The sequence below is a fragment of the Barbus barbus genome, assembly GCF_936440315.1.
Source record: "Barbus barbus genome assembly, chromosome: 10".
Lineage (NCBI taxonomy): Eukaryota > Metazoa > Chordata > Actinopteri > Cypriniformes > Cyprinidae > Barbus > Barbus barbus.
This window is the reverse complement of record NC_136738.1, coordinates 436,464-580,642: the sequence shown is the minus strand read 5'-3', so window position 1 is coordinate 580,642 and position 144,179 is coordinate 436,464. Positions and strand designations below refer to the sequence as shown.

At 38.8% G+C, this 144,179-nt stretch overlaps 8 protein-coding genes across 18 annotated transcripts; 5 read left to right on the top strand and 3 right to left on the bottom strand.

Moving 5' to 3' along the window:
* Window positions 1-3,837: 3,837 nt before the first annotated feature.
* Window positions 3,838-6,023, bottom strand: LOC306875748 (uncharacterized protein). Its single transcript, XM_079426466.1, has 2 exons — window positions 5,806-6,023; window positions 3,838-5,171 (listed from the first exon to the last, which is right to left on the bottom strand). Exons 1-2 carry the CDS (start codon window positions 5,930-5,932, stop codon window positions 4,216-4,218), a joined length of 1,083 nt encoding a protein of 360 aa, XP_079282592.1. The 5' UTR covers window positions 5,933-6,023; the 3' UTR covers window positions 3,838-4,215.
* A 3,660-nt stretch (window positions 6,024-9,683) lies between these two features.
* kif5aa (kinesin family member 5A, a) lies at window positions 9,684-34,311 on the top strand. Its single transcript, XM_079427640.1, has 29 exons — window positions 9,684-10,123; window positions 11,048-11,135; window positions 11,274-11,347; window positions 13,144-13,248; window positions 13,364-13,412; window positions 13,489-13,544; window positions 13,631-13,718; window positions 14,097-14,221; window positions 15,569-15,673; window positions 15,751-15,899; window positions 21,046-21,194; window positions 22,248-22,462; window positions 22,631-22,699; window positions 23,655-23,861; window positions 25,189-25,335; window positions 26,474-26,662; window positions 26,811-26,928; window positions 27,710-27,768; window positions 27,946-28,031; window positions 28,120-28,221; window positions 28,314-28,374; window positions 29,833-29,904; window positions 29,988-30,092; window positions 30,435-30,651; window positions 31,572-31,713; window positions 31,794-31,858; window positions 32,827-32,854; window positions 33,005-33,092; window positions 33,184-34,311. The coding sequence occupies exons 1-28, from the start codon at window positions 9,995-9,997 to the stop codon at window positions 33,081-33,083; spliced, it is 3,078 nt and encodes a 1,025-aa protein (XP_079283766.1). The 5' UTR covers window positions 9,684-9,994; the 3' UTR covers window positions 33,084-33,092; window positions 33,184-34,311.
* Window positions 17,213-20,217, bottom strand: LOC306876465 (uncharacterized protein). 10 transcript variants are annotated; one of them, XR_013784820.1, is made up of 6 exons: window positions 20,100-20,217; window positions 19,174-19,294; window positions 18,925-18,990; window positions 18,695-18,777; window positions 18,282-18,331; window positions 17,213-18,206 (listed from the first exon to the last, which is right to left on the bottom strand). XR_013784820.1 is itself a non-coding variant. In XM_079427642.1 (6 exons), the coding sequence occupies exons 2-6, from the start codon at window positions 19,197-19,199 to the stop codon at window positions 18,073-18,075; spliced, it is 336 nt and encodes a 111-aa protein (XP_079283768.1). In that variant the 5' UTR covers window positions 19,200-19,294; window positions 20,100-20,217; the 3' UTR covers window positions 17,213-18,072. The 10 variants fall into 10 exon arrangements, 4 of the variants coding, with proteins under 4 accessions (XP_079283768.1, XP_079283767.1, XP_079283770.1 ...); XR_013784821.1 differs by having other exon boundaries at window positions 17,213-18,178; XR_013784822.1 differs by lacking the exon at window positions 20,100-20,217 and adding an exon at window positions 19,420-19,550 and having other exon boundaries at window positions 17,213-18,178.
* Window positions 34,312-39,539: 5,228 nt separating the features above from the next.
* Window positions 39,540-48,875, top strand: pcbp2 (poly(rC) binding protein 2). Its single transcript, XM_079427481.1, has 12 exons — window positions 39,540-39,794; window positions 40,384-40,523; window positions 42,616-42,648; window positions 42,755-42,871; window positions 43,279-43,410; window positions 43,494-43,622; window positions 45,574-45,648; window positions 45,745-45,786; window positions 45,909-45,981; window positions 46,064-46,119; window positions 47,534-47,703; window positions 47,856-48,875. The coding sequence occupies exons 2-12, from the start codon at window positions 40,431-40,433 to the stop codon at window positions 47,890-47,892; spliced, it is 957 nt and encodes a 318-aa protein (XP_079283607.1). The 5' UTR covers window positions 39,540-39,794; window positions 40,384-40,430; the 3' UTR covers window positions 47,893-48,875.
* A 6,485-nt stretch (window positions 48,876-55,360) lies between these two features.
* map3k12 (mitogen-activated protein kinase kinase kinase 12) lies at window positions 55,361-69,790 on the bottom strand (the record flags this gene model as incomplete). Its single annotated transcript, XM_079426441.1, has 13 exons — window positions 55,361-55,477; window positions 56,185-56,470; window positions 57,275-57,342; window positions 58,964-59,624; window positions 60,847-60,966; window positions 63,140-63,256; window positions 63,600-63,709; window positions 64,434-64,542; window positions 65,172-65,330; window positions 67,092-67,250; window positions 67,340-67,531; window positions 67,781-67,964; window positions 69,373-69,790. The coding sequence occupies 13 exons, from the start codon at window positions 69,788-69,790 to the stop codon at window positions 55,361-55,363; spliced, it is 2,700 nt and encodes an 899-aa protein (XP_079282567.1).
* Window positions 69,791-79,855: 10,065 nt separating this feature from the next.
* Window positions 79,856-96,585, top strand: aaas (achalasia, adrenocortical insufficiency, alacrimia). Of its 2 annotated transcripts, none has more exons than XM_079427360.1 (17): window positions 79,856-80,074; window positions 80,178-80,271; window positions 82,942-83,069; window positions 83,736-83,791; window positions 83,869-83,960; window positions 84,038-84,084; window positions 84,220-84,318; window positions 85,572-85,715; window positions 88,473-88,593; window positions 89,493-89,617; window positions 89,879-89,939; window positions 90,454-90,544; window positions 93,825-93,897; window positions 94,127-94,194; window positions 95,421-95,502; window positions 95,596-95,680; window positions 95,944-96,585. In XM_079427360.1, exons 2-17 carry the CDS (start codon window positions 80,179-80,181, stop codon window positions 96,085-96,087), a joined length of 1,509 nt encoding a protein of 502 aa, XP_079283486.1. In that variant the 5' UTR covers window positions 79,856-80,074; window position 80,178; the 3' UTR covers window positions 96,088-96,585. The 2 variants fall into 2 exon arrangements, with proteins under 2 accessions (XP_079283486.1, XP_079283487.1); XM_079427361.1 differs by having other exon boundaries at window positions 79,950-80,074; window positions 80,155-80,271.
* A 266-nt stretch (window positions 96,586-96,851) lies between these two features.
* On the top strand, window positions 96,852-122,381 carry LOC306876409 (cyclin-dependent kinase 16). The gene is made up of 16 exons (XM_079427543.1): window positions 96,852-97,033; window positions 99,261-99,423; window positions 102,710-102,834; window positions 104,132-104,257; window positions 108,467-108,523; window positions 109,446-109,560; window positions 110,139-110,233; window positions 110,321-110,383; window positions 111,191-111,314; window positions 111,427-111,547; window positions 112,306-112,403; window positions 113,931-114,036; window positions 114,694-114,736; window positions 118,850-118,940; window positions 120,445-120,522; window positions 121,786-122,381. The coding sequence occupies exons 2-16, from the start codon at window positions 99,294-99,296 to the stop codon at window positions 121,875-121,877; spliced, it is 1,464 nt and encodes a 487-aa protein (XP_079283669.1). The 5' UTR covers window positions 96,852-97,033; window positions 99,261-99,293; the 3' UTR covers window positions 121,878-122,381.
* A 12,146-nt stretch (window positions 122,382-134,527) lies between these two features.
* LOC306875744 (zinc-binding protein A33-like) lies at window positions 134,528-143,161 on the top strand (the record flags this gene model as incomplete). Its single annotated transcript, XM_079426458.1, has 6 exons — window positions 134,528-134,926; window positions 138,058-138,153; window positions 138,381-138,611; window positions 138,689-138,711; window positions 138,793-138,914; window positions 142,671-143,161. 6 exons carry the CDS (start codon window positions 134,528-134,530, stop codon window positions 143,159-143,161), a joined length of 1,362 nt encoding a protein of 453 aa, XP_079282584.1.
* Between the last annotated feature and the right edge of the window lie 1,018 nt (window positions 143,162-144,179).

Sequence of the window (144,179 nt, the reverse complement as noted above, 5' to 3'; positions counted from 1 at the left end):
CCAGGTGGCGCTGTTGCCTCATCAGAGGAGAGCTCTGGCCTGGCTGCTGTGGAGAGACACGCAGAAAACATCTGGGGGAATGTGGGGTAATATTCATCATTTATATTAATATTTGGATTGAGATTGATATTTTATATATTATATATGCATTTAATATATGTATTATGTTTTTAATTTTATTTAGTCTGTAACACTGTAGAATAGGGAACACTTATTCACTATTAACTACGACTTTTCCTTCAATAAACTCTTAATTTGCTGCTTATTAATAGTTAGTAAGGTAGTTGATAAGTTTAGGTGTTGGGTAGGATTAGGGATGTAGAATAAGGCATTAATATGTGCTTCATTACTAATAATAAATTGCTAATGTTCTAGTAATATGCATTCCTAGTAAAGAGACCCATTTTAGTCAATAAAATATTTATTATAAGAGTAAACCCTGACAGGATGATCAGAAGCTCCAGAGTGAGTTTGGCAACATTACATTGTCCCATTTATTATACAAACACTTATAAAACAAATTAGTGGGCACTAAATATTGATTCAAGTTCAAATTATTGGTCTCACTTTATATTGCGAGGCCTTAACTACTGTGTACTTGCATCAGAAAATAAGTATAATGTACATGTTGTGTTCATATTGTATTGTAAAACACGTTTGCTGTTATTGATATACCGTGGGTAAGGTTAGGGGCAGGTTTGAGTTGTAAAAATTCTGAAAATCTATTAGAGCTTATGATTTGTTTAATAAATAAAACATATTACACATTAATCAATAAATCAGTATATATAAAATTATTTAATTTTACAAGTGTCATGTTTGAGATTTTTTTTTCTTCATGTAAGCTATAGCTTCTGACCTTTTAAATCAAAATATACTCATTATTTTATGACATCAATTACTGCTTTATTTAATCAGAAACACTGTCTAAATGTTACTTTTGTAGACTATTTTACTTTTAATTTTATTAGAAGTAGACCAACAGCGCCTCTCCAGATTAAAACCCCTTACCGAACAGGCGTTAGGACCCGGGGGAGGCTATTACTGTTTACTCTATCACTCACTGACCCAGTCATTCTGTAGTGCTCTCACAGATTAAATGCAGCGATCCAAAAGAGTGAATCTAATCATCATTCAGACAAAACTTTGCTTCAAGAATGATCTAATCTAATCACTAGCACACCCTGAGCACATGTGAGTTAATGTATTCCTCTTATCGGCATCGGTTTTCATATCGGGCTGATGCCGATGTTTACATTTAAAGCCATTATCGGCCAATTCCGATATCAGTCCGATAATATCGTGCATCCCTAATTCCTTCACATTGACATCACAGCAGGTCTGACTTTTCATTTATTGTATGATTTGTTGACCGTCTGTAATTTCACTGACTGCTAATGTGTTTAGTTGGTTTGTTTGTTAGGAATCAGGAAGATGTTCATTGTTGGCCTTGATATTGCAGGTGATGCTGGTGTCTCTGTGTGGGAATCAATCTGATTGGAGGGAATCATCTGTTTCTCATGGACATGCACTGGTGAGACACTTCACAGGGGCTTAAGAAGTTTTAATGAATATGTATTAATAAAAATTTCAGTGTTACACAGAAAATCTTTATATGAGAAATCCCAGTCTCTTGAACGCTGGTTACACCATCAGTCTAAAGAATATTTTATAAAACACAAACTATATCTGCTTTGGCTCACACTGCAAACTGATTTGCAAGTGGATAGCTTCAGAGAGACTATGATCGTGTATAAGAACTGGGCCTTGATTCACAGGAATCCAGCACTAGAGGACCAGGCCTGTGATCGGATCTATAGGGTGGGACAATCCCGGGATGTTACAATTCACAGGTGATTTGATGTTGCTTGTATTCAGTTATAGACAGGTACACAGTCAAGTAGTGGTTCTTAACGACAGGAAAAGACAGCTTCATGAATGAGACGAGCCAAAAAAAACGAACCATGTTCTTTAAAGATTTTGAGGTAATATGGCATGTAGTATATTTTCCTATCAAGCAAAGAAACATTAGCAGCAGTCAGATTGATTGCATGGTGTCCTCTCCCACAGGTTTGTGTGTGACGGGACAGTGGAAGACAAGATCTCTTCACTACAGGAGGAGGAGGAGGAACTGGATCCTCATTCACTAAACTGTCTCTGGCAGATCTCAGGGTCCTCTTCGGAGTGTGATATGCATTTTATTTCATAAAACTAATATTAATCTACAAAGCATAATTTTATCTACTTTTGTTGTTGTCTTAAATCCGTTATTGTATTTCTAGGAAGATATCATGAAATCTAAGACTTTATATTCAAGTGATTAATGACTGTTTACATTGAATAAATTTAAAGGTTATCACTATGCAACTGTCATGAAATATTTTTTAATCTCAGTTCCTTGCTAAACTTGATTTTAACATGAGCCCGCTCACCTAGAGAGGAGAGGTCACACAAACAAAGCTAGACAAGAGAAGCATGAGGGTTATTTATAGTTTCCAGTCACATGACAGGCTCAAACACCTGGAGGACTAAACATCCATAGAACCGCAGCACAAGTCTCTGGGGTATATCTGTAGCAATAGCCAAAAATACATTGTGTGGGTCAAAATTAATTTTTCTTTTATGCCAAAAATCATTAGGATATTAAGTAAAGATCATGTTACATGAAGATATTTTTTTTGATTAGTAATATGCATTGTTAAGAATATGTCTCTTAATAATCTCTTACATTAAGAGATTTTCTCAATATTTAGATTTTTTTGCACCCTCAGATTCCAGATTTTCAAATAGTTGTATCTCAGCCAAATATAGTCCAATCATAACAAACCATACATCAATGGAAAGATGATTTATTTAATCAGACGCAGCGGCTCAGTCCGGGTCAGTCAGTTATTTCCTCATCCTCAAAACCAGAGGAAAAACGGGAAGGGAAGGGAAGTGGTGTGTGGCCAAGTATGGTGACCCATACTCTGAATTTGTGCTCTGCATTTAACCCATCCAAGTGAACACACACACACAGCAGTGGGCATTTATGCTGCGGCGCCCGGGGAGCAGTTGGAGGTTCAGTGCCTTGCTCAAGGGCACCTCAGTCGTGGTATTGAGGGTGGAGAGAGCGCTGGACATTCACTCCCCCCACCTACAATCCCTGCCGGCCCGAGACTCGAACCCACAACCTTTCGATTACGAGTCCGACTCTCTAACCATTAGGCCACGACTGCCCCAAAAACAACAGAAACATAAGAAACCTACACTGCAACATGTCTACGATCGCCAGCGTCTTCTGGAAATCGGTAGTGCATGTAAATATCACCATCACCAGTGACTACGGAGAAGCTAAGACGCCTTTGTTTACTGCAGAAGCCAGCCCCTGAGACCACGGACTTGCCTGCTGCCGCTATCCGCACAAGGAGGTACCGTAAGCGTTATGAGAAGAGCATACGAGCTAGGCTAAAGGCTAACCCTACAAGTCCAGCTCTTCCAACAATCTTGATTAATTGACTTTATTAATCCCAAAGGGAGAGTCACGTCACAGCAAGCTCACCACACAATAAATAGATAAAAGAGAGAGAAAAAAAATAATACACAATACGGTATTTCATACAGCCCCCCCCCTGTTTCAAGCATCACAGTATGCTCTCTACACCATGTTATACATATAGATCACAGAATCATAAAAGGTCTTCAACAGTACCTGACATACACCAAAGGATCTCAGTCGCCTTAATGAATGAATGCGACTCTGACCCTTCTTATAAACCTGGGCCCGTTTTCCTAAAGATCCTAAGAATCCTTTTAGAGAGCTCCTAATTTAGCTTAAAAACTAGGAGTCTTAGCTTAAAAGTGATTCAGGACCAATCTGAGAGCAACTCTGAGCGAGGAAAAGACTAAAACGTTTATCTTAGTGAGGAGGCGGGGCTTACCCGTTGCTAGCTATGACACATTCTTTTGAAGACTGTGATTGGTTAGTTGTCAAGAAGGAAATAAGAGCGCTTTTAAGAGTAGAGTATATTATATGCCTTCACTTTGAAATTATAGGCGTTGTTTTTCCTGTTTTCCCGTACTCGTTCTCACTCCTTTAAAACTCTTTCACAGAAAGAACACAAATAGGGTCACGCATCTACATTTCTTTTCCCAGGTGTATCTATGATGGCAGATGCAATTGTCACGGAGCAAGATTACATTTCTCTTCCTCTGCAGTCAATGCACATATGATTTTTAAAATTGCTCTATTTTGTAAACCTCTTGCCACACTGGGCAACACTGTGATTTCCCAGAATGAATTTGCAAATGCCGTTTCAGGTCTCTTTGATATGTGAAACACTTTTTACACCGTTGGCACGTGAATGGCTTTTCTCCAGTGTGAAGCCTCATGTGAATGTTAAGGTTTCCTTTTTGAGTGAAACCTATTCCACACTGTTGGCAGGTGTAAGGGCTCTCTCCAGTGTGAATCCTCATGTGGACTTCAAGGTTTCCTTTTCGACTGAAACTTTTTTCACACTGCGGGCATCTGAAAGGGTTCTCTCCCGTGTGAATTCTCATGTGGACATTAAGGTTTCCAAGTTGGTCGAAACTCCTTCCACACTGAGAACACCTGTAAGGCTTCTCTCCAGTGTGAATCCTCATGTGGGCATTAAGAGTTGGTCTGTGAGTGAAACTCCTTCCACACTGAGAGCACGCGTAAGGCTTGACTCCAGTATGAATCCTCACGTGGCTTTCAAGGCTTCCTCTTCGAGCGAAACTTTTCCCGCAGTGTTTGCAGATGAAAGGCTTCTCTCCAGTGTGAACTCTCATGTGGTACCTAAGGTTTTCTTTTCTGCTGTAAGATTTTCCACACTGTTGGCAGGTGAATGCTGTATCTGCAGTGTGAACTCTCAGGTGGACTGTAAAAGCTCCTTTTTGGTCAAAGCTCTTTCCACACTGTTGGCAGGTGTAGGGCTTCTCTCCGGTGTGAATTCTCATGTGGACTTTGAGGTGTCCATGTTGACTGAAACTTTTTCCACATTGTTTGCAGGTGAAACGACTACTACATCCTGTTCTTTTTTGTGAGGAAGACTTTTTTTTAGTTTGTGAGCAACTATACTTTTCCGTTACAAATTCGTGATGTTTCTCATACTGATCTTTCTCTTTTGTTTCATCTAGTTTATGACTCTCCTCTTTTAGTGCAATCCGGTCTGAGGGGAAGAAAACAAACAAAAGTTAACTCCAGATTAATGCCACAAAACAACAGACATAAAAACATTTAAACATCAACACAAACATGTACTTAGCACACTTCCCAAAAACCTCTTTGCACATTGATATGCTGCGTCAGTGGCTGACAATAAGAGAACTACGCCAGCTTGACCTGAAGCCTGTATAGAATCATGGCACTTCATTGACTGATGGCGCTAACACCAACTGCATTGCGTCTCCAATGCCTTAAAAGGATGAGTTCGGGCTCAAAATGAAAAATGAAATCATAGCAAAAACAAAGACGCATCTCATTCTCTATTCAGGTTAAGGTTAGAACAGAAGGGTACCAAAAAAGCGGTATGATACGGTTCACTATTTTGGTACTATTCACAACTGCTGACAGTGGAAATGGAAATAATTGCATACCGTACTGAACTGAACCGTACCGCTCGGTGGAAACAAGCCATTAGGATTTGTCTGGTCACATGATCTCAACATGTCTGTGATGTCACCATGACGTGTCAAATAAAACTGCTTTACATTAAACTCATATCAAAAATATTCATTTCTGTAGAGGTTGACATTTAAATAAGGATCAAATGACTGAGTTCAGCTTTGAGAATGAAAACCAACCTGTTTGCTGCTCGGTATCTTCTTGTTTCACTCCGATTGCATCTTCAATCTTAATGTCTTCAGTCTCCTCTTTAAGAAATGCCATCGTTATAGGAGTATGTGACTGAGATCTCAGCTGCTTCACCATGAGTGTTTCTGTCTCTGGACACTCGGTGACATTTCAGATGAGGAAACTGAACAGACAGAAAACCAAATCTCTGTGTGCGTGTCTCTCCAGGAGTCAGTGCACCTGTCAGGGAATCAGTCACCAAAAAAAACATCAAAAATAAAAACTAGCATTACAAATTAACCCATTTAATCCCACCGGTCACAATAGTGACTGTAAAGAAGGTTTTCATTTATAAAGCTCTAAAAATGTCACTGACTGGTATTTTAGTGCATTTTCTGCAAATATGGAAAAAATAAAGGGTCTCAATTAAATATGTGCAGTTTCCCATGTTTAGTGCAGATTGTCACATGACCAGAATATTAGCTGTTTACACCTTGAGATGATGATGATGATGATGATGATGGCTGCATCAAAACTCCAAACAAAAGACTAGTAATGCATGTTAAAGATTTGTGGTACACATTATATTTAAGGTGTCTAGTATTAATATATGAATTCACAATTATGTAGTTTTGTTGAGTGAGGAGGACACAGAATGAGTAAACGTTCTGGTGACTGGTGGGATAATAACTTTTTTTTGTAATTTCTTTTTATGTATAATAGTAGCCATAAAATGTGATGAAAGTTTTAAATGAGTTAATAACTGGGCTGAGAAATTATTTAATTTCAGGATGCACATTATCCCACCGGGCAACCATAAAACACACACTTCTCCAAACAAACATAAAAGATCATTATTGATTATTTCAAGGGATTACTAATGACACATAATTTTGATATTTTCATGTGTGAGAAAAATGAGATTAAATGGTTTAATTGAAAACAAATGATCCAGAAAGCTCTTATTTAGATGTTTACGGTTTATATTTTGTATGTAATGATTTGTATATTATATTTAATGGATTACATTATCGTAAAACATTTGCATTTGGTTTGTAAACGGTGTGGTTTCTCTCGTTTGTGATGCATTTCCACAGTTCTGAGCAGCAGATGTGATCAGTGGACTTCAGAAAGCTGTTCTCTATCAGTGCTCTATGGCCAGTGTTGATGAATTCAGGCTGAAGATCAAGAGAATCGTTATGTTTTCTGTGACCCACGTGCTGATGCGCTTTACTCACAAAACATAACGTTCATTTTTGTTATTATTGCAAAAGTATTGCAAAGTTATGTTCTAGAATAATTAAGTCATTTAAATAGCTTGTAAACAAAACGCTAAAGCTATCCGTACGGGTTGCATTGACTAAAACACTTTAAACGCTTAGAAACACAAACCTTTCTTCAGCCGAATCACAGCAGCGGCGCGGCCTTATGACGTCATACTGGCACACCAAAATAAAAGTCCCGTTTACAAGCTCCATTAGAAAAACCACTACGGCTGCGTCCGAAATCGCATACTTCCCTACTATATAGTATGCGAAAAACAGTATGCGAGGCGAGTAGTATGTCCGAATTCCATTCATACTACCCTCATTCATACTATATAGAACGTACTTTTTTAACGGTCGAGAAGTACGTTTGAATTCAAATGTAGTACCTACACAAGTAGTATGCGATTTCGGACGCAGCCTGTAATACTAGAGTGCACCCTGGATGATGGGGCGGGGCCACACGTGTTGCTCCGCCCACCCCCAATATAGCACGTTAAATGAAGTCAGATGGTATTGCACTTTTCACAGTACACAAAGTACTCATTGAGCAGTTTTAGCTGGGCGATGTTGATAAAAATTATCCTCTATTTGAGACTTCGCTGTTTTGAAATCAGAATCAGAATCAGAATGAGCTTAATTGCCAGGTGTTTTTACACATACAAGGAATTTGTTTTAGTGACAGTAGCTCCACAGCGCAACAGAAAGACAGCGACAAGACAAGACAGATAATAAAAAGAATAATATACAAAATAGACAATGTACAAAATAGCAAAAAACACAATATATATATATTATAGATATGTGCATAACTGTACATAATTGTCTATAGTATATATTGTGTTTTTTGCTATTTTGTACATTGTCTATTTGTATATTATTCTTTTCCCATTCATTATTTTAGGATCGGTGGATAAGCACAAACTTAGGAAATGATGATCATTCCCTGTAGTTCAGTAAACTACAGGACAAACACGCAAATGGTTTTATTTTAAAGAACAACTGCGGTGACATATAAGACAATAATACCAAATAGCCCATCAGCATGAACTGAGGTTTTATGTGTGGATAATGGGAATGCTTAATACTTAAACCTTAAAATGAACAATATTTTATTATTATCATTATTATTATTATTATGCATATAGGCCTATTTTAAATGTTTTTGTTTACTAAACCAGCTGTTATTAAATCTGACCTACAGCAAATATTATTATTAATGTGCTTTAGTGCATATTTAAGCAATAAATGTTCATATATGTTTGTATTTATACTTTTATATATAGGCTATGCACAAATGAAATTACTGGTTTTGTGGCTCAATCCTTTAAAAAGAATCAGGAATCACTACAATATTAGACCTACTGATTTTAGATTTTTAGTAGGCTAATTATTATAGTCATTTTATCTTTAATAAATAAAAAAATATTAATCACAGAGACGGTCTCTATTACTCATTAAAAGTGCTCACGTATATTGCACAGATTTGCAGCTCTAAGTGATGTAATATTGGATAGCTCTGCAGGTCTATATGGCTGCAATGATCGAGTGTTAATGAATCTAAATTCATCTCGTACACAGATTAGAACAGGCACACAATGAGGGCATGGATACAGAAATAACTGGATTTTTTAAATCTGATGTTACATGGACACTTATTTACTATAAGATAGGAACCTTTAAAAATGGTAAGAGAATCAATATAGGCTCAAATATTTTATTAAGATATAAAGAAGGAAACACCGAGCTTGCCATGAAAACATTTTATTAGCACTATAACCTACAAATTTGTGACGCATTGAGCAATTTGCGTATAAAAGCCCAATTTATTGCTGATCTGTGGCCTGCCGATCCTCAAGGAAATATGAATGAAGCGGTATTCAGCCTGAAGAACCAGGAGGTGCTGTCATCAAGAGTTTAAACAACGACTTCATCTGACTAAAATTACCATGGTTACTAATCAGATAATAATTAAGATAGGCTTACTAATCAGATAATAATTAAGATAGGCCTATGATACAAGTTAGCACATAATATTTCTGTAATATGGCCAGATCAATTACAAAATCGTACACAAAGGAATGCGCATGGTCAGGTCTACACCCATAAGATTCGCTGTGTTATAAACCAATGCAATTGGGGGTGGGCGGAGCGACACGTGTCGCCCCGCCCCAATCGTCCAGATTGCACTCTGGAGTACTTGTTCTCCTCTGACTAGGGATGCAAAAAATTGTAGCTAAAAACAAGCATTGTCCTCCAGAGGGTGCTGCTGCGAGCCTCCTTTAGACAGCATTCAAATCTCCAGACAAATTTGCAAAAAAAAAAGTGTGATGGAAATTATAATCAAATCGTCTCTAGTTTGGCTGTTTGAGGTATAAATGGAAATCCGTCCTGCATGTCGATCTTTATATAAATGACAAAATAATCCTGATCCAGTAACCGGCTGTGATTGGTCCATCCTGAGCAGCGCTGAGGAAAGTAACACGCACCACGTGACACCGGGTCTACGTTCTTCTTCAGCAGAATAGATTATTTCTAATTAATTATGATTAATATCTTAATATTAACAGCTAGTTGCTTGATGCGAGTGCATTTAAGTGACACGTGCAGTGAAGAGTGACGGTAGTGAAGCGATCACGCAGCGGACACGCCCTGCCTCCCTCCGCATCCCTCATGACAACAGCCCCAGCATCCGCATCAGCAGCATCAGCATCCTCCTCCTCCACAATCACACGAGCAGCTGCCAGCGAAACACCCGCACCAGACACAACGACCTCATCCCAGGACCTCAGCTGCGTTTGAATCCAGACCTCTGAAGCTTCTCCCGCATCGACGAGCAGACGCCATCCGCTCGAGCTTAGGCCACTGCGCTAACGCGACGATATAAACAAAGCATTCCGTTTCCATCTGAATCCCCGTGTTATCGTGTAGCATCATGACGGACGCAGCAGCTGAGTGTAATATTAAAGTGCTCTGCCGCTTTAGGCCTCTCAATCAGGCCGAGATCCTGCGCGGAGACAAATTCCTGCCGACCTTTCAAGCGGACGACACCGTCATCATCGGGGTAATAATAATTCATAATTCTGATTTGTGATGATTGAACCGATTGCTTTTATGTTAAACGCTCAGGTGAAGTGATGCTGAGTAAACGGCTCGCGGCTGTGTCAGTATGACGTCAGCACATCTAGAGTCTGCAGGCCTCTTCATCTCCATCATCCTCTCAGGCTTATTACTGTCATCTTCCTCATGACTGACCTTCTATATATATATATTCTTCATGTAGTGAGTGAGCGTGAATGCAGGGAGTGGCTGATGATGGCTGCAGTGTAACAGATGTTTTTGATTAAGGAAGTGTGTGGTTAAAGGTGATGTAAGTGTGCAGTATGTAATGCTAAAGGCTTATATGACCCTGGAGCACAAAACCAGTCATAATGGTCAGTTTTTATTAATTGAGATGTATGCATTATAAATAAATCATCTTTCCATTGATGTATGGTTTGTTATGATCGGACAATATTTAGCTGAGATACAACTATCTGAAAATCTGGAATCTGAGGGTGCAAAAAAATCTAAATATTGAGAAAATCGCCTTTAAAGTTGTTCAAATGAAGTTCTTAGCAATGCATATTACTAATCAAAAATTAAGATTTGATATATTTATGGTAGGACATTTACAAAATATCTTCATGGAACATGATCTTTACTTAATATCCTAATGATTTTTGGCATAAAAGAGAAATCTATAATTTTGATCCATACAATGTATTGTTGGCTATTGCTACAAATATACCCCAGAGACTTAAGACTGCTTTTGTGCTGCAGGGACACATATTGGATTAAGCTGAAATGACATGGTTTATAGCCCTGTCTGTATGTCCCTGTGACGTGATTAGTGGAGTGATCAATACCTGAGTGAGACCAAACAATGACTTTCCTTTTTCCCCTCGTGTCTCTTCTCTTCCTCTGTGTGGGTTTTATGGGTGTGCAGGGAAAACCGTACGCGTTCGACCATGTGTTTCCCACCAACACCACCCAAGAGCAGGTGTACAACACCTGTGCCAAGCAGATCGTCAAAGGTCAGTGTGTGACGCCCTGCAGCGTGTCATGTTTCATAGTTCGGACCGTAGCGGCATTGATTACGATTTAACTGTCTGTGGGGAGAATGTCTAGCAGATGGGTTCTCTGATGTTTAGCTGTGTGTGTTTGATGTGTAGATGTGCTGGGAGGTTACAACGGCACCATCTTCGCTTATGGACAAACCTCTTCTGGAAAGACCCATACCATGGAGGTACAGTTATATTGTAGATTAAATAATGTTCATACTTTTAACACTTTTACATACATTATTGCACAATTTTGTACCCGTGAATGACTCAGTCAGATGCATCAGACGACTGATATCATCCATACACAGCGTGCTTGTAACAAAATGAACATCAAATATTATTGGCCAGTTTCCCTGTAAGTACTCACAAAATCAATCACAAGATAATGCATGCTATATATATTGAAATGTAAGAACGATACCCGATAATTTCACAGTAGATTTTTAAGTTCGTTTAAGACTCAAGGCTTCACAGTCATGTTTCACAACTGGTTTTGCATCATTTTACCAGTGGCAAGCCTCCACTGTACCAAAGTCATCTACCAATAATAAAAACAGACCTTGCTGTCAATTTTGCAGATATTTAGCATAACACAAATACAGTTTTGCTTTTTAAATGTCAATGCTTTTATGCTCTCCGCAGCCAATACACATGATTTATTTAATGTTTTATTTGTTATTACATTAAACATAGATGAAACTGAAATAGCAGTCATCCCATGCATGTACCATAGTGCTTGAAGCCGAGGCTAATTTCCAACACTTGTCCTTAGGAGGACTTTTATAAATTACAGTTACAAACAACAACACGTAGTACACAAATGTATAATATAAGTACACTAAACATGACTACAAGTTTGTTGATGTATCAACCAAGATTGTGTGGCTTTTTTAAAATGATTATAATTTGCAATAGATTTTAAATAGTCAGGCAATGAATTCCAAAATGTGACACCTTTCTGTTTGAGCATGTGATGTTTTACAATGTATGACTTTACAGTTTTGCATTAGAAGCCGCTCTAGTGGATCTACTGCTTCCCTGCAGTCTCTCCAAAAAAATAGACAAGGGAATAGGAGCAAGTCTATTTAGACATTTAAACACAAGCTTTATATAATGAAAAAAGACAAAGTGAGCAAAGCTCAAAATCTTGTATTCACTTAGGATCTGACAATGATGGGATCTTATTTGCTTTCTATCTCAAATTTTCAAAGCTTATTGTAAAGACATTCAACCTGATTTATTATGCATTGAGACCAAATAGCTCATCCATATACCATATGTGATAATATCATCGAATTATAAGCAAAAAAGCATGATCATATGTTAAACAATTTCTTATTATTCTGAAGCTGGTAAGATTATAGTCAGCACAAGCCGTGTGTACTTTTATTACCGCGTCAGAGTCAGCAGCTATGTTTCCATCCACTTATTTTTATGTGCATTTTGGAATTTGGCATAAAAAAAAGCTGGATGGAAACGTCAAGATGCACATAAATTCTAAAAAAAATGTGCATAAAAAATGTATGCGTACAATTGAGTGGGATAAACTTTTTTTAAAGTGATATTTATGGGCTTTTATGCCTTTAATGGACAGGGCAGTAGAGAGCAGACAGGAAAGCATTGGGTGGAGCGCATTTATTGTGTTTCATCCGCTCGCTCGATGCACAAGTCATTTATTATATAAGAAACGTATTATATTTAGTGGCTTCTCCTTCTTTTCTTAGTGATATTTAGTGCTAGTTTATCAGAAAGTGAAGTTAGAATTAGTCTAATTTGACTACTTTCTAATGTGTGGAATAATAAAATTATTTTGCTTAGTCATCCAATAAATAATACACAATAATAGAAAATAATAAACAATAAAATATCAATTCATTTTGCTATCATTTGTTTATTTTGAAGCACTGCTGCACAGTTCGATTAGACTAAAGATGAGTTTTAATAACTGAAGTCAGTTTGACTTTGATGGCACTTCCAGGGCAACCTCCACAACCCGCAGCAGATGGGCATCATTCCCCGCATCGCAGAGGACATCTTCAACCACATCTTCTCCATGGATGAGAACCTGGAGTTCCACATCAAGGTACACAAAGGGCACAAACATTATAAGATAATGTCCATTATCTAGTTATGAACCTGACTGCACATGCCGCCCAATCTACGGTGCTCTCAAAATAACCAGTGTTTGATTTTCTCAGGTGTCCTACTTTGAGATCTATATGGAGAAAATCCGGGATCTTCTGGATGGTTTGTAGAAACAGAAAGAACTAATTAACTACAGTGGTTGTTGTATTATCCCTCATTGTGCTTTTTTCCTGTTTAGTCACGAAGACCAACCTGTCTGTGCATGAGGATAAGAACCGCGTCCCTTACGTGAAGGTGATTTTCCTGTGTGTTTTGTGAGGATGTGAGTTAATCAGAATGAACTGTAATGAAGCAGCTGTTTTCTGTCTGTGTGGCGTCAGGGCTGCACCGAGCGCTTCGTGTCCAGTCCTGAAGAGGTCATGGACGTCATCGACGAGGGAAAGTCCAACCGGCACGTCGCTGTCACCAGTGAGCGCTTTTGACATTGTTCTCAAATTCACAAATTTTTCAGTGTGTGATTACTAGTATTTGTAATCACAATAACAGTGTGTGAATCTCAATCTGACAGTTCAGTCACGTTAAATAAAGTACAGCACAGTGGAGATCTTATGCTTGAAATGCACATTGTGTTTATATACATAAGCCATTTTGCTGTAAGTTTTTCTTGTTCGCATTTTAAGCTTTTATTTCTCACCAAGGCTGCATAAATACAGTATTTAAAATAACTATTTCAAATATATTTTCAAATACAAAGCATTGCTGCGAGCTGAGTTTTAATGAATTATAATTACTTGCATGATGCATATTTGAGAATGAGCTCTAAACGAGAGGCTGTTCTGTTGTCAGATATGAATGAGCACAGCTCTCGCAGTCACAGCATCTTCCTGATCAACATCAAGCAGGAGCACGTGGAGACCGAGCAGAAACTCTGTGGAAAGCTGTACCTGGTGGATCTGGCTGGCAGCGAGAAGGTCTTTTTATTGTAAAAAAAAAAATGATCTAACTGTGACCCTGGACCACAAAACCAGAAATTGAGATTTATACATCATCTGAAAGCTGAATAACTAATCTTTCCATTGATGTATGGTTTGTTAGGATAGGACAATATTTGTCTGAGATACAACTATTTGAAAATCTGGAATCTGAGGGAGCAAAAAAATCTAAATATTGAGAAAATCTCCTTTAAAGTTGTTCAAATGAAGTTCTTAGCAATGCATATTACTAATCAAAAATGAAGTTTTGATATATTTATGGTAGGAAATTTACTAAATATCTTCATGGAACATGATCTTAATATCCTAATGATTTTTGGCATAAAAGAAAAATCTATAATTTTGAGCCATACCATGTATTTTTGGCTATTGCTACAAATACATTCCAGCGACTTAAGACTGGTTTTGTGCTCCAGGGACACAGTGGTCATGTTTAAAAGCTTAGCTCTCTCTTAATGAAAACACTGTCATTTTGTCCCCCTCTTTCTTCTGTGAAACACAAAATATTTTTAAGAATATTGGGTTACAAACAACATTGGTTAAAAAAACTAAAGATTAATTATACAGGCAAACAAAACAAGAATAAAGCCTCATCCAGAGACTCGTGGACTCGGGCCTTTATACAGAATACGTTAGCAATGAGCTTAAACAAAACAAAATGCTCTAGAAACTAGCTTCATTTTTTTTAGAAAATGAAAATAATTTACCTAAATATAGTTTGGAGAAAGCAAGAAATGTAAATAAGCATAATGTCACTATATATTATAGAGGTATTAAGTATTTGAAAGTATATCTGAGATCCCCAGTGAATTGTAAAGGTATCTAGACCTAACATGTATGTGACAGCTACTGAGATTTACCCATCACTGACTCTTGGTATGATATTTCATATTGACAACTATGAAAACAAATGAACTAGGGCAAAGGGTGATGAAACACCAAACTAACAGAAACCGTGACATGAAGCATGTTTATGGTGTATTTAAACGTCTGCTAAATGACAAAAGTAAAAAAGTAAAGAGTGTAAAGACCATCGACTCTACCGTGCGACTCCACCGGGCAGGGACACCGGCAAGGGATAGTAGTAGCTTTTTATTTAATTTCTTCATTGATATGTTTATTATTGAAATGTTGTTGTTATATGCATGTGTTAATTTTATTTAATTTCTTTATTTTCTTAAATATGTGGGTAGATAGTATTTATAGAGTTGTAACTTTTTAGTTTTAGTTACTTTTTCTTATTTGTAAGTCGCTTTGGACAAAAGCGTCTGCTAAATGACAAAAGTAAAGTAAGTAAAAGTAAAAAGTAAGTATTTTGACACGCAGGTCAGTAAGACCGGTGCAGCTGGAGCCGTTCTGGATGAAGCTAAAAACATCAATAAGTCTCTGTCTTCTCTCGGCAACGTCATCTCTGCTCTCGCTGAAGGAACTGTAAGTATTCGTGAACGCACACATATATGACTGTGTATATCTGTGTTCGCTTATGTCATGTCCCTGTGTGTGAGCAGAAGACTCACGTGCCGTACCGTGACAGTAAGATGACCAGGATCCTGCAGGACTCTCTGGGAGGAAACTGCAGGACCACCATGTTCATCTGCTGCTCTCCCTCCAGCTATAACGACGCTGAGACCAAATCCACCCTCATGTTTGGACAGCGGTACCTCCAGCACATTCACACACACACATTCACATCTGCACAACAGTAGTGCAAAACCACCACAGCTAGATCAAACAGAAACCTTCATCGAGTTCAGTTATCATCTCAATTATCATTACCATGTTTTCTGACAGCTTTACTACTAATATGAAACAGCAACATTCAAATAAAATTATTAGCCTAAACTTCAGAACAAAGTAAAATCAGAGCAGTTTCGAACGGGTCATATGACGTTGCTAAAAAGAACATTATTTTGTGTATTTGGTATAATGCAATGTGTTTATGTGGTTTGAGGTTTAAAAAACCATATAGTGGTTTTATATATTATATATATTATTTTCCATATAGTGTACATTATTGTTGCTCCTCTCTGCGCCGCCTTTCTGAAACTCTCTGATTGGCCAGCTATCTGGCGTTGCAAATCTCCCCACACCGTGATGCAGACATGAGCCGTTTTAGGAGGCCGTGGTCAAGTCTTAACTTTTATAAAGAATATCTCTTTGGTTTTGAGACTTTAATCTTTGCAACTTTACAGATCTTATCTATGCACAAACAGCTTGTAGCACTCCAAAGAGAAAGGAATACATGAAATAGCATCATATGACCCCTTTAAAACAATATTTTCAATGGTCCTTGCTCTTGTGAAAAACAAATGCACTTTTAAAAGAGTATTTACAACATAAACAATTAAGTGTTAACTGAACACAAATGAATTATTGTTCAAGTATATAATTAATGGAGTTAGCTGAACTTTTGAGTGCTTTTTTGATCCATTGTTGTAGGGCGTCTTTATATGTAGTCTATATGTGTGCTATTTTCTGTCAAATATTATTTACATATTTATTTATTATTATTATTTACAAGTGTTACTGCTGAATGTACTGACGAGCATTTACACAGTAAATTTTGCAGTGTTAAATGAACTCTATTAGAGTTAAATTTAACACTCGGCCCGAGTGTATTTGGTCCCACTCAGAATTGGTGATAAATTGACTCTCGCCATAGTGTTAAATTTTCAGAGTTAAATCAACTCTATTTTGAGTAAAAAATTAACACTGCTCAACACTGAATAGTGTTACCAGAGTTTAACACTATGGGAAATTAACTCTGTTCTGTGTTACCAGAGTTTAACACTATGGGAAATTAACTCTGTTCTGTGTTACCACAATTTAACTCTGCAGGAAAATGTACTCTAATTAGTGTTAATATTTCACTTATGTAGAATTCATTTACATTTATAATAGTGAAAAATTCTCTAATTTTAAATCCCATCTGGTGTTTTACAAACACAACAAAAAACAAGATCAACGACGTCAGATTTAAAACATTTATTACAATGCTGTCATGCTCAAGAAACACAATTACACTCACAAAAATACATCACATCTGCATTAAATGACAATACATCACTATATTCAGTACAGAAGCTGTTGAACCACCTAGCTAAGCAGCCTTGCTCTAACCTCAGCAATACAAGGACCTTCACTTTGCCAACATCTGTTGAACACAGTGGTCAGTGGTGCCAAAAACAAAGTGTGCCTTAATGAGAATTCAAATTTTTGGTGAACAAACTCATGTCATACCAAACCTATACAACTTTTGTTCATTTTCTGAACACAAATGAAGATATTTGTAATGAAATCTGGCAGACTTCTATCCTACATCTTTCAAGGCCCAGAAAGGTGTTAAAGACATCATTAAATTAATCAGTGAGACTATGGTGATTTAACTTTTATTAATGTTTTATTAAGCAACATGAGTGCTTTCTTTGCACGAAGGAAAAAAAATATATACAAGTTTACCACTTTATGAAAATATTAATCCCTGACAAGCGTACACAAGAGCACGACAGATGAGTGTTTTGTTTGAAATTAAAGCAGACATTTTGTGAATGCATGCATAAAATTAAGGTTAAACCAGTGGAGTCACATTGATTACTTTAATGATGTCATTACTACCTTTCTGGGCCTTGAATGTGCTAGTTGCGTGGACTCTCAATGTAAGGACAGAAATCTCTCAGATTTCATTAAAATATCTTCATTGGTGTTTTGAAGATGAAAGAAAGTCTTACAGGTTTGGAACGACATGGGGGTGAGTAAATGATGACAGTTTTCATTTTTGAGTAAATTAACCCCATTAAACAAAGATTGACTTGCATGGAATGGCCTGCTGATCAAAACTGAAGTACTGGTGAATTGAATAATTCTTTCCTAAGCCAGGAGACAGGGCTGAGCACTTCCAGCGATGTCTTGAATATGCTCCTCAATGCTTGTTCCACTCTGAAAAAAACAAGCAAATTGCAGAGGACTATCACTGATGTGTTAAATTAAAAAAAAAAAAAAATACAAAAAATAATAACAAAAACAATAATTAAAAACAAACCTTTTAGAAGATATCCTTACTTGAGACGTAGACACCTTTCCTTGTCTCTTCTGTCCTTGACAAGACACAAACAAAGCATTTTAAGATCATCAACAATGCTTAAAGAATACTATACGAAGTCAATCCTTAGTCACAGTTAAAGCAACTCAATGGCTACAAAACTGCTGTGAAAAGTGGCACAATGAGAATTCTCTTTTCATTTTGTATCTTCAAATGATATTCCTCGTTCTTTAGAAATGCCTCTCTGTATAGTTATGATTCCGGTGCTTCTTAGACAAAAATACAGAAAAAGGAGGAGAAAGTGTTTTAAAATCCAAGAGAAAAATACACCACCTGTATTATGGGCATGTGATCAAAACATTTAATAGTTGTCAACAATGTATTAAAACTAAGACAAAAACAGTGATACTTACGTAGCCATTTTTGAAGAAGGTACAGGAACAAAGGCACAATTCCTCTGGCACAGTTTTCATTCACCTTCCTTGGTGGTGATGCACTGCAAAAATTATTATTATTATTAAATATAAAAAATTATATATATATATATATATATATATATATATATATATATATATATATATATATATATATATATATATATATCATATCGTTATCATATATGCACAGTTATATGAAATATTACCTATTATTTTCTTTAATGTCAGCTGTCAGAACACTTTCTTTTTTCATCGAGAATCGATCAGGCCAGCTTATTAAAAAAAAAAGCAAAGCAAAAACATAAATATGGTATATAAACAAAGAAAGTACTACTTCAAATAATACTTAATTTTAAATACTTTTACCTTATAGAGATCAAATTAATGTTGTGTTTTTAAGTAGATTTATGAGTTTAACAGTCCCCCAAATGCATAAGTAATAACTTCTTGCCCACCTTTCAGCTCCATCATCTAATCTCATTCCTTTACTGGAAGACCTTTCTTCAATAATGAGTGTGTCCTGGAGTCAAAGGATGAAGACAGGGACTGAGTTGACTGTACAGGAGAAGCTTGTTACTTAAAAACAGGAGAAAGATAATACATTAGTTCTGCAATATGTACTATGTCATGCCAATAACAGTCACTCTTTATAAACAAGCAACATTTTAAAATGCGTTAACGTTACTTGTACCAGTACTTACATGATCAGGCCAACTAACTGTGCATGTCTAATAACAAAATATAATAAATAACGAAAAACAAAGACGCGTCTGTTTTTAAATGAGACGTTCCGCCTGCCCCATAATTGACTTCTTCGTCGCGAGCATTGAGCGGATTTACAGCTAACTTACTCCCACAGCGCCATCTACGCGGCTTCAGTAAAGATGCAATGGCGGCGTTCGACTAATTTGTCTTCACAGTACTTAATTAATGCCGTTGGACACATTTAGTCTTTCGTGAGCTGAACAGTGAGATGAGTATAAACGGAGGTCGGAGCCATATCTAAATGGGCCCTACCTAGAAGATTTCGACCGTCCAATACATAAAAATTAGTCATCTTAACGTATTTACGTACATTGTGACGTTACATAATTGAACGTTTAAAAAACAAATGAAGCGAGTACACCAAAGCTAAATACATCTGACAATCTAATTAAGTAAGATTACTGACATCATTTAAACTTTATCATTAACGTTACCACATTGAGATGAAAAAGCACATTTCTCCAACATACTGACTTGCCTATTCGATATTTCCGAGTTTAAACCATTCAAATTACACAAAGTTAAAAAATAACTACAACTTATGCATTAATAGTAGCATAATTATTAACCTCAAATATCAAACTTATGTTTTAACAAATGAATTAAAAGAGCTTACCTTTTGGCGCAAGGCAGAAGAAAATGGCGACGAGACAACTTGTGCTGTGGTCTTCGGGGTAGATTGAGGGGCGGAGCTTAACAGAGTAAAGTTAACAATGCAGAATTCAACTCTGATCATTTTCACCGACACTAGAGGGCATTTTTCACTATTTGTTGTTAAATTAACTCCTTAAGAGTAAACGGAGAGTAACACTGCTTAATTAACACTGACGATTTTACTGTGTATGACTAACTGAAATACACTTTAATGTTATTTCTATTGAAATTTGTATGTCATGTATTTAAATATATTTGTAATTACATATTGTATTGGTGAAGCTGCAATATGGTATATTTAAAATATATTAACTTTAAATGTATTATTGATTAAGTGTATAGTTAAAATGACGTGGTTTAGTATGTGAGACAGCACACCAAAATAAGTGTACTTCTTTAAAACACCACAAAAGAGTATTAAAACAATGGTGTGCTTAAAACATTTAATTTGACATGATTACAAAAGACATTTCTTAAAAGTGTGTTAAGATACGTCACCTCTGTACGTTTACTTAAGTGAGCTTTTATTTCATTAATTTGATATTTTCTGCAAATACAGATTTTCAAAAATAAACTTTTTAAGATTTGAATTACACTAGTGGACATACGATTAATGCAGTAAAAGACTTTTTCACAAGGTTGAAGGTCATACTGAACCACTTTTGAACAGAATCAACAGAATCTCTGTCTAGTGTTAAATGAAGAGCAGTTGCTATTGAATATGAATCTGACTGCTTCTTAAGGGGAAGCGTCACCAAAAAATGGAAATGTTTTTGGTTGAACTATCCCTTTAACAAGCTAATTGTTGTTGGTTAAATTTTGAGGTTGAATGTTTTATCAGTGTAAATTAATTGTAACAATTAATTGCACTGAATTAATAGACTGAGACCTGTGTGTGTGTGTTGTAGTGCTAAGACCATCAAGAACACGGCCTCCATTAACCTGGAGCTGACGGCTGAGCAGTGGAAGAGGAAGTACGAGAAAGAGAAGGAGAAGAACAAGAGCTTGAGGGACACCATCCAAAGTCTGGAGCTGGAGCTGCGGCGCTGGCGCAGCGGTGAGCCTTTGCACTGCTCTGATGAGTCAAGTCAGTTTTATTTATATAGTGCTTTATACACTACTCATTTTACAAGATGTGCGCAACGTAATAGTTGATTCCAAGCTACAGTAGAATTCAGTAGAATTCAGTATATTGAAATTTATGGTGTTCATTGTAGGTTTAAACTGACAGATGGATTCTGATCTCTGAAAAACACTTTTATAAAGGAGGATCTAAATTTGTAGGTTTCATGGGGGCCTTGCGAAAATATAAATTTGAGTATCAGAATATAAATTAGCAATGAAGGATTATAGCAATGAAAGATTGGTCCATGTTTCCTGATCATGTTTTCTAAGAAAAGCATATGAAAAGTGAAAAGCAAAGGACCTAGTACCGAGCCTTGTGGCACTCCGTAACTAACTTATGCTTTATATATCATTTCTTCATTTACCAAAACAAAATGATAAAAGTCAAGATACATAAGATTTAAACCACACTATCAGTCCACTGATACCAATGTAATTTCCAAGCTCATGCAAGGGAATCATGGTGACAAGCAGAACTAAGGTCCAATAATGCGTGAGATGCAGCCATGATAGGATGAGCTCCAGAAATTAACATAGTTAGCATACAACTTTGTCTAGCATTTTTATATAAAAGTTAGAGATAGAGATTCTGCAGTTAAGGTCTATAATTGACTAATCCTTTTGGGTCAAGTTGTGTTTCTTAACTTCTAACATCAAAGATTTTGGAGCATATCCTAATGATAAATAGACAAATAACCCCACACAGTTTTGTAAGTCCACAGCCGTAAATGATAAGCCATTTGGGACACAACTTTTCACAAATTCTTCAATAAAATGTAAGTTTTTAGCTGATACTTTAATGACGTCACATCTCATCCTGGTATACTTGCTCAAATATCAATTGAAAATTCCTGCTAAAACCAACTCAAACCAGCTTAAGGTTGTTTGCTGGTATTATGCAGTTTAAGCTGACAAATTTTGATAAACATTGTTGAGGATTCACTGACACGTAACTGATGCAATTATGATGGGTTTTTTTCTCTAGGAGAGAAGGTTCCTGAGACGGAGCAGGCAGATGCTGATGTGGTGAAGCTGGTCAGCAGTGATGAGACGGCTCTGGATAACGAGAGATCATCCGAGCGCCAGCGGGAGAGAGAGAGAGACTCTGACTCCTCCTCTATTGTGGTGCGAATCTCAGAGGAAGAGCGGCAGAAATATGAGGAAGAGATTCGCAAACTCTACCGACAGCTGGACGATAAGGTGACCTTTCACTCGTGACGTTATTAATGAGATGCAGATGCATTCAGAGTAAATCAGCAAACTAACTCTCACTGTGCATAATGTGTCATCCATCAGATCATGGATTACTGCATTTATAACAAAACACGATAAAAATGATTTATTGCTCTCACTGTGTGTGTTTTGTAGGATGATGATATCAATCTTCAGTGTCAGCTGGTGGAGAAGCTGAAGGAGCAGATATTGGATCAGGATGAGGTCAGAGGTCACATTCAGATTGTCCTGTAGTGGTTGTTATTATGCTAATTGTTTGTGTGTTATTTACTCAAAAATAGTGCATGCGCATCCCAAAAACAAATAAATACAGGTGCTCAACCTACATAACATAGAAGATAAGTCAACACTATTATAATACTAGTTAAGAGAGAAATGCTACTCAACACCAGATGTTTAAATCAATAATTCACAAAGAGAGCGCAACAAATAATGCAAGCCAAACAACACTGCATTATAGGAACATGGATGTTTTTTTGCCTCAATCTGAGTTGTTTAATGTTGATAACTTTTCAAGAGGTTAGTGGGCACTTCAAGTACATTACATCACTAAAACTAAATCCAATGTATATGCTTGATTGACAATTGAACAGCTCTGAAATGTACTAAAGGGATAGTTCACCCAAAAATGTAAATGTGGTGTTTATCTGCTTACCCCCAGGGCATCCAAGATGTAGGTGACGTTGTTTCTTCAGCAGAACACAAACTAAGATTTTTAAGTCAAACCGTTGCAGTCTGTCAGTCATATAATGGCAGTCAATGGGACTCACGGCTTTGAGAGAATAAAAACATACACAGACAAAACCAAATTAAACCCTGCGGCTCGTGACGATACATTGAGCTCTAAAGACACGAAACGGTCTGTGCAAGAAACTGAACAGTATTTATATCGTTGTTTACCTCTGATCCACCGCATGGTCCAACTGTCCTGATCTCTTCACACAAAAGCCGGCGCGTGATGCATCGTCTTCTTGCTTTACGGCGGATCACAGACTTATAAGTGCATTACCGCCACCTATCTCTCAAATGGACCATCGACACTATCTACAATCTCAATTAGGAGCCTCAACTAGAGGCTGAACTCTCTGTTTGTAAAGGGCTGTAAGGTGGATATTGGAGCTTTTGCCAGCTTGCATTAATGACCGCCTTCTCGTTGCAGTTGCTGGCGTCCACGCGTGGAGACAGTGATAAGGTGCAGACGGAGCTGGGCCGCCTGCAGACGGAGAGCGATAGTGCCAAAGCCGAAGTGCGGGAGGTTCTGCAGGCGCTGGAGGAGCTGGCGGTCAACTACGACCAGAAGAGTCAGGAGGTGGAGGAGAAGAACCTGCACAACAAGCAGCTGGCCGAGCAGCTCAGCCTCAAGATGGTGACGTCCGCTCTCCTATCACTAGAGCCCTGCATTTCTGACTTTCTGACTTTTTTACGCCCCTAGGGCCAGGCTTCGGGCCAATTTTCATGTCATAGTTCAGATGTGGGCCAGGCCTCGGGCCTGTTTTAGGCTTCTCCTTATTTGTGTATTTTAGACATCCATCAATTAGTGATGAAAACAAATTGCCGCGCTGGTGGAAACACAAGACCGTGCTACAGCGGCTGTCAAGAGCGGCTCGACGGTGTTCAGTGTCCCGCAGCAGCGAGCGTGCCGTCAGCGCAGCTGAAGAGTTCTGCGTTCAAATACCCGCAATAGACTAAAGCCCCAGCAAAGCCCCAGCAAACAGAATTACCATCCGGGGGAAATAGTAAGGAGATATTTGAATTATTTACTAATAAACTAGTGTTTTCTGAATCTGTTTCGCAAGGGTCAAGTTGCCAATCCTGACTCGCCATCTCCTCGTTAGACGCGCCATTAGAGAGAAATGCATCTTACTTCGTTAAGTAGTAATTTAAAGCTTTCTATAGTTATATTTATCATGTCTGTGAGGCATGTATTTGCTGAGTTTCGGTTCATTTTTGTGAAGCGCTCCTGTTCAAGACGAGACGGCAGAAAGAGCATCATGTTTGTTTTCTTTATTTTATAAAAGCACAATGTTTTCTTGATATTGTGAGTGCACGCTAATAAAAGTAGACCCTTTACAGTTCCGAATGATATATACTCTTACCTTTAAGAGCAAAAATGACGGCGTATCCACTGAAAAAAATGCAAGAGATCACGCTGACGCCTCCGTGTCCTGCAAAGCGTGCTTTAGCTCCCACTCTCTGCACAAACTATTGGATACAGCGCACATTTATCTAGGTTTAATGTTTAAACATTGTTACGTGCTTGAACTGTTTTATATCTATAGATTTTATTTTAGGCAAGTCGTGATGATTTGAGAATCTGATCAAACATGGCTATGATCAGCTTACTGTCTGCCGCTGGCCGCTTGGTCGTTACTTTAAAAAACAAAAACTTATAACCAACAAAAAATCCTCCAAACGTTTTTCTAAATTAACTTAATAAAAAAAACGAAATGAAATATAATCACTTTGCCATTACATCCAAAACTGAACTATTTTAATAGCTGAAACAGTAGTATAAGCTGTTTAGTGAGAAGGGGGATAAAGGACTCGGGCCGGTAATCCTGATGAGCTGTCAGACACGGGACAGGCTAGGGCCTAAATCTGTGGCCCGTGCAGGGCTCTAATTGTCCCGCTACACTGTGATCCAGGTAGTGAACAACTGACGTGAGTGTTTCGCTGCTTCCGTTGCTTTCTAGGCAAATCTGATGGAGCTGGAGGCGGAGCTTGCTCAGATGCAGGAAGTGAGCTCGCAGCAGAGGAAGCGCATCGCTGACGTGTTGAACGGGCTGATGAAGGACCTCAGCGAGTTCAGCAGCATCGTCGGCAATGGAGAAATCAAGCTCGTAAGCCCAGAGAGTCCTCTGAGATCTTTTTAGAGATTATAAAATGTTGTGCCGTATTATAAATGTAGTCACAACATCTTGACACACAGAAAAGGAGCTGTATTAGGGCTCTATGAAATCTGTTTTATGGTTTCCCCAAAAAATTTATTGTTTGCTTGTCCTAATTTTTCTCAATCCTGTAATGGTTAGGGATGTAACGATGAACTGCGAGCCGGTTGAAATCGATTCAAATATGTTACGATTATATGAGATGCTAAACAAATCACGATACGACTGGAGTAGGAGTTTATATGACTTTATCTCTGAGGGGAACTGACTCTCTAATCTTGCCTCTGAAGGATACATATTAAAGCAGTGTTCTGCTTTGTTTACTGCGGTAACCAAGGAAACACTGTATGCTTGCTGTTCATAAGCGCCACCTGCTGGCAGAGAGTGACTCAGCTCGTCTGCTGTTTCCTTCAGATGTGTTTTATAAAGTGTCACAAAACTGAAGTCAGACCCTTCTGTTTTTGCTTCAAATTTATAAATGATAGTCTACTGTAGATTATAAACTGCTCATGTTGCATGTATGCAGCATCTGTTTGGATGATGATTAAAATGCATTTTAAATAGAAAGAGCACAGACAAAACCTTTTGTTTATATGAAGAGATTTCTTATAATCGTTACATCCCTAGTAATGGTTATATTAAATTTGAGCACAAAGCATCTCTAATTAGTTTAAATCACAAAAAAATATTTATTAAAAGTAAAAACAAACAAAAAACAAGTAGGGCTCTAAAATCTGATTTGTTTTCCCCCAAATTCTGTATTTTACTATTTAATTTCTCGAGATTCCATTTTAATTTCAATAATTTTAATTTCAATAATAAAAAATGTCTAATCAATGCAATTCATACATTTATTAAAAATGTTACAATAAGAGGGCCCTGTGAATAATTTATTTATTTAGGAAAGCCTGTGTTGTTTGTTTTAATTTTTCTGGATTTATGATTTATTACAAATTTATTCTCAAAAAGAAGTGGGAATCACATGAAGTCATGAAGCACTATATTAAATGCAGTTTCCTGTCGTTGTAGTTGTGTGTGTTTACAGTCCCTGCAGTAATGTGTGTGTGTGTGTGTGTGTGTGTGTGTGTAGCCGGTGGAGATCAGCGGTGCGATCGAGGAGGAGTTCACCGTGGCGCGGCTGTACATCAGTAAGATCAAGTCAGAGGTGAAGTCGATGGTGAAGCGCTGCAGACAGCTGGAGAACATGCAGCTGGAGTGCCACCGCAAGATGGAGGAAACCAGCCGAGAGCTGTCCTCCTGCCAGCTGCTCATCTCTCAGGTGTGGGTGCATCTCTAATAGTGTCTCCATCAGCCCATCAGTATACACACCATTGCATGACATGATCTTTCTGAGGCTAGCGAGCTGGAACATGACGTGTGTGTTCACGTGGACTGATGCTGTGTTGTTTATGTGTGTCTGCGAGCAGCACGAGGCAAAGATCCGGTCTCTCACAGAATACATGCAGAACATGGAGCAAAAAAAGAGGCAGCTGGAGGATAACTATGATGCTCTCAGTGAAGAGCTCTACGTGCTGCAGAACTCAGGTCAGACAAACACTTACACACCTTAAGTGATATAAAACCCAATCATAACACTTAAAAAAAAGAATCTTTTAAAATGATGTTGATGATGATGATTATGGCATTTTTTAACTCCAACTGGTTCCTTCTGACTCAGGTTCCTAACATTTCTTCATATTCCTGTTATGGATTTACAAACACACCATAGACTTCCAAACTTCTGACTTTGTGAATTTTAAAACTATGCAAAGAGCCACAGTTTAGATGCATTTTGGTACAACAGTTTATAGGTGTTATGTGTCTTACATGATGAATATTATTTGCCACATTAGGTATTTTAAGTTACTGTAAAAAAGGAACATTTCCATCAGTTCGTCAGGTTTGACTGTACAGTTTGTAAAAAATTATTTTAAACTTCTAGACAAGACTTGACAAATCTTTATTGTAAAAAAGCTATATAAATGATGGTGACTTGACTTTACCTCAAACTTGGCGACCTGTGTGATGAGGATGAGTTTGGACTGCACCGCTAGCTATCTATATTACATACTGCACCTTTAAGACTTCTTCTAAATTCCAAGCTACATTCAAACTCAGAACTGTCTGCAATACTTTGCATGCTGTATCTTTTCTAAATGAGTTGTCTTAGTGTTTTCCTGTGTGTTGGACATTAAAATGAACCAAAAGACCTATAGACTATCATTGACGGATGTTCAGATGAACTGGAAATTTAAGATTACAGATTAAGATCACTTCTGTACACTGCACTGCTATATTGATGATTATGTATATCTGTTTATATCAGAGAGTCACGTGGCACAAGTGGACGGAGGAGAGAAGGCAGACAGAGAGGCTGATGGAAAGGTAAGTAGAACAAACATGGATCTAGTATTCAATACATAAACAGGTCTGTGACTAGTGTAAGAAACACATACGCATTATGACTCGAGGGATGGGTTCTCACACAAAGAGAAGTCACTTATGGCAGGAAGGTGAGTCAGATATGATTATATTAATCTGATTATTTGTGTGTTTGTGTAGAAGGCTCTCCAGTCTCGTCAGACGCAGCTCAGCCACCTGCGGGATGAAATCAACGAGAAGCAGCGCCTCATCGACGACCTTACCGAGTCAGTCAGGCTGAACTTCTTCTATAGACGAGGCTTATAGCGTAATAGCTGGGTATGGTCACTAATGCTGTCACCATGTGTCTTGCAGTAAGAACCAGGCTCTGGAGCTGGAGCTGGTTCACGTGCGGTCCAGTCTCAGTAACCTCAAACTGCAGGACAACACCAAGAGCGCCTGCCTGGAGCAGCTGTCGTACGTTTCTTCCACACTGAGACTGTAAACCAGCTGCTTGCATGATGCTAAAGAGAGATGTTCAGTGTGTGTTAACAGTGGTTTCTCATCAGGTTTCAGCAGGAGAGGAACGAGCAGTCCAAACAGGATCTCAAGCGCCTTGAGGAGACTGTCGTAAGTTTCTCATACACTCTTCCTCTGATTCTACTCTTATTCTTTTTTTTTAAATCATTCTAATCTGAATTTATGCGCCATGTGATGACATCGTTTTAAAGCGTGCCGCTTGTAATATTTCATACCACATAAGCAGCATATATTTATTTCAGCTCCAAGTGGTAATTAATCCAAAAATGCCATTAATTCTGTCATTCTGTCAATTCTTCGTTCATATTCTGAACACAAATTAAGATATTTTTGATGAAATCCGAGAGCTCTCTGACCCTCCATAGACACCAAGGGTCCTAACACGATCAGCACACAGAAACGTAGCAAGGACATCAGTAAAATAGTCCATGTGACGTCGGTTCAACCGCAATGTTAGGAAGCTACGAGAATACTTTTTGTGTGCAAAGGAAACAAAAATAACAACTTTATTCAACAATGCTTCTTTACCTTTGGTTTATTCTCATGTTTCTGTTGCAAAGCTAATTTCAGAGGAAACAGGTGAAGCATAGTAAAGCCTGATTTTTCTATCTTCATCTTTTTTTTCATGGTTTATGGCTGTTTTTAAAGAACATTCAATGTATTAATCTAGAAATATCCATAGATAACCGTATTATAGCAACGATGTCGCTGCTTCACATACGTGTGTATAGGTGTAAAGCAGGGCTTCAGCATATGTTTTCATGACAGTGATGATTATGAATATGTCAATATGTCCTGAAAATGAAGAATTTCACTGCAGATGTTAGGGTGTATTCACAACAGGAAAGTCCGATAGTTCACTTGCTTTGGTCCGGACCAAATAGATGTTTTTTTGTTTTATTAAACTCTTTTATTATAATCCGTAAAGATGCATTTCTTTCTAAAGAAGCATCCAATGAGGAGATGGCGAGTCATCTTTGTGACACTGACTCAGAAAACACTAGTTTATTAATAAATAATTCAAATATATTCTTACTATTTCCCCAGACACATTCATTGTAACTTTTGCTGGGCTTTGCGGCAAGCTTTAGTCTGGTTAGTGCGCTCATGTCACGTTGCTGTGGGCGCTTTGGTCATGAAAACTCATAATTTGCACGTGTTTTTAAGCATTGCGGTTTAAAACAAGTGATTTAAGCGATTGAAATGCAAACAACAGCACTATATGTGCGAGCTGTGTGTTTCTGAGCGTGCTTTCTGCAACTGGGTCGGATCGAGGCCAGTTCATGTTCACACCTTAAACAGACCGTAGCAGAGTTCTTATGAACCCTCTTCAGCTGGGTCTCAGATCGGTTGTTTGGTGTGACCAGAGTGTGATTGCTGTATTCACACCTGCCCAAAAGATCCACACCAAAGGGGGAAACGAACCAGAGTTTGTTTTAATCGAACCAAACAAGACCGGTGTGAATACACCCTTAATCACCAAACCAGGTACTTCAGTCTCATACTCTTGTTTGTGGTCTTATGTACCGGTTTCTGTCTCTGTCTTAGGCCCGTGAACTCCAGACCCTCCACAACCTGCGCAAGCTGTTCGTTCAAGACCTCACGACTCGGGTTAAAAAAGTGAGTTCACATGTGAGCAGGGGTATCTCGCTTAACATATGTTGCGCTGCTGTGTGTGTTTCTGACTCGTTCTCTTCACACAGAGTACAGAAATTGGACCTGATGATAGTGGGGGGTCTAACACTCAGAAACAGAAGATTTCCTTTCTTGAGAACAACCTGGATCAGCTTACAAAGGTTCATAAACAGGTGAGAATGTGCCAATTCATTCTTAAATGTTAATTGGGACAGTTTTTATACGAATGGATTTCCTTTATTTCTATTGAGCAAAGTATTTATATGAATCGCAGTAAGATGTGAATCACGCACTGATTGATATTTCCGGTCTTATGTTCTTGTTTCAAAGTTCTTCTAAAAAACACAAACAATTGTAAATAATACAGATAATGTGCACTGTAATGAGAGATTTACTTTCACAGCTTTACACTGTTTTTTAGTATAAGCACTTGCATTTCATAATATTCTATCCCTTTATTTGTAATTGATGATAATACTGATTACTAATGGCCTGCTCTGGAAATGTTTGCGCAGCTGGTACGTGATAATGCAGATCTGCGGTGTGAGCTTCCGAAGCTGGAGAAGCGTCTTCGTTCTACGGCTGAGCGGGTTCGGGCGCTGGAGACAGCACTGAAGGACGCTAAACAGGGCGCCATGAATGACCGCCGGCGCTACCAGCAGGAGGTGGAGCGCATCCGTGACGCCATGCGCCTGCGCTATCCCACGCGCCGATCCAACGCCGCTCAGATCGGTACTGCACCTTTGCTTAGTTTCAATGAAGAGTGCATTTTCTGTGTCAAACCTTACAATAACAGTTACGAGAGAAGATGAATGACTTATTTGCAAGTAGGGATGGGCGATTATGGGCTTAAAAATATATCACGATATTTCTGGTATTTATTGTGATAATGATATCAACGACGATAATCTAGGAAATCCTGTTTCTTTAGAGAAAAGTATTATCTTTCCTATTTACCCAAAACAGGGTGTTGTGAGCATTACCGAGAACACACACGTAATATAATAACTGTTTAATTCATACTGGAAGCCAGAGGGCGCTCTTGCGCAGAAACTCCACATGCATCGCAGAAGTTATAGCACTGACGACGCTCCAGAAAATCCCTAATATGGACAAAGGTATCCAGTTATCGCTGAATAAAACGCACAACGGAGATAGAGAAATTTTAACTGATGAAGCTTGAAGACAATAATCATACGATTGCACAAAATATATGGTTTATCTGTGTTCTTCAAGCAATCTTGGGTATTTTTTATAAGGAAAGTATATTTATAATGCATTGCTAATCGACAGCCTTTATCACTGTATATAATACTATCATTCTGTGATATGAAACCACGTCTGGCCACAAAAAGAAGTTACTTCAAACACTTGACTATGTTCGAAATAAATTCAGTTATAATTACAAGTTCAGTTTCTACTATAAAGCAGCTCTACAGAAGAAAATGTATGTCATTATTTTGCTTAATTCAATTATTCAGCGATCTTGATTGATAGATTCAAGTACAGGTAAATCAATACAATTTACTGAATATTAATTGTTTTTTAAGCCAACACTAAACAGTGAAAGAGAACATAAACTCCATGAGGGAGTATCAGACTAAGATTATATAAATAATATTTTTGTGTTGTTTTGTGTGTGACCGCTGTAGCTAAGCCAGTGAGACCTGGACACCATGTTACAGCCACGTCTCCCAGCAGCTTCTCCTCCACACGCGCGAGTAAACCTGCCACGTCCTACAGCAACGCTCTCTTCCAGCAGGAGGAGAAATCTGCTCTTCAGAAAACCAACACGTGAGCGTCTGTCCTTCCTGTCCACTTCCAGTCTGTCTGTCTGTCTTCTCCTCCCCTCACCTGCTGTTTGTTCATTTCAGTGTTGGATACAGCACTGTGAGACCCACAGACATAATGAGCTCCTGTCCGCTCGACGTGGAGAACGGTAAGTGTGTGCACTTGGACTGCACTAAAATCATTTGCCCACGCTACTACATAAGCAGCCCACGAACAATCATGATGCATTCAGGTATTTGTGACTGTAACCTAGTATAACACCCAAAGTCACTTAAAGGGATAGTTCACCCAAAAAAGAAAATTTTATGTTTATCTGCTTACCCCCAGGGCATCCGAGATGTAGGTGACTTTGTTTCTTCAGTAGAACACAAATGAAGATTCTTAACTCAAACCGTTGCAGTCTGTCAGTAATATAATGGCAGTCAATGGGACTCACGGCTTTGAGAGAATAAAAAACATACACAGACAAAACCAAATTAAACCCTGGCCAAGTTTAGTCTCTGTAGCTGTAAAAATAGTTGCCTTCTGAAATTTAAATATAAATATATATATATACACATCCTCATGACTAGCTAGACACAGGTGAGTTTCTCTTCACTACATGTTAGGTTTCTCTATAGATGTGGTTCACTCAACCGGAGGTAATCCTGTCAGATCGTCCATCCTTTGAGTGAGTACAGGTCGGCCAATCTGGTTTCGTCCGTTAAAGTTAACTTGTGTAAATACCAGTCATGGTCCTGCACAGTGAGTGATCTTACATATGCAGGTCAAATCGGATTTTCTCCAGTAACTGTTAAAAAACAAGCTAAAAAACTTACCAGCGTTAGTGAAGCCGTCAGTGGGATCTTTCTGCCTCCAGCTAAGCTCCGCCCACAGAAAAACCTCACAATGTTTACTAACAGGAAAGGGGTCTATAACTGGGATCTATATGCGCTACAAATAAATAATATGATAACAAATACCAGTTTGCAGCATACAGCAGACTGTTTTTGTGTATAGCTATAATAACTGGAAGTGGATGACACTGGGTGCCTTAAAACATTTACGCTAAAAAGCAGGAATACAACATATGTGTTTGCTTGTAACATTAGTAACCTCTTCCTTTATGCTTTTCAGGAAATAGTACAGATATTAACGATAACAGGTAAGTAAACTCTATATATATTGCGACACAATTGCAATTTGTCGGTTTAATTCTAAACAGAGAATTTTAATTTCAGCTTTGAAGTTTTCATTAGCTTGCGTTTGCCTGCACTTGACTGTGTTGAGTACGCTCACTGCTTCTGTGTTTCAGGAGCGAGGTTCACTGCGGCAGCACTGTGGACGATGCTTCACGACTCTATATCATGCAACAGGAAACTGCAGCCAGTTAATCGTTTAATGTAAGCCAGCACATACGCATATAACGAGCTAACAATCTTCTGTTTTCATCAGTGTGCTCTGCAGATTCTCATTTGGTCCTGCTTTCTCCAGATATTCCAGTCGTGTGCATGCAGCCATCCAGCCCTCGCCATCTTCGTAGAGCTCCAGAACTTTCATTCCTAGACGTCTTGGCTCTGTAGTGTCTTATACTGTATGGATTATATTGTTCATGCAGAGTCATATCACGTATCCCGTCTCATGTATCTCACTGTTGCATGTTTGTCTGTTTGTCTCTCACGTACAGTAGATATTTGAATACGCACATCTGTTTTGCTTGCTTTATAATACAGGAGAGTACTAGAAATAACTTCCCTTAAGTCTTGCTGAGCCTTAAAGACAGACGGTTAAATATTGTGAATGTGTATGCGCAAATACACACTCCTAGATTCCCATATAACAGTGTGTGTCATCATGTAGATTTTGATACATATTATATTCAAGTACTGACTACCTCCGATCGTGAAAAAAAAACATTTTCAATAATATTTGATTTGCGTCGTATTTGTTTTCAGATCAAAAATGATTGGGATGAAAAATTAGAGATTAAAAATAGAGATTCACAGATGCTGCGGTTCTACATTATTATTCTGCCAAAGGCTCTGACCAATCACAGCTCTGATTTCTCTCACAAAATCCTGATCAGCCAATCAGGATGACAGAATGAAGAGCTGTGTGATCTTTCCCTGCAGGATCCTGTAAACTCCGCCGGTTGGTCTGTTAGATGAATGTGTGACTGCTCTTTAGTTCTCTTTCAGGATGTCTTTAGACAGATACACTTCACTTCTGTATTTAGCAAGACAATGAATGACTGAGGCCGTATAAACTGTATTATGATGAAGGTTTAATCATAGATTTAGTTAGCACTGAAATGTTCACTTCTCACACTCTTCCCTAATTCTTTCTGTCGCCACCACTAGAAGAGAACATTTCACTTCAGAAACAGATGAAGAGCGTTTGTGCAATAGGTCAGCTGTTTTACTCAAGATATCTTTAATGAAGGTTGTTTTATGTGATATATGTACAGTGTGCTAGTTTGCTGGAAGCCAATCTGAGAAATAAATGTAATTCAAAGAAAACTGTGATGCTTTGTGTGTGTGTCTGTACCTATTTAACCATATTTTGGGGGGCAAATTTCTATCCAAAAGTGAGTAAAATTTAAATAAAATCTCCAAAAATCTCCCTTTGGGGATGTCCTCATTTGTAAAACTGGTGCCTGTGTGTGTGTGTGTGTGTAGATAGATATATATATATATATATATATATATATATATATATATATATATATATATATATATATTATTTTTTTTATTTACAGAAAGTTTTCTGTAAGGGGTAAGGTAAGGGTGTGGGTTAGGATTAGCAGATACAATATATAACTATCTGTATAAAAACAGAAGTCTATGTAATAAATAGCTAAGTAAGTGTGTGTGTGTGTGTGTTAAAGAGGTGAAAGAAAAACTTGTCTCTTTGATTCTATCACATGACATTATTGACTTAGGTGACTTTATCTTGATGCCATGATATATTCTTGTTCAACATGAATGAACTGATGATTCAAATGCAAATGCTCACATATTTTGAATGAATATGGTAAGCAATTATGGTTACCATATGAAATAATCTGGCAATAATGTAACAAAAATTCATTTTCAGGAGGCCTGTTGTACGAAGTTAGCTGAACAAGCTCTGCGTTTCAGAGCAGGTTTAAAATAGACAAATCCAAACCAATTTAGATCAGTTTAGAGGTCAACTAAGGGTTTGACCCAGAGTAAATGTAATTTACTTGATAGTAAAGGTTTATTTATTTGTTTTTTAAACTGATATCCAATAATCAGTCTTGATTATCCCCATCAAGACACTCCACCATGGCCACGTGGTTATCTGTGTTCTTCTTTGGACATAGCAAAAATAGACAACTACACAGACCTTGCACGTTTTTTTTAGAAAAAAATATATTTCACAAGAAAGGAACACAAATAAATGCTTACATTATTGCCAAAAATCATAGAAAATTATTAACACAATGTGCATAGTTTCTAAGTACAAACTTGGTGAAGTGACAAAATGCTTGAAGACAGATTATTATTTTATGCTAAAAAAATATATATTAAAATGCAATAATTATTTTTATTCATTAAAATGGGCAAACCAAAGTATTGTGAAAAGCTTCTAACAATCCAATTTTGTGAACCACCTCTTTAGACACTAAAAATATTTAGAAACTTGAAATATTACCAAATCCCAGGAATGACCCATCTGCAAATAAATCTGAAATGATCAATCCCCTGAAAGCAAATGCTTTGTCTAGTCCAAGGGTAGGCAACGTCGGTCCTGGGGTGCCGATGTCCTACAGAGTTTAGCTCCAACCCTGAAAAAAACTCACCTGCTTGTAGCCCTAGTAATTCTGAAGAGCTTGATTAGCTGGATCAGGTGTGTTTGATTAGGATTGGAGTTAAACTCTACAGGACAGCGGCACTCCAGGACTGACGTCGCCTACCCCTGGTCTAGTCCATTGGTCTCAAACTCAATTCCTGGAGGGCCACAGCTCTGCAGAGTTTAGCTCCAACCCTAATCAAACCCACCTGATCCAGATAATCAAGCTCTTCAAGATTACTAGAAACCTCCAAGCAGGTGTGAGTTGGAGCTAAACTCTGTGGCCCTCCAGGAATTGAGTTTGAGACCACTGCTCTAGTCCAGCGGTTTTCAACTCAAGTCCTCGTGCCCCCCCCCGCTCTGCACATTTTGTATGTTTCTCTCTTCACTTCAGACCTTTGTTCTATTCGACCGTAAGTGCCCTGCGAAGTGGACTTCACAGGATATCCCGCCATGATTCCAATTCGAAGCGAGCGTATATGTTCCATTCAAAGGGCATTGAAGTGTGCAAGATGTGAATTTAAATTCTATTTGTTTACAAAGGTATATTTTGTCACACTTCACTAGTAAGTTTTGTCTGTGTGTGCAAATCTGTGAATAAATCAGTGAATAAATCAGTTCCGAAGTGACGTAAACGTCAACGGATTTCTCATGCTTAGGGAGTAGGGAACAATGAACACTGTGTAGGGAGCATGTTAATGAGAACACAGTTCATTCATGGAATTCTCTTCTAATGAGCTGATGATCGGAATCAGGTATGTTAAACAACAGAGACATGCAAAATGTGCAGAGCAGGGGGCGTGAGGACTGGAGTTGAAAACCGCTGCTCTAGTCCAGGGGTTTTCAACCTTTTAGGACATGCGCCCCCCCAAGTTTGTCTAATTTCACTCAAACGTGCGCTCAGACAGAAAAGGGTTAAGCTCCACGAACGTGGCTTCCGAACCGCGCTCTCAAGCATTCATCTAGCGAATCTCTGATCCCTTCCTAACAAAATGGATGAACTACTTCTCCTCACCCGCACAAATAAGGACTTTTCAAACTCTGCTGCATTGTGCTTCACTGAAACCTGGCTGAGTGAAACCATCCCGGATAACGTGCTTCATTTGCCGGGCTACCAGCTGTTCAGATCAGATCGCATCACGGAGCTAACGGGGAAAACGAGAGGTGGTGGACTATGTTTCTACATAAATGAAGGTTGGTGTTCAGATGTAACAACTCTGAAGAAGATGTGTTCTCCTAATTTGGAGGCCATAAACTGTAAGCCGTTCTATTCACCCCGGGAGTTTTCCTCCTTCATTCTCGTGAATGTGTACGTGCCTCCGGACGCGTGCGTGAGCGCCGCAATACAACAGCTGGCCGAACAAATATCTGAAACAGAGCAAAGGTACTCGGACTCTCTTTTAATCATTCTTGGAGATTTTAATAAAGCAAATCTCTCCCGTGAACTGCCAAAATACAGACAGCACGTTACATGTCCCACCAGAGACAGTAATATATTGGACCATTGTTACATAATAATTAAAGATGCATATCACTCTGTCCCACGGGCAGCTCTGGGGCTCTCTGATCACTGTTTGGTTCATCTCATACCGACCTATAGGCAAAAACTTAAATCTTCTAAACCTGTATTAAGAACTGTTAAGAGATGGACTAATGAAGCAGAGCAAGATTTAAAAGCTTGTTTTGACCTCACTGATTGGAGTGTTTTTGAAGCCGCTGCCACCGGTCTGGATGAACTCACAGAGACTGTAACATCATATATCAGTTTCTGTGAGGATATATGCATCCCCACCAGGACATTCTTATCATTCAATAATGATAAACCGTGGTTTACTGGGAAACTCAAACAGCTTCGTCAGGCCAAAGAGGACGCTTAAAGAAGTGGGGATAAAAACTTGTATAACCAGGCCAGGAACAGACTAACAAAGGAGATCAGAGTGGCTAAATAGAACTACTCTGAGAAGCTGAAAAAATATCTCTCAGCAAAAAACAATCCTGCGTCAGTATGGACTGGTCTGAGGAACATCACCATGTACAAGATGACGGTCTGTGGATGACGCTGTCAATATGGGACTGCATTACATCCTGCAACACCTCGACAAACCTGGGAATTATGCAAGGATCTTATTTATGGACTTCAGCTCGGCCTTCAATACCATCATACCTGACCTTCTCTCAGACAAACTGAGACAGCTCTCTGTGCCCTCCTCCATCTGTCAGTGGATCACCAGCTTCCTGACAGACAGGCAGCAGCTAGTGAGGCTGGGCAAACTCACATCCAGGACTCTCACCATCAGCACTGGCGCCCCTCAGGGTTGCGTTCTCTCCCCACTGCTCTTCTCCCTCTACACGAATGACTGCACATCAAAGGACCCCTCTGTCAAGCTCCTGAAGTTTGCGGACGACACCACAGTCATAGGCCTCATCAAGGACGGTGACGAGTCTGCTTACAGACAGGAAGTTGAGCTGGCTGTCTGGTGCAGTCTTAACAACCTGGAGCTGAACACGCTCAAAACTGTGGAGATGATAGTGGACTTCAGGAGAAACCCCCCTGCTCTCCCCCCACTCACCATCATGAACAGCACTGTGACTTCAGTAGAGTCATTCAGATTCCTGGGCACCACCATCTCTCAGGACCTGAAGTGGGACAATCACATTGACTCTATTGTGAAAAAGGCCCAGCAGAGGCTGTATTTCCTCCGCCAGCTAAGGAAGTTCAACCTGCCTCAGAAGCTGCTGAAACAGTTCTACTCTGCAATCATCGAGTCTGTCCTATGTTCTTCTATAACTGTTTGGTTTGGTTCAGCTACCAAAACAGACATCAGAAGACTACAACGGACAGTTAGGACTGCTGAGAGGATTATCGGTGCTCCTCTGCCCAGCCTCCAAGAACTTTACACCTCCAGAGTGAGGAAAAGGGCTAAGAAAGTCACTCTGGACCCCTCACACCCAGCTCACTCTCTCTTTGTACTGTTGCCCTCTGGCCGGCGCTACAGATCACTGAGCACCAGAACAGCCAGACACAAGAACAGTTTTTTCCCCCAGGCCGTATCCCACCTGAACAACACATAACACACCCCGGTACTGTACATCTGTAAATAACCCATCAAACCTTCATCTGTACATAGGACACATGCACATTCACAGTTCTGTCTATGGTCAAGTCTCTTTTCTGTATATTTTTATTTTTATTACTATTGTTATTCTTAATTATTGTCTATTCTCTTCATTATTAGTGTTCTTTATCATGTTTATATGTTTAATTATATGTTGTCTGCACTATGTTTGTATTTCTGTACAGGAAGCTCATAACACCAAGACAAATTCCTTGTGTGTGCAAACACTCTTGGCAATAAAGCTCTTTCTGATTCTGATTCTGATCAGTTATTAATAGACTATTATCGGTTACAAGGTAATCACATTATAACTGTTTATGTTGTAATTCCCACACACACATCATACCACATGGGAGAAAATACACCCCAATATAAATAAATCAAAAATCAATAAACTATACAATAACACTTTCAATAATTAATATGCTGAAAGCACATACTTTGTGCTCAAAATGCGCCTAAGATGCAAAATAATAAACCTAATTGGGGATAGTAAAGATCCATTTTCATAAGCACAAACATAAAATAACAGTTTAAAAAGTTTGTGAAAATAAAAATATTAAATTCGATTATAAAACGTTAAACATGTTAGTTAAATACAGTTGGTTGATTTATTTATTTATATAGTTTAATTTATTATATGCTATATTATGTAATGTCGTGATTCTCTTAGAACAGTATTATTATTTACAGTATCTATTAACAGATCTGGTTTATTGTTTTTCATAGTGTGACTTTTGATTAATTGTTTTAAAACCAGTTGTTAGAAATCTTCTAATATATAGATAATACGAATTAGATTTCAATGATGTTTTGACCAATGAACTAGGAAATGTTCCCGGTTTCCTTTTCAGAAATATGGTCGTTTATGCTATGAGTGAATGTCTTTTATTATTGTACCTGTACTGTGATGATCTCAGTTCAGCGGCTCCCAGCCAATCCTCCTGCAGCGCGCGGCGCGGGGCGGGGCGGGGCGGGGCCAGTGCGCGGTGACGTCAGAAAGGTCGTGGGTGAGAGGTGATCGGGACACATCTTGTTGTCTTTGTAAGAGTGGAGCTCGATCACGCAGCCGTGTCTTCCCTCTTCCCCGAATCCTCTCAAAACTCCCTCCCGGACCTCCCCCTCTCACCCTCCGGACCCTCGGACCCTCTCCCCTCCCGCAGCGCGCGTCAGGTGAGGCTTTACCGCGGCTCACGAGCTCAGGAGCGCGAGGGCCCTGCAGGCCGCGGGCTAGCGCTAGCGTTCATGCTAATCGGTCTCCGCGCTTCTCCTGCGATGTTAGTGGATATTTCATCGTTAAACACGGCAGTGCGTCGATTAAACCGTCAAACAAACGCCGTGAACACAGCCCAACCCGGGTTGTTTCGGTTAAAGCGCAGTCCGCCGCTACGACGCTGTGTTACGCAGCTAGTAAACACGAGCTAAAGCAGCTTCACCAGCAGATGTTATATCTACAATCCGCTGATTTAAAACAGGAATTAGCCTCATATTTACACGAGTGGCCTGCTGGGTAAAATTAATATTTATAGTAAATATATTACTGCTGGGTAAGATGAATATTTATAGTAGTTATTACTGCTGGTGAAACTGTGATCTGAATGAATGGCATGTTTACACTCAGAGTTTATTCAGATTAACTCGAGCTATGAAGGGCGGTGTGGATGTTTGACTGCTGTAGTGTTGTTCAGTGACCGTGTGTGTGTGTGTGTGTGTGTGTGTGTGTGTGTGTGTGTGTGTGTGTGTGTGTGTGTGCTGTTGACAGGTTGATCATCCGTGACCAAAGACCCCGAGCTCGACTCATTGATCATCATGGACTCTGGTGTGATTGAAGGAGGACTGAACGTCACCCTCACCATCAGGCTGCTCATGCATGGCAAAGAGGTGGGCAGCATCATCGGAAAGGTGGGTTTGACACAGTGCTGCTCCGTAACACAGGATTTTCTTACTGTCCTTAAGCACTTGAAGGATAAGGTGACCCAAAAATGAAAATTCTGTTAATTACTCGCTCTCAATTCGTTCCAAACCCGTAAGACCTTTGTTCATCTTCAGAACACAAATGAAGATGTTTTTGATGAAATCCGAGAGCTTTCTGACCCTCCATAGACAGCCATGCAACTACCACATTCAGGGCCTAGAAAGGTAGTAATCGATAAAATAGTCCGTGTGATATCAGTCGTTTAACCTTAATTTTATGAAGCTACTGGAATACTTTTTATGCAAAAAGAAAACCAAAATAACTTTGACTATCTTTTACTTGTCTATAGGGGTGGGTGATATGGCAAAAATATCATGTCACGATTTTTTTAGAAATATTACAATTCTTTGTCATGTTTGTTTTACTATTTTGACTGAGCAGTGCAGCAAACTAATTTCCCTTTTATAAAGCCTTACAAGATAACAAAATATAAAAAAGAATGGTGGATATTTAGGCCAAAGTGGGCGAAGATCATTTTTTGTCATTATTTTATATTTGTTATTCAAAATAAGAACAAATATACACAATATACAAGTAAAACAAACAGTGCTTTATTTTCTGGTACAATAGGCATATTTAGCAGCAGCATTCAAGAAATCGAATGAACAGATATACAAATAAAACACTATAAAGATTGATTCCTATTAAAGCAACTGTATTTTTTCAGTCGAGTAGCCAGTTGTTGTTTTTTTTCTCTGTTTTGTTGTTTTAACAGTAAAGAATAAAAATTGCCATCTGTCTGTCGATTCTGTCATGTTTTATTTTTACACCATTTACTCACTCAAAATTACTAATTTTAAATGACTTTTAAACCTGAATGGCTTACTTTCTTCTCCTGAACATATGTGCTATTTTGAAGAAGGTGGAAAACCAAACAGTTGCTGGTCCACAGTTACTTACTTCCATAGTATTTTTTTCCTACTATCAAAGTCAATGTGGACCAGCAACTGTTTGGTTTTCCACCTTCTTCAAAATATCATCTTTTGTGTTCAGCGCTAGAAAGAAATGAATACAGGTTTGGGACTACGTGAGTGAGTAAAATTTTTGTGTGAACTATCCCTTTAATGACAGTCGGCTGCATGTTTAGTTCTGTCCCTTTAAGAGCTGCACGCATGTAATATACATATAATATCCGTTTCTCTCTCAACTGTTTACTTTCATTTTAGACATAATCAACTGAGTCTGTATGTAAACCTTGTGTGTTTTGACAGTATTAGCTCAAAAGATAACGAGTAATCAGGTGCTCTTAGACAGGCTTCAGGTGTACGGGCTCAGAGAAAGTGAAAAGCGTGAATGAAAAGCTTAACTGGCAAGGCTTTAAAACGCATGCAAATAATGCACTTTTGTGATTGTGAGTAAGTGCAGTGTTCCGTGAGTAACTCTACCGCTGAGTTAACGCTGATGTGAATGTCGCTGTACAGTATATTCTAACTCTAACTGATAGAATGTGCGCTGTAGCACGATACTATGATATTTCTTCAAAAGCAGATCGTAAAAGCAATCCTGTGGTTCATAAAGAACAACGAGCTATCACTTTAATTCAGCGCATGCAGTGGAAACGAGTGCTGTACTGCTACAGACACACTGCTCCTGGAATGCACTGCCTGACCTTTTAACTTTTTTTTTTTTATTATTATTCAGATATAGTTTTCATGAAAAATGGCAGAAGATGGCACGGCATTAAAAACAATCCATCCACGCTGGCACTCTACGCTGACACCCGTCTGCACGCGTGCCCTTCATATTTAGTTGAATTGATCTTTTGTGTAAATTGATCATTAACTGTTCTTTATTTTTTAGTTTTATTTTAATGTTTTCATTTAAAAACAATACAGTTGGAAATTTAGAATCAACCTTACATTACAGCCTTACATTATTGTAGTGGCACAGTGAAAATTACCCATAGCACCACCTAGTGGCCAACCAGATCTAATACTGGTATAACTGAGTTTCTGTATGAATGCACCCATACTGTGTTATATGCATTTACTTATAAACGTGTGTCTTGGTATCTTGCAGAAAGGTGAATCTGTGAAGAAGATGCGAGAGGAGGTGAGGTCTGCAGTGTGTCTCTAGCTGTGGTTGTGATGTTTTTCTTCATGTGTGTTAGTGATTGTCTTTCGAGCCTCTCTAAAGGAGCCTGTTGTTCTCTGTGCAGAGTGGCGCTCGGATCAACATTTCCGAAGGGAACTGCCCCGAACGCATCATCACCCTCGCAGGCCCCACCACCGCCATCTTCAAAGCCTTCTCCATGATCATTGAGAAACTAGAAGAGGTACGAACGACTTTCACTAACTTGGGAACTCTGTTTACTCCTCTAATGTTCATTACAAACCATGCTCGGGTCAAAGTGTCTGGATAATTGTTGGTCCCAACATTTTTATCAGTTTTACTGGTAGTCCACTGTATGAATGTTTGGGTATAATATGTTAGTTTGCTTTATTTTGCTATCCTCACTTACATAAATGAAATATAGTGTCCTGCACCCACTAGTTAAAAAAAAAAAAAACACAAATTATATCTGGTGTCTGCATAATGTTTAGTTTGGCTGTATGTGATATTGTGTGGTTTATATCTAATGTTAATTTCTTAAGTTATTTTAAAGAATTGCATTTGATTTCTAAAAGAGAGTGAGCAGCTGTGGTGTCAGTGTGGTAATGTGTGAATGTTGATGTGCACCAGGACATCAGCAGCTCCATGTCCAACAGCACGGCCACCTCCAAGCCCCCGGTCACGCTGCGGATCGTGGTGCCGGCCAGCCAGTGCGGCTCGCTCATCGGCAAGGGCGGCTGCAAGATCAAAGAGATCAGGGAGGTGAGTCAGATCACTCTGTTCAGCTTGATGAAGGGCTTTATTGGTTGGTGAAGATGACTGTTAAGCTCTGTTTCTGTCTGTAGTCAACAGGAGCTCAGGTACAGGTGGCTGGAGACATGCTGCCTAACTCTACTGAGAGAGCCATTACTATCGCTGGGACCCCGCTGTCCATCATAGAGTGTGTCAAACAGATCTGTGTGGTCATGCTGGAGGTAAAACTACACCACCTCACCCTTGACTCTGGCTGCTTTGACTCTTTCTGCTGTCCAATGATGAGTAGTATACCCAAAACTTCCTATGAGTCCTTAAAATTGGCTTTTTTTGTGCTTTTTTCTTGAACACGTAATGTTAAATCAATCATTTAGTGCACTGCAAGTCCATGCTCGCCTGCATACATGTTTGACTGCCACGCCCACATCTCAACATCCAATCCTTAACGATGCCCTTTTTTTGTTAATTTGTTAGATTCAGATTTACATTATTTGCAAAAATGTGTTATTTGCTCATTGTTGCCAAATCCATGGTTTTCTAGGGCCCTATGAAATCAGTTTTATTTTTTCCCCAAGTTCTATTTTTTTTCTAAATTCATTTTTTTTTTCGTTTTAACTCCTTTTTAATGGTAAATATTAAATTGTATTAATCAAAAAGCGTGTCTAATTAATTAATCATGAAACTTTAACATTAATTTATTAAGTGTAACAAATGACATGTTTAGGGCCGTATGAAATGTTTTATTTTTTTCTCACCTTATGTTTTGTTACCAAATTCTGTGTTTTAGCATGTCTAATTATTTGAATGCATACAATTTTTATTTATTCTTACAGTAGCCTTATGAAATGTTTTTTCCCCCTCAGAAATTCTGTTGTGTATTTAAATTTTACTGGTTATCAGATGAAGGCATAAAACGTTGTTGTTGTTGTTAAATATTTTGATACCTTTTCCATAGTGTGCGGGATTTGTTTTGTTTTTATATTTTAATTAATGAAAATTAAACATTTAATTTTTTTGGCAAATAAAGGGGATTTACTATTAAAATGTTTTGTTAAATAGTTTTTTTATTTTTTATATATAACAGTAGTAGTATTTCGTACATTCTAATAAATAATAGTAATATAGCCTATTTCTGGCACAGTGTCTTTAAGTTAAACGAAGCTTTTATTTTGACGGGTTGGCGTGAATACCTTTAAAGTTCTGTGTGTGTATATGATATGATGCTAGTTTTACTCAAATGAAATGGTGAAATGCTTGTGAAGTGACTCTGTTTAGTTTTGGAGATATTGTTAGTTTATTTATGTCCTCATTGAGATGGCAGACGCTGTGTATATAGTAAGCAAAAGCGCGTGTCTGCTCCATTCATACAGAGACGCGCAGAACATGCAGTATTCATATTTAAATTGACTTTTGCGGCTTAATATTTACAGATACTAGTCCATATCGCGATTTGATTGAAGTGGAATGACCTACTGGATTAATTCATCCAAACTTTGACAAATTCTGCGTTAAACTGTCAATTATATTCTTCAAACCCTGATATACTTCAAACGAAATCGAAGAACGAACTGATATGATGTTATTTCGAACAAAATCAGTTCGAAACCGCTCACCAAATGAACTCTCTGGGGAATAAGTGTTCAAATAAGTGTTACACCATACTGCTGCTGCTGCTGTTCTTTAAATAAGCTCATTTAAATGTTATACAATAAATGAAATGCCAAAAGTGCCATACAATAATAAACATGTTTTATCAAATTATGATAACACAAAACATAACGTGTAATAATGTATCCATTTTAATAAAAGCCCTAGCTACAGCATCATTGTATTGTTGTAGTGTTTAGGGCATTCGCGCGAGCGTCACAACATGTTTACATTAATCTACACCCGCCTCCAGCAGCGCAGGGGTGTTGGAATGTTCACCAAAGCAAATATACCTTCGCTTAATCTTTTTTGAACTTCTTTTTGCCCCCAAACGAAGAACGAAAAGGAACTTTGTTTGAAGTGTATCGGTGCTTTAATGATACAGAGTGCACTGATGCCCCTGTGACGCTTGAGTATGAGGAGCTGAATTAGTTCATAGCGCTAAAAACAATGTTGCTTATTGAAGCTAAATCTGATTAGATTGTTAGAATTATTTGACCCATCATCCCTCTGTTCTTGTTTCAGTCGCCTCCCAAAGGTGTGACCATCCCTTACCGACCCAAACCCTCAGGATCGCCTGTCATTTTTGCAGGAGGACAGGTGAGTGTGTTAATGCCACCTGCAGCTGTTGTGTGTGTGTGTGTGTGTGTGTGAGTGAGAGAATGATCTGTGTTTTATCTCAAACGTGTTTTGCAGGCATATGCGGTGCAGGGACAACATGCCATTCCTCAGCCTGATGTAAGAGACAGTTCTTGTGTTTCCTCAATTCTCTGCAACACAGAAGGGTTTGAACCCATTAGCGTTTACAAAGGCAGTGGTTTGACTGTTAAATATCTTGGCGTGCTGTTTTGTCTCCGCAGCTCACTAAACTCCATCAGTTGGCAATGCAGCAGAGTCCGTTCCCTTTGGCCCCCAGCAGCCAAGGCTTCACTGGTAAATCCCGTCTCTCAGACACTTTCTCTGCATCTGGTCTTTTCAGTGGCTGATGGAGCTGATTGTTTTCTCTCTTCTGCAGCTGGTATGGACGCTTCTGCACAGACAGGCTCTCATGAACTGACCATTCCAAATGATGTGAGTTTGCTGACCTGTCATTTCCTACACCAGTGTTGCTATTGCGCGGCTCACCAAGCTTTAATTTGTGGCTCGCATGGCAGTTAATACGATGATATATGATCATGCAGACATTTCATAAAAACAAGCAGGGCTATAACATAACTCATTAAACTAACACTGGACGTGAGTGGCACGACGCGACAAAAGACAATAAAACCCATTATAATCAGTGATTCTGTTTAAACTGGATGTGGCGCAACACAATCCCGTCAGTAAACTGATGCCTCGTTCGGTTTTTAACAGACAGAATGTTCAAATGATTTTTGTCGCTTGTTATTTGCTTTGTCGTGTCCAGTGTAGACAGACTTAGCTGTTCCAGCACAGCACATGGTGTCAGTGTCTTTATTACAAATCATTTACATTTAAAAAAAATAGCAGTAATTAACAGTAGGTTAATAAATAATAAACAGTGGCAGTACAAGATGGAAATATAGACTAGAAAATATATTTAAACTTGCTCTGCCCTTACGTCCATGACACTGACTCACTGCAGAGTTGCCAGCTTTGACCATCTTTCCAGCTCCTTATGCCGGAAGTGCTCTTGCATGGTTAGATGCATGATGGGCTAACTTAGAAATAAAATTACTTAAGGTCTTCCCAGCGTTAAGGTAATCCTGCTTTGTCATTATGGAAAATCGTCTCGTCTCGGTTACAAATTTGACTGGTAAATAAGGAATGACCCCCCCCCCCCCCTGTATTGCATTGCATATTGTATGTTCAGGGATGACAGATTGATAAGCAGACATGCCGTTTATGACTCGATGTAACTCTTGATACTTTGCAGTAAAAGTGGCTCTCATATTGACTTTGTCCTATCAGTGCGGCTCTCATAAAAAGATACAAATAAAGCCCACTGTCCTACACCTTTCTCTCCGGAGGGGAAAATCTGATCACAATATTAGGGCTAACTGTAAAGGGGTAGGAAAGTATTATAATCATGGTGTTCATATGTCTTAATTACTTTTTACAAATTTATAACATTTTTCTTCAATCCCTTGCAGCTAGTATTAGTTTTTGCCGTGATATTAAAAATTAATGTTGAAATGAATTGAAATTTTACTGCTATCACACACCTGCATGAACCTGGCAACCTTGAACCGATCAAGTCCATTCCCAGTCACTGTACTTTCTATTCAAATCCTTAAAAAAAAAAAAAAAAAGTTTCCACAAAAGTTGATGACACACTTTTCGCAGCATTAATAATAATAATTGTCTTGAACAGCAAATCAGCATATTAGACACTGAAGACTGAAGTAATGCCTGCTGAAAGTCCAGTGTAATCAGAATAAATGCCATTTTATAATATATTTAAATAGTGACGTTATTTTAAGTAGTAATCATTCTTCACAATGTTTCTGTTTTTTCCTGACAGTTGATTGGCTGCATCATCGGCCGCCAAGGTGCCAAGATCAACGAGATTCGTCAGATGTCAGGTGCACAGATCAAGATCGCCAATCCAGTGGAGGGCTCGACCGACCGACAGGTCACCATCACCGGCTCACCGGCCAGCATCAGTCTGGCGGAGTACCTAATCAACGCACGGTAACCAACCTGCTCTGTGCTGCATTGTAGGCTTCTAGTCCACATTTCCATTTGCTTTTATTTTATTTATTTATTTATTTTTTTTCATCTCAGCTGACCTGAAACCATTTGCGCACACGTGTAAAGACACCCATCTTCTCTTGTGATTTCAGACTCTCATCCGAGGCAACAGGAATGGCCGCGAACTGATGCTCTCCGCCACCCCACCGCCCCTTTACTCCTCCTCCATCACATTTATGCTCTCTAAGTGCAAAAGGAAACCAAGTATTTTCAACCTAACTTTTCCTTTCACCCACCCCCAGCTATGCTTCATGGATATACACAAGTATTTTATTTATTTATTTCATGAAAATGTTTTTAAAATCCCTTTGCGTACAGTTTTTAATGTCTCTTTTCTTTGCATATTTTGTCAGTTAACATAACCGTATGGAAGTGACAGCGGAGAAAGTGGAAAAATCTGAAAACGCATTAATGTTTTTGTTATCTCAGATTTTTCTTATAAAAACAGAAAAAATAAAAAAGAGAACTACAAATAATAGATTGACCGCTTTCCCTGTATCAAACATTTATTTATTTTAATTTAACTCTAGGAAGTTACAGATTTTAAAATCCTAGAAATGAGCTTTAGAGAATAAGCTCCATTTTTCTGCATCAGATCTGAGGTGTTTCAGGTGATTTTTTTTCTTTTTTTTTTTTTTTGACGTTTGAATATTTGTCATTCCTCAATATTTGTCTTTTTTTTTCTTCTTTATCCTGAAGTTGGTGATTTTGTTTGAGGGAGGGATGGGAGATGCTGCAGTTTCTGCATAAATGACATTACTGGTATAATAATGAGTTGAAAATATTTCTTTTAGAGAGAATATTTTTTTTAACCCTGTGGTGTGGAGCCCAGACTGGAGGATTGCCAATTGACATTTATATGATGATGCGACTGAGTTACTGATCAATTACATGACTAGAAGGAACTTTCTAGAATTAACACTAGTTTCCTCTATACTCTGCTTGAGTAATAGTTATGTTTTCTATTTTATTATTTTTTTGTTTTGTTTGTTTTCTTGGAGGAAGGAAAACCTAAAACCTTTTTGTGCACGTTTTCAGAATATTGTAGATTTGGAGTGCAGCTGGAATGAAGAATTAAACATGCAAAATTAAAACATGAAATGCTGAAACTATGGCATGGTATTGTGTGAATTTGTAATGTTTTTTTTTTGTATAGTCTTGTTTACTATTGTCAACTTTTATTTATTTTTTTGTGGGCTATAAAAAGTTCATAAAATGCTCCATGCATTCACTGAGTTTGGGAGCGTAGGTAAGTCAAAGATTTCAAGTTAATGAAATGGAAGTAGTAAAATTTGAAGAAGAAAAAAAGTCTGGAATCTGAGGGTGCAAAAAAATAAATATTGAGAGAATCACCTTTTTAAAGTTGTCCAAATTAAGTCCTTAGCAATGCATATTACTAATAAAAAATTAAGGTTTGATATTTACAATAAGAAATTTACAAAAAATCTTCACCTGGAGATATGGTTTGGTCCTCACACTGCTATTATACTAAAATAACTTTCTACAGAATTGGTCCAAAGATGGAAGCATCTTGGGGAAAAAATCTCTTGTAGGTATGCAAATTGTATACAGGTGCATCTCAATACATTAGAATGCCATGAAAGTTCTTTTTTTTTATTTTTTGTAAGTTATTTCAAAAAGTGAAACTTTCATATATTTTAGATTCATTACATGTAAAGTAAAACATTTCAAAAGTTTATTTGTTTTAATTTTGATGATTAGAGCTTACAGCTCATGAAAGTCAAAAATCAGTGTATCAAAATATTAGAATATTTACATTTGAGTTTCAGTTAATGGCCATCCCTACAGTATAAATTCCGGGTATCTCTTGTTCTTTGAAACACAATAATGGAGAAGACTGCTGACTTGGCAATGATCCAGAAGATGAACATTGACGCCCTCCACAAAGAGGGTAAGACACAGAGGGTCATTACTGAAAGCTGTGGCTGTTCACAGAGTGCTGTATCAAAGCATATTAAATGCAAAGTTGACTGGAAGGAAGAATTTGGGTAGGAAAAGGTGCACAAGCAACAGGGATGACCGCAAGCTTGAGAATACTGTCAAGCAAAGCTGATTCAAACACTTGTGAGAGCTTCAGAAGGAGTGGACTGAAGCTGGAGTCAGTGCATCAAGAGTCTCCACGCTCAGACGTCTTCAGGAAAAGAGCTACCAAGCCACTTCTGAACCAGAGACAACGTCAGAAGCGTCTTACCTGGGCTGTGGAGAAAAAGAACTGGACTGTTGCTCAGTGCTCCAAAGTCCTCTTTTCAGATGAAAGTAAATTTTGCATTTCATTTGGAAATCAAGGTCTGGAGGAAGAGTGGAGAGGCACAGAATCCATGTTGCTTGAAGTCCAGTGTGAAGTTTCCACAGTCAGTGATGATTTGGGCTGCCATGACATCTGCTGGTGTTGGTCCACTGTGTTTTCTGAAGTCCACAGTCAACGCAGCCATCTACCAGGAGATTTTAGAGCACTTCATGCTTCCTTCTGCTGACAAGCTTTATGGAGATGCTGATTTCATTTTCCAGCAGGACTCGGCACCTGCCCACACTGTCAAAGCTACCTGAAGCTGGTTCAATGACCATGGTGTTACTGTGCTTGATCGGCCAGCAAACTCGCCTGACCTGAACCCCATAGATATTGTCAAGAGGAAGATGAGAGACACCAGACCCAATAATGCAGATGACCTGAAGGCCGCTATCAAAGCAACCTGGGCTTCCATTACACCTGAGCAGTGCCATAAACTGATCACCTCCATGCCACGCCGAACTGAGGCAGTAATTAAAGCAAAAGGAGCCCCTACCAAGTATTGAGTGCATATACAGTAAATGAACAAACATTATATATATATTTTTTTTTTTGCTATTTTTTTTTTTTTCCTGGATGTAAATCAACAGTTACATTTTTAATTACAATTTGTATCTTGAATGCAATTTTTCTTTGTAAAAGTCAAAAAGTTGATCATACTGATTACAAAGTTAAGGATTCATTCGTTTGAACATACATTGAACCAAAAACATTTTAACATCTTAATAATTCCGTATACTTTATTTTTGACAGGACATCCCATGTTTCGGTAGTGACAGTAATGCTTTGGTTGCGACCACATCACGTAACAGAATTTTAACTTGCATACTAAAATAGAAAAGATTTGCATAACTGTACTAAAATTGCTTATTTGCCCCAAATATGAGGATTGTGTTCCCTTGCCACTACCGAAACGACACCAAATGTTTCTGTAGTGTCAATTTTAGAAACTTTTCAACCTAGCTCAAAGATGCTAATCAGCACATGGCTAGCTAGCCCACTTCTGAACAGTGGTAGCATATAAAAACTAAATGTTATGGAAGAACTCCTAAAAAAGTTTGCTTAATTGCAGAAAAATAGGTGTTTGGTGGTGACTTCTTAAAGTTACACACACATTTTTCAGAATTTTTAACATATTTACCTCAAAATGATGGGCCTGTCTGCTCTCCATGTGGCTTTGAGAGAGCACAAATATTTCCTGACCATAAATGTAGGGGTTAGTTAAAATCAGTCTCAGATAATGGACTAAAACACACCGTTTCGGTAGTGACATGAAAAATGCGGGACACTTTTTTTGGCAACACTTTATAATAATGTTCAGTTGTTAGTCATCTATAAGTGATTTCTTAATTATTAACTTTTACAAAACATGACTGTGTGTTCATAAATTATTAATAAGTGATGCTAATGTTTTTATCTGTTTTGTAGATTAAGTTATAAATCATTTACATGTGATTAGTAAATGATAGCTGGATAGCTGGAGTGAAAACGATCATGGCTGCCGTATTGAAGGGTCGTTCCAAACCGAAGGGCTCAAAACTGGCCACTTAATAGGGACTTTCAGAATGAAGGATTTCGAAGGGTACAACTGAAGGTCACTTCGGACTTCCGTGATCCTTTGCTCTGATTCTTTCCATGATGACGGCGCCTCCATGGGCACGGGAGGATGACGCAGAAGGGCACTTCAAGAAACAGTTGTTTGGTCCCCTACACCCTTCAACCCTTCGAAGCTCTTTGGGCATAGGGACCGGCCCTTCCGAATGGAGTCATTTATTAAAACAGGGACTTGCTGCCACCTACTGGCAGTTTTATTGTCATATTTATTTATCCATGACAGGCCTAAATCAGCCAAGGTGCCAGCACAAAAACACTTTCAGCAAAATATTAATTATCAATATTGACTGAATTTCCTCTATTTCAGGCCCCAGAAAGGAAAAAAAAAAAACGTATTAAGGCAAATTTTTCATTAAATAGAAACATTTTTAAAAATGAGACCATTTTTGTAATCATTGTGTTCTGTATGCTCTGCCTGGGTGGACACATTTGCTCGGCTGTGGTGCTCTTCAGCTCCACCACCTGCTTCACCCCAGTGGGCTTTTCCTCCACCCTGGTGGTCTTTGGCTCCAGCTTGACCTCCTGCTCCACCCATGTCTCCAGTTCTTCCACTCCATGGACCTGGCCCTCCATCCCTCCCCCTGATCTGCCTCACCATGTTAGGAATGTCTGGAAGCCGCTCCTTAGGAGTGGGGATATGTCACGATCACAGTCACTTCATTTCCCATAATCCTTGCATTCACCTGTGTCTCATTTACCCTGTTAGCTTAACCCTAACCCTAAGCCTGGTTAACGCAGTCATCCACTGCTAAATCTTGAATGTGTCATATACTGCAATTCTAAGCCTGGTGTCCTTGTGTCTTGGTTCCTGGTCTTGGTAGTCTGCCTGTTTTCCAGATTACTCTTTTTGCCTCAGCCCCTTTCTCTGTTGTTGTTTTGGATTGTTTATTGTGTATGACCTTTGCCTGCCTTTGGATTACGTTTGTTGATTACCTCTTCAATGAACACTGCATCTGAATCCCCAAACGTTGTGTCCCTGTGCAGTTTCATGACAGTTAACTAGTAACAGGGGTAAACCGCTGCCACTGATGACGCAAACGTACCGTGGTTCGGCAGCAAAACCACAGTGTGAACACAAACTAGAGGAAGGAGGGAGCAATTGAACTCTGGTTTGCTGGTTTGGTATTATCAAATAAACACAAATGCACACATGAAATCATTTAGAAGCAATTTTAGAAGAATATATATGTATATATTATTTGTACCGTATAGGATGCATATTTAGAAATGATTTTGTGTTGCATACCCTCTTTCTACACCCCTGACTACAGTGCAGAAATTGTTCTTCTGTCTTCTACGCTTCTTCCACATTATTCAAACATCTGGAGTAATGTCAAGTTAATCCAGCTAGTGTGTCCTTTAAAGGCAAACTGAAAATTATTTTCCAAACTTGTGAAGATAGGAGCTTTATTAATTGTACTAGTCATGAACGGCAGGTTCTACATACTAAGCTGACTTATAAATTGCAAAATCAAACAATAGTTCCTGATCTGAGAAGACGTTTGTCATTAAAGGCATTCAGAGTTGAAATGTGCACTTCTGTGTTAAAACAACTCTTGTAGTTCTTTATACTGAGGGCTTCACGTCTGGCATTACCTGCGTTTATATGGAGGACAACAGTCTGTTTCTCACTGTCCTCGTTTCTCCCCACAAGATAATATTACAATTAAGATTCATATTCTTGTGCAGAGAACCAGATTAGTACTAAATTCCACATAATATTGAAAAGCAATATATTCACATCTATTTTTATAGTTTAGCTGATATTTAATAATTATTTTTATTTTTACAAGTTCACAAACATAGAATGTGTTTTCATAGTTTTCTGTAGGATGATGGATTACGGTGTTTACATGACTTAATAATGTGACTAAAATACATCTCCATTACTTCATGCCGGTTTTTCCAAATGTACCATAAATGTATTTTTAAATAGCAATTTCTAATAGTCAGATTATTGCTGTCGATGTAAATGCAACCAGTTTTAGTATCTTTGATGTTGTTTTTGTCAGAATAGAGCTGCCAATATTTCTGTATATTGACCATGTTCAGTTGTACGGTCCAGGGCTGCGTTTCCCAAAAGCATCGTAAGATAAGTTCATCATGAAGATCACTGGTGGCGATGGCTCTACGACCTACTTAAGATTACGATGCTTTCGGGAAACACAGCCCAGGAGGTTTTTAACATCATCATCAGAAAGAAAATGTGGTTCAAGTAATGATCTTCAAAAAGGTTTTAAATGGTTGTCTTAACATACATACTCTTGAAACTCTATTGAACCATCATCATTATCATAAATACATGTTCAGTGCAACATGAGAAAGTGATCATGTCCATGTATATAAACATCCTACTGTAAAGTGCCTACAAGCAACACAACATTATTACACATTCAAGGTAAAAAAAAGGCGCAAACATTTCTTTAGATGTATAAAAACAATTGATTTAAAAATTAAAATACATAAAAATGTATATCATGCATTTGTTCTTCGGGACTTTACCCTTCTCAGACCTACATCTGGCAAGCTAAAATTCATATACATTAAATTATTGTCATTTATTCGTTTTACTTTATTTTTACAGTGCAGAAAATAAAAGTGCTTTCTTCAGATTAGGTTGAAATGTACATATTGCATGTCCCTATGAAAGAAAAAGTACTGAAAGATAATCTGAGAGGTAAGAGGAGAGCAGACCGTTGGAGCAGGTATCTCCGGATCATAAATCACGTACTGTACATTTATATGTGCCGTTCAGTCTGTGTTGTGTATACTTGCATCCAAGGGTTTTACAGTCCTGCACTAGCAAAGCCAACCTGACTATATATATATATATATATAACTGTACATGTACACACCTGCTGATCTCCAAACCGATCTGAGCTGCCATGGTAGGCTGGCACAAGCACAGGAGAATAGTAGAAACTGGACCGTTTTATTGTGTTTTCGTTATGTTAACAAATAGTTTTCTTTTTTGTTTTCTTAGATTTAACTTACTAAATATATATTTACAGAAATTCAGGGCATTATAGTCATAATAGAATCACATTTGTATATGCACCTTGTAAATGCTTTGGAAAGGAAGCATCTGTACATCGTAGTGAAGTCAGTCCCAAACTGAGAGCAGAACACACATCATTTACATCACGTCTGAACAGATTTCTGGGATGCAGTTTTGGCAAAACTACTTTATCCAGGCTGGAGGACGGAGATTCCTGTGATCAGGAGTTTCATCCAGCACTGCAGATTTGATCTAGACTCTTTGACTTTACATCGACCGCTAACCACATGAACGGACGGATTCTGGCCCACCAGGAAGTCTGCCTGCACTACAACAGCACAAACCTATTGATAACATCATTGCTGCTTATTGGGAATGCCCTGAAGTTTTAATTGCATTGATCTGTTCACGTATTATCCTGTAATCCTCATCTCTAGCAGCAGCTTGCCGCTAAACTTGCTATATTTTCCGTGGCTACGTCCTGGTCACGAGGCAGTTTACGATCCCAAAGTTGTTATGACCAGTATCGGCGTACTTGTTCTTAAGGTGGCTAGTCGTTTTGTGTAGAGTAGCGTTGCGTTTCTGAGGATGTGTGCGCACACGTGTTTCACCAAAATCTGTGAAAGTGAAACTAAAGTGAAAGTGTGTGCTGGTGTGTGTGTGTGTGTGCATGCGTTTCAGTTTTGAGGACCCTGGCCCCAGCCTCCGGTGCTCGGGGGACGACTCGGCTCTCCGCTCCCTGATTGGTCGAGTTCAGCACTGTCACAGTCCGAGTCCTCACACAATGCACGAGTCTGGGAACAGGACAAAGAGCGTGAACAAACTCTTGGACATGTTATATATGAAGCTCTTAAAATAGAAAAAGAATTCTATTCTTTAAAAAAAAACTTGTCCCTTTTAGACTTGCACTCTATTCATTTACTAACTGCTTGTTTAAAAAAAAACTATTAAGGCCATTGACACCGAGTCCGTTTTTCTGGGGGTTTTTCGTATTCTCATCCTTTCCTATCACAAAATGATGCAAAAACGCAGAAAATCGAACCTGATCCAAATTTTTTTATGACGGATGAAACTTTCAGAGGCAGTGTGTAGCATGAGGTTGTATTTATTTTTTAAAATTAAAAATGACAATTTCGGACTCAGTGTGCAATGACCTTGACACTAAACAACTAACACTAGCTTCTCTATTCTTTTTCTATTCTGTTTTCTTTTTATTTATTATATAATAATAAAAACACCTTGCTACATGTACCTCATTTGTAAGTCGCTTTGGATAAAAGCGTCTGCTTAATGACTAAATGTACATGTAGAAGGCAGGCTTCTAGAGTCTGGTCCTGGAGGTCCGACCTACAGAGTCTGTCTGCAAACTGCTTGTTCAGGTGTGTTTGCTCCAGCTAGTTTCTGCAGGACAGTGGACCTCCAGAGGCAGGTCTGGAAAACCCTGCAACATTTGTTTTTCTCGGGGCGATATGTTTTGAAAGGTTTCACACAATACTGGTACCTCCAGGATATTTTGTTCCAGGTCAAAGTTGGCCCTCTCCTGTTCGAGGGCAGCGGCCTCTCTTTCGGACAGAATAGGGTCTGTAATATCAACAGGGATCTCTGACCCCTGGGAGATGAGGTCATCGCTGCGATCGTCCAATCGCTCGTCGGTGTTGGTGCTGACCACGTCCGGCGTGCCGCTGTGGGAGTGGTCAGTGGTGTGGCCCTCCTCTCCCTCGGAAACGGACAGGTTCTCTGAGCTGAAAGTGGATACTGATTGGCACTTGGTTATACTGGTCGGCCGTCTGCAAAATTAACATTATAGAGAACATACAAACTATGAAACGAGGGATTATTAAAATCAGAACTGTCAAAAACCTAAGAAAGTAATGGTAATGTGAGGTAACTAGATGGGTTAGGCTTAGGGGTAGGTTCAGGTTCACCTACACTGCAAAAAATGCTTTTCTTACTTAAATTTTTTGTATTGTTTTTAGCTAAAATATATAAAAAAAAACAAGTCACAATTTATTTAGTTTTTGCTAAATAATCTGCCAATGGGGTAAGCAAAATAATCTTGTTTTCTGTTTGAAATTAGATTATTTTGTTTACCCCATTGGCAGATTATTGAGAAGCAAAAACTCCCTTAATTTTGATGTATTGTCTTGTTTTCAGAAAAAACTATTTTTACTTTTCCTTTTTGATTTAAGAATTTTTAGATTTTTTGTCTTGTTTCCAGCCAGAAAATCTAAGTAAGAAAAGCATTTTTTGCAGTGTAGTTATTATCCAGTTTTTGTCATCACTATAATAAGTACATAGTATGTATATGTGGATCCGGACAGTCAAATATAGTGGCTCCCGTGTCCTCATGGGATAGTACAGTAGTAGGTCAACCAGGTACGTTTTGCTTCCCGGTACACTGTCGTAGAGGAACTGGGTTGGGAGACACTGATCGAACAGGTTTCCATAACGCACCTTAGCATGTGTGTTATGAGCAGGCATACAATGCTCACCCAGTGGGTGAAAACAAGGCCTTATTTCATTACATAAATAAAGCAACTCCTAACTACCTTAGAAAACACTTCAGAAATAATAAATGGTTATATTCTCACCGTCTCCTTGGTAACTCCACCTCACTGTCCACCTCGCCCTCTTCTTCTTCTGAGGAAACACCACGCCGCTGTTGGAATTCAACACAATTCATTCAGACATGTTCAATGATTAAGGCCCAAAACAGCACTGCACAAATAACTAACGGAAGTTTCACATTTGCCTATTTTAACTTATCTTTTGCATTTTGATTTTTGCTGTTTTGCTTTTTTTTCCTGTGTATTTGAGACAAGCCTGCAGTGTGATAAATGCATTATTCCTAAATGAATGTCCCAAATGCACTCTATAATGCCCTCTCCTTTTAAACTACTAGATGTTTTGCAGCTTCTCGCAGATAACGCACACCAGTCATGAGCTGCTATTTCAAATGTAAAAAATACTTCTCTCTGCAGATATGGTCTTGTTTAGGGATCTGTGCCTTTGTGCAGACATCTGACGGCTAAGAAGGGATTGTGTTTTTCAGCACTTTTTGTTAGAAAATGTTTACTTACTGAAGTTTTTTAAGGTATCTATTATTTTGATACTTAATTTCCATCATCTAAATATTTTAAGAATTAAATGTTTGTTGTCATTTGAAAGTGTCTAGGCCTTGCGTTATTATGCTGTTACATTATGATTATATATTCAGAGGCATAAAATGACAATAATATCGCTTATCCCTAACCTAACCCTTAAATGATCTGAGATGACCGAACACCTGAGAAGAGATGATGCCAACCCCTCAGAGGATGCCAACGCTCAGACAACATACACAATTACCAAATTTTGCCATAAGTTAAATATATTAAGTTTCTGCAATATATAAATACATTGTGGAAACTTAATTTCCTGTAGAGTTGCTTTGCAACGATTTGTATCATAATAAGCGATATACAAATAAACTTGAACTTGAACTTATTGCAATTATTTCAGGGGCAATATATCGCACAACAAAAAGTTGTTATTGTGACAGGCCTAATTATGAAAGTGACTAAATTAAATATAACAAATACAAATGTGTCCCTGGAGCACAAAAGCAGTCTTAAGTCTCTGGGGTATATTTATAGCAATAGCCAACAATACATTGTTTGGGTCAAAATTATTGATTTTTCTTTTGTGATAAAAATCATTAGGATATTAAGTAAAGATCATGTTCCATGAAGATATTATGTAAATTAACTACCGTAAATATATCAAAACTTCATTTTTGATTAGTAATATGCATTGCTAAGAACTTAATTTGGACAATATTTTTCTCAATGATTTTCTCAATATTTAGATTTTTTTGCTCCCTCAGATTCCAGATTTTCAAATAGTTGTATCTCAGACAAATATTGTCCGATCCTAACAAACCATACATCAATGGAGAGATTATTTATTCAATTTAAACAAATTGACCCCTATGACTGGTTTTGTGGTCCAGGGTCACAAATATGTAGTTGGCATGTTAAGCAGTGTCCTGTTGTGTAAAATGCTAACTGAAACTCTTAATGAAACTTTTCTTTATTTCATATCTAATGAGCTCATATTAATTGAGAAGTGATAGAAAAGGTGAGGAAAAATGGTGAAAAACTTAAAAGCAATGGTGACCTGTCATGAGATCTAAGAAATGCACCTTCCCTTCCAAGTCAAGTCACCTTTATTTTAATATTTTAATGCTATAATCAGTCGGTTCCCAGAATGAAAATGAACAGGAATAGAGAGATGCGCACATGTTTGCGTGTGATAGCAGCTCGATACAGTATGGCTGATGGAGTCAGATGACTGCCGCTGGATCCTCTGGGCAATCGCACCGCCCCGGTCCCCTCTTCTCTCTCCTCTCCTACATGAGCTCTGCCCACCGCTCCACTTCGGCCACAGCAGGGTGAGTCCGGGCTGCTGGAGAACGGCAGTGAAGCGGCGTCCTCACTCGCCGTGTCACTTCTGGGCGGAGTCTCGTCCAGACCGGCCCCCGCTTCAGCTGCACCGCCGGGCTCTCTGCCCAGGGCTTCGGTCGTGGCAGCTCCACTGACTCCATCTTCAACACGGCGGGTGGAGCTGAGCAGATCTGGGCTGGACGAGGACAGCTTCAGCGGGGGCGGCTCCAGCTGGCCCTCCCTCATCGCGACCCCTGAAGCAGTTTCAGTGAGGGGTGGTGCGGGCGTCGTTGGGTTGGGCAGCGGGGGCTCTCTTTCTCGGCTAGCAGGGGCAGAAGGGTGCTTAGGCCCTGACAGATCCCCGCTGCTTCCCTTGCCGCTCCTCCGATGACGAGTTTTCACCCTGCGGGCCCGGCTAGGTGAGGTAGGTCCTCGGTTTGCACATGGCGGGACGGTCACCTGCAGTACGCCAGCGTCCATCTTGGGGAGAATGATCTCTGATCTCAGGAGGTCAGGTCTGGATACGGCAGTTAAAAAAGAAAGCCATTGGTTAAACAACATACATTACATATTACAGTGCCCATGCTACAGTGTAACATCATAATGAGTTATACTAATCAGAATTATGTTGTATTATATTGTTATAATATATTAGATGTTAAAAAACTGAAAGGAAAAATTCAAAATTTGCTTTCTCTTTTCTTAATCCCTCCCTGACTAGCTTGTACTAATCTGAACAATGCCTGAAATTTTGTATTACAAGCACTTGATGAATCGCTTGTTGTATTTCTCAATTGTAAGTCTCTTTGGATAAAAGCGTCTGCTAAATGAATAAATATGAATGTGAATGTATTTGGTCTTGGCGGACTAGATCTGCTATGTGCACCTGCTACTGTCAAAATGTACACAAACATGCAGCTGTGAGAATGTAAGACTTGATGCTGCTGCAGAAACAGACATGATTAAGCTGATCCCTATAAGTGATCTAGACAGGTGGTGCTGGGGGAGGTGGAGGGTTTCAGAGGAACACCGCAGGACACTACACCAAAGGATTGGCTGCTGTTACAGCAGAGCTCAACCAGCTGCTATGTAGTATACAATATACTTGCTAGCAGATGTCCAAGATCTTTCTCTTGACAAACTTTCCTTTTGAACGTTTTTTGCAGTAATGTTAGCCTATAATGTAATATGTGCAAAATGCAACAGTTATTAAATGAGTAAATCTCATCCTTATTCACCAGATTAATGTTGCTTTGGGAATGCATGCATGTTCAGTCATGGCCATGTTTATGGAAATGTCAAACATACTTTTACAAACATTCAATCTTGTTCACATTCTATGTACTTTAGACTTTTTTGAGAAATTACAGTGAAACGGGAATTACTCATATGTTATACATTCACATAGAATACAAACCTCTGTACATTGTGTAACTGTGTACAAGACACAAAACTTGAAGGGCGTGTAATAAATATTGTACATATTACTGAATGTGGACACAGACAAGGTGATTTTGTACAGAGTCTCAATGACTAACCTCGTGCTGTCGCTCATTTAAAATACTCCAGATGCATTCAAATTTGAACCAGCTTAAGAACAAATTCATGTGCGCACATACGTGTTGTGAATTAGGCAGAAATGAATTAGTTCTGTCGTGGATATAGATGCAAACTCTCCAGGTAATTATTAATAAATGAGAGCTAGTGTGAAGTGGTGCTGCCTGTGCCGATGTCTGTACCTCTTGCCGTGAGGAGGCAGTTTCTGAGGGACGCTTCTCTTCTTGATGAGTTTGTCCACTGTGGTCGAGGGGTGATGTTTGAAGAGACCAGGATATTTCTTATCCAGACACTGTTCCCTCCTTAATCAATAAAACAGCAGCATTAGCACTTCACTGTTTTAATAATTGAAGATATCAGGAGCTGATTTGACTGAATTTTAATCATCTCCAAGTAGCGTGACATGGAACACTTTCCACGAATACGGCACAGAATAGAGCCAAAACAGTGCCAAAGAGTGCTGATAGGCTATAGGCAATTAAAGGCTCATTATTATGAATTACATGGTTTATTAATATAAACATGCAATTAGTCGACTAATCGATTAAAATGAAGGACTACTAGTTGACCAGAAAAATCTTGTTGTCTTTCATTTTAGATTTTTTTTCTTATTATTTAAAAACATTTCATATTTTATTACTTTATCAGCTAATGCTGCGCTTATCAATTACTGCACCTACTCTAATCAACAACCATATTTAAGACCATTCAAATGCACACGCTTCAGTCTGTCACACACACATCTGCACCCACCTCCACCTCTTCTCCTAGCACCTCCACAATACAACTTTGGGTTCTTCTAGAACATTTATGACTGAATTTCATGTCACGCCATTTATTTCATAATTGTTGTATTTCTGCATATGTGTGTAGCTAAGAAATATTTAGTTCCTTGTCAGGCTGGGGTATTCATGCCTAGAGGATGTATCTGAAACGGTCTTGTATGTTTAAAGGGGTCATATGATGCGATTTCAAGTATTCATTTCTCTTTGGAGTGTTACAAGCTGTTTGTGCATAGATAATATTCCTGAAGTTGCGAAGTCTCAAAACCAAATATTTTTTATAAAAGACTCTGCCACGCCTCCCTAAAACGGCTCGTTCAAACACACCCCACATGTCTGCGTCATGATGTGGAAATATTTGCGTGATGCTGCCCAAATGTTGATGTAGTGTTGATGCAGCCGTGTCAGGGAGACGCTGTGTGTTTCTAGGAGAAAGCAAAAGCACTTTATTTGGCCTTCTGAAAGCAGATGCGTTTAGAATCATTAAGATTACTTACAATAGAACAGCACAACCCAGATGTTGGAATTTGTGCAACGCATTTTATGGACGACCGTTTCGTGAACCTAGGAGAGGAGGTGCTTCTGAATCAGCGACTGTAAGTATGTTCTGTTATTAGTTTAAGTATTTGCTATTGACTGCTCAAATGTGGAGTTTTGCGCATCGTGTGTGCGTGTGTGTGTGTGTGAAAGAGAGAGAGAGAGAGAGAGAAACAGTCACACAATCGCGGCTTGTGTGCAAACACACATGAGCATCATCATTATGTCTGTCACGCGACTCTGTTCCCCTCTCAGGCTTGAACTGATGGTAAAACTAAGGACATTATTAACTGTCTTTACATTTATTTTGAAAGCTGAATCTCGCGATTATGGAAAGGGGCGTTACATTTCCGCCTAGTGCTCGTGGTGTTCGGCCAATCACAACGCACTGTGCCAGTTGGCCAATCAGAGCAGACTGTGCTTGTTGGAAGGAGGGGCTTTGTAGAAAACTAAGCGTTTGAGAGAGGCGGGGCATAGAGGAACTACAATAATGTGCAGTATTTGAAAAATAATTAACATTTTTTGAACATTAAAGCATGTCAACATATTCTATTACACCAAATACACAAAATAATGATCTTTAAAAAAGCATAATATGACCCCTATAAGAGTCGAATGAAGAATTGCCAGTAAATGTATTATTTTCAGAAGTGGTCCTGACTGAATTACTTTTCATTCACATTTTACTGTGGCTCTTTTGTTTTCTGGAAATCATGACATTAAACATACAGTTGACAGATTATCAGAATAATGCAATCATCTACAATTAAAGATGAATTCAAGATGAACTGAAGTGACCAGGAGCAGTGTGATCTGGCCAGGCAACTGTGCTGAACTACACACTTATAAAGCACCATCTAGTGGACATTGAGTGACACAACAAATGTATATAATTTCTAATAAGCATGTTTGCAAGATTCTGTTTTTGACTGATTGCATTTTTAAAGGCAGCCTTTAAAATACTTACAAGTATGTAGCAATGTCAATACTAGAACTTTATTAGGTAACTTGCATCCAACAAAAATAACTACAGAAATTTAATTGTCTGCTATGGAATAGTTCTTATATTATTTTTACATTTTTATTTAATAATGATTACAAAACAATACTAATTATTATGGTTAACAGAGGTGCTACATGTATGTGTGTGTTTTACCTGAGCAGCTCTTTCTCTTTGAGCTCCAGCTGCAGCATCACGGCGTTCAGCTCCATGTACAGATTGTTGGCTCTCTCTAGCTTTCTCTCGTAGTGTTCTCTGATGTCAAGAGCATGCCTGTTAAAATGATTCAGACAGACGTCATGCTCCGTAACGGACACAAGGTCACGCTGCTAATGCCCACTGCTTTATTTCTTCTCTCACTGTGAAATTACAGTTATTGTGTAAATAAATACACAATGAATCACCTCATCAAATATTCAGCCTATTTCATAATAGCATGTTTCAGTCAAAAATGAGTTCGGTTGCTGTGATTGAAAGACATGAATGTTCTTATGCGTACTAACCCTAAACCAAACCCTAATCCCAGCCCTATAGTAAGTGCATGTTGGTAATAATACTCAGTACAGTACTGTACACTGTAACAAGGACAGCTTAAAGTGTTTTGTGCATGTATGACCTGAGTTCCTCTCGTCGACGGTTGATCAGCTCTTCGTCCAGACGGTGAAGACACGTGCCCTCTGACTTGATCTTCTCAAAGTGTTGCTTGACCTCCTCACGCCACTCGGCCTGCACTCGCATGCAGAGATCTCACATCAGCATCAGTCGTTATCTTTTGCTTTAACAACACTGTTAAAAGGGCTAATGATCTGGCACTCACTTTCGTCCTTTCTATGAATTTCTTAAAAAATGCAACTCACTGACTTGAATATGATGAGCATGTTTTTTTTCATTTCTGATGTCAAATGTTTTATATTATTAAAGCATGAAGTCAAAAATGTTTTAAATAATATGGTTAGGTTAGGTTATATATAACATAGTTTTGTATTTAACAACAAAAAAAAAACTTTTGTACATCAAATCGTTGTGAAAAAGAAGCATGCTTAATTGTACTGAATGTGCACTTGTAGTGTTTCAAATTGTAAAAGTACATTTAAAAGAAACTGTACTTGGAGTTAATATCATATTAATAAAGGCAACTTAAGTATATTTAAATAGAGACACTTTCATGACTATGTTTGTATGCACATTTAAGTGCACTTTTAAAAAGTGCACATTGCAATAATGTCAAAGTCAAATTTTCATATTTTTCTTATTAAAATTCACTTATTTGATGAGATGACTTACATCCTAAAGCCAGTCAATATTGCATGTAATATAGGTAATATATATCAAATTTAAATTTTGTTCCATTTCTAGGCAAAACAGAAGTACATATTTTGTGTTTCGTGACACATGACTCCAGCTCAGCGGCGCTCTGGTGTGGTTGTACAGAGGTGAAGGAGCGTCTCACCTGAGATTTGAAGTAGGTCTCCTGCGGAGTGGAGAGCACGTCTGCAGACGCGATGTCCAGATGCAGCAGGATCTGTCTGAACGACGGCCTGTTCCTGGGTTTGCAGTTCCTACACACACATATTAGCATTACAGATTACAGCCAGTCACTTAAACTGTCTCTGCTTATTGTCTTCCTTTCTACTTTTCCCTGTGAAAAAGTACACTTTAAGTATGCATTGAATGAAATACTTTCAGGGATTGAATTGCATCTAAATTGCATGTAAATGTATTACAGTTTAAATTTATATTAAATGCAATTAGCTGAACTTAAGCAGGACATTTTTATATATAATTTCATAATTCTATTTTCTTTGAAATATGGTTAAAGTGTACGGTAATATACTGTTGAACCTTGTATTTAAATATATTTGTAATTAGACATTTTTAATATATTTACACTACATGAATGAATGTAATATTAAAGAACATGCAACAGTTACAGTTATATTCAGTGCTTTACATGCGCTTTAGTATCTTAGTCAGCACATCAAAATAAGTGTACTTTTCTAAAACATGACAAAAGATTAATTATTGATTAAGTCTGTTTAAGTGTGTTAAGAAACATAGTCATAACAGTGCATCTCTTTGTAAATTCACTTTTTTCCCTCATTAACATATTATCTGTAGTACAGTTAAAAGATCTACTACAATTGCACATCCAGTACACTTCAGCACAGGTTCTTTCTTTGTTTCTCACCAGCACTGTCTGAGCAGGATTTTGAAGCCATCAGGGCAGCTTTCAGGAAGAGGAAGCTGCAGGCTGTTGTTTCCCACGCCCCATATGATAGCGGACGAGTCCACGTCTTTATACGGGATCTCACCGGTCAGCATCTCCCACAGCACCACACCGAACGACCTGCGGACGCCACGTATCACATCACTGACTGCATTCATCTGTGTGCTGTGTAAGCACAGCTGCGTTGCTTGTAAATTAGGCTCATTATAGACAGCACATTATTCAGAAGACTTGTTTCTTTTATGACCTCCGTGGGAGGCTTGAGCAATAAATCCAGCTGAGGAGAAACACGCCAACATTTGTGATTATATGAGACAATGACTACAATTACATGGACACCAGTAATCTAATTATTTACCTTATTATGAATAAGAGAGTATTATGATTAAGGTGCTTACATGAGTTGCTTTAAGAATATTCCTTTCATGTTTATGTTTTACATGTTATAGTACATCGATTAATGGCACACGTCATTATGTCCCCATGTGACGCTATCCAACGTCCCCTCCAGAATTTCACATATAAACATAGTTCATCTTCGTTATGATGCCATATATGATCCTGGAGCACAAAAGCAGTCTTAAGTCTCTGGGGTATATTTGTAGCAATAGCCAACAATACATTGTATGGCTCAAAATTATACATTTTTCTTTTATGCCAAAAATCATTATGATATTAAGATCATGTTCTGTGAAGATATTTTGTAAATTTCCTTCCGTAAATATATCAAAACTTCATTTTTGATTAGTAATATGCATTGCTAAGAACTGTCTGTGTCAGGATAACGTGCCTCACATTCATTAACACAGTGGTCTCAAACTCAATTCCTGGAGGGCCACAGCTCTGCAGAGTTTAGCTCCAACCCTAATCAAACCCACCTGATCCAGATAATCAAGCTCTTCAGGAACACTAGAAACCTCCAAGCAGGTGTGATTTGGAGCTAAACTCAGAGCTGTGGTCCTCCAGGAATTGAGTTTGAGACCACTGCATTGACCGCTGAGGAGTTCTTCTGCTCATGAAAGAATATGACCACCGTTCATTTACAGATCAGCCTCCCTCAAAACATCCCTTCCAGACCAGCTCGTACCGGCAGAAGATGGGCAGGGAGGATAAGACATGCAGAAATCATATGTGATATGAATGAGATCTAGTGGCCAACATTGTCCGAAAACTTAAAAAGTGTTCCTTTAGAGGCACACTGTAAAAACTGATTGTAATTTAAAGGAAAATGCAACAGTAAAAACCTGTTCACAGTGAACAGTACATTTCCTAACAGTGAAAACTGTACTAGATTTAATAAGACATTTCAAGCAATTGTCAAATATTATTAAGGTAAAAATAAAATTTTAGCAATTTGGTATATTAACAATATGTCAGTTGAACTGTTTTTATTTTATTTATTTGTTTTAATGTAAATATATTTTTTTTTGTGTAAAACAGCTCGTCCGATAGCCTCGTGAGCACCGTTGTGCTGCTGCAACCTATTTCTTGGTATTTTCTTGGCCAAACTGCTGGCCAATTTTCATCATACATTTCACACAATTATACACCACATTCCTTGTCCCTACCTTTTAGGGGTAAATATTCATTTTCATTTATTTTACAGTGCAATTGTTTTACAGTATATGGCTATTACTGTCATTGTTGTTGTTGTTATTATTATTATATTCAAATTTGATTGGCTTTCTAAAACACCAGAGTGAATGTAATTTAGACTGAGACAGTATACCACAAATAAAAAGAGGGTTGAGTTTTAGTTAAGAACATGGATTGGAGCTCTTGATTGTGAACTCTCAAAGTGCATTAGATAGAACAATTGTAATATAATTCAAATAATATTTAATATAATGTAATATAACTGAATAATTTAAATAATCGTACCAGATGTCCACTTTCTCAGACACGGGCTCGTTCCGAATCACCTCGGGCGCCATCCAGGCCACAGTGCCTGCAAACGACATCTTGGTGCTCTTGTCTCTGAGCTCCTTAGACGTGCCGAAGTCTGAGATCTTCACCAGGTCATCGTGTGTGATCAGCATACTGACAGAGAGAAGACACGGGTATAAGGTACACTTTCAGTTTGCTATTGCTTCCAAACACGAGGGTCTCGGCTAATGAGGCTACAGTACTTGGGTGATTTGAGATCTCTGTGGATGATCTTGTGCAGGTGGAGGTAGTTCATGCCGCCTGCGATGCCCATGGCCCAGTCCACCAGCAGGGACGGCGTGATCTTCCTGCTGGCCCTCAGCACCTCGTAGAGTTGGCCCTGTGCGCAGTACTCCATGAGGATGCAGTAACACGGAGCCTGCGTGCACACACCCCTGAAACACAAGTTTACAGAACGAAAGAGGTTAACATGTTTGTAAACATTTCATTTAAGATACTTTACATCATTTCTGAATAATAACACACATCATATGACTTATCTGTGGGGGGGTTTTGTCTCTCAACAATGCAATTTTGACCCAGTGACACATCCTCGGGGCGACTTATTTTCTGTAAAATACGCTACTTCCAATAATGCTTATATAATGAGGGTGATGCTGGTGAGCAGGTTTGCGTTCACTCACTTGAAGGTAATGATGTTGGGGTGTTTGAGCTTGCGCAGATGTTTGATCTCAGTCTCCTTGATGTCTCTGACTTTCTTCACAGCCACATCCTCACCATGAAACTTGCCCAGGAAAACAGCTCCCTGCGCCCCGCTGCCCACCCACTGCAGCTCGGAGATCTCCTCGAAGGGCACCTCCCAGCATTCTGGAAGAGACATTCCCAACCTAGGCTCACTGGAAATACGTGCCTCTAAATACATGAAAAAAACGTACCTTTACATACGAATCGCTGCAGTTTCCAGTTGAAATAAACACTAGAGGCAGTAAAACTCTGACAACTTGTATTCCTTTTCACACAAAGTATGATTTGCAGTATGATTCCACAGTTTCGATTAATAAAGCCTAATTTTTGCAAAATTACTTGAGGAATATCATGTTATGAATTCAAAACAATTTTGACATGCTGCGACATTTGTAAACTGATACTTTTGAACTTTAGCGTTACATATCCAGCTTCATATGTATGGGTTTTCATATTTGCAGCGGCTATTAGCACTGTGTAAATAGCAATAGATTCTACTTACACCAAGTGAAAACAGCAGGATTTTTTAACGATATGCTATTTACAATAAAGTGCAAATAGCTATAGATTCTATTTACACTGCGTTAAAATAGCAGGATTTTCTACTATTTCTACTACTTATTGCAAATAGTGGCAATTGTCTGCACCTCAGTATTGTAGTACATTAAAAAACAGTACGCAATAATAACATATGTGTAAATTATCATTTTAACTCAAATTATTAAATGGATGTTACCTTATTGGGACAATAAAGCCCCCCCTACACCTACCCTAACCCTACCTAATACTTTATTGTCAACTTTTTGATTATTTCCTTCATTTTTATTGAAAATAAATGCCTTTCTGATGTGATATGAAATCTGAAAAGGAAGAAGAAGGGTTTGGTAAAAGGTGGACATGAACTCGGGTCGTTTGCGTCAGAAAGCACGTGCTTTATGTTTGATGAGCGTCTTTGTAGTCTTGACTACCCCAATCACATGTTGGTGGGCGGAGTTAGTGTACATAGCCTCTGCCAACGAGGCGGGCTATTTGCACTTAGTTTTATATTCAATAGGTTTGTTCATTTGCTCACGCAGTATGGCGTTCGACTTGAAGCTACGGTTCCACAAAACGATTCAAACCTGCATATAAGGAAGTTCAAATGGCAAAAATTGTTAACACTATCGGGTAGGTTTAGGGTTGGGTTTGGCGCAGGGGATATTTCCAACACGATAGAACATTAACTTTTAGCGACACTCCCCAGATATTTGAATTATGAATCACCGCAATACGTAACTGAAGCAACCTAATAAAAACACAGCAATACGTGCCTAAATCATCATAACAAAAACATGCCATGGTCACGAATTGAACCCATGTTTTAGCACCACTCACTGGACGTTTCACTTTGAAACTGCCTCGAAGCGTGCAGTACAAAATAACAGAGCTGCAGAAATGTATTTAGAGACACGTATTTCCATTGAGCCTGGGTTGGACTTTTTATTATCCCCGTCCAAAATGACCAAAATGATTCTCCGACTGCGATACTCACCCTCCTGGCTCTGCTTGTGCTCTGTCGAGTAGGCTTTCCCGATCATCGTCCACACTGGCTTGAGGCATCCGAACAAGCCTTCCAGAAAGCCTCCTCCGCCCGCCTGCAGCCGGAAGCTGTCGGACTGGTTGCGCATGGCTCCGCCCTCAGCCCCGCCCTCCTGCAGCTTGAGCACACTGTTGGTGAAGTTGGTGGGCTCATCGCTCAGCGTGGGGCTGTTGCTGTGGGTGCCACTGCCGCCCCCCACTGGGTCGATGGAGAGCACGTTACGGAGCACGCACTGGGTCGGGGTGAGTTCGGTGTCTGGGGTGCTCGCCGGCACCTCCGAATCGGGCCGACAGAAGGGGGATTCGGAAAGAGGGGTGCTGAACCCTGAGAGGGACGGGGAGGGGGCATGTTGCTCATGGACACAAGCCATGGGGGCAGAAGGGGCAAGGGTGGCCCACTGCGTTACCCACCCTTAAGAAAAGTGTCTCTCACCACTCGCTCTGTAGTAGCGCTGCTCGTCAACACACCTGGAGAGAGCAATCACAACACAAGCCATAAGTGCTGAGAACGAGCATGATTTTTCTTACTGCTTACTATGAATGGCAATCAAATATCAGAGTGTATTGGAGATGTAGTGATTATGGTGGACTGATCACATGTGTGGATCAATACCAACAACGCGAGGATGTAGGAACTGCTTAAGCAGACTTCTTTCAGACAGGCACCATAATAGTGTTCTCAAACTAATTTGGTAAGTTGGAAAGAGTAAAAAACACACATTTACAAGTTAAACGGATGGTTCACCCAAAAATTAATATTCTGTAATTAAATACTTACCCTCAGTGTTGGGTAAATTACTAAAAGCAATGTAATCCACTACAAATTACTAATTACTTCTTTAAAATTGTAATTTGATTACATTACTGATTACTGCATTTAAAAAGTAATCAGATTACTAATTACTTTACTTTCAAGTTACTAAGTTCAAGTTAATAAGTTACTTTTCAAGCTATCAAACCTAAAAAATACACTACAAAGAGAAACTCGTAGTTCTTTCATTAATTTAATATTGACTGAAAAAATACATAAGTAGGCAAATTATTTGTATACCCCGATTCACTCCTAATATCAACAAAACTTTTCGTTTTTTTGGTTTTGTAAAATAAAGAAAACAAACAGGGTGCGCTTTCTGCATTCTCAGTCTCCTATCTTCCTGAAACGAGTCAATAAAATGACATGAGAAATACAGTATGTAAAGCTTTAAGTGTCTATTATTAAATGAAGTAAGTCATGTCGAAAACAAATATTCTCAGATTAAATAATCCGTATGAAACCAACGCGTGGTCTAGTCTTTCCCGTCTGAGCTCAGCTATAATGTGATCAATCCCACACACATCGCTCGCTATAAGATAATCATCCACGCGAAGCTTGAGATGCGCGAACATATAAACGCTTATGCATCCTCTGTAGAAAGATTCAAGTTCATCTCGGCTACTTTTCGTTTTTGGAAGAAGACCTGCTGTGAGGAATAAGCCTTGACTTGTGATGCGACGCGGTTTAATCCAGCGGAGGATCTCATTCTGACGAGTCATTTATTTTTACTTTATTAGTGTTACTGTGACATAAACTTGTACACATTCACTAGTTTAACTTTTCCCAAACTATAATGCCAGACTAAAATACGTAGAATGCAACGTTTTGAAATACGATAGGCAACCTTTCATTGCATCTAAATGTTGTAGCATTTTAGCTCGCATTCTCCGGTGATTTATTAAAGGGCATACTGACGCGCAAAACATGATTTTTACTTTATTTTTTTAACACTGCAATTAAGTAACGTAATTTTATTGATATAAGTAACTGTAATCAAATTACATATTTAAAATTGAACTCATTAATTTACTGCGTTACCAGGAAAAGTCATTAGATTACAGTAACGCATTATACCCAACTCTGTTTACCCTCATGTCGTTCCAAACCTGTAAGACCTTCATCCATCTTTTGAACACAAATTAATATTTTTGATAAATTTATATTTTTTGATGAAATCCGAGAGCTCTCTGACCCTCCATAGACAGCAATGTAACTTGTTTTCTTTGCGCACAAAAAGTATTCTCGTAGCTTCGTAAAATTAAGGTTGAACCACTGATGTCACTTGGACTGTTTTAACGATGTCTGTACTACCTTTCTGGCCCTGGAAGCATTTCAGTTACGTAGCGAGGGTCAATGGAGGGTCAGAAAACTCTGAGATTTCATCAAAAATATCTTAATTTGTGTTCTGAAGCTGAACGAAGGTCTTACAGATTTGGAACGACATCAGGTTGCATGAGTAATTAAAGACAGAATTTTCATTTTTGGGTGAACTAAGCCTTTAACTCAATCCGTAGCCTGAATAACAGAAGTGTTTTTATTCTGCAACTGCAACTTCCAACTGAGCAAGCTGATGCCCATATTTGGATACAATTCCAGCATGTCTGTGACGTCATAGATACAGGCTGATTGGCTGACTTGATCACCATCCATCCTGCTATGTTTGTGGTTCTCAACCCTGGCCCTCGAGGTCCACTGTCCAGCAGAGTTTTGCTCCAGCACTAATTAAACACACCTGAGAAAGCTCATCAAGGTCTTCAGGATCACTAGAAATCTACAGTATATGCAGCTGAGTTTGATTAGGTATGGAGCTAAACTCTGCAGGACAGTGGGCCTCAAGGGCCAGATTTTAGAAACCCTGTGCTATAGAGTACTACAGTGCCGCAAATATTCCCAATTCTAGAAGTATTTTTCCAATTTTTAAAATGTCTAAAGAGTTATAAGCCATGAATCAAACCAGCCTGCTACAAGGAGAATCACAACAAACTTTGATTCGAACCAAAAAAATATTTGAAAAAAGTAAAAAAGAAGGTCCTCATGAAGCATTGAGAATGACATACATCATTTACAGTGCTTCATAAAGAGCTCTTCTGATGCGATTTGCTTGCTTTGATTGGTGGAGAGCTCTCTGCAGAATCATGGGTAATGTAGGTTTTCACCAGGAAATCTGCTGTAAAACACAAGCTTAAATAACTTATTTGCCTAAAAGTTATAACAACAAGTTTAAATAATGTAGGCTGATGCAAATACATCCTTTAACAACGTCATGACTCACAGTAGGTCTGTCTTTAAAGATGTATAAGTTATCATTCAAAATCAATGCCCCATTGAGGAAAACAAATGGGGTTTTTTTTAACTTCTGGAATTACATTTTTATTTATTTGATTCATAATATTTTCAGAAGAATCATTATCACTTCAGCAACACCCCCAAAATGATTCTTTACAAACTACCCATGTGTGAAATACCTTTTTGTGCTCAAAATCTCCCATCGCACACAAAGAACTGATGTAGAAGAGTAACAGAATTGTCCAAGACGATACGTAAACAGATAATGTATGCCCTTAATTATTATTTGGTGAAGGGAGAAATAAAAGACAACGTCATTTCCTCTTGATCTTAACGAGGAATGATATCATGATCTGTCCATCAATCCATTAGCTGTGTCAGGGTTTGGGTGATAGAGGACTCAGATGCAGAGTTTGAGAGAAAGGAGAAACTTTATTGTCGCCACAAAACACAAAATAACATAAACAATATTTAACTGCTGCTCAGGGAAGAGGAGATTCCAGAGCTGGCCGGCAGAGTCTGCATTTGTAGGAGTTTGTCTTTCGATCAATTCACTGATATTGGCTGCATTATTTAAAGCCCCAAAAACAGCATGTCTTAAAGCAGGCGGTAATTTGCGCTGCTCTTTGTGGATTGGGCTGGTCATTATGGAAATGTGTTCTTTAATGTGCACCTTGTCAGTAAATCACCCGCAGAATTTCCCTCCCATCAGCGCTTTTATGGAATTGCACTCTAACGCTAATTTGCCCTGTTTAGTAAATTTGTGATACATCTAGAGACCAGGATTGAGAAGAACTGGATCCCAGGACTGATCCAACAGCTGACCTGATCAGACACGCAGACACAGTTATGAGCCGGTGCTGCTAATGTCAAAACAACCAAATACTGGCCAGTGAATCCCCCCGTCTGGTATTTCTGTGTATTCTTACCTAACACTTAAGATATCCTCTAATTGGTAAGAAAAGTAGTAATGAACAGCAGGAGCTTCAGGGCCAGCACATCATAGAGGTCAGTGGTTCTTACTCTCCTTCTCTGAATCAACACTGCAGGACCCCCATCCCATACTGTACTGTTAGGACTCTTTAGCTGCATGCTATTATTCAAAATCATAATAATAATCAATTCAAAATCTTCAAATCTTTTTTGTGTGTGTGTGTGTGCAAAAATAGCAAATTTAAGCTATACTTTATACCCTTGCACTTTGCACTTTTAAATGTATAACAGATTCAAAGCTCCTGAATTCTTCTCTGCAGACATTCTTCTCCACTTAAAAGCACTGACACTGCTCAATTATACAGTCACTTAAACAAATAAGCACAAGTCAACATGCCATTCCAAACAAGACCACATGGAGATGCCAAAGACCACTAAAGCAGCCGCTTTGACCTGACTGCATACAGACCCATTCAGAATCATCAAACACAGCTAAATACAAATGAAAAATAAAAGCATTCTGAACGTGTGAAAACTCAACATCATCAGCCTCTTTCACAACAAGCAATCGTGTCTATTTAAGGTTGCACGGTACATCATTTAAAGCGTTCATCTGAACACGCATGTCTGCAAAACATGACTATAGAGTCTTTTAGAGTGTCTGCTGTGCTCTGTGTAGAGCTCACACCTTACATAGTGAGTGTTTCCCGACGCTACACTTCATTTGTAATGAGACGCTGGACATCGTTGTACACCCTACAGTTTATCAGGAGAAAGAGACTGAAAACATTTTTTAAAAATAGGAGCATAAACATCACCCATCCTAACAACAAACATCATAATATCTTTCTTTAAGAATGTATTCAGTCAGTTGTGGAACAGTGAGAACACGTGTAATGCTTCATCTATAGAACCGCGCTTGCGATGACGAATGCAGTTCTACTCGTCAACAGCGCCATACGACCCCGTTATCCTTATAACATTCTTTTAGTATTATAAATGAATTGTGTATTAATATTCTGCCCTCCACAGTTGAAAATGTCAAGATATGGAGGCAAAAAATGGTCCTGTATGAGTTTTTGTTGTCTATTTATAGCATGATAGTTTGGCAATATGGCACAAGCAAGAGTGCTGTTCTTCCTAATATCAGCACAACTGCAAATGTGATTTTATACAATAGTTCCATTTACAAAGAGTTCATATCAAATGACATTTTGGACACAGCATTGTCAATAAAGATGGTATTTTGTTGTATTTCGCAGATGTTCTAAACAAAGCCGAGCTTCTCCGAGCAACACACAGCGGTTTTCTGCTTCGTTTCTGAATGAATCTGTGTTTTTGAACAAATCGAGTCGTTCCTCGTTTCTAAAGGAATCATCCGTTTTGAATGAATCGGTAAAATACATGATTCATTAAGACTTGATGCCACTTATTGGCAATTAAAGGAAAACCTGGTCTGTTTTCATTTATGGATCGTGATACTTCAGCTAGTATAGTACAGTAGGATATATTTATGGTATCGTGACAACCTTAGTGTCTGAGTTTGGAGCGTCTGATGCCGATATGTACATAAACACCACTGATCCTCACCAACTTCTCCAAAACACTCGCTGTACTTCATAGTCTCAAGTTTTAATATAACTGCAGACACAAGAATGTTTTTTTGTTCGCCACATGTGTCCCTGCAGCACAAAAGCAGTCATGAGTAACACAGGTATATTTGTAGCAATAGCCAACAATACATTGTATGGGTCAAAATTATACATTTCTCTTTTATGCCAAAAATCATTAGGATATTAAGAAAAGATTATGTTCCATGAAGATATTTTGTAATTTTTTTACCGTAAATATATCAAAACTTCAATATTTAGATTTTTTCGCACCCTCAGATTCCAGATTTTCAAATAGTTGTATCTCAGACAAATATTGTAATATCATAACAAACCATACATCAATGGAAAGATTATTTATTCATAAAATTGACACTTATGACTGGATTTGTGGTCGAGGGTCACATATACCGGATGTGTACAGCGCAACAGTTCTTCAAGAGATGAGTTTAGCAGACTACTATAATCTGAGCATAGACTTCAAACATGAGCAATTCATCTGCGCATCAATAAATAACTAACCCCATACTGATCTCTAACAGGTGTGCATGTGTTCTTAGATCTATGTGTAAACCCAGATTGATTTGATTTACAGTATGTTATTGTTCCTCTGTTGACATTGGTTTTATATGGTTAACTGGGTAGTTGACATCCAAGCTTTAAATATTATGCTAAACCCATTTTTCTCATTTTATTTTGACCTCATATCAATAATTTCCAAACAAATGTCACATGCTGATCTGCTGGATGTATTTCACATGAAGTGATGACAGGGCAGCTGTCTGTATTTACATCGATTCTAAACAAAACCCCTGATGTTCAGGGACATGTTATTTGTGATTTACCCACAATCCCACAGGCTGGCCGCTCACTGCAATAACATCACCGAGTCTACTGTATATCTGCATTAAAATATATATTCTGAATATATGGAGAACACCGCACTTCTGCGCTCGCGTCGCGTCGCTCTCTGCACAATACGACAGAATTGCGTAACAAACGCACTGGTTCTTACACGATTCCTCACGCGCGTCGTGTAATTACACTAGTAGGCGCGTGCGGTCAAAAGCATCGCGCGAGCGCGGATGAAAGCGCAGTAAATGGACGCGTTCGCTCAGGTGTGATGTCATTGGCGTCAGTGTGAACGCGTGAAGTACCGCAGCGAGTGATGCGCTCCCAGCATCAAACACACACTCACACACACACACACACACACCGCGTCTCGATGAACGCGCTCTAGCCCGAGCTCTCCGTCGGTGATGATGGAGCAGTACCGTATCTCCGGAGGATGCTGCTGCTGGCGCGGTGTCAGGAGACGGGTGGATCCGCTGCTGTCCTCGCGGTAAACGCCTTCTCCTCGGTCACCGAGCGCTGCTGCTGCTCTCCAGGCTCGGCTCGGTCTCACCGGATCCCGTCGGCTGGGCTGCTGATCGCGGATTCGGGGTTCATTAGTCGAGCGGAAGGAGCTGTTCCTCCTCTACGGTGCTGAAGTGACGTCACGCCGCGAGGGGGCGCGCGCGTCAGCGCGTTCATGATGTCAGAGCCACATGCGATCTATCTGTGACCTTCTGATGAATTCATGTTTAAAAGCGTTGAAGAAGACATCTGTGGTGTTTATACGCTGCATCGATAGATTTGATGTGGACTATGGAGAATATTTGCTCCAGTGTGAAACTATGCAGAGGCTAGTAACTGATCACATGTAGTCTGGGCCACGATTCAAAACAATAAGTACTTGTAATTAGATTAGATTACATATTACGTTACTTTTCCATTGATTACATGAGTACATATTATCCAGTCAATAGCAATAAATTATTCATAATTTATTAATTCCCACTAATTCATTTTCATCATTTGAACACTGGATTTATAAAAATCATTTCAGTTTAAAAATGTTTTTTCTGGGCATTTCAACATTACATCAACTACTTTATTTCAATTATCACTTTCACTATCACTTTATTTTTCTTTCAAACACATTAATATTCACAAATCCATGTTATGCATGGATTGTAATGCAGCAACAAATAAAATATTATTTTTTTAGCAAGTGTTTTATTTTGATGATATTTTAAAAAGATTGATTTTCATTTTAAATTTTTATAATTTAATTAATTATTATCTTCCTTCACGAGCCCCAAGCCTTGATTATGTAATGCAATGTTTCATGCACTTCATGTTGTTAATTACAGGGAACGGAAAATATTTTATTTTTCTTTGCATTTTTACATTAAAGTGGTACAAGATTATCCTATTAAAATCAATGTGATAAACGCATTAGGTCAAAATGAATCTAAAGTAGTCTGATTATGTGTAATGTGATGTAATGATTACGTTACTAACTACAGCTTTTGTTGTGTAATTTGTCATCAGTAATGGATTACAATTTGTAAGTATTTTGCCCAGCTTTGGCTATATGATACATACTGATTGCATTAATATTATTATTCGAAATGTAAAATATTAATAATAATAATAGACCTAATAAATAAACAAACAAATAAATACATAAATAAATAGCACATTTGTTTATGCATGTAGCTAGTGCATTAATAATTCATAGAGTTTTTTCTTGAAAGGTTTTGTAGTTTACAACACACTTTTTTAAATTCATATTTAATGACACTGTTAAATTCCAGAAATCACATTTCGGGCTTTTAGTATGACTCAATGCGTAAATTTTTACATTTGAAGTTGTCCGACAAAACAAAAGTCTGAAAAATGAACAGCGTTTGTCCTCTCTGACCTGTTCAGCGAGGCGTTACACCACACAAAACCTACAAAATAAAGTGCAATAAACCACAGACTCTATTTGAGTGACTCGTGTCCTGAATGGCAATGGTGACGAGAAGTTACAGCTGACTGTACATTGCTTTACAAATCTTCATCAGTTCACACCCATAGTCTTCCTCACGTACCTGCATAAAGCACAAATCACTGAGAATAAACACAGCTGATATAATCACACAGAGCATGTGATGGAGTGTCACTATATGAACTACGTACCAAACACATTTACACACATCTTTCAGGGTGAAGGTAGACAGCACAGCAGAAGAGACGAGGACTCTTCCAGAGCCTCCTGAAACACACACACACTCACACACACGCACACACACACACACACACACACACACACACACACACACACACACACACACACACACGTTGGTTTTTGTGGTTTATGGGGACTCTCCATAGGCGTAATGGTTTTTATACTGAACAAACTGTGTGTGCTATTGCCCTACACCAACCCTACACCTAAACTAAGCCCTCACAGGAGACTTTGTGCATTTTTAGATTTTCAAAAAAACACCATTTAGTATGTTTTTTAAGCCTTTTGAATTACGGGGACATAGGCAGTGTCCTCATAAACCACCTTCATATTGTAATACCTCTGTCATACCCATGTCATTATACACATTTATGTCCTCATTTACAGAGCAGCCATCAAGTATTAGACCGTGATCTAGGTTATTACATATTTTGCAAATTGGTAAGTTTCATCAGGTCGTGAAGAAATATAGAGCTGAGTATCATCAACATAACAGTGAACGCTAACACCATGTTTCCTAATGATATCTCCCAAGGGTAACATGTAAAGCGTGAAAAGTAAGGGACCAAGTACTGAGCCTTGAGGTGCTCCATACTGCACTTGTGATTGGTATGATACCTCTTCATTCTCTGCTACGAACTGATGGCTTTCAGATAAGTATGATTTGAACCATGCTAATGCACTTCCTCTAATGCCAACATAATTTTCTAGAATGTTGTGGTCGATAGTGTTGAACGCAGCGCTAAGATCCAGTAGCACTAATAGAGAGATACAACCACGATCAGATGATAGAAGCAGGTCTTTTGTAACTCTAATGAGAGCAGTCTCAGTTCTATGATACGGTCTAAATTTTTGTGGGAATTTTTGTTTGCTCATCATACTTGTGAACATACAGTATGTTTATGTTAATAATTAAAATTCTAGTTGCACTTAATCAGGTGATAAAAACAAGGAATACAGTGGGATTCCTGTGGGTTCTAGCACATATGTGACCCTGGACCATAAAACCAGTCGCTGGGGTATATTTGTAGCAATAGACAACAATACACTGTATGGGTCAAAATGATCCATTTCTCTTTTATGCCAAAAATCATTAGGATATTAAGATCATGTTCCATGAAGATATTTAGTAAATGTCCTACCGTAAATATATCAAAACTTCATTTTTGATTAGTAATATGCATTGCTAAGAACTTCATTTGAACAACTTTAAAGGAGATTTTCTCAATATTTAGATTTTTTTTGCTCCCTCAGATTCCAGATTTTCTAATAGTTGTATCTCTGACAAATATTGTCCTATCCTAACAAACCATACATCAATGGAAAGATTATTTATTCTGCTTCCAGAGGATGTATACATCTCAATTTAGAAAAATGGACCCTTATGACTGGTTTTGTGCTCCAGGGTCAGATATGAAGAAGCTGATTATAATTTTTCAAAAATAACAAAATTATGGCAGAAAGAATGGGAAGAGGGGAACAAGGCAGATGTTATTTTTCACCACAGCCAACATTAAAACACATCAAACATAAGACTGGAGAGGAAGGTTAGACTGCACTGAATTATGGGAAGGCAATGGTTTTCGGCAAGCATCCAGATGCCTGTGAATCATGTATTAATGCGTTATTCATCACACAGCAACAAATCTCTTGTTTTGTTTTTTAAGAGCTGCTGGAATCTGGAGTTACAGATTCTAATTCGACTATGAAACAACAAAAACTGTTATTAACGTTTACACCGAAGCGGTCTTTACGTAATAACGCACTAAGCGGAGTTCTCCAAATAGACTGAAGAGGGCAGCAGATGCACCGAGTCTGCCGCAAATCTCAGAACAAGAAGAAGAAGGAGAAGAAGAAGAAGAAGGCTTTTATTCTGAAAGCGCGTTTGTGTTCTCCCGCGGTGTTTGTCACTCCGGGGCTTCCGTAAGCAGACAGCGCGCGATCTGATCGGAAGGTGAGGAGCACAACAGCGCGCTCGTCAGGTTAAATGCTCTATAACTGGCGTGTTTCTTCGGGTCACGTGTGTTTGTGAAGCCTGTGTGTGTCTGTGTGTGTAGGATGTGTTCTCTCGGTGTGTTCCCGGCGCCGGTAACGGCTGCACAGACGCTGTTCGAGCGCAACAACGAGCTTCATCCCGGAGAACACGTGCAGGTACATAAACACCACTACTACACCCTACATAAACACCACTACTTCAGAATACATAAACACCACTACTACACAATACATAACTACACAAACACCACTACTACACCCTACACAAACACTACTACTACACCCTACATAAACACCACTACTACACACTATACATAACTACACAAACACCACTACTACACTATACATAACTACACAAACACTACTACTACACTATACATAACTACACAAACACCACCACTACTACACTATACATAACTACACAAACACCACTACTACACTATACATAACTACACAAACACTACTACTACACTATACACAAACACCACTACTACACAATACATAACTACACAAACACCACTACTACACTCTACACAAACACCACTACTACACCCTACACAAACAGCACTACTACACACTACACAAACACCACTACTACACCCTACACAAACACCACTACTACACAATACATAACTACACAAACACTACTACTACACCCTACATAAACACCACCACTACTACACTATACATAACTACACAAACACCACTACTACACACTACATAAACACCACTACTACACCCTACATAAACACCACTACTACACCTTACACAAACACCACTACTACACCCTACACAAACACCACTACTACACAATACATAACTACACAAACACCACTACTACACACTACATAAACATAAACACCACTACTACACCCTACACAAACACCACTACTACACCCTACACAAACACCACTACTACACACTACACAAACATAAACACCACTACTACACCCTACATAAACACCACTACTACACAATACATAACTACACAAACACCACTACTACACCCTACACAAACACCACTACTACACAATACATAACTACACAAACACCACTACTACACCCTACACAAACACCACTACTACTACACCCTACACAAACACCACTACTACACCCTACACAAACACCACTACTACACAATACATAACTACACAAACACCACTACTACACCCTACACAAACACCACTACTACACAATACATAACTACACAAACACCACTACTACACCCTACATAAACACCACTACTTCAGAATACATAACTACACAAACACCACTACTACACCCTACACAAACACCACTACACAAACACCACCACTACTACACTATACATAACTACACAAACACCACTACTACACTCTACACAAACACCACTACTACACAATACATAACTACACAAACACCACTACTACACCCTACACAAACACCACTACTACACAATACATAACTACACAAACACCACTACTACACCCTACACAAACACCACTACTACTACACCCTACACAAACACCACTACTACACCCTACACAAACACCACTACTACACAATACATAACTACACAAACACCACTACTACACCCTACACAAACACCACTACTACACAATACATAACTACACAAACACCACTACTACACCCTACATAAACACCACTACTTCAGAATACATAACTACACAAACACCACTACTACACCCTACACAAACACCACTACTACACACTACATAACTACACAAACACCACTACTACACCCTACATAAACACCACTACTTCAGAATACATAACTACACAAACACCACTACTACACCCTACACAAACACCACTACTACACCCTACACAAACACCACTACTACACAATACATAACTACACAAACACCACTACTACACCCTACATAACTACACAAACACCACTACTACACCCTACACAAACACCACTACTACACCCTACATAACTACACAAACACCACTACTACACCCTACACAAACACCACTACTACACCCTACACAAACACCACTACTACACAATACATAACTACACAAACACCACTACTACACCCTACATAACTACACAAACACCACTACTATATAAAGGACTATATAAAGACTAAATGTTCGATCACGCATGTAAGGGATGGGTCATTAAAGAAATGTAATTACAGAAATTAGTTACAGGTGTATTTACATGCAGGTATTTAAAAATATATAAATACAATAAGTGCGTTGTATCAAATTATTAATTTAAATGTAAGTACATAGTAGTTAAGGCCGCCTAATATAAAGTGGGACCACATTTTCTTTTAATTACAGGTGCGAAGTCCTGTCTTCAAGCTATGTTATCCCTTAACTTATCACATATAATACACACAATGGTTTTTTTTTTACAAACTAGAGGATCATAATTTTAAGATCTGGTTTAGTTTCACTGTGGAAGCAGATTCTGCTGCAAAAGAAGCAATATCAGCAGACCTTTCATCCGATGTTAATAACAAACCAAGTGGGATCCATACACAATGAACAAACTCCATGAAATTAGCCCCAATGTTGGAAAAATCAGTTTCCCAATCCGATGGCAGCAGCTTGTTTATATCCGCTGTAGAATAGGTCCCTGCAGGATGACACAAGCTTTATTACTAGAACATGTTCTCTCTGCCAAAACCCTTTATCCATGAAGCATGTTTTATTGGACCGTGCTGGTTTTAACCCTGTGAGAGAATTTTTTTTTTTTTATACAGTTAACTCTTTTGAAGAGTTTTTTTTTGTAGTAAGTTTTATAAACCTAGTATAATTGGTAAACTGGCATGGCGTCTGATGGTGTAGTGTGTGATCTGGTTGCAGCCGTGTGATCTGCCCAGTCCTCAGTTCACCAGAGACACCCTGAAGGGTCACAGTCGTCCAGAGAGCAGCAGTAAATCAGCTTTCCTGGACCAGAGAGACACGCTGTGGATGAGGAGCGCTGGAGCCTGGTGAGCATTACATTACATATAGCTCTCTTTGGCAGATTGATCATCAGAATTGTTCAGTTTGATCGTTTCAGTGGATCGTTAGTTAAAGTCACTCGTAACGGTGAACACAACCTCCCAGGTAGAGTTTGAGGAGTAAATTATACTTCATTATTTAAAGTTTACCCTGCAATACTCAAGTACATTTCACTCAGTCGGTTTGTAAAACTTTACTCAAACAACATAGCACTGGAAAAAAAAAAGCCTATAAAGCATGTGTTTCACTTACAATCACGTATGTAAGCAAGTACACCGCTCGTTATTCTTGTTAAGGTAATATGTTTACTCAATATAGTTATTAACTGAATGAACACAGAGACCTGAATACTTGGCACATGATACACAATCAGTGAATAGTGTTGGAGTATGAATGGGTCATTGTGAGTAAAACATGACCTCCAGATGTCACAAAACAGCAAGTTACTCAACCTAACACCAAAAGCAACCATAAAGCAGTGTAAATATATTATAAAAGTTAAGACTCGTCCACACCCTCCTAAAACGGCTCGTTCAAACACACCCCACATGTCTACATCACTGTATTTGCGTAATGCCGATGTTGTATTTGGTGGACTGAGAGCAGCTGTGATGAGCTGACTGCACTGGTGTGTGTGTGTGTGTGTGTTTCAGGCGTGACGCGGGTCTGTACGGTCTGCTAGATGAGATCACTAACAGCGCAGAGGAAGGTATGGCTCTTTGACGCACTATAATCACACAGCGGTCGCTGTCAGACGCCTTGAGCCGCTGTCTGCTTGTGTTTCAGTGCCCAGCTTCCTGGCCGTGGGATCCGCCTGTGTCCTGGCTCTGCACAGATGGGCGTCTTCATTCCACGGCTCTCTGTTTCCACATCTGACTGTGAGTATGAGCTTAGACTGAGTCCTGTCAGCGGCACGCTGCAGTTATAATGGATGGCCTTTCTTTCTGTGCGCTAGTTGAGCCGTGACGAGATGGTGGCAGAGTTTTCACAGATGCTGGATTGGTACGTCATTTTATCAGCTCTTCATTTCTGCGTTTACGCTGTTTGTGGTTCTGAGGCTAAACCTTTCTAAACTGAGCACAAGAGATCATCCGTGAGCTTGATGTCAGTTTCTGGTCTGATTTGTGTTGTTTTCAGGTCCGAGAGCGCTCTGAGGAGCTTCGCCTGGCATCCTCACACTGATAAGTTTGCTGTAGCTCTGCTGGACGACTCCATCAAGATTTACAAATCTAACAGGTATTCCAGTGGACACACATCTTACATTACATATCAAAAAGTTCAAGTTAGACGATATGCTGTAAGCCAAAATTACAATTGTGCATCAATATGCCTGATACAGCATAAGTGCTAGGGATGTAACTATTCACTCAACTTACAATTCCATTTTATTTTTTACAAAAAGATTTGACAAATTATAAATTAAATGTCCTTTTCTTATTGCTTGGGCAAAATGCGGCATGTTTCTTTGTGAAATTGAAATATAACTATAATAATATACTAATATAGCACTTGCATATTATTGCTCTTTTGTTGGTTTTGATTGCTTCTGTTCTCATTTGTAAGTCGCTTTAGAGAAAAGCATCTGCTAAAAAACTATGTAAATATAATGTAAATAACAAAACTAAATAGAAATTTTAAAACCAGCTCCAAATCAAATAAGCAGTTTAGAGTTGAATTGACTTGAATGAATGACATGATGAGATGCTGATAACAGGATATTCGCATCTAAAGGCAAGTCTGTGTCTGAGAGCCTGGGTTTACGCACGTTGTTGAAAGGTGCATCAGTCTGGTCACTTTGAATGCTCCAGCCTATCTTCACGATACAAATTCAGTATAAAGTCTTGGCATTAGCCTTCAAACTGAACTCAAACCTTGTTTTGTATTCACACTGGTGCTTTTAGGAAGCCAAACACTTCTTTTGTGTAGACTTCACTTGCAAAAGATAAAGCCATGGGCTTTCATTTTGATGAAAAGCTGCAATTTCAGTGAAATTACAAATGCTTCTCAGTAAAAATCTGGTAAAATACTGTAATCATCTGTCCACGAAAGTGTTGGAAATTACGCAGATGTGAAAATGGCAGTAATTTTCAACTAAGTACTGAACACCTGTGCAAAGCTCATCCTTTTTGTAAACTGTGCAACGCTTGGAGTGTATACAGTAGATTGATTTAAATAATAATTTAAAGCATTTTTAGCATAACACTGAAACAAAATCAAAATGTGAGTAGTTTCTGAATGCACTGTTGTCAACATCACACGTTCAGTCGTGCTGATATTCAGAAAAACAGCGCTTCTGACCATGTGCTGCTGACAGCTTGGTTGCTAATGAGTTTTCTAGTTTTGTTGCATTGCGTCCGATGTTTCTGATCCTGCAGGAGCACCAGGTGAAGCTCTGTACTGGTTTACTGAAGTGTAATCAGATGTAGCTAACTTCTGTTAATTGAAGTGAATGATCAGTTTGAGTATGTGTTTGTAACCGTGTTCTGCAGCTCGCCGACACCGACGCTGAAGCACCGCTGGCAGAGGTCCGTGTGTGCGCTGCAGTGGAAGCCTCTGTGTGGCTCTGCTCTGGCCGTGGCCTGTCAGTCCTGTCTGCTCATATGGCACGTTGACCCCACCTCTCTCTCCACCAGGTACTGATGAAACACCGTCACATTACTGCACCGCACACTGATTCAAAGCAGCTGTAGAGGAGAGCAGCAGAACGCTCAGACTGGATTTGATGTGCTGTATTCCTGCAGCTGTTGAATGTGTGTAAGTTTAGGGCCGGCGTATTCAAATACCAGACCTCGGCTTGATTCCCAGCACCATCTTACCGTTTCTAAATAAAGAGCGGTTCACACCACAAGCGCCCGCTCAGGGGTCCTCTTTTTGTAATTATCCACTCATATTTTTGTATTTTATTATTATTATTTTTTTATCTAAAGCCAAACACGCTTCATTCAAGCTGTGCGCTTCTAAAGACGTTAAAGCACCGGTAAGAGCGGAGGATGATGCAGTTATTTTACAAACAGCAGAAACAAAGTCAGTAAAATAGACCGAGACTGAAAACAACAATGCTGTTCATCATCTGACCTTTCAAACCAGGTTTGTGACGACATTTTAATTTTAAATCTACATTTAGCATTATTAATCAGTATTTTAAGAGTATAAAAATCATCCAAACTTTCAGAGGAAAACTCTAAAGCCCTTGTCTTTTCTGTCACATGGCCTTCTGCCTTACATATGCATCTAAACATCAAAAAATAATAATTATAGCTTGTTTAAACATCTGACCTTAACTGTTAATACTCGTATCTAATTGGGCTCAATTGGTAATTTTTTTTTTTTTTTTTTTATTCAAGAAAATATAAAAATTCTCAGAAGCCATTGTCCTTTGGCTCCTTTGAGAATAAATGAATATATTATATATAAATGTATAAGTTGTTTGGACTAAGACTAGAGACTGGAGCTCTTGTGGGTTTAATTGAATCCCCTGGTTTAGGTGTAAGAGGGTAAGGATGCACCATATACTGCTGCCATCCGTTCAGTATCGGCCGATACATGTTCATTTTTACTGTTATCATTATTGACCCGATAAGAACATTTGGCTGATATATTAAAGCATTATTTCCTTCAGAGACACTTTAGATGTTCGCTATGACGGTTTTTAATTGCTTGAAATATTGGAATCGCTTCGGAAAGGAAAGTACAGTGAAGTGCAGCATGTGCAGGGCAAGTCTGTCATATAGGCTACATAGAATTATACTGAGAACATTACTGTAAATAATGCACCTGTGTTTTAGCACGTGTCGCTCACAGCCTGTATGATCCAGCACTTCACTTCCATATCTACTGCTTCTGCATCCTCCGGTCGCTCTCTTGGATCCAGCTCTGCTTTCACTCTAAACCAGACAATATAACATTTACATTTTACATTTATTCATTTAGCTGACGCTTTTATCCAAAGCGACTTACAATTGCTATATATGTCAGAGGTCGCACGCCTCTGGAGCAACTAGGGGTTAAGTGTCTTGCTCAGGGACACATTGGTGTCTCACAGTGGATTCGAACCCGGGTCTCTCACACCAAAGGCATGTGTCTTATCCACTGCGCCATCACCACCCCAAAACTGAATTATGATGCAAGTTTTTTCCCTTTGCCATGTTGAAATTGGAGAGCTTGTGTTGAAATAGCTCAGGCTTTAGCTCTGGTGGTGTTTGCATGCTACATGTCTGAGAGAAACCGGTGCAGGTACAGTGTTTGGACACAAGGTGGTGCTCTGGGGTCATTTTTGCTGAAATAGCCTCCGCAAAGCATGCATTTTGATTCAAACTTTGATTTGTTTTTAAAGCTACTATCTTTGTAATTCATTGCTATTCTGTTTGATAGGCTATTGGTATTGGAAGTGATATTATAGATTACATGGTTACAGTTTAATTAAATTTTCTTTTGCCCAATGTAAAATTCCTCACTGATGGCAAGCTTTTATGTAAACGGTCTGAGGCTGTTTTAAAGGCACTGAATATTGCTTTAAACATGCAGCATCTGTGTTTTACTGAGCTCCTCATGTCACTCTTAACGCTGTGTTCTGCTGTTGATGAGTCTCTCTGTGTGCTTACGCTTCTCTTCATTCATGCATCTCTCCAAATGCACCAGATGTTTATGGGCTGACCTGTTTGGTCATCATGCTCTCTATGTGCTGCCGTCTTTTATCGTGCTTCATTGCTGGTTCCAATAATAAAGGCTCTTGTCTTTTCCTGGAAACTGACATCAAACGGTGTGGAGCATCACTGTGTTTTACACATTAAGCTCAGATTACCAGGATGTTTGAACCTTTTCTATAGGGACACATCTATGACCGTTGCACTTGTGAAAAGCCATGTAAAATTAAAGTTCAACTTTTAAAAAAACATGTCTCGGGACTTTATGGCAGTTTTTCTACGTCTCATGTTTTTAATGAAAAAGTGCTCTTTGTGATTGGTTTTTGGTCCTTTTGTATTAAACTATACATACATGATGCTGTTTTGTTTCTGATTGTTTAAGCAACTTAATTATATATGGTTTATAAACATATTATTTTAAACATTATTCACTTTTTTTCCAAAGATAGTCATGTTATTTTATTGCTTTGATGAAACGTGTATTAGTAATATTTTGCTTCAGACTTGTGTTGTCAAAAGTACCGACTTCAGAACCAGGCGGTACTAAAATGTCTGCTGAGCGTGTGAACACACAGACCAATCAGAGGTGCTTAAGAATCTGCTCAATGCTGGTATCGTCACCGTTTTTAACTTTCAGTAGCGACTGGTTCTGAAGTTGGTACCTTTGATAACCCTGCTTCAAACACACATCTGTGCATATATAAGCGTCGGTCAGAACACTGGTCTGACGGAGTCTGTCTCTCTCAGGCCGTCGTCTGGCTGTGCGCAGGTCTTGTCTCATCCGGGTCATTCTCCCATCACCTCCATCGCTTGGTCCCCCACCGGCTCCCTGCTTGTGTCTGCGTCTCCGGTCGACACATCCATGATGGTAAGCACCAAATCCCTGGCCTTCCTGCTCAACTTAAACTCATACATATAAACAGATCTATGTGAAGTTGGTACTCCAATATTAATAATTAAATCATCACCACTATATATTCGTGTGTGTGACGCAGAGAAATGATGCAAGTTTTTTTTTTAAAGAAAAAAACAAACAAACTCTCAACTAATGCTTTGAAATGAACAGGGAACTAACTCTGGTACATTCAAGTTAAGGGTTTAATTAACAACTAGACCAAACATTTAATTTTTGATGGACCAATATTGATTTTTAGATCTCAGTTTGTGCTGTTTTGTTGTTGATTTGTGAACACAATTTCACTAAACAATATATTTTTTAGTGCACCTACCATGCAGTAATCACTGAGCTTTGTTACTTTTGATAAGAAACGAAGCCTCTGCTTTTAAATTTGGTCAATTTTGTAACTAAATTCAATCAATTTATCCAGTGGGGTCGAAAGATCTGAGACGTGTGAAAATGCTTGTTTTTTTGAGGTAATTCCAGAAAATCAAAAAAACAACCATATTGCAGCTGTACAGGGCTGTCCTCACCAAGATGAATATTCAGTTGCAATAAACATTTTCATTTGAATGAATAGCTGTTAATGCAGTCAATGCAGACGGGGTTTTTTTCCCACATCAGACTTCATCACTTTTGTTGGAGTGAATGGGCATGAAGTCATTGTGTTTCTTTGTTTGATATTCTTCTGTTTATGTGCAGGATTAAATTAGACTTTGAACTTCTGTTGTCAGTGTGGTCTCAGACTATATACAGCTATGAAGGAAAACAATGGTCTTGTGTTGAAACTAATCTGTGAATTGTGTATGTCACAACGGTGGTTTAAGAATGGAGTGCTGTATGTTTTGAGGCTGTGTGTTGTGCTGTAGGTGTGGGATGTGGCAGCAGAGAGCGGTGTGCCGCTGCAGAGGGTGGGTGGCGGTGGAGTCACGTACCTCTCCTGGTCTCCGGATGGCAGTCGACTGCTGGCAGCTACTCCAGCCGCTCTGTTTAGGTACAGCCACGGGATCCACTCGAAACACGAGTGTGCAGACATGCAGCGCTCCTCGTTCAGTCTGACGTCACAGATTCAGAGTCCACATCACAAAAGCAAACCGATGATGCTAATATATATTTACTGTGTGTTTGTGCTTCTGAAAAATCATGATCCTAATCTGACTTTCATTGTGTTCAGTATAGATTAAAGTTTGATATGCAGATACTATTTATTAGGTTCTTTGTTTCAGTCGTGTGTGTGTGTGTGTGTGTGTTTTAGGGTTTGGGAGACGCGCATGTGGACGTGTGAGAGATGGCCGTGTCTGAAAGGCAGCTGTCAGGTAAGGAAACTCCTGAAACGGAGTGTAAAGGGCTGTTCACACCAATAACTGTAATGTGTTAATAATCAGTCTAATTCTGTAGGCACACCTGTAACGATGAAGACCCGGGGGAATGATTTTGTTGAAATCACTCCAGTTGATGAACGAGAAAAACATTGACAGCCAATCAGAATCCATGCGGCTCTATTTAAAGTGGCAGATGACCAATATGCAGTGCATGTCGAGTCCGTTGGTGTGGACACTAATGTAGTTCTGTCATGTTGTTCCTCTGTGCTTTCACTATCTGTAGCTTGTGATATTTTAAACAATATCTGAAACTTCATATCACGAGCACTTCCTGTGTTTATTTGCCTCTTTATGGTGAATTGCTTGCCGTGTTCCTCATTTGTAAGACACTTTGGATAAAAGCGTCTGCTAAATGAAAGACCTGCAAGCAATATTTTTGAAAACTGTCCTTCACGTAGCTAAAGGAAGTGATTCACAATGTGTCCCGTGTCTTCCCTGTGTCTGTCAGTCGGCCTGCTGGAGTCCTGACGGTGGCTGTCTGCTGTTGAGTATGCAGGGAGAGAGAGTCATATATGCGCTCACCTTCTCCGATCTCACAGGTATGGACAAAAGCACATGCGGTCCTCCGCTTACCTGCGTCTCCTGGAAACCATGTTTGTCAGTTATTATTGAAGGGGTGAACCTTTGGATACATGACGATTCACTTTGACTCATAATTCATAGGTTCTCTGTTCAGTTTAGTGCTATTTGATTCACAATGAAATTTGATTAGTTCTAGAACCAAAGCAAAATGTCATGACGGATAGATCGTATAGGAGTTGGACACACGTGAACGCCACCACAAAGTCATGATTAGGAGCAGTTAACTCTGAATTTTCTATAAGCCCTGAGTTTCCGAGTCAGAAAACGTTGCTAGAATAAAGCAATTTAGTTTACAGCACCTTCATAAATTAAAAACAGAAAAAAGCAAAAACTCACTGATGCACATTTGTTCATTATTTTGCAGATGTAGAGTTTTTTTTTTTATTATTTAAGAGAAGGAAAAGGTCATATCTACGAGTTGACAGGCCGTAATTAAGATGTTTGAAATGTTAAGATGAAGGTGTGTTTTAATTCAAGTCACTTTGGTGGGAACAAGATGGCGGTTTAAATTTTTCTACATGCAATTCAACTTTTTTTTTTTTACTCTGCATTTACAAAATGATGGAAAAAAATGTGCATTGTGTTTTTTCTTTTGTTTTTATTCAATTTATGAAGATGGTAATTATACAATAATAAAACAAAAATTGTATATGGAACTTATATAGTTTTATTGAACATGAGACAATTTTGTTTTTATTAATTTCAACAAATTTACCATAAATAGTCGCTGCATGTCTTTGGCTGCGTTCATTGCATCTGACATGTTTTCTCACTGACATGCCCTCAACTGGGAAACTCAGGGCTTAAAGAATTGAGTTTCCCCACTCGTAATAATGAACGCTCCTGTGCGTTCAACTCATAAATACGATCTATCCGACATGACTTGAATGCACCAACCGTCCTGCAGAGTTCAGCTGCATCCCTAATGAGACGCACCTGAAGCAGCTCATCCAGCCCTTCGTCCAGGCGAGAGTGTTTGACCTGCTGGAGCTGAACTCTGCAGGACCCCGAGTCATGCCACAAAACTAAACGCCTCTGTGACTCACTGCAAAGCTTACATGGATCAGTGCTGACCGCTTTGATTAATACAGGAGCCTAAGTCCACATGCACACCAGAAAACACGGAAGTGTTGGTCCTGTCACTGCAGTTCTGCCACATATATGACCACTCTTTAGAGACCACTAAAGAGTTCACATGACCTCGTAATCACAGCAAACTTTGTAAATGTGCAGTGAAACCCACTCTGGTGGTTATAGTTGCTTGATTTGTGTATTTTATGTTTTCAGTGGTGTTTTCACTCCATCAAAAGGGCCAGTGACAGTTTATCATTTAGTCACGGTCTTGATTTGCTGATGTATAACATGGCAATAAAGTGAATGAGGAACATGGTATTCAGTTTGTTGTGGATGTGTGGCCTTCATAAAGACACTGGCAGGCAGTTTTTCTCAATTTATCAGTAAGAATAGTGCTATCATCTTTTACTCGATCTCATGCCGTTTCAAACCTGTTTGACTTTCTTCTGTGGAACATAAAAGGAGAAATGTTGAAATATTTATTTATTTATTTATTTTCTCAATGTCTTTTGTGTTCCACAGACGATAGAGAGTCATAGAAGTTTGATGGATGAAATAATCACAAAATAAAGTTTTCCTGGGAAATCACATCAAATCTTTGACAAATACTCAAGGGTTTTGTTTAAGGCAATTAAATCCAATGTCCTCATTCATTAAAAAAAAAATAATAATCTGAATGATACAATGTGTTTTTGGTAGTTTACACATTTTCTGTTTTTTTTCTGTATGCTTTCTATATATTGATTGTGGAGCCTATTGATTTTTGGTGTTAACCCTAACAAATGAAACGAGTGTTTTTCTGTCAGGTGGCTTTTGAGAATGTTCATCCTGATTCTGTTGTTTTATAAGTGTCATAAATAGTCTATATGACTCATGCACTATATTCCAAGTCCTCTGTAGTCACGTTGTGTGTGGAACAGAACCAGATAGGAGTTATTTTCTCATCTGCACTTCCACATGGTGCATCACACTCACCCATAAGACGTGTCATTTGACATCAGTATCAAACTTGTCGCAATGCATCCTGGCAAGCCAAGTTTGAAGATGCAGCACTCTCTGAATCTCCAGCTTCAGTGGATGCTGCACTAAACGGATGAACTCTGACCCTGCTCTCAGTCTGAACTCTTATAGCTCCTCTTAGCTCGCTAGGTAACATTCATGTCGGTAGGGATGGGCGATTATGGGCTTAAAAATATATCACAATATTTCTGGTATTTATTGTGATAATGATATCAACGACAATAATTTAGGAAATCCTGTTTCTTTAGAGAAAAGTATTATATTTCCTATTTTTACCCAAAACAGGGTGTTGTGAGCATTACCGAGAACACACACGTAATATAATAACTGTTTAATTCATACTGGAAGCCAGAGGGCGCTCTTGCGCAGAAACTCCACGTGCATCGCAGAAGTAATAGCACTGACGACGCTCCAGAAAATCCCTAATATGGACAAAGCTATCCAGTTATCGCTGAATAAAACGCACAACGGAGATAGAGAAATTTTAACTGATGAAGCTCAAAGACAATAGTCATACAATTACACAAAATATATGGTTTATCTGTGTTCTTCAAGCAATCTTGGGTATTTTTTATAAGGAAAGTATATTTATAATGCATTGCTAATCGACAGCCTTTATCACTGTATATAATACTATCATTCTGTGATATAAAACCACGTCTGGCCACAAAAAGAAGTTATTTCAAACACTTGACTGTTATGAAGTTAATTTGGAGACAAAGCTTGTCAATAAATGATATGTTTGTTTGTACAGCAGGTTTGTAAACCGGCTCAAACACATGCAGAACTGTATCGCACATGTGCTACTGTACTACATTTATTTTTGTGTGCACTGTACAGCCCTGAGATTATAGGAGCTCTTTATTTAGCGATAAACTCCTCAATTTCACGTCCTCCTTCCACACTGTCGCACACAGAAACATCTCAACAACTAGACTTTATCGTTATTATCGCAGGAAGACTAATTCTTATTGTGGGGAGAATTTTTACCGGTATATCGCAAACGATAAGATATCGCCCATCCCTCCATGTCAGATCAGGACATATCAAGAGTTTATGAATTTGTAAAGGCTTTGAAAGCATTGTGTCCTCAAACAGGCTCGTACAGTACAGTGTGTAGTACAGTGTTCTCTGGTGTTGCAGGTGGTTCTAAAGCTGCCAGCGTTGTGGCTGATCTCTCCGAGACCACCTTCCCTGGACCTGATGGAGACCTCACGTAAGACGGCCATTTCTTACACGCGTGTCTCATTAGCCTGTGTTCATAAAGAATTCTCTAGCGCTTTAAGGCTGGAGTACACTACACAACTGATAAATGAGGTTTATTCATGAGGTTACAAAGTAATGTGGTGCGTAGAAAATAATTGAAACAACTGAAACTCTTACCCAATGAAATGGTTTTTACTGCTTGAGTTTCTCTCGTCTCTGCTCTCGTGTCTAAATCTCAGTGTCGGGGGAGAGGTGTGCTCTCTTTCATGGGATCCGAGAGGTGAAAGACTTGCTGTGCTCCTGAAAGGTAAAACAAAGCCCTCGTGACCCACAGTAAACCACAAACGCTTACATCCAGCTGCCTGTGGAAGATGAACTCTGCGCTGTTTTATCTTTAACCTCTTTACAGCTCCGTAGCATGTTAGGCTGCAGTAAAGCAAACGTCAATGTTTGTGTAGCAAATGATTTTAAAACACCGCAGTCATCCGGGGTTTCTTTCCTCTGGTGAGTGTGTCAGATGAAAATCTGGCAGCAGAATTTGTTGTTAGAACATAAATGAAATGCTGACCTTCTTGGCAAAGCTTTTTTGAACAGAATCAATACGTAAAACAGGAATACAGAAACACGGACATGTTGAAAATGTGCAGTATTCATGTGAAATGTTATGATATGTGACCCTGGAGCACAAAAGCAGTCATCAGTAACACAGGTATATTTGTAGCAATAGCCAACAATACATTGTATGGGTCAAAATTATACATTTCTCTTTTATGACAAAAATCATTAGGATATTAAGATCATGTTCCATGAAGATATTCCTACCGTAAATATATCAACTTTTTTGATTAGTAATATGCATTGCTAAGAACTTCATTTGAACAACTTTAAATGAGATTTTCTCAATATTTAGATTTTTTTGCTCCCTCAGATTCCAGATTTTCTAATAGTTGTATCTCAGACAAATATTGTCCTATCATAACAAACCATACATCAATGGAAAGATGATTTATTCAGCTTTCAGATGATGCATAAATCTCAATTTTGGAAAATTAACACTTAAGACAGGTTTTGTGGTTCAGGGTCACATATTATAATTATTATATTATGTTCAGCACATTTGGTCAACAACTGCCGGACTAAGAAATAGTAAAGAATAGGGTGCTTTAAGTTGACAGTAATGACATTTCCCTTGCAGCTTAAATACATTTGAAAGAAAAAAAAAAGGAATTTTTACAAATATAATACATTGAAAAATACCACCTGAAATTGTACAACCAGAGTTCCTCTTGCCATGTCATCAAAAGGCCAAATGACCGGAGTTTTTCAGGCTCCTCTTCATGAGATGATTGTTTGTTTTTTCCTGAACAATTCTGCATGTTAAGTCAAATGTTTATAATATTTTAACAAAACCATTAAAGAGATGATGATAAATGATGCTAAACTGCTGTAAGGTTTTCTTATGAAGAATCTCTCGATCCCTTAAAACGGGTCTTTTGCATTCCTCCTTTGGTTCATCATTTGTTCTTCACGCAGGTGATTCGCAGGCGGTTAATCACCCGTCGGTCATAGCCGTCTTCAAGACACGCTCCAGTCCTGTCTTTGAGTTGCTGCCATGGTGCGTATGATTCTGGATGAACTCTCTTATTGTTGTCAGGACTTTCCAGAATCCATTTTCTGAATGGTCTCCACGTGTATTTCTCTCATGTAGTGGTTTTGTGATGGGAGAGGCTGGAGCAGAGCCTAGATTCATGCAGTTCCATCCACACTTCCAGCACGGCGCTCTGCTTACTGTGGTGAGTCAGGTGATACAAGAAGATCCTGCTGGTCTTATAATGCTCTGCCTAGAAGAGCGGTGCAGCTGTGGATGGAGGAGGGTTTTGAGCTCTATAGGAGCAGCAGAAGTAAAGCTGAAATGTCAAAGTAACTCTGTAAGATGTGTCCTGTTAGTGTAGGTAGATATGGGATCAGCTGAGTGACCTGACCTGACGCTGTGATTGATATAAAAGGAGTGCAGTGTAAACGGTGTATAATTGTTGAGTCTCTCTGTCTGTTGCAGTGCTGGTCTGACGGACGCATCTCTCATGTGCCGTTTTACTTCAGCAGCGCTGGGCTTTTAGGAGGAGACTCGCCGCGGCAAGCCCTTGCCAGCAAAACAACGGATCATTCCTCAAACAAACTGTACACTGAACAACTTTCCTGAACACCTTCCCTCAAGCACTGCCATTAACTGCACAGACGCTTCACCTGTCAGCTCTCATTCTACGGTCATAAACCTTTTCTACAGCGTACTGTGTGGCTTGTGTATTTGAAAATAAACAAGTCCTTGCATTATTTGGGTTTCACAGAGAGTGGAGCGATGCTTGCATTTTTCCAAAGAAGCACATGTGCTGCTAATTTGAAACATTTAGGAGCGCATAAAGTACTTTAGTGGTGAAATTAAATATTTTCCTTTAATAAAGAGAGATGAGGAGGCATTTACAAGCAAAATTAATGTATTTGAGTATAAAATAAAGAAAAAAATACTCAATTAATCATTTATTTTTTCAGTTATAAATTGTGATAATTCATGGTTTATTTTCAGTGCTCATGTCTGGACAGTTTGGCATTGTCAGGTTTTAAGTTGGGAATAAAAATCTAAATTAAACATTTTCACTCATAAAGGTGTTAACACTGATATGAAATGCACAGCCTACAACCCAACAAAAATTATAATATAAAAAATAACTTTACGGCTTTAAGTTTCACATTCTTAATAGTTCATACACTTATGGGATGCTTCAGAATCGTCATGAACGAATATCAATTAGAGGAAGTTAAACAGGATCATTGGTTAAACTACAGAATGAGCAGGAGTCGGAAATATCTTAAATGTGAGATGCTATGAAATATGACGCACGGTCAGAGATATAGAGATATAGATATAGAGCTGCATGATTCCGGTGCGGGATGTTTACTGTAACGCGCGTCAGCAGCGCGAGCGAGCTCATCACGTGATCACGAGGAGTCCTGTCCCGAGAAATGTCCGGTCGTCGGTTCTCGCTCGGTGATTCAGCTCAAACGGTCCCGGTGCAGATGTCCTTTATTAGTCAGCGGGGTCAGTGAAAGCGGTGCGTCAGCACGGAACACACGCGTCGCGTCTGCCGCAGGTAAGCTACTGTATGACCGCTGCGGCGTTTTCCTCCTCATTACCGATTCATTACGCTTATATCACTGCACTGATTAACTTTCAGCACAGTTACCGACCAGGGCAGAGTCGTGCTGACTGAAGAGCTGCAGTCAGAGCTTATTGTCATGAAACACCAGTGATCTGTGCGACGGAATAATGACGCATGTGTTTCAGACTGGGACCAGATCTCAATGTATGAGAGTTGCTCTTCCATCACTTAAAGAGACAGAAGCACTTTCTGTTTGAGATGAGAAGTTCAGAAGAATGCTCACACTGCTCTTTTACACACAATGAAGCAGTAAGAGAGTGGATAGCAGGTACAGAAGAGCTGCTTGAACACAGAGTGATTGGTTTAAACAAAATCACTTTACACAGCTTGGTTTAGACTGAAATAACTTTAAACTGCTTCATGTTGCTGTTATTCCTAATTTACAGTGTTTTAGGATATTTATGCTATAAGACAAATATGAAAAATAGTTTTCCTGCAGAACAGTACAGGTAGATTACTTATTATAATCCATCACTAATTACATGTAATCAGTTACTACTCAGCTCTGCTGGTAAGACTAGTATTTTATATTTTAGATCTGGCCTAGGCTAGTATTTTATATTTTAGATCTGGCCTAGGCTAGTATTGGCAGTATTGATCACTGTTGATTTGAACTGTATGTGAAAGAGCAATGTGAACATTCTGCAGTGGTTGTGATGTTATTGGTCAGTAAGGGTATATTTACATGACAGCATTGTACTAAAAACAGTAACGTTTTTCCTTTGCTTTTTTGAAAGGTTTGCTTTGAAACACTACACAAGCACGTGATACGCATGTGCATGGTCACCTTTTTCACAAATTAGCATTTTGTAGTTTACATGGAGATGATAACAGTATAATTTTCCAAAACATGCACTTTAAATCCCGTTTTCAAAAGTGTGCATTTTCAGGCCCTAAAAACACTGCTGGCCTGTAAATAAACGGCCAAAATGCATAAAGAGTTTTCAGCAGGGGTGTATTCCAGAAAGCAAGGTTAACTTAGCATCACACATACCCTGAACTCTCGGTTGATTAACCCAAACCTTGCTTACTCAAGGTATGCTGCTTCCAAAAACACGTCCAGGAGTATGTTCAGGGTCACAAGACATCCAAGATGTCCATGTCTTTCTTTCTTCAGTCGAAAAGAAATTAAGGTTTTTGATGAAAACATTTCTCCATAAAATGGACTTCAATGGGACCCAAACGGTTCAAGGTCCAAATGACAGTTTCAGTGCAGCTTCAAAGGGCTTTAAACGATACCAGACGATGAATAAGGGTCTTATCTAGCGAAACGATCGGTCATTTCAAAAATAAATAAAAAAGTTTAAGTTTTATAAGCACAAATGCTCGCCTTGCTCTGTTCTGTGATGCGCGTTCGTGACGTCATGTAATACGCAATGATGTGGAAAAGGTCACGGTTGAGGTAGGCGGAAGTACCGAGAATCATATCAACTTGTGGAAAATGGGCATCCGATGACCCCTTTAAGAAACTGCTTTTGGAAACTTACAATACATTAAATTAAGATTGTGCAGCTGGATATGTTTGATAACCCAAATGTAATTTGTCTTATTACCTGTTGCCTGTGATAGATATTTTTAAGGATTAAAATGACCATAAAAAGCAATTTAGTATTTGAACTAAAATACAGCCAACATATCCTGATTAAACATATCCTTTAATTTATAGGGCCCTGTTTTCTGATGCACTACAAATTATAGAATTTCCACGAGAACACTAAATATAAACTAAGCTGTAAACAGAAGTGCCATATATTCCCACGATTCAACAAACTGTGGGTATATTCATGCAAAAATAGACGTCCATGTAAACTTAATTTTCAGTTTTTATGAGAAATAGTCATATCAGATGTCTGACCACCAGCAGGTGCTACATTCTCAATTATTTAATGGAGTCTTCATCCATTTATTCCCTTCCCATGTGTTTAAAAAGAAGTATGCAGAGTATAATATGTAACATAAAGACACAAATGGTCTTTGCACTTTGCTTGATTTCACAAACACATTTATGCCTGAGATTTAGCATGTGCTTGCTCAAAAATCCCAAACCTCTTTAGCCCTGCTTAATGATATTACATGTATGAATTATTGCATAATACTGCGTTTATAAGATTCTATAAGATTCAGCTATTGAATGTGCATATGTGCCCTGAACCCAAAGTATCCTTTAGGTCGTGGGCAGAGTCAAGTTTTGATGGACCGCATGAAGATAATTAAAAAGCGCCTGTCCATGAGCTTGCAAAGTTTACGGCGTTTGGACGAGAGTCTCTCAGAGCTTCCTGAACATACCGGACTGGATGAACCTCCCTTGTCACGAGACAGTGGTGAGAACAAGCTTTTACAGAAACTCTGCATACAAACACACTCACACTCATTTAAAGAAAACATTTGTACACTGACGATTGTTCACACAGATGCATGAATGCTCTTAGTAAGGATATCTTAAAAATGACACAAGTTTGATGAATTCTTACACAGAGTTGTAGGACAACAGTTGTTATTTGGGCACATTCACTGTGTTAATGATTTTACAGAATATAACAATAAAAGGTAACACTTTATTTGAAAGAGTGTGCATAAGACTGACATGACACATGTCATGAATATGAAGGTTTTTTATGCATGTTTATGGCAACTGTCATTAAGTGTCATTAGCTCAGTTATGTCATTTTAATGCAAAGATGACATTATTTGACCTAACCCTACCCGTACCCCTAACCCTAGCCCATAACAAAGACATCTCAAACAATGTCATATTTGCATTAAAATGACATAACTGAGCTAATGACACTTAATGACAGTTGCCATAAACATGCATAAAAAACCTTCATATTCATGACGTGTGTCATGTCAGTCTTATGCACACTCCTTCAAGTAAAGTGTAACCCAATAAAATCCTAAGCAGTAAATAAGGAAATATCCAACACTGGGCAAAACTGTTCTTTTTTTTTCATTTTCATTATAGGCAAGATGGCACATAACACCACCTTCTTATAATTTCCTTGTCTCAAAACGTTGTATATTGGATTGATGTAGATCTGATCATCCAAAAAACTGAACATCAGGGTTGGGAATCTGACACACCAAAAGGAATGTTTACAAGTGTGCAATCTCTTCCACAGTATACGAGTAAAGTGATCATCAAAATATTTAACATTACCAGCCCATACAAAAAACACAATGTTTTCAGCCCACTTTTGGGAATAAATTCTGGTAAGTGTCCGGGCCCGAGCCAGAACCATCCCGCCGCCGTCTGCGGCTCCCTCAAGCACGCCGGCATGAGTTTGCGAACTCCCCCAAGCCTGCCGTCCGCGGGGAACTCAATGCCGCCGTCCGCCGCTCTCCCAAGCCTGCCGTCCTCGGGGAACTCAATGCCGCCGTCCGCCGCTCTCCCAAGCCCGCCGGCCGCTGCTGACTCAAGCCCAGTGCCAGCCCCTTGAAAGCACTATGCCGTGCCTGCGCCCCCAGAGCGCCCTCCAGTGCCGGCCCCTCGACAGCATCCTCCAGTGCCGGCCTCTCCAGGACCCGTTCCCCCAGTGCCCGTTCCCCCAGGGCCTGTTCCTCCAGTGCCCGCCTCTCCAGGGCCCGTTCCTTTAGAGTCCACACTTCCAGAGCGCCCCCCAGTGCCCGCTCCTTCTGAGTGCACCCCAGACTTTGATCTCACCAAGAAAATTTTTTGGAGGAGTATATAGCCATGGCCTGTGTGGTAGTTTAATTACTACTTTCCTGTTTCTGTTCTTCCTCGATTGCTTTGCTTCTGTTTATAAGTACTGTGTTTCCCTGTCTTCACGTCGGCTGTTATATGCTAATCACACGCAATCAGGCCACTTTCTGAGGAATAGAAAAATTAAAACAACCAACCAGCTCTTTTATTTGCAAAGATTTAAACCGCCACAGTAAGAGACAGTATTTTCACTGTACATTCACTTCATAAGGCATAGCTCACCTTAAACATCTCAGTCTAGCTATACTAAATACCTGACTGTCATCTTCCTCAGCATCTGGTGTCTTCCTTTTCTTTGAGAAATATTTTAACAAACTCATCTGAAAATGCAATCAGAAATATGTTCATGCATACCCTACCTTAACATCCTTAGTAGCTAATAGTTTTAATGAGATTTATTTAAATAACCCTTATGATTCACTGAGGCAGTTACCTACAGTGGTGGACAAAATTATTAGAACACTAGTATTTTCACCAGCTAAGAAATGGTTTTAAGTCAGTTATTTCTATCTTTTGCTGTAGTGTGTCAGTAGTCACTGACATGAAGCAACAGAACAAACTGAGACAGACTAAATCCAGAAGATCTGTGGCAATGTCTCCAAGACGCTTCAAGAAAGCGACCTGCAAAGCTACAGTAATGTTAAAGGTTTTAGGCACTTGTGTAAAAATGCAGTAAAAGGAGGATGCTGTCAAAAATAGTCATAAATAGATTTTCTTTATCAGTTAACATCTATTAACTAAATTAAATCAGCATTTGGTGTGAGCATCATAAACTAACATGCCTATTGTGTGACATGGTCCCCTCCCCAACAATGCACAGATTAAAGGGATAGTTCACACAAAAATTAAAAACTGCAGTTAATTTACTCAGCCTCAGGCTATCCAAGTGTTTCTTCAGCTGAACAGTAAAGATTTTTAGCTGAAGCCGTTGTCCTTGGTGATTCTTAAAATGCAAGTCTGTGGCTACTGGTTTTTGAGTATAAAAAAGCATATCGCAGAACACAAAATTAATACAAAATGAATCTTCCACAGACCAATCGTTTTGCTTTATAAAACTTCAGTATATCATCCAGAGGCACTGTTATGGTTTTCTTTAAAAGGTAAAGTGCAGACTGTATTTGCCAAGGTATACACTTTGAGAAAAATAGGAGAAAAGAAAATAATTGAATTCTTTATAAAACTTACTTTGTAAAACCAGGGCCAGGGTTCTAGCTTCATTTTATTGATTTATGCCTTTTTCTGCATTGAGGAAGTCCTAAACTAGGGTGGGAAGGTCACAACTATCTAAAAGGTCCTTATAAATTGCTCAACCCAGCTACTCAACTTTGTGATATTTCCAACAGCCTCTGTTGCTCATGTTGCCTCAAGTTGCCAACTCTCCGAAATAAATGATTTCAAGTTGCTTTGCCATTGCACCTCAGTGTCTGTGTGAATGTCCCTTTCTACACCAGTACAGGGATGGGTAACTTTGATTCTGGAGGGCCACTGTCCTGCAGAGTTTAGTTCCATCCCTAATCAAACACAAGTTCCTGCAATTTTCAAGCAATCTTGATGACTACAGTTCAACTTTTCTGGTGTGTTTTATTAGGAATGGAGCTAAACTCTGCAGGACAGTGGCTCTCCAGGGGTGCATTTCCCAAAAGCATTGTTAATGGTAACACTTTAGAATAGGGAACACTTATTCACAATTAACTACGACTTTTCCCTCAATTAATTCCTAATTTGCTGCTTGTTAATAGTTAGTAAGTTAGTTAGTAGTTGCCTATCCAAGCTCCAGATACCTTTTGTGACCCTAACATGGTTATGGGTTTTATTTTTTTTACATATATGATGTGCAATAAAATAAAATTCAAGACATCAGGGGTAATAAATGTGTGTGTTTACAGATGTAGTCCATCGTAAAATGGGGTCAGATGGAGAAAGTGATCAAGCTTCAGGAACCTCTTCTGATGAAGTTCAGAGTCCTGTTAGAGTGCGTATGCGCAACCTTCAGCAGCGCATCTCTAATGAGGTAATGCATGTAATCTCAAGTGAGTAATAAACAAACATTTCAACAAGTAGACTCGCACTTAATGCTGTGCCCAAATTATATATTAGGTTAAGCACATGCTATATCTCAAGCATGGTGTCTGCTATTTGCCCTGGAGGAACTCACAATATGCAAACCTGTGGTTCCTTAGTGCCAAAGAGGGTCATGCCCACAGCCCACAGTATGGCTTCTCAGAGCTCTGCTCATATCTGATTTATTTGCTTCTGCAGTCCTCCTAGCCTGTTGAAACCTGTCAGCTGAATCGAGAGACCCAAAGGCTAATCAATCCCAAAAGACTTCCTTTTTGTGCTTAACGACCTAACAGTTTTCTTGGGTTGCTGCCTTGACAGGCATCAACAACCACCGTCCAGCCACAGTTTAAAGCAGCCGTTTCTGCAATAGAGGCTTTGAGCCCAACTTGACTCCATTTCTCTAGGATTCCTTGGGATAAAGGAATAGCTCCACTCAAGGTGGCAGTTAAAGAACTTTGACAGGATTCTCTGCTAAAGGTCCCAGTTCACCTGCATGATTTGTTTGGGTTTCCCATTTCTCCTTTCTTTACCTGAGTGTCCAAAACAAACAGCTGCAGGTCCAAAGATATGACAATGAAGTCGATTGCCAACCTTGAGCCTAAGGTGGCCTTGGACCAGATACACTTACGACCCACCATATGTTGGAACATGGGATTTGTTATGGCCAATGGTATGCACAAAATTCTAACAACGAAACACCACTCGGGTATGATCAGGCAAGCTGTTTTTCCTGGTTACTTTTCTCCAGATCCCTCTGTTGTCATCAGCATACAGTAGGTGTTGAAGTTGTCCATCAATACTATGGATTCACAAGGTGGGACCTTTCCCAGGGCCCTTTCCCAGTTTCTGAACTTCTTGTTCCAACTCTCACTCCTTCCCCACTAAAGGGGCCACATTTGGCCACAGCTTGTTTGTCAGTGCCCAGCTTTAGTCCTATGTTTTTTTAGATTTTAGTTTAAGCAGTTAAATTAAGAGTTCATTCTTTAGTGAATGCTCTTTTCACACTCTTTTGTGTCTGTCTTTGTATGAATGGCAACATTTACTGCTGTTTGTCCCTCTTGAGAGCTGCCACACATAATTGGCTACTTTGTTGGCAGCCTTTCTTTGGTCATAGTTTTTGTTCACAATAGGGTTGTATACCTGCACTTCCATCAGTATTCCATTAAGATATATTCATCAAGAGTGCTGCCCCATACAACTGCTCTTTGGCACATTATATGTTTCCTTTCCTTCCATTTCCTCTTCAGGACATCAATAAACGTCTCTCACTGCCAGCTGATATTCGTTTGCCTGAAGGTTACCTGAAGAAGTTTGCAACAAACAGCCCCCCATTTGACAAACCTCTAAGTCGAACACTTCGCAGAGCGTCACACGTGAGTTTTCTTTGTCATAAGAAAATATTATTTTTATTTAGATCTATTCTGTCTTGTTTTGAAGGCCATTAGCTATTATGGTAATTGTCATAATCTTGAATTTTAATGTGAAGATTGAAGAATACTAAGCATTGACAACATTGAAAACTTGAAATTAATATGTTTGTCAATAATTGTTTAAAAAAAGTGGGAGATGAAGTAGGCAAAAAGTTTTTGCTTTAATTATTATGAAATCAAGGTTGATCATGGTCTTAATTATACAGGCAATTTTGTTTCAAATATACTGTATAGAGGTTTGGGCTTCAGAATGGTAGTGAATTATTGTCATTTGTTGCAAAATTAACAATTTAGAAATTAGCAAAGGTTCCTTTATGAAACAGATAAACAAATAAAATAGACAACAGACGTACAATCAATGGCTCTTTTGCATAAAAATACATAAAAATATATATTTTTAATTTTCATATATTATCTACACATAATGAGTCAGGTGTGGCAGTCTTAGTTGATTGGTCTTAAATTTTGATTTAAAGAAATGCTTTGACTTTTAATGGGGTCATGACATGAGAAACCAGATTTCCCTTGGTCTGTTGATACAGAAGAGGTGTTTGTATGCTTAATACATCCTGCAAGTTTCATAACTTAAAATGTTCTTATCAATAAAAAATAATTTAGACTTAGAATACGGCTCGTTTTGGATCCATAGGGACAAGGTGACGTAACAGTCTTTGCATAAACACCGCCTCCAGAGCAACATATGGACATAGGCCCCGCCCACTGGCGTTCAGCCGCAGACCCTTACAAACAGTCTGTTTCTGAGAGAGGTTCAGAATGAGGGTTGAAAATAATCATTTTTCCACATATTTATTTATTTATTTATTTTTTGTGCAAAAAACTTTATTAACATTATAAGTAAACTTCAATGAACATATTAAAATAATAAAAAAAATCCATGTCATGACCCCTTTAAGATTATGATGTGTGGGTGTTTAGAGTGATTGGTTTTTGTAAGTGGATAATAAAACCTCTTATTGTTTTTTTTTTCCATTAGTCAAATTACACAAATTTCAAGGTCTGTTCACACCAAGATGAATGTTGGGTGCGATAAACATTTTCATTTGAGTGAACGGCAGTTAATGGGTCTACTCAGACTGACACAAACATTTGCATGCCATCAATATGATTTTTTATGGAGAGAAATCTTCTCTTTTCCATTGTGAAAAAAACAAAACAAAACAAAAAACGTTAAAAAAGGGCCAATTAATGAGTCGTGGTTTTGGTCATGTGCCCGGAGACGCTACATAAGTGGTTACATAAAACTATTGCTTGGTGGCACTATGAACAGACTATTTTACTAAAAGACAGTGAATAATTATTGACTGTATTTTTGTTGATTGCTGAGTATGGATTATGTTTTGTTCAGCTGGTGTGTAATAGCCTGGATCTGTTGCTTTGTTGTGAAGTATTGGAAGACTGACTGCTGATGCATCAGATAAATCTCACAAATGCACAAGGAACAAAAATAAGGCTGTATTAAAGTTAAACAAAGTGTATTAAACGAATTGTGTTCTCGCTCTCTCCCTCTCTTGTCATTGGATCCCGCGGGTAGCACTTTGCTACTAAGGCGGCAATGGTGGCCACAAAGAGAGGTTGAACATCTGTGGTTTAATTTAGTAGACATTAGGAAGAAGGAGAATAACTTTCTTCTTGATACTCCACTTTCGGCTTCCGGGCTTTTCGGTACATCTGTTGAGGCAGTGGTCAAGAAGTTTAGGGAGGCAAGGGTGCAGTCAGAGGCTTTTGGGAGATACATTCCCTGCCTGACCAGGTCTTCTTCTAAAATCTCTGAGGGGGTGACCCCTTCAGAAAATTAGTGTTGCCACTCGTGCTCCTGCCCCTTCCTGGAATCGAGCGCAGAGGAAGAGATGTGATTGATAGGAAGTGCTGCGACCAACGGTCTGACACCTCTCCTTGATATCCCTCCTGAGTTCCCCCTGCTCCTCGAGAGAAAACGAGACACTGGGTCCCTTTGACACGCTAGGGCCCGCCTGTTTCATGTCTCCTTCAGACAAAAAAGCTCTGTTTAAGCAATAAAGAGCATATCCTTTAATGAGAACTATAATGTAAATGACATTTCAGGGGCTGACAAAATCACTATTTAAAGTATTTTTATTATGGCCTTTTTTACAAGATCTTGTCTCAGGTGTCCCCACTATTAAGTAACAGCAGCATAATATACAGTACCTATACTGCTGTCTACGCTGTTAATATGACCCAAACAATAACACCAGGCCTGTTAACTCCCAAAGAGGTTCAGTGAACACAGTGGAACAAGTGGTAAAAATCAAATCTATGGTGGAGAAGAACTGCATAAGTGCAAAAGGCTACTTGCAGGAGGTGGGAAATCAAAAAAGTACAGTGAAGACAAACAAGAAGCCATCTGATCATAGTTGTTACAAAAACCTCACCATAGCCCAACACCATGATTTCACAACACTACTGGTGCTCAAGAAAAGGCAATGAAAGCAATGTGTCCCACTCACAGAACCCTTCTCTGTTGAAAAAAACAGCATATGCTGGTTAGGTGTACTTTGAAGCATGGCAGCTGGTTTAAGCTGGTCATGTGCTGGTCCTAAGCAGCTAGCTCAGGACTAGCTTAAACCAGCTCATGACCATCTAAGGACTAGCTTAAACACGCCAGGTATGGTGGAGGACCCACCCTCCACCATACTTCAAAACATACCTAACCAGCATATGCTGTTTTTCCAACAGGGTTACCATGATGTAGGAGAACCTATAGAGACAACTAGGGGAGGACCCTCCATCAGTCACTGTGACACTCTTTCCACAAAGACTTATTATGGCCGATGGAAAGGTTTCCCAAGCCAGACACAATTAGTCCATTATCTTCACATGGCATGGTACACACTGTTGGGTGGACACATACATTATGAAGGACACTCACCTGACATTCCCGCCCATAGCAGGATTGGATTTGCTTGGTACCATGAGGGCTATCCTGGATGACAGAACCAGCCTCTATGGCTTGAAAAGTAAGAGAGAGGATACATCTAATACCCTTTTCATTTTACACAGTTATTGAACTGAAATCAATCAACACTGAACTCAATCAAATTCTAAAATTCAAATTGGAATATCAAGAAGAAAATCATTGAAAACCTGGTAGACCAGGTGTTAAAAGAGAACATCAACATCATTGAGCCTTCTCTCTCCCCATGGTCCTCCCCTGTGGTCATCTTCCCCAAACATGATGGTTTATACAGATTCTTCATGGACTACCAAAAACTCAATGGGAAGACCATCCCTGATGTGTACACAGTGCCACTGATACATGACATCCTTGAATCAATGAAAAGGGCCAGTACTTGGAAAACTTTTTTTCTTCTTTTTTTTCTCTTATTCATCCATGTTCTCTGCTTTGTTTTAGTATATATTAAATATTGTTTTGCCTTGTAGAATATTAGAACAGTGAACTTTGTGAAATGCTTTTCTTTGAGGACTGTTGCATCAGACGAATGCTGCAGGGATTCTTGCTCCTGAAACCCGTACTGACGGTCATGCAGAACATTACTGGCTGTTTGAAAACATGCCAATGTTGAATCAGAATAGAAAGTTGCAGCGCTGCCCTTTTCTGTTTTGAGCAATGAACACATAATTAAGGCAGTTCTAACAAATATCAGTCATACGCAAATACTGAGACAAAAATAAGAATATCAATTAAAATAAAATACAAATAAGTTATATTAGTATCTTGATAACATATTATACTGTTGTATTTGTGTAGTTGTATCTCTGCTTTTCTATAAGAGTGAAATTGCATCTTCATTCAGCCCATCTGCTGTTCTGAAAATCACTTGTGAAACTTGCACTGAAATCCCATGCTGGTGTGAACAGGCCTTGATGCTGAAAAATAGTGTGGTTGGATTAATTGTTTTGTAGAATTTATTCTATGCACCTTCCTTCCTTCTTTCTTGTACATGAATATAATTAATCAATACATAAACACAAAGAACTCTCTCTGTGGATGTTAAGGTTCATTACACGTTTCTTTTCATGTTAACATTAGGTCATAGACAAAAAAATAGAAATGTCCCTTGTCTTTCAGTGAAACCCCATTGCTAACAGTCCTACTGATGATAGTTCTCGTTGATACAGCCAGCTAATCACTCAGATTTGTTTTCCTTTCAGTCAGAAATCGGATTTGGCAAATTAGAGACATATGTCAAACTGGACAAATTGGGAGAGGTGAGATACTGATCATCCTCAATCTTCTGCACACTAGACTGTTACCACAGCTTGAATGAACAGAATTATCATCTGAATCATTTGAGTGAGCGTTTGACCTCTGAATAGAAGTGTTTAAGATGTTGTAAATGGAGAGGGTTATCCTTATGTTGCCTAATTTCTTTTGATCATATTGTTAGAAGAATGTGTTCAAACCAGTGTTGGGGAAAGTTACTTTTAAAAGTAATGCATTACAATATTGCATTACTCCCTAAAAAAGTAACTAATGGTGTTTGTTCATTTTTATGAAAAGTAATGCATTACATTACTCTTGTGTTACTTTTTCTCATCTAGCCTGGGCTTTTTTGTTTATTTTTAATATAAAGAAGTTCTGTTTTTCTTCTATTTTGCCAATATAAAAGCCCTTTCACACTAAAAGTGAAATGAATAAAAAGCTCAAACAAAGCTCTCAGCTGTGCTGCCATTCTAGATTACACGAAGAATAGGATGCAAAAGAAAGTTCAATACTTGCTTCTCTCTTTCTCTCTCTCTCTATCACACACACACGCAGTTTTTTTATTAATTTTGAGGAATTCTGAATCTGTTTTGTGCATGTGAGATGAGTAAATACATGTTAAATGTAGTCTAGAGCTACAGTAACATGATGTTCACACAACGCCGATTTCTCTCAACACTCAGTCAATACATGGAAAACAAAGCAACTGACATTACTTGTTTGATAAAGTAACTCAGATATTTTCTTGTACATTAAAAAGTAATCCATTCCCCCAACACTGGTTAAGACAGTCTTAGACTGACACTACTTCGGTTCTTTTCTGATCATTTTATAGCTTGCCTTTTTATATAAATGTAAATGCCATTGCTCATTATTAAAGCCACTGAACAGCATGTTGTATGGTTGTGTGTGTGTGTTGGTGTGCAGGGCACATATGCAACAGTGTTTAAGGGTCGTAGTAAACTAACGGATGATCTAGTGGCTCTGAAAGAAATCAGACTGGAGTATGAAGAAGGCGCACCTTGCACCGCCATACGAGAAGGTACAGAGCATATATATACATATTACCATTCAAACGCTTCGAAATATTGAGTAATTCAGACTTAGGATGCATTCAAATATTACTGTAAAAATGTCTTTAGAAATTGCATTCATTTCTAATTGTAGAATTATATATATATATATATATAATATTTGTGTTTGGCTATTGTTAAAATATACATATGCAAGTGTACTCAAGACTCTAGTAATACTTAATGCACGTATATTGCTATTAGGATTATTTAATACAGTTTTCCTAGTAGACTAGACTAACGGTAGAAAATGGAAGTGTATAAAATGATCACTTCTTATGATGTTTTTATTAGTGCTGTTAAACGATTAATCGTGATTAATCACATCCAAAATAAACGTTTTTGTTTACATAATATATGTGTGTGTACTTTGTATATTTATTATGTATATATATACTGTATGTGTGTGTATTTATATATACATAATAAATATACACATTACACGCACATATATTACATAAACAAAAAGTTTTATTTTGGATGCGGTTAATCGTTTGACAGCACTAGTTTTTATTAATGTTGATTTGATGTGATATTTCTCTGTCAGTGTCTCTCCTGAAGAACTTGAAACATGCCAACATCGTCACCCTCCACGACATCATTCACACAGAGAAGTGCCTTACACTAGTCTTCGAGTACTTGGTGGGTGACGCGCATATATTTGATTCATTATTGTATTTCTATTTTTCTCCACCTAATTCTGATTTATTTGTGCTCTGTCTTTTTCAGGAGAGGGACCTCAAACAGTATCTGGATGACTGCGGGAGCATAATGAGCATTTATAATGTAAAGGTTCGGGGCGAAGGCATATGTCTGCCAGCTATAACTGCCTGTTATTTTAGTCTAAGATGAGTTTGTTTATCATCTTAAACAAATACTAATAAAAATGTAATGCATGAGGGAAAGTTATTGAGGAAAACTAAACCTGTATTTCGTAGCAGAAGTTGTATACAGAAACAAAGGAATTGATTTAATAAATTAAATAGATAATAAGAAGAGTAAAATTAAATATATTAAAAACAGGCTACAAAATGGAAGCAAAACAGGGCCTAGTGCATCTAGTGTAGGTTTCGAAGTTAAATGATTCCTCACTGCATTCTTCAATACCAAAGAGGTTTGTCATCATTCACATCAAACCTTGCACAACACAGCTTCATCTGAATAGACTATGGCAGAGGGAAAGGTTTTATGTGCATAAAAATTAAAATTTCAGTCTGTTTATCATGCAAATCCATTATATGGCTTCAGAAGACAGAATATAATGCACAAACAATATAGTGCAAAACATGGTATACCTTCAAATACCGTAGATTTTACAAGCAGGAGGATACAAAGCGAAACTAGAGAGCGAGAGTAGCCAGCTACAAGACCAAAACACTCTAGCAAAGAAACAAGAAAACAGGGGAAAGATATATCAAAGAGAGAGCCAGTGGCTGCCATGTAAAGGATAATCAAAAGCAAAGCCATATACACACATTAGCCTCCGTGTATTCAAGTTTATTGTTGAATGCACACTAGGAAAATGTTTTGGAAGCAATATAAAAGTAAGCACCTGATATTGGAATGACTTGTTTTGTACTCTTTGTTGCCACCTTATAGATTTTCCTGTTTCAGCTATTGCGAGGTCTAGCTTATTGCCATCGGCAGAAAGTTTTGCACAGAGACCTAAAACCTCAGAACCTTCTCATCAATGACAGGGGAGAGCTCAAACTTGCCGACTTCGGTAGGCCCAATCGCTCACATATCCAAATACTTCTCATACTTAACAGAAACACATTTACAGACTTACAGTAATTGTAGAGCGTGGAGTTTAATGGTCTGTTTGTGTCCTGTAGGCCTTGCGCGTGAAAAGTCAGTTCCCACAAAGACGTTTTCTAATGAAGTAGTCACTCTCTGGTACAGACCTCCTGATGTGCTGCTGGGATCAACAGAGTACACCACCTCTATTGACATCTGGTGAGACGCACATACACACTTACATGTTCAGTCCATTAAACTGCTCTCATAAACACTAGTCAAATGATGGACATTTGTAGGAAATATACCTTATTTTCAAGATTGGATAAACTACCATAATGTATTATTTATATCAAACACACATTAACTAGGTTAAACAAACATATGCATACAATCACGCATACATGGGTGAAAATAAGAGTAAATGAATGAAACCATATTCATATTTTAAACTCTTCAGATCTTATGTCCAGACTGGACTATTGCAATGCTCTCTTGGCAGGTCTTCCAGCAAGTTCTATCAAACCTCTACAATTAATCCAGAATGTGGCTGAAACATTAATCATTTATGAGCTGAAAAGAATGCATGTCACACTTCTGTTCATCAATTTGCACTGGCTACCAATAGCTGCTCGCAATAAATTCAAGGCATTGATGTTTGTCTACAAAACCAGCTCTGCACCCCTTTACCTAAATTCACTTCTTCAGACTTGTGTGCCCTTTAGATGCTTGCATTCTGCAAGTGAACGACACATTATAGTTGGAGCTGAACTCTGCTGGTTGATTGTGCTCCAGAAGCAGGCATGGAGACCCCAAAGGGAACCCAAACTTGTGTGCTTAACCTGGAGAACATGTCTGCTCTTCTGAAATTCAGAGACCCTGCCCACTCTCTTTTCGGCCTGAAGTGAGCCTTTTATACATTTCTCAAAAAGGCACTTCATTCTTTTCGTCTCTCTGCTTTGCTTTTGTTAACATAGGGGTGTAGGTTGTATATTCTACGAAATGATCACAGGACGCCCCCTCTTCCCTGGGTCGACAGTGGAGGATGAGCTTCATCTTATATTTCGTATGCTGGGTAAGAGCTGTGGTGTTATGCACTTAGTAAGCTTTTAGTTTTTACCTAATTTGTCCCAATAGTACCAGTGGTCTTGATGCTTTTTACTTTTACTTTTAGTCTTTTACAAGACGCTTTTATCCAAAGCGACTTACAAATAAGAAAAAGTAACTAAAACTAAAAGTTAACACTCTGTAAATACTCTATACACACACATTTAAGAAAATACAGAAATTAAATAAAACTGACAAATGCATACAACAACATTTCAATAGTAAACATAAAAAGGGAAAAAAATAAATAAATAAAATAAAAAGCGATACTTATATCCTTTGCCGGTGTCCTAGCCCGGTGGAGTCGATGGTCTTCACACTAAGAGGCTTCACACGAGGGCAGCCGCGGTATAATAACCTTTCTTATGCCCATCTAACAAATCACTGCTAGAATTCAGCTGAACCCACTTTCCTATTAATCACTAAAAATGGCCAAGCAAGTGCACACACTGACAAGATACGCGATACAGTACGAGACCATGCAAAGAGTTTGCATATTTACGTCTATTTACTTTTTACTTCAAATTTTAATATTAAATGTGTTACAGTATCTTTGATGCAAAGAGTTTGTTTGCTAACTACTACTAATTTACAACAAAACTGTTTAATTATGTTTTTGATTTGGTACAGTTTTATGTGTATTTTTCTCAGACTATTACTGCACACATCAACAATGTATTATTATTATTATTATTATTTATTTATTTTTTAGTCTTGTTTGTTCATTGTTGGCTTTTCAGTGTTTTCATGTTTGCATATTATAAGCCAATTGGGACTTGGTGTTTTCAATGGACCTACCTTATATTAGGTGTCTTTAACAAATATAATTGATATTGAAAACACTGTGCGAAAGAGGTAAGCAACGTAAAAAGGACACTGCAATTATTTTCCATATTTATTACAGAGGTGTCCAGACCTGCTCCTGGAGGGTCGCTGTCCTGCAGAGTTTAGCTCCAACCCTAATTAAATGCACTTAAACCAGCTAATCAAGCTCTTTAGACTCACTAGAGATGTCCAGGAAAGTGTGTTGAAGTTGGTTGGAGCTAAACTCAAGATGTTGGCCCTCCAGGAGTAGAATTAGACATCCCTGATTTATTACAAATGTATAATACCAAGCTCAAAAGAAAACATGTCAGGCTATTTATTTGTCTATTTATACTCACCCTGTTTGGTCTGATGGGTTGCACATGCATGATTCAGGCTCGATTATTATATTGTGTCTGTAGTAGGTTTATTGTTTGTTGTTACATGTTTGTTTGAATATTTGCATGTTTTTTTACTTTTTTTTATGAAATACAGTAAAATGTGCTCTACATAATATTTTAGTAATGATCATAATGTCATAACTGAGTTGAAACATGTTCATTTTCTGCAAGTGTAATAAGCTATAAGATCCAATTACAGTTGAATAGGGTTTGCAAAGCCACAACTTTTATTATTATTTTTATTTTTACTTATTTTGTATTTTGATTCTAATCTTGCATGTCATCTTCAGGTACTCCTACAGAAAAGTCTTGGCCAGGAATCAACACCAATGATAAGTTCCTTTCATACAACTTTCCCCATTATGACGGGGAACCTCTGATCACGCATGCACCCAGGTGTGTATCTGTTGTTTTCTGCTCTTGCTTTTTTTAAGTGTATGAGATTCCTTTCTGTTTGGCAGCTCTTGTGATATTGCTGAGATGCCCCTTTTATCTTGTTTGACAAACTGTTCTGTCTTTGTTACGTCCTTAAAGGGACGGTTCACCCAAAAATGAAAATTCTGTCATTAATTATTCACCCTCATGTCGTTCCAAACCCATAAGACCTTCGTTCATCTTCTGAACACAAACTAAGATATTTTTGGTGGAATCGGAGAGCTCTCTGACCCTCCATAGACAGCAAGGATATTACCACAGAAACGTAGCAAGGACATCGGTAAAATAGTCCATGTGACATCAGCGGTTCAACCGTAATTTTACGAAGCTCCAAGAATACTTTTTAGTGCGCAAAGAAAACAATAATAGCATAATTTATTCGTTAAACAATTTTATGTAATCAGAGGTGTTTACGTTCAGTAGAGTGCGCATGCTGAATGTAAACAATGCTCATTACGTTGATTACGTTCTGGGGTCAGCTTTTTTTCTGTAATGAAAATAAAAAGCAATGATTCAACCATAAATGATGAATCAGTTGATAATTTATGTGATATGACTACTAAAAGTTATTAACATTGAGACTGGAAAACTACAGCTATAATTGATTTTATTCTACAGGATCACCAATGATGGACATGATCTACTATGCCAGTTATTACAGGTAAAGTGTGCATTTGATTTTGCCTTGCAAAGAAATGTCTAAGACATTCAAAGGTTTTGGATTGTTGTCTACTTTAAAGATTTACATTTTACTTTATTTTACCTTTTAATTTGTCTGTTCTTATATCGATTTCAAGTGTTTGTTCCTGTGTCTTTATCTCTCTCCTGAGTAGGATTGATTTGAATACATTTTTAAGTTATTGTTAAAGTTTTACTGCTCCAACTGGATCCTGCTCAAACTCATCTTTGTTGCAACCACGTGACAAAGAAACAGACCTTAAATATGGATCTAGCAGCAGTTTTTCTTGGACCAGAAACTATTCTGTGTTCCATTATTCAAGATGAAATATTGTCACCAGACCTTGTGGGATGACCGTACCCCATTGGACTGAATTTGGAGTGAGCTTCATGGGAACATTGGCCAATGGATGGATGGAACATTGGCAGAAGATTCCAGCATGTCCTTGGGGTTCACCATTACCATCAGTGAGGTAGAGGACGACATCATAACACAGCTAAAGCCCACTCCCCCAATCCGGACATCATCTACCCAGAGTCAGAGCCATTACCCACTGAGCCAGAGCCTATGCCTACCATGGACCCCATGATAGAAGCATCGTCTGCCCTGGAGCCTAAAACTGCTGCAGAGTCTGACCAGGTGTGTGAGCCAGTCCCCATGACCATCCCAGAAAGACTTTTGTTGGAATTGGACTGCCTGGAGTGGTTGATTGACTTGAGTGACACAGAGCCAGTTCCTGTCTTTGTTTTTACTCTTGAGCAAACTCCTTCTTTGCGGATCCCCTCCAAATATTTAGATACTCTATTTAGCTACTCTGTTTAGGTTCAACCCAGCCCTGAATCTCCTGCTCCACTGGTTTCGCACAGCCCTGAATCCCCTTTGTCAGCCAGTCCCAAGTCTCCTTCAGGATCATTGTTCTTGTCCAGCCTCCCTCTCTCTCCTCCTTTGTTAATTAAAGCCAGTTTTTCAGTCCTGTCTCTTCTAGCACCCCTCAGTCTTTCAGCTCCTCCTTTGTTGGCCATACCTTGTAGCTCAGATCAATCCCCTGGCTTCACCTTGAGCCTCTGAGCCTTAGGCTCCCCTGGATGCTCTGTTGACCCTTCATATCTGCCTTGGTCAGTCAACCTTCTGGATGCGCTCGGACTTCCAGTCCTACAATTATGCCTTGTTTCTCCACCCCTTTGGCTCCACCTTGCCCCCAGCTCCACCTCGGTCTGCCGAGTGCCAGCACAACATGATGATGATGGTCTGTCTTGTTCTGGGAGTATATGAGGATACTATCAATGTACACTATGAGGAAATGTTGTATGTAGTCCTAGAACTCCTCATTAATGAAACTCAGGAATACGAAGGGAGCATTGGCCAGGCCATACGGCATGACCCAATATTTATAGTAGCTAGTGGGTGTGATGAAGGCAATAGTCAATACAGGGCCTCAAGTCTCTGTCCTTTTTGGCCATGAAGAAGATACTCAAAACGGCAGGGGATGTAGAAGGACTAATGCATTTCTAGGTTACCCCTACCTCTATGTACCCCTTCATAGCCTTTTATTTCAGAAATGAAAGGTGGTAAATCCATCCCTTGGTTAATGCACACCTGACATTAGGTCAAAGCCACAATCCCATGGTAGATAAGGGACGCGCGTTGAGGCTGAACACATCCTGGAATATTCAGTATTCCAGGGGGACATCTATTTTGGACTCGTAGCACAAAAAGTGATGATCCTCTTTCTCAAGTGCCTTTCCATTACAGAGTGGATCGGGGAGTACGGTGGCTCAGAAGATCGATTAGAGGTAGAGCTTGCAGCAGAGAGGAAGTTCCCTGCCGAGCCAGGGTCGAGGACAGCATTAACTGGGACAGAGATGTAGGCACAGTTTGCTGTTACTTTGGTGTACAATGAAGATTGGATGATAGACAAAGTAGCAACATGACTCACCGAAGGTTGGGGTGGTCACACCAGATACTCGGCAAGTATGTGACCACCGGCTCCACAGTAAAGACAGAGGCAATGTTTTAATCTTTCTCTTTCACTGATTGAAGACCAAATATGCTGCTGTGTTCTGGATCATCTGCTGAGACTTATTTGCACTGGTTGGAGGCCTACCAGTAGAGCATTGCAGTAGTTCAATCTTGATATTACAAGAGATAGGACAAGTAGCTGTTCTGCATATTATGACAGGAAGGGTCTGATGTTCCTAATGGTGTACAAGCATGTACCTACACTGCCTATGCAGTAGGACTGAAACCACCTAAATACAGTCTCTGTGATCCCCAAGTCCGAATGAGTAGACAGGAGCATATGTGAAAGTCTGCAGGTCAAGCAGAATAAGAACAGATGATTTGGAGTGTTCAGTCTGCTCTTGGCTTTTCTATCACAGAACAATCTTCTTGAAAAGAACCAGTCTGGGTTCAAAAGACAGAGTGGAGACAACCCTGCTGACCATTGTTGAAACTCTTCGGCTGGCAAGAGCGAGCAAATGATGTAGGATGGGTGGAACAGAACATTGGAGATCTCATTCTCTGAAAAAAGACAGAAAGAAGAGAAGATTTAAATGTATATGGGTGGAGGATGGCTGTGGGTGAGTGATGTAAAGAACTGGTTGCTGATGGTTGCCACCTTATCGGTGAAGAAGCTGGCAAAGTCATTAGCAGTCAGAGAAGAAGTGGAAGGAGGTGGAGGGGTACAGATAAAAGAAGAGAAAGTTGAGACATACAGCATGTGCAGTGCTGGAGGGCCTCTAGAACAGGTTTGAAAACCTCTATAGTAGTCTTTGTAACTTGGTTGTATTTGTCTTCCCTATGTCAGTGGTTCCCAATTCCAGTCCTAGCGACCACCCGCTCTGCATATTTTGCATGTCTCTCTTATTTAACAAATCGAAGAATGCTCCGTGTATGAATTGTTTTGATTGACATGGTCCCTACACAGTGTTCTTTGCTCCCTGCTCCCTGAGCATGTGAAATCTGTTGAAGTTTACTTCACTTCGGGAACATTCATTCACAGATTTGCGCTATGCCACTGCCTGCTGCGTCTTCACATACTAGAGAAGTTTCAAGTGTGACATAATACGCCTTTGTAAATAAATACAATTTAAATTCACATCTCGCACAGTTTAATGCCCTTTGAATGGAACATATATGATCCCTTCGAACTGGAATCATGGCGGAATATCCTGTGATGTCGTTGGACACTTACAGTCGAATAGAAAAACTGCCTGAAGTGATAAGAGATACATACAAAACGTGCAGAGCGGGTACACAAGGCCTGGAATAGAGAACCACTGCCCTATGTTTTGACTGCCTCTAGTGGTGAAACGATGTAATAGAATGCTGGTTACTGGTCTTCCGTCATTCACAGAACCAAGGTTACACCAGTAACCAGTGTTTTTTTTTGTTGGTTTTTTTTGTGCTCTTTGTGCTCAACTATTTTGATGATGAAAGTTCTGTTAAAGTTCTCTTAAAGTTCTGTCAGAAAGAGTACCATTATTTTTAGTGTGAAAATATTATAGAACAACTGAAAAGTGGTTTCACAGTGACACATCAACCTGAATTCATTTATTTTAAATGTATGAAATGTGTGTATGAGTATTTACAGAGTGTTAACTTTTAGTTTTAGTTACTTTTTCTTATTTGTAAGTCGCTTTGGATAAAAGCATCTGCTAAATGACTAAAAGTAAGTAAAGTAAAGTAGTAATTGGAAATGTCATGTGACATGAGTGACTGAGGTAGTTGGCAATGCAGCGAAGTTAAAAAGAACTCAGTTTTATGGAAATAGGAGCGCAGGCAGTGATCTCCTATTTGATAACGCTGGATACAACATTACACACTAAACAGAATGAAATCTATTAAATAATGTTACCAAGTGAGGCATATACCACAAGGAATACCAAGTAGTATTGTATTTGGCTTGTAGTTACCTACCAAACATAGCTTGTGACATAACCTATAAATAGGGCTTGTAGTACAACATAACAAAATGTTTGTATATATTACTGCAGTATTTGCTGTGAGATCCCATTTGTAGACATGCACATAGAAAAGAAACTCACACTAGATGTATTTGTTTTTTTCCTTGTTTTTTTTGGTTTTGTTTTTTAGTTTGAAGCACGGCAACGTATTTCTGCAGAAGTGGCTCTCTGGCACATATATTTCAGAGACCTGGGAGAAAAAGTGCAGGACCTGGCTGACAGTAAGTATTTCAAACTAGAAATATTATAGTCTTATAAGCTCATTTTGTTTGTAAGATGTGATGCTGTGTATATAAATTTGCAGGGACAGTCTCGAACAGGACTGTGTTTCCCAATCAAATTTTCCTGTGCTCCACTGGTTTCAATGGGTCTACGATCAGGGTTTAAATTGGGCCGGAGCCGTCCGGGGCCGAGGCCCGGCACATAGACTCCAGGGCTCGACATTAACGCCAGACAAGTAACATGAATAAAACATCACTAACCAAAAATAACTATGTAAACACCAAAACGCAAGTATTATTCAGATTTTATTACATTTACAGAAAGTGAGGAATAGTGGATATAGCTACTGTATATAATGCATCTATTGCCAGTATAAGGTTGCTCTGCTGATGAGAGGCTCTCGCAGTCTCTCCAGGAAAACACTAACAAACTCAGCATACTGAGGTAAAAAAGTTTTATATTTAAAATACAGTTAGTTAGGCAACATCACTCAACGTTTTCACCATTACGACTGTTTAATAGTTCTATAAACAGTTCAATGAGCAAATACAATAATATTAGGTCACTTACATATTTGGCAGAATCACAGGGCATCTCAAAGCAACCATCCGATTCACTGCTGAATGATTCACTGCTGAATGATTCACTGCTGAACGATTCACTGCTGAACGATTCACTGCTGAACGATTCACTGCTGAACGATTCACTGCTGAACGATTCACTGCTGAACGATTCACTGCTGAATGATTCAGTGTTTTGAACGAATCGGTTGAGTCAAAGATTCATTAGCCCATGCATAAACATCTGATGAATCTGCCGTTTGAACGAATCGTTTGAATGAAAGACTCAATGACTCATTAAACACTCGCTACTGGCTCCTACTGGCGTTTTAATTTAGTTGAAAAGTATCATTTCTTGTTTGCATATTCAAAAAAATGTTCTCATAATTTAATGTAGTTGTATTTTTCAGTGTAAATGATTTAATTTGATAATGAATAGATAATAACAATCACATTATTATAATTGAATTTATAGTACGTAAGAATTTGAAAGAGAATGAGATTAGTGGGAAAATGTCCTCTATAAAGGTTATTTAAAAAAAGCCCTTGGATAAAACATAAAAAACATGCAGATTTATAGCCTATTTAACAGCTGATGAGAATATTGCATTAGAATAAATCACATTTGCAAAAAAACTAAACACACACACACACATAATACATATATATTTCCATTGTCCTCATTTGTAAGTCGCTTTGGATAAAAGTGTCTGCTAAATTACTAAATAAATGTAAATATATATATACATAAGCTCAATACCATAGAGCCCCCCCCACATAACAAATCCCAATTTAAGCCCTGTCTACGATGTACTTAAGCTTACGATGCTTTTGGGAAAACGCAGCCCAGAACAATTTCTACACATTTATAGTCATACTTTCACAGCTGAAATGTCATAATTATTTGTCTGTATTAATTATTTGTTCAATTCTGTCACTCTAGCTACCTCCATCTTTTCTGTGAAGGAGATTCGGCTTCAGAAGGACCCAGGAAAACACTTTCCAGCTCAAAGAGAGTTGGGTGAGTTCCAAAAGCTCTATTTTTATCTCTCCTCAATAAATCAGATGAGAAAGTAATTGGCATTACATAAGTAAAAAATATTGCAATACAATATTACAAAATATGATTTTAAATTGAGTAAATTATTCCATTTACTAAAGTAACACAGGAACAGTGATTTATTGTTTACTGAGAATCTGCTGATTAATGTTTTGAAAAGAAGGTGATAAACATTATGAATAAACAAAATGATGCTTTTTACTGTGATACAGTAGTTTTTTTTTTTAACAAACAACAATTAATAAAGTTGGCAGGCATGTCAAATCCTGCTGCTGGAGGGCCACCTTCCTGCAGAGTATAGCTTCAACAGGAAATGTTCTGAGCAAGCAGACAGTTGGGATATTTTATGCCAGATTCACACTGCACTTCAGCCCCGACATTTCTTTCAAAAACTCCACCAAATGCCAGAAATCAGAGGCAAAATTGGTGCTTATTCATGTGAGTGACAATTTGTCAGTTTACTTCCTGTGAACTTCAAAGCGATATATCCAGGTGATTCCCTCTTTCTCCAGTGATCTCCTCTGTTCTCCATCTGTAAGAGAAAAGACATTCCGTGTTATTAATCCTGATTCTTACCTGTCTCTGTTACCTGAGGTGTGTGCTGCTCTGATCACAGACAGTCCCCTGTGCAGCTGTAAGAATTATTTTTGCTTCAGTTACTCACCTTTGCACTCCCGCATCAATTCTGTTCAATAAAACTTGCTTGGATTGATCTGACTTCTTGTCCGAAAGTCATCCTCTGCAGTTCCATGAAGTAATCTTCAGGGGCCGGGATAAAAAACAGAGAAAAATATCATATATAATATTGTCTCCAGCAGTCATTGTTTCTCTTGAGTGTAGTGATTGATATTGAGAGTTAGAGCTAAACTCTGCATGAAGGTGGCGCTCACGGAGCAGGACTGGAGACCCCTGAGGTAAGAAGACTTCATTATGGCTTGGTTTTGATAATTAGCACGTATAAATTATAGTATAAATATTACGGCTGATTTCAACAAGAGTACAATTTATGTTGAAATAGGGATTTTACTTTAACCCATAATAATACAAATGTTTCTTTTCCGAAGCCAATTAATTACACATTAATCCATAATTTAATAATAATAGTTTCATATTACTAAATTCATATTACTAAGTTGATTGTTTTGTTAATATATCAGCAGTCATTTAGTGGAAGCAGTTTGTTGAAGTAATTTGTTACTTTTTTAATGTGATTCTATATTTCAGCGCTGGTCCATCGAATGGGATCTGCCCCTCCTGAACATTTCCTTCCTGAAGCAGTACATCGTGTTCTACATCCTGCCCCCCTCTCTTCATAGATTTGCTCATTCCCTTGCATTCCTTTCTACTTATGTTTCTGCAAGTATCTTTTTCTATTATTTTTTTGCACTTTTTTTTGTCTGTATGTAAATATCTGTATGAGTTAGGGAAAAATATGCACATTGATAGGCATCAAGCACCAAAGATGTGTAATGCCCCCAAAGCGTTTGTTAGCTATCTTTCCTTCTGTCATGGAAATCTAAGGCAGCCCAAACAAGCTTAGGGTAAAAAGTTGCCAGTACTGGCATGCTCTCTTAATGTCATCAAATGTAGTAATCGTCACTCCGTGTCTCTCACTTTAAAGTGGGGCCAAGCCAAATCCAGTCTACTTTCAGTATCAGCCATATTGGAATGATCACATCTTGGATTTTAGCTAAATGTTTAACCAGATTTCAGCTGCTTTTTCTTCTCCAAAAATGTATCCAGTGTTGACCATTTTTGAGTCCCACATCTTGCCACTGTATTTGAGATGCATTATAACAATAAAACGGTCTTGCCTGTCCAAACAAACATATTTTTATAATTCAGCAATCACTTGGCAGTATTTGATGGTGAAGATGCCAAACAGGTAGAGAAGCTGCATCTTTTCAATACTTTTGAGTACTGATGTAAAAGCTGGTATGCATCTTTAGAAACATGGGTACCTGAGCAGTTTCATGAAGGTGCCACCCAGTGGTCTTTCACTGCTCCTTCTACTGTCCAAACATCACACGGGTGTTTCTTCAACAGAAGTCTGTGTCCTAGTAAAGTACAGGAACCCCCCCGACCACACCATCCCCCCTGAAACACCCCATGGGTAGCTACTACAGTTAACTGTTGCTGTCGGACATACAGTGAAGAGAGCAGAGAGCGGCGCACTGCGCTCAGACAGATGAAACTTTCAAGTGAGTGAAAAGCATGGCATTCTCAAAAGTTAGGAAAGTTGACAGGTCCCTAAAAAGTACAAAATGTAGTTATTTCAAGGCCATAAAATTTCTTAATTATTATTTCAGGAGGTCTTAAATTTGGGGACGGTAAGACAAGAATTGAGATACAGCGTAATGTGACAATTAAAATTCAAAAGATTATGATACGTTACCGGGGAAACCGCTATATTTCTGCCATTCCACAAGCGCCACCTGCTGGCATAGAATGAAATGGCATTTTCAATAAGCCAGTCTGCTGTTTTTGTTCAGACCAATGTGAAAATTAACCCATGTTTTTATGCAGCAAACACACAGAGTTGTAAATGTGAACTAGTGGATCAACCAGAAGATAATGCATTTAAAATGTAAACAATTAAGACAGTAACATATATTTATGTTATTTCATTAATATAATAAATGATTGGTAATAATTGTTTAAATTAATATAATAATTGATACTTTTGCCTCCATTTTCCTAAAAAACGGTTTAAAGACTTTTTGTTTTTTTGAAAAACTATCTGAACTCTAAATCTAGCTTTTTAGAGTAATTTTAATTTTATTTGTGTAGGCCTTAAAAAGTCTTAAATATAAACTTAAATTACCTGCAGATACCCCGGTCTGGCCAAAACCATCAAATAATGTTTTTAGGTAGGTCTATATAATTGTCTGGACCTCAGCTGGTGAGGAGGGTTCATTACTGGACCTCAAGCAAGTTTAGTTGAAGACCCCTGTACTAGAACATCTCATTTTAGCATTGAGTGCTGAGAAGGACTCAGGCTAGAAAGCTCACTAGGATGCAGCCTTCTGGTTAAGAAGCACCTCACATTTGGGTCTTCACACCATGACTTCTAACAATTTCCAACAATACCGATACTTTTAGAGGCTTCCATAAGCCTGTGGGCCAAATCCAAAATAAGCCAGTAGTTGGTTGCCATTATTACCATTTTGTTTAATGTCATGCAATAATATTTATGTCAAGTGCTTTTTTATTGACTTTATCACCCTCTTCAGCTCAGGGGAAGACTTATCATCAAAGTGTTTCGTTTGAACTCAGATTGGGTTTATGTGATGATGTAACATTAGTGCACTACTACTACTGAGATGAAAATAGAAATGTAGATCACAGGAACTTGACATTTGACACTTAACAAAGAGCATGCAATCGACACTGAAGAGAAAAACTCAAATAAAAGATTCCTTTTCTGTAGAAACTAAGCATACAGGCATATCTGAAGTGTGCTGTTCATTTATACATGTAAATATGCTTAGGATTGGTTTCACTAATACACAGTCATGTGTGCACATATGCATACTGTGGTATAAAGAATTGTAATTCATTTTTAAATGAAATCATAATGTGTCAACCTGAGGCTGTGGGAGACAAATCAGTGTGTTAGTAGCAGTTAAATCTAAGATCTAGTAACCAAAAGTTGGGCGGTTTAGTGCCAGCATAGAGTGATCCATGAGCCATCATCACTGAGTATGTTTACATGCACTTATTTGAGTGAATCCAGGCTCATTGCAACTTTCAGAAGTAATATTTTATATTTGAATACAAATAGGTTTTGCTGTTCTGGTTAGATGCGTCTGTATTTCATTGGCTCTGTACTGTACTCTGCACAATGACAATAAAGTTGAATCTAATCTAATCACACAAACGTGTTGTGCTTTTATCCCAGGTAGAATCAGTTTGAAGCAGAATGCCAAAGCTGTCACTTCTGTCTGTGCGGTAAATCAGAACAGTGTTTCCTAACTCCAGACCTCGGCATCCACCTCCCAGAAGGTTTTACATGTCTCCTTGTTCAGCACATCAAGAAGCTGATGAGTGGAATCAGGGCTTTAATAAGTGAAACATCTCAAATGGTCTGGAAGGTGAGAAATGCAGATTTAGAACACATTGGTTCAGTAAATCATAACAAATCATCAGCCAAAGGAGGAAGTTGGTCAGCTAAATGAACTAGTAATGCTTTATTGTTCAAGGTTTGCTCAAAATGAATTCATTCAGTATTATTTATTAATAAGTAACAACAATACTTAAAAGCTCAGTAGTTCTTTGTTTTACAGTCCTGTTCTGCATATACATACTTTATTCTGCTATACTATCAATTTAGTATAGTAATTACAGTAACTGGGTAATAAGTAGGTACTAAACCTGCACGTTAAGTCTGTGTAGTTACTAAATATTACTAAGAACTTTCCTGGGTAAGTACATTATAAGTGCACATACTGTAAAACAAGGTACAAACAAAAATGTTGAAATTATAAAAATAAAATAAAAACTAAAAATAATTAAAGGTATAATTCACCCAAAAAAAGAACATTTTGTCATCATTTACTCAAACCTTCATGTCATTCCAAACCTGTGTGAGTTTCTTTGTTATGTTAAACATAAAAGAAGATATTTTAAAGAATGTTGAAGAACCAAACATCTGTTGGTCCCCACTGACTTCCATAGTATTAGGGAAATAAATACTATGAAAGCCAACGGGGAGCATCAACTGTTTGATTACCAGCATTCTTCAAAATATCTTCTCATATGTTCAGCATAAGAAATTATGTTGAACATAATTTAATGATAAATTATGTTACCTTTAAATGTATCATTAAACTACATTCTTTATAGCAAGTGTTTCACTCACATCATTAAGACATCACTTCACACTGTTTTTCCCTTAACATTTAAACAGGCTCATATAACCCCCACTTCTTAAAAAAACACTCTTTACCCAACTCTTTTAGAGAGCTACAGACCAGTTCCCCTTCTTCCTTTCATTGCAAAAACACTTGAACGAGTTATGTTCAACCAAGTCTCTGTCTTACACAGAACAACCTCCTGGACAGCAACCAGTCTGGTTTCAGAAGTGGACATTCAACTGAGAACCGGCAAGAGCGGCTTCCAAATTATCTTTACTTATCTTGCTGGATCTGTCCGCTGCTTTTGATTTTGTTAACCACCAGATCCTCCTGTCAACCCTATTGGCGAAGGGCATCTCAGTAACCACACTCCACTGGTTTGAGTCTTACCCCTCAGATAGGTCCTTCAAGGTATCTTGGAGAGGTGAGGTGTCCAAGTCGCAACATCTAACTACTGGGGTGCCTCAGGGCTCAGTTATTGGGCCTCTTCTCTTCTCTGTCTACATGGCATCACTAGGTTCTGTCATTCAGAAACATGGCTTTTCATATCACTGCTATGCTGATGACACTCAACTCTACCTCTCATTCCATCCTGATGATCCGAAAATAGCTGTTTGCATCTCAGAGTGTCTAACAGACATTTCTTGCTGGATGAAAGACCATTACCTTCAACTCAACCTTGAAAGATGGAACTGCTTGTGGTTTCAACAAACCCATCACTTCATCACAATTTCACCATCCAGTTAGGCACATTAACCATAACTCCTTCAACAACAGCCAGAGACCTTGGAGTTGTGATTGATAATCACTTGAATTTGAGACCACATTGTTAAAACTGCCCGGTCCTGCAGATTTGCTTTATACAACATTAGGAATATCAGGGCCTTTCTTTCGAAACATGCAACACAACTCCTTGTTCAAGCTCTTGTTCTGTCCAGACTGGATTATTGCAATGATCTCTTAGCAGGTCTTCCAGCCAGTTCTATCAAACCTTTACAATTAATCCAGAACGTGGCAGCAAGATTAAAATTTAATGAGCTCAAAAGAATGCACGTCACACCTCTGTTCATCAAATTCAAGGCATTGATATTTGCCTACAAAACCACCACTGGCCTTAATTCACTACTTCAGACTTATGTGCCCTCTAGAGGCTTGCGTTCTGCAAGTGAACGACGCATTACTGTGCTATCCCAAAGACACACAATCACGTTCATGGACTTTTTCATTAATTGTTTCCCCCTGGTGGAATGACCTACCCAACTCAATCTGAGCATCTTCAAGAAACGGCTAAAAACACATCTCTTCCATCTTTATTTGACCCTCTAACTGTAGCACTCCCTATTCTAATTCTATTTTATCTATTTGATTTCTTTTTATAAAAAAAAAAAAGAAACCTTGACTCTCTATCACTTGCATTCCCTATTCGTTTTCTAACCACTTGTTTTCTTTAAAAAAAACTAAACAAAAAAACCCCACTAACACTAACTTTCTAAATTATTTTCTTCTATCTACTTGTTTTGTGTGTGTGTCTGTGTGTGTGTGTGTGTGTGTGTGTGTGTATGTATGTATGTATAAATGCTGAAAAAGTCATTTAAGTTCCTTTAGGGGCTTTCAAAAAAAAATGCACCAAAATGCGTCGGCGCGTTTGTCGACCCCAGAGGGTTAAAGATACAATGAACAGCTAAAGCAGCATACTCTGTGGGCAACCTATCATACACATACTGCTTGTGTGGTTCAGTCAGTTTTGACCGTAAAAGATGAGGTAATTTAATGTCATTTGACCATTTACAGCACTCCCATTTTCCTGTTTTTTATACTAGAAGCAGCCTTTTGCTTGTCAGAAATACATGCTCGGTTTTAATGTTACTTTAAGTTGAGTTAGAATTAAATGAATGTCAAAGTTCAGCATTTTGAATGTAAAAGTTCCCCCTCCGTCACACCAAGTACCCCCAGGTGTACGCGTACCCCAGTTTGAGAACCACTGCCTTAAAACACAATCAAGTGCAAAGTCAGGGTTGCAGGTGCGAGCATATCAATCAGGTAGTTTTATTGACCTCCCTCCTACTTATACCAGAGATCACATACCTGTAAATCATGATCACAACCCTACCTGTGAAATTGCAAAGAAATGGAGTAATCTTTTAACTATTGTGGATATAGTACCACCATTTAAAATTGTGAGATTGGTCTGCTAATAGGTTACAATTGCCCTAGGTCGATGGCTCCTCAAGAGGTGATTGTTGGAAAAGATAATGAACCCTTTGCTGTGCAAACTGATTTGGGATGGAGTAATGTGGTGTTTATCTCCACGTCTTGATTAGTCTAAAGAAAGCAGTCTGTGTCATCACCTTGCAGCCAAGGATCTTCCTCCTGTCACTCCAACAGATGCTATTCAGATGCGATTCATGACTAAGGACATTAGCAAACAGAATGAAGGTATCTCAAGATGACATTCTTTTTCTCAATGAATTGAAAGAAAACATTCATAAAAATATGCATGGGCATTATGAGATGGCATTATCTTTTAAAGGGATAGTTCACCCAAACACTCTGTCATTAATTACTGACCGTCATGTCGTTCCAAACCCGTAAGACCTTCATTCTTTTTCAGAACACAAATTAAGATTTTACTTTATTTTAAGTTTAGATTAAGTTTATTTATATAGCACATTTCATACACGATGGTAATTCAAAGTGCTTTACAGTTGCTGCTGTACTTAAATGTGCATTTAATTTCCAGGCAGCCTTTTCCACAACATGTGCAGTGAATGAGCCCATCAGGTGATGCTGATACCTCAAGAAGACCTCGATGAGCTTGTACAGGTGTGTGTGATTAGTGTTGGAGCTGAACTCTGCAGGAAAGTAGATCTCAAGGTCCAGAGTTGAGGACCTCTGCTTTATGCAGACTTGTATGCATAAATCCTCTTTTTGTCCTAAGAACTGATGCATGTTTTCCAAACAAACAGAAATCTGGGATAATAAGGTCTTGGATTTATCCTAAATAAAGAACAAAACATTCTTATTAAATGAAAATTTGTAACTATAAATTAGGCTATATCATTTTCAATTAAATGTTACATTTAATGATTGGATTAACTTTTTTTTAGGAGACCTGTGTTTGTCTTGGTTAGTAACTGTCATACCGTCACTTCTGTAGAACTCAAGGCTGATCATACGAGCTGATCTTCCCAGAGAGTAGAGGACCCTAGTCATGTCAAGTCAAAATTTATTTCTATAGCACATTTAAAAGCAACAGAGTTGTGCCAAAGTGCTGTACAACAAAACACGGTATATAAAAAGCATAAAAGGAAACATGCATCATATGAAAAATAATGTGGGACAGTTAAATACTAGACCTAAGTGCTCTTTGAGGAGAGTAAGGAATCAGAAGGTCACTGATGTATTTTGGTGCAAGACCAGATAAAGCCTTGTACACAAAGACAGCTATTTAATCTAAATAAGTCTAAATAAATCCACCTCAGGAGGGGTGCACACTGAAAACTGTCCAGGAATACACCAAAGAGCTAAAGATAAAGAACTAAAGTCTTGTCAAAACATGAAGGGTTCGTGAGACAAGCAGAAATCCCTCTTCATGTCGTGTTCTTGAGAATGGCAACACACAGGATCTTCCTGCTTAAACAATCCTAATATCTGGAGGAGGAAGCTACAGTCTTATGCCTTTCACCTATCCAGCTACAAAGCAACATGCAATAGAGTGAAGACTTAGTTTAAAATAGCAAACTGAGGAGTTTGGAGTGAGTGGCCATGCTCACCTTCTAGCTCTGTTTCTACTGGTGTTATAGATCAACTGGGACGAATTTCCAGCAGATGTTGAACGGCGACAGATTTGTCAAATGGTATTTTCTATAGAACAGATTTAAACGCTTTCCACATTATATGTAAATGTTTGTATCGTTATTGGACTCTGTTGTTTCCTCTGTTGTGGCTCCAAATATATCAGTGCCATTTAAGGGAAGTTAAAATGAGTTTTCATGTCGCTTCACATAGACCAAGCCCAAATTATTTTGCTACATTCCTTTCAATGGAATTACTTTCTGATGGCTAATGTAAGTGCATTTAATAAAGGTTTTTATTTTGTTTCTTTGCAACGTGTGTGTATATGCAGATTTTCTTTAAAATAATGATAATTTTTTTAATTATTATTTTTTTTTTTTGGTTAAAACGAGTACTGAAAACTCCCTCAATGTTCCTACAAGAGTGGACACAAGTGATAAAGTAGTTAAGCATATGCATACACACTGAACAAAATTATAAACGCAACACTTTTGTTTTTGCCCCCATTTTTCATGAGCTGAACTCAAAGATCTAAGACTTTTTTTATGTAAAATTTCTCTCAAATATTGTTCACAAATCTGTCTAAATCTGTGTTAGTGAGCACTTCTCCTTTGCCGAGATAATCCATCCACCTCACAGGTGTGGCATATCAAGATGCTGATTAGACAGCATGATTATTGCACAGGTGTGCCTTCGGCTGGCCACAATAAAAGGGCCCAGTGCCAGATCCATCATGTTGTTTGTGAACAACTTGTAAGGGCCCATTTTGCTCCACAACACTTGCTGTTTTTTGCCCTCCTCCCATATCTCATTTATTACTAAAAGAAACACATGAGATCACAAAGTAAAATACTGAGCTATGGCATGGATAAATATAAAACCACTTAATATTTAACATTTTCTTCTGAATTTGCTGACGCATTAAAAGGTGTCTGGGGGGTTGATGGCCTGATGGGTTCACTTGAGTCTGTGCATTGGAGCTATCAACTGAGTGGCCAGCGGTATGCCGAGGTGAGGAAAGTACCTTAAAACATGGATTGTTGGAGGTGCTGTTTAGGGCTGACAGACCCTTAGTGGAACTAGGAAGAGAGGCAGGAGGAGGAAACCTGGGAAGAGGAGGACTGAGAGAGTTTGATGGAATCCATTTTTTTGGGAATGTGGGACTCTGGTTCTACTTATTTTATCAAGTGATCTGAATTAAATTTAATAGTTTTTTTCTCTCCTTTCTTTGAAACTACATTAAAACAATTTTCTTCAATTTTTACAACAGTAAATAGACCAAGCATGTCTGGGTCCATTTTTCCACCCTTTCTGTTCTCCTGTCACACATTCTTCACCAACACCTTGTCTCCAACCACACAGTTGTCCTCCTGCCCTCTTCCGCACTTTGTCCTGGCTCTTTAAGATGTTCTGTTTTACAGCTTCCATGGTCTCCCTCCTATCAGTCAACCCCCTCAGAAAGTTGCTCAGAAGCAACCATGGTTTCCACTTTTCCATGACTGATCTAAATGAAACTTTCACAATAATTATTCACATCTTTCTAGATCGTGTTGTTACAAAAACAAATCACTAACCTCATAATCCTTCGGTTCCTCACAGGGATACTGTTCCTCTCTTCCAAACATTATATAGTATGGGGAAAATGTTGTGATTTGTTTTTTTGTTCTGTGCAAACACTGCAGCACTTAGGTGTATGTGCCAAGATGAAGGATTTTTCCCAACCATTTTTGTCAGAGTTCTGAACATGAAGAATTACAAAGAAAATCATGAAACATTCAAAAACTACTCAACTTGTCTTTTCATATTTAAAACACCTTTGAATTGTTCCTTTCATTCGCTTAACAAGGTCATTTGTTTGGGGATGGTAGGGAGAACAGAGACTTCTGGTAATGCCCAGTTTGTCACACAGGATAAATTGACCTTTGAAATAAATAATAATTTTATATATATTGTTTATAGTCATATCAATCATTTGTGTTAAATCATTTGATCAATCATCAAATCATTTGTGTTAAACCAACCTTGTTTACAAACTCACTCCCCTGATCAGTTAAAATTTGCTTTGGTTCCCCAAATTTATGAAAAAAAAAATTTTTTTTTTTAAAAATCAAGAAGTGAAGTGAAGTGACATACAGCCAAGTATGGTGATAATTCATGCTCTGCATTTAACCCATCCAACGTGCACACACACAGCAGTGAACACACACACACACACACACAGCAGTGAACACACACACACACACACACACACAGCAGTGAACACACACACACCATGAACACACACCCGGAGCAGCCATTTATGCTGCGGCGCCCGGGGAGCAGTTGGGGGTTCGGTGTCTTGCTCAAGGGCACCTCAGTCGTGGTATTGAGGGTGGAGAGAGCGCTGGACATTCACTCCCCCCACCTACAATCCCTGCTGGCCCGAGACTCGAACCCGCAACCTTTGGATTACGAGTCCAACTCTCTAACCATTGTTACTGCTGTGTACATTCCACCACAGGCGGACACCGGCTTGGCTTTGTCTAAGCTTCACGATGTGCTCAGCGGCTACATTAACAAACATCCTGACGCTGCCTTTATCATCGCGGGGGACTTTAAAAAAGCCAACCTCAGGCAGGTCATGCCGAACTTTTATCAACATGTATCCTGTCCAACTAGAGGACCAAACAAAGGCTCATTCAGGATCCTCCGGTGCAGAGAGTAGTGACGCGCTGGTCCTCCCACTCAGAAGCTATGCTACAGGCGGCTCTTGATGACGTCGACTGGGACATGTTCCGGGCGAGTTCTTCTGACGTCAGCGAGTTCACGGATGTAGCATTAAGCTTTGTAAACACGCTAACCGAGCAAGCTACAGAAACAATAACGATAAGGACATTCTCCAATCAGAAACCGTGGGTGGACAGAACAATCCGTGCTGCGGTTAACACACGCACTGCCGCTTACAATGAGGCTCTTCTGACCGGGAATATGAGCGAGTACAAAGCATCGTGCTATGCTCTCCGACGCGCACTAAGAGCCGCTAAACACAGATACAGAGAGAGAATTGAGTCTCATTTCCAGCTCAATGACTCTCGACGGATGTGGCAGGGACTGAGGACCATCTGTGCCTTTGGAAACAAATCCTCCGCGGAGGTGAGAGCAGATCCTTTGCTGGCCGACGAGTTAAACATCTTCTTCGGCCGCATCGAATGCAACGGCGGCGGGACGTCTCTGCCGTCCAGCGCGTCAGGAAGCAGCAGGCAGAGCAGCGACGATCCTGTAATCACCGTGTCGGAGGATGAGGTTCGGAGGGCGCTAAAGAAAGTGAACGTCAGGAAAGCAGCCGGACCTGATGGGATAACCGGCCGTGTTCTGAGGTCCTGCGCTGATCAGCTCGCTGGTTTGTTCACTTCCATCTTTAATGAGTCCCTTGCTACCTCCGTGGTTCCCACCTCCCACCATCATTATCCCTGTGCCAAAGAACAATAAACCCTCTTGCCTGAATGACTATCGCCCAGTTGCCCTCACATCTATAGTCATGAAGGTTTTTGAGAGACTTGTAAAGAGCCACATTTGATCCTCCATACCTGATACTTTGGACCCTCTTCAGTTTGCCTATCGCCCAAACAGATCTACGGACGATGCCATCTCTCACGTCCTCCACTCTTCCCTCACACACTTGGACAGCAACAATGGGAATTATGTAAGGCTGCTCATTGACTATAGCTCAGCTTTCAACACTATAGGCCCCATCAAGCTGGCATCTAAACTCACAGACCTCGGCCTAAACTCCTCACTCTGTGACTGGATTCAAGACTTCCTCACCGGCAGACCTCAAGTGGTGAAAGTTGGCCAGTTCAACTCAAACTCCATCACCCTGAATGTAGGAGCCCCACAGGGCTGTGTCCTGAGTCCCCTGCTCTACTCTCTCTACACGCATGACTGCGTATCCTCTCACAGCTCCACATCTATTATCAAATTCGCTGATGATACTGTGGTTCTGGGCCTCATCTCCAACAACGATGAGACCGCATACTTGGATGAGGTAGAGAGACTCACATCATGGTGCCAGGACAACTGTCTCTCTCTGAATGTGAGAGAAACTAAAGAGCTGATCATGGACTTTAGGAAGAGACAGCAGCAGCCCTACACTCCTCTCAGGATCAGTGGGACCCCTGTGGAGAGCGTGAGTAGCTTCAAGTACCTCGGTGTAAACATCTCCGAGAACCTGACTTGGACTACACACATCCAAACACAGGTTAAGAAAGCCAGGCAAAGACTGTACCATCTGCGACAGCTGAGGAAATTCAGGGTCTCACCAGCAATCCTGAAAACGTTCTATTCAGGGACCATAGAAAGTGTATTGACTCAGTGCATCTCAGTGTGGTATGGAAACAGCTCCAATCAGGACTGCAAAGCACTACAGAGAGTTGTGCGCTTAGCTGCGCGCATCTCAGGATCTGCTCTCCCCTCTCTGCAGGACATCTACCTCAAACGCTGCAAAAATAGAGCTGTCAAAATAATCAAGGACTCAGATCACCCTGCTAACCATCTATTCACTTTGCTTCCATCTGGTAAGCGCTTCTGTAGCCTGATGGCAAAAACTGAGAGACTTAGGAGGACTTCTTCCCCCAGGCCATCAGGCTCCTAAACTCTAACTCTGTGTCATAACATCACACGACTCCATGTAAATATCACCATATCAATAAGCTATTCATAATTTTTCTCTACCTCATATTGCTGCTATTTACATACCCTGTACAACTTTTTGCACATATTTAAGTCAACAACATACTGACCTGCACATTTATATTTATATTTATATTTTTTATCTTTTATTTTATTTTATTCTTTTATTTTTTCTACTTTTATTTTTCTTAATATTTGTATTCTATATAATTGCACTGTCCTTGGCGCGGACCTGACCTACATTTCACTGCTGGTTATACTCTGTATAATTGTGTATGTGACAAATAAAAAAAATCTTGAATCTTGATCTCTTGAAAGGGAAAGCACTTCCTGTCAGTGCAAGTTCATTTAGAATACAATTTGTTAAAATTTTACCTGAAGTAATCTTGATGTTGCTCTTTGACTTGTTTCAACACACACAGTGATCAAAGACTCCGCCCTCCTACAACACTTACCAGAAACAGACCGACTTATCTACTGACAAAAGCAATAAGGAATCAGTGATCGGTGAAGGAAGAGAAACACCTTATGGAAGGATTTTATTAAATTTGTTAGTGAACAGTCGGCAGATATTTGTGCTTCTCATGGTGCAACATCATTCAGAAAGTGAAAGTAAAGTTTAGATTGCTGGAGCTCAAACAGTGGAAATGGCTTCACTAAATATATCTAAAGAAGAGCTTTCTTGTCCCATATGTTATGATATCTTCAAGACTCCTGTTCTTTTATCATGTGGTCACAGTGTCTGTAAAGAGTGCCTTAAAAAGTTCTGGAGATCCAAGAAAACTCAGGAATGTCCTGTCTGCAGGAGAAGGTCCTCAAAAGAAGATCCACCTCCTAATTTTGCGTTAAAAAACTTGTGCGAGTCGCTCCTGAAGGAGAGGAAGCAGAGCTGTTCATCGGGATCTGAGATCTGCAATTTACACAGCGAGAAACTCAGACTCTTCTGTCTGGATGACAAACAGTTGGCATGTTTTGTGTGCAGAGATTCAAAACAACATGACAATCATAAATTCAGACCCATAAGTGAAGTGGTTTCATCACATAAGGTAAGACAGATGGACGTTTCTCAGTATGTGTACTTATGCGATCTTTTGTCCTTGTGTTCTCGCTGCACGTCATCATTAGCCATCGAAGTTCAATTCCAATACTCAAGAACACAAGTACAGAGGATGCATGAAAGTGCCCGGATATGTTCTTGAAATCGAGGATGCATCGAATGCAGCATTATGGCATTTGTTTGTGATGTTATTGTGCATCGCCGACTGCTGTTTCGCTCCTTATAACCTGCTGGAACTGTCAGTTGAGCAGCAAGAACATAGCACATCTCAATTCTCACATGCTTCCGAGTTTATTCTTTAAAGGAAGCCTGGCAAGAACGGTCTCCACGAGAACACAAGTCCGTTCTTTGCGTTCTTGGAATTGAGAAACAGCTAGATGTCTTTTGTTTAATATGTAAAGAACAATAATTAGTCAAATACAGATATCACATTCATGCACTCAATATTTCGTGCTACCATTTGACTCAATGTGAAATATACCGTGCTGTGAAAAAGTATTTACCCCCCTGTCCAGTTTTTGTCTCATACTAAATAGTTTTAGATTTTCATTCAAAATACAACATAAAACAAAGGCAAACGGAGTAAACACAATGTAGTTTTTAAGAAAAGAAAAAAAAAAGAAAAAAATCCAACACCTATCTCTCATGCAAAAAATAAAATAAAAATTGCACCCTTTAGCAGCAATAACTATAACCAAATGCTTTTCAAGCATAAACTGACTGTTTAAGGTCCTGCCACATAATCTCCATTTAGGTTAGGTCAGGTCCCCTAATAGTCATTTAAACATAAGTGTCATGCCCAAGGACTGTCTGTTTTCTTGTCTCTATTGTTTCATTATTAGTTCATTAGTCTCCACCTGTGTTTGATTAATTATCTCGTTTAGTTTAAGAGTATTTAAACCCTGTGTTTTCCTGTGTCTAGCGTCTGGTATTGAATGTTGTCATTCCCTGCCTGCCTTGTGTTACCCCTTGGGTTGTCATTATTAAAGACTTTAGTTTGAGTTTAATCTATGTCTTCTTGTTCTTCGTTTTGCCACAGAAGGCAACCGTGACAACAAATCAATGAGAAAAGGCTTAGTTGGCCAAAAATTGTATTAGTTGGTTAGTCGCAGAAACAAATTTTTCCGTGTCAGACAGATCATTAATGGCTGGACTTACAGTATACAGTAAGTTCAGTACATCGGATAAGAAATCCTAACATTCACCTGTCACTCATCCACCTCAAATATGGCTTTTCATTGAAACATGTAACTAGTAGCAACTTTACATGGTTCTAACATTAACCTAGATACATGTGCGCTGTTAGGAGCATGGTTAATCATGTGTTTGTGCAGAGTGTGGAAGCTATTAGACCACTAGGATCTACTTGTATTTGTATACATTCACATTATCAGCAAAATGTTGTGCTTTTATAAAATAAGGAAAATAAATAGGATGGGCTTTCTTCTGTCTCAATCTCTATGAACTGGAGTGCATCACAAAAATGAATCAAAACTCAGCCTTTATGCTACTTGCCTCATGGACACGAGAAACACATTATATTTATACAGAAATGCCTACTTTAAAATGAACCAGTCCAATTTGAAGACAAATACTCTCTGATTATGTAAACCATCTGAAAGGTGCATTTCTCTCTAAAGGCACGTCCAGTGTACTGCGGAGAGGGCAAGTCAGCATTGTCACACTGACTCTAAAGCACTAGTTTATTATTAAATAATTAAAACATCTCCTTACTAGTTTTCCCAACACATGGTCATAACTTTTGCCAGTGGTTTGCGGCAAGCTTAAGCACAGAATAGGCTATATATTAAAAGCCATATAAAAATAAAAGTTCAAGTAAATTAACAACAACAGTTAAATGTGTTCAGCAGTGGTCAGCAAAAGAGACCAACACTCTCCTTCCGCAGGAGATAACATTTATTTAACATACTTATTTACATTTCAAACTTGCACATAACCTTGTCTATTTTGTATATTGTGTTTTTGCTATTTTGTACATTTTCTATTTGTATATTATTCTTTTTAATATCTGTATCTTGTCTTGTCACGTCTTTCTGTTGCACTTTGTAGCTTCTGTCACTAAAACAAATTCCTCATATCTGTAACATACATGGCAATAAATCTCATTCTGAGATAACAAGTGATTCTGGTCCAATGTTAGTGACGTTGAGGGTACTGCTTCTTGACAGCGGAAAAGCGAACCAGTTCTGAATGAGTGCCACCCTTGGCCGAGCACCAGCTCCAGCTCCGGCACCAGCACTAGTGGAAAAGCAGTAAATGAGAGGCATTATCTCCAAATGGAACAAACTCGGCACAGTAGCAAACCTTCCCAGAAGTGGCTCATTCGAGAAGTCAGGGAAGAGCCAAGGACAATATCGAGGAAACAGCATTTTTCTGCTTTCAACCAGAAAACCTTAAAGGAGAATTTCTGAAATACAGTCTGAAAGTTAGAACTCAAGCACAGCTGGTTTATGCAGCAAGACAATGTGTAATTAGTCAACTAATCACGTTTATATTCATTTAATTCATTAAATATATACTGGGGGTGGGGAAAACCTTTCAAACTGCGGTCTGTAGTGGAAGCTCTGCGTACTGACATCATAGGTTCCCTTGGTCGAGACCAGCAAGGTTTCGGGGCCGGTTCGGAATTAGGATCTGGGCACTGGTCCCTGATTTTTTTGAGTGGAAAAGCACAGCCGGGTTTGCATATGGGCTCCGGCTCTGGCATCAGCACCAGTGGGAAAGCAGTAACTGTGGTTCTTTGAGCCCAAGAGCCTTTGAAATAGCTTTGTTATCCTTTCAATCACTTTCTTCCTCATCATTCTTATCATTTCTTTCATTTTTGTTATAGTGTGTTACCATTTAAGAGCTTTTAATGAACTTCATGCTTTTGAAAAGTCCCGTTTAAGGATTGATTTGTTGTTCAGGGACAAATACATTTTCATGCAGGCCCAGTAGGTACTGGGCAACGTTTGACAGAAATTAGACGTACACAAAAACAGAAGAAATCAGAATGGGGGCAAATGCTCTCACTGCATTATATGATCATATCATGGTATTTTCTTCTCTACGTCTCCTCACTGTAATCTGGTGTTTTTATGTATATTTCTTCAATTGTAGAAGGAGCTCAATGCAGCACTGAAGTTCTTACCAGAGAAACTTCAACACAATGAAAAAATTAAAGGAGAGATTGAAAAAACAGCTCAATACTTAAGGGTGAGGAAACAGAATTGAGAGTCATTTTCATTACAGCTGTAGGATCACTATATACAGTTATGATATGATATATTTAATATAATGAATTCCAGATAATTATTTTTGTAGATGACAAGCAGCAATCTTCTCCTGAATCCATTATATGTCGTTTATCTCAGATCTGAATGATGTGATTGTGTTGATGTGTGTTGATTGAGATGATTGAAGTGAATGTGGTTTGATTTCAGTCTCAAGCTGAGCACACAGAACTTCAGATTAAACAGCAGTTTGAGAAGCTTTATCAGTTTCTCAGAGATGAAGAAAAAGCTACAATCGCTGCACTGAGAAAGGAAGAGGAGCTGAAGAAGCAGATGATGAAGGAGAAGCTGGAGGAGATGAACAGACACATCTCAGCTCTTTCACACACAATCAAAGACATGGAGGAGATAATGAATGCCAGTGATGTCTGCTTTCTGAAGGTCTGATTTCAGATGATTGATTGATTGATTGATGATTGATTGAGGTGTTGATGATCAATGGTGTGTTTGTTCTGCAGGAGTTTCCAGTCTCAATGGAAAGGTGAGTGATCTGCTGGTGTTTCTGGTCTCTCTGCTTTTGATCCAAAGCCACTGCAGTTCTGACTCCTGAATGTTCTTCCAGAGTCAAGATCTCATCACAGCCGGATCCACAGACGCCTTCTGGAGCTTTGATTCATGTGCCACGTTACTTGGGCAACCTGTTGATCAGAGTCTGGGAGAAGATGCAGGACATCGTCCAAAACAGTAAGTCTGACAGCAGAAGATCTGAGCTCTTATACACACACACCGGAAATGACAGATGGGTGGAGAGCTAAAGGTTCCTCATGATACAAACATGTGTACTAGATTATTAGAGGGGTTGTATTAAGTGAAGATCACACTAGTTCTAGTATAAAATCAATACTTTCAATTATGTTCTGATAATTCTTCTTCTTTCTTCATCTATTCAAGGCCAGAACAGTGTAACAATGAAAGTATAGGGGTTGAACGACTTCAGATTTTTTAAAGTCGGCATTTATGTGATGAAAGTCGAGTCGACGTTGACTAGTGGCAGACGACCTTTGTTTTTGGGTTGTTATATTTCTCACAGGAATCATTTATTCGTCACATACACAATTATACAGAGTATAACCAGCAGTGAAATGTATATTATTAAAGAGATAAAAAAAATATATATAAATGTGCAGGTCAGTATGTTGTTGACATAAATAGTAATATAACAAGAATGTGCAAAAAAGTTGTACAGGGTATTTAAATAGCAGCAATATGAGGTAGAAAAAAATTATTGATATGGTGATATTTACATGGAGTCATGTGATGTTATGACACAGCGTTAGAGTTTAGGAGCCTGATGGCCTGGGGGAAGAAGCTCCTCCTAAGTCTCTCAGTTTTTGCCATCAGGCTACGGAAGCGCTTACCAGATGGAAGCAAAGTGAATAGATGGTTACCAGGGTGATTAGAGTCCTTGATGATTTTAACAGCTCTATTTTTGCAGCGTTTGAGGTAGATGTCCTGCAGAGAGGGGAGAGCAGACCCTGAGATGCGCTCAGCTAAGCACACAACTCTCTGTAGTGCTTTGCAGTCCTGATTGGAGCTGTTTCCATACCACACTGAGATGCACTGAGTCAATACAATAATTGCAGCCATTTCAAGCACAAAATAGTTTGACATGTTTTTTTAGGCATTAAATAATGGCGCCAATGCCAGTAATTTGACAAGCTCAAACGTTAGTAAAACACATTGTGTGATTCATTTGAATACTCTCATCCCATACATTTTGCGTCTGAAAGGGAATCTGGCCCTAGAACTTTCAAGTTTATAAATGACTGACTTCTAAAAACAAATTTATAGTTGTCTTTGTAAAAAAAAAAAAAAGCTGCTCTGGAGCCGCTGTACAAACGCTTCCAGCATGAAGTCTGCAGCTGCAGTGACAATGTAGTTATGCTGATGTAAAGCTGACGCAAACCTCAAACTTGTGGTGTGAAACTGGCCTAAGGTTCTGCCAGTGTGCTGATCTGAGAAACCTCAAATGCTATAACGAGTATCTTTTAAACTAATGAGATTATTAAGATCTGTGAAGATGATGTAAGCAAAGTCTTCAGGAGACAGAAGATAAGGAAAGCAGACAGTGTCTTTCCAGCCTGTGCTGTCCAGCTATCATCCATCTTCACATTGATCTTCAACACATCATTGGAGCTGTGTGAAGTCCTCCTGCTTCAAATGCTCCACCATCTGTCAGTGGATCACCAGCTTCCTGACAGTCAGGCAGCAGCTAGTGAGGCTGGGAGAACTCACATCCAGGACTCTCACCATCAGCACTGGTGTTCCTCAGGGCTGTGTTCTCTCCCCACTGCTATTCTCCCTGTCCACCAATGACTGCACCACTAAAGACCCCTCTGCATATTTGTATTATGCATTCTTTTTTTATAAACGCTTGAATGTGGGTAAGTTTAAAAAAAATTCAGAAATGAATAAACATTTTGAACAAAAAGCTGAAAAAAAACGATGAACTGGATTCAGAATGATAATCAAAACGTAGATGGAGTCGATTAACACCCCAAAGCTTGATAGTCATTATTACCTCTTCATGGGTCGACATTTTATTCCATAACGTTACATAGTTTTGATGCACAGCACACACGCACACACACACACACACACACTTTCCTGCTAATGGCAGTCAGGGTGCCATTGTCTAGCCTGTAGAGGTCTGTGCGTCCTTCCATGGATATAACTCCCCAGACCATCACTGACCCACCACCAAACCGGTCATGCTTCACCTTCATCTCGGTCACATGTGCTCAGGGTGAACCTGCTCTCATCTGTGAAAAGCACAGGATGCCAGTGGCGGACCTGCCAATTCTGGTGTTCAATGGCAAATGCCAATCGAGCTCCACGGTGCCGAGCAGTGAGCACAGGGTCCACTAGAGGACGTCGGGTCCTCAGGCCCAGAGGCAGACAAAGTACACCACTCCGTTACTTGAGTGAAAGTACAGATACTGCTGGTCAAATATTACTCCATTACAAGTTGTAAAGACAGATTTTTACTTAAGTAAAAGTCAAGTCAAGTAGGTAGCCCCCAAGATCCACGGGGCGTGGTTGGATCCACATCTAGGGGGTGGAAATTGGTAGGTTTAGGGGTGGAGATGGGTGGGTTTAGGGATCAGGGGGTGGAGATGGGTAGGTTTAGGTATATGTAAGGTGGGAGGAGTTGGATCTGGATCCAACCACGCCCCCTGGATCTTGGGTTCTGCAGCGAGACGCTCCTCGTAAAAGTACAGAAGTACTTGCATTTAAAAGTACTCAAGTACCAAAAGTAAATGTCCTTTTTTATGTCAACACACTGATTTATTTTTGTTGTATGTAATACCTTATGAATCTGAAGCAACTTACAATACATTACACCTACTTAATAAACTGACTACCTTGTAGTATCTTTGGAATAAAGAGCTTTTAGAATGTTAAAAACTTATAGAAATAAAACAAGCGAGTTGACAAAAAAAAAAAAAGTAACACCCCTACCCTCACCCACAAAAGCAGGCTGGTAGTGATCTCTCACAGCTCTGGCAGTGTTTTGGGCTGCTGGAGGTAATTTTGTAGGGTTCTGGCAGTGCTGATCCTGTTCCCCCTTGCACAAAGGAGCAGATACCGATTCAGGACCTTCTACAGCTCTGTCCAGCTCTACTACAGTAACTGCCTGTCTCCTGGAATCCCCTGCATGCTCTTGAGAGTGTGCTGGGAGACACAGCAAACCTTCTGGCAATGGCACGTATTGATGTGCCATCCTGGAGGAGTTGGACTGCCTGTGTTACCTCTGTAGGGTCCAGGTATCGCCTCATGCTACCAGTAGTGACACTGACCCTAGCCAAATGCAAAACTAGTGAAAAACAGTCAGAAAAGATGAGTAGGGAAAAAATGTCAGTTGCCTTCACCTGTAAAACCCTTCCTGTTTTGGGGGTCGTCTCATTGTTGACCATTTAGTGCACCTGTTGTTAATTTCATTAACACCAAAGCAGCTGAAACTGATTAACAACCCCCTCTGCTACTTAACTGACCAGATCAATATCCCAGGAGTTTAATTGATTTGATGCTATATATATATAGTGTTGCTTTAATTTTTTGAGCAGTGTAAATAAAATGTAATACCCAAATAAGGACGTAGTAGTTTCCTTAAAGTATGATGTAAACTTCACTTAAAGAAAGTATACTTGCAGTATAAAACTACTAAACCAGTAGTTTACTGAGACTATACTTCAAAGTGTATTAAAAATGTGTTTAAGTATTTAATTAGTAAACTATCAGTGTACTATCAAGTAAGTGTAGAGATAGATCGATCGATAGATAGATAGATAGATAGATAGATAGATAGATAGATAGATAGATAGATAGATAGATAGATAGATAGATAGATAGATAGATAGATAGATATCTGTTTTTGGTTCCCTTGTGATCATTATATGAACATCAGAATAAAAGCAGCTGTTGTTTGTGTCTCATCAGCTCCTGTGATTCTGGATCCAAACACAGCTCATCCACGTCTCGTCCTGTCTGATGATCTGACCAGTGTGAGATACAGCATGAAAAATCTATCTATTCCAGATAATCCAGAGAGATTTGACGAGTTTCCCTGTGTTCTGGGATCAGAGGGCTTTACCTCAGGAAGACACTGCTGGGATGTGGAGGTTAAACAGTGTTCAGCCTGGACTGTTGGAATAACTACAGCATCAAACCAGAGGAAGGGACGTGATTGTTTTAGCACTGATGTCTGGAGTGTGTATCAGTACGGGCAGTCTTTGCGTTCTGGTTTTCGTGTTGAACAGAAGCTTGAACGTGTGAGAGTGAATCTGGACTATGAGAGAGGAAAGGTGTCATTCTCTGATCCTGTAACTAACACACTTATACACACATTCAAAACGACCTTCACTCGCACACTCTTTCCATTCTTCAGTAGTCCTGACTCTCTGAGTATCTTACCAATCAATAGTCAGTAATCGTTACTCCTGTAGGTCTTCCTGCTTTCAACTTTCATCATGTTTCCAATATCTAATCCATATCCCATTAGGGTACCACTTTAACACTTTATTTCGATGGTCTCTTTTGAGCATTCTGTTGACTAGAAGTAACTTTGCACCTACATGTCCACTAATTCTCATCAGAGGTTGTCTGCTTAATATTTGTTAACTCCTTATTGTAATGGTCACCAAACTCAATTTCAGAATACATTTTCATAATTCCCTTTATAAACACATGATTTCAGTGTCATTTTTTAGAATGAAACATTAGATGTTTGCCCTGATAGTTAGGTTTTAAATCAAGGTACAATCTCTGGGAACCTGGAATTTGGTTATTTTTGTTTGAACAAGAACCGTCCACTGGAGCAACTGAATACAACTTTAGTCTCATCTGAATAGTTATATTAATATAATCTTTTATATGCTACAGTAATACAGTTACCCACAGACCACTTAAACATTCATTTTATTCATTCATTTACATATTAAACTGGAATTAAATTGACAGAGATTCTGTAATAAAGTCCACTGAAGGCGAATTTACTGAACCCATGTGCAGTTTTATTTACAAGATAATAGAAAAATAAAGACTTGACTTGAACACAAACATAGACTCACCAAGCAGCGGTTACACAAAACAAAGCTAGACAAGAGACAATGGCTGCATCGGAAACCACATATTCTCTTAATTTCAATAACTTTGGTGGCTTTCTTGAACCGCTAACAATGGAATGGAACTTGTTGTTTTCTGCTCAGTCTGCTGTTTGATGGATTATTTCCATCAAGTAATAAAGCAGAAGGTTTGTATTCTTTATGTCATCGGTTAAAATGATTTTGCGTGTGCTTTTATTCTGATTTAATATAATTGTTTTTTGCTGTGTAACCTTTGTAACGTCTAGCGATTCAAAAGACCAAGCCAGAGCACAAATGAATCGAGCTTGGAGAATATTGGAGAATATTTTGTAGTCATTTGCTTTTTATGCGGAAACCAAACATT

Bases quoted from the DNA above. Each gene is read 5' to 3' on its own strand.
- LOC306875748 (XM_079426466.1), bottom strand. From the start codon at position 5,932: ATGGTGAAGCAGCTGAGATCTCAGTCACATACTCCTATAACGATGGCA. The intron at 5,172-5,805 runs GTTGGTTTTCAT...TCTTCCCCTCAG, and splicing joins AGATACCGAGCAGCAAACAG to ACCGGATTGCACTAAAAGAG.
- kif5aa (XM_079427640.1), top strand. From the start codon at position 9,995: ATGACGGACGCAGCAGCTGAGTGTAATATTAAAGTGCTCTGCCGCTTT. The intron at 11,348-13,143 runs GTACAGTTATAT...TGGCACTTCCAG, and splicing joins GAAAGACCCATACCATGGAG to GGCAACCTCCACAACCCGCA. The intron at 26,663-26,810 runs GTGTGGGTGCAT...GTCTGCGAGCAG, and splicing joins GCCAGCTGCTCATCTCTCAG to CACGAGGCAAAGATCCGGTC.
- LOC306876465 (XM_079427642.1), bottom strand. From the start codon at position 19,199: ATGAGATTAGATGATGGAGCTGAAAG. The intron at 18,778-18,924 runs GTAATATTTCAT...TAATTTTTGCAG, and splicing joins GACATTAAAGAAAATAATAG to TGCATCACCACCAAGGAAGG. The intron at 18,337-18,694 runs GTAAGTATCACT...TGTCTTGTCAAG, and splicing joins CCTTCTTCAAAAATGGCTAC to GACAGAAGAGACAAGGAAAG.
- pcbp2 (XM_079427481.1), top strand. From the start codon at position 40,431: ATGGACTCTGGTGTGATTGAAGGAGGACTGAACGTCACCCTCACCATC. The intron at 42,872-43,278 runs GTACGAACGACT...GATGTGCACCAG, and splicing joins TCATTGAGAAACTAGAAGAG to GACATCAGCAGCTCCATGTC. The intron at 46,120-47,533 runs GTGAGTTTGCTG...TTTTCCTGACAG, and splicing joins AACTGACCATTCCAAATGAT to TTGATTGGCTGCATCATCGG.
- aaas (XM_079427360.1), top strand. From the start codon at position 80,179: ATGTGTTCTCTCGGTGTGTTCCCGGCGCCGGTAACGGCTGCACAGACG. The intron at 83,792-83,868 runs GTATGGCTCTTT...CTTGTGTTTCAG, and splicing joins CACTAACAGCGCAGAGGAAG to TGCCCAGCTTCCTGGCCGTG. The intron at 94,195-95,420 runs GTAAAACAAAGC...TTCTTCACGCAG, and splicing joins ACTTGCTGTGCTCCTGAAAG to GTGATTCGCAGGCGGTTAAT.
- LOC306876409 (XM_079427543.1), top strand. From the start codon at position 99,294: ATGGACCGCATGAAGATAATTAAAAAGCGCCTGTCCATGAGCTTGCAA. The intron at 102,835-104,131 runs GTAATGCATGTA...TTTCCTCTTCAG, and splicing joins AGCAGCGCATCTCTAATGAG to GACATCAATAAACGTCTCTC. The intron at 114,037-114,693 runs GTGTGTATCTGT...TTTATTCTACAG, and splicing joins CTGATCACGCATGCACCCAG to GATCACCAATGATGGACATG.